This window comes from Zootoca vivipara, chromosome 3, assembly GCF_963506605.1.
Source record: "Zootoca vivipara chromosome 3, rZooViv1.1, whole genome shotgun sequence".
In the NCBI taxonomy this organism is placed as follows: Eukaryota; Metazoa; Chordata; class Lepidosauria; order Squamata; family Lacertidae; genus Zootoca; species Zootoca vivipara.
Genome location: NC_083278.1, coordinates 67661227 through 67797359, shown reverse-complemented (window position 1 = coordinate 67797359; position 136133 = coordinate 67661227). Strand labels below are relative to the sequence as shown.

The window sequence follows — 136133 nt, the reverse complement described above, 5'->3', positions numbered from 1 at the left end:
CCCTTCCTGCATTATATTTGTTGATTTATTGAACTTGCATTACTTTCAATCAATCACAATGCAATTTCCATATATAAAACCACATGCTTTTAAATATAAACATCCAAATTCAAAATACTACTAATAATACGTCACATTAAGAAATAAAAGCAATAGACCTGTACACAATGTACTTAGGTAAAATAAAAAACAAAATGCACATAACAAAATATAGCATATTTATTAGCAAGCTACTACTCCAAAATATGACAGCAAGCAGGATGTCCAGAAGTCAACATTCCAAGGTAGGCAAGAGGTTCATAACTGAGCAAAAGCAACAAAGATTTCCTGACAAGTCATCATAGTCTCATACTCATTCGACAATCACATCACACCACTCCATTCACTCAATTACCACTTGAGAAAAACTGATCAGGTGAGATAAAGGCTATGTAAGGTGTGTGAAGATGACTGGATCTACATTTTAACATCAGTTCGCATTTTTTTTAAAAGGTTATCTCCAGATGTTAATGAATTGCAACTCCCATCAGCCCCAGAAAGCATAGTCAATGGCAGGGGCGTACCCAGGATCAAAACTAGGGGGGGAGCAAGCCATGGTCGTTCAGGGGCGGGGCCAAGGCACAGGAGGGGAGGGGCCACAAAGTGGGAATGTGGGCGGGGCTACAGGGCCAGCGGGCCCAACGATTCTGCGGTGGCTGCTGCAGCCGCTAAATGAACCCCCTAAACCAGGCATGTCAAACCTGCGGCCCTCCAGATGTTTTGGACTACAATTCCCATCTTCCCCAACCACTGGTCCTGCTAGCTAGGGATCATGGGAGTTGTAGGCCAAAACATATGGAGGGCCGCAGGTTTGACATGCCTGCCCTAAACTCTCTCACACGAAATTCCCCTGCTCTGAAGCAGGGCCGTCTCTAGGCCCGGGTCCAGTGGCGCGGGGCGCCAGGCCACCAGGGACACCGCTGTGCCCACTGAGAGGCGCGGCGGAGACCGCCCCAGGCGCGCCTCTCAGCTGTTCATCGGCTTCAGGCTGCTTTCCGGAGGCGTGCGGGCCTGGGGCCGCCTCCGCCGCGCACAGGGGCATCGCAACAGGGGGCGGGCAGCACCCCCTGGCCCAGGGCCGGCCCTACGGTCAGGCTGGGTTGCGCAGGGCTTCGGCATGCCGGGAAATGGGGCGGGGTGGGGGCACCAGAGGGATCCGTCACACCACGGTGCCAGGGCGCCAGGTGTGCTTAAGACAGCCCTGCTCTGAAAACACCGCTCCCATCCATTTACGGCTAGCGACCCCCCCTGAAAAACCCCTTTGGGCCCCGCTTTCCCTCCTTCAGGTCCCCCCGAAGCCTTGCCAGTTCCCACCCTATATATCTGGGATGGGGAAGGAGCTCAGAGGTCTGCTAGTCCTGGGGGGCCATCCCCCCGTGGCCTGGGAGGATACTGGGGACCCCCCCGCCAAGCTGAGACCTTCAAAGAAGAAGAAGAAGCTGCCACCACCGCCTCCCCATCACAAGGGAGCAAAAGATGGGAAAGGTGGGGTGGCGCAGTGCAGGCGAGCGAGTGAGCCCCCCCCCAGCTGCGACCCTATGGCGGCGCCCTCAACGCCCCTCTCTCGGCAGGGGCAGCAAGGGAGTGCGGCTGGGGGGGGCGCATTGCAAAGAAGGAAACAGCAGCCAATGCCCGGAGAGGGCAATGCACGCAGGGGGAGCGTAGAGCTGTGCCGCCCCCCAAGGCAGCTCCTTTCCTATTGCCGGGGGTGGGGGCGGCGAGGAAGGGTCACTGCCGCTGGGCTACTCCTGCTGCCGGCAATCCGGCGCAAACGCCCCCACACAGCTTCCTTGCAGCAGCCACGACCACCGCCTTCGGGCGCCGCCCCCCACTCCTCCTTTGCGGGCTTCTGCCCGCCGAGGCTGAACTGGCTCCTGTCGGTGCACTTCCTCTCCCGGCCCAGGAGGAGTCTCAGTAGCAACTCCTAACTCAGGGGGGGTAGGGGGTGCAGAGGGGGGAAGGGGGCGATTCCCAGCCCGCGACGCCGACGGTCGCAGTGCAGCTTACTGGGAGGCAGGGCGCGGCAGCGGCTGCAACCAATGCAGGGAGCCACGTCTCCTTCGCTTGCCAACACAGCAGAACTCTTAGGCAGGAGAGGTTGCCGCCCGGCAGGGCTTTCCATTGGGAGGCGTGAAGGCTTTAGTGGGCGGGAATTGGTTCAAATGTAGGCAGGGCAGGCACCAGCAGCATGCACCAGCAGCATTTCCCCCCCTCTCCCCTCCCGTGTCAACAAGCGAGGCGCCTGCGCAGGGTATTTGCTTCCCTAGTCGGGCCCACAGTTTGGTCTTCTAGGGGGGGGGAACTGCACCCCCTTGCCCCATGCTGGGTACACCCATGGTCAATGGACAGGGATGATCAGAGTTGTAGTTCCACACCATCTGAAGGCCAAAGGTTTTGTATACCTGACGTAGAGGCTGTGTACCAATCCCCAACATACCCAACTCATGGGAGGGAGCTTTAGCCCAAGAGTAGCCAACTCGACACCCTCCAGATGTTCTTGGATTTCAGCTCTTATCCGCACCAGCCAGCCTAGTCAATGGTCAGGGACAATGGGAGCTTAAGCCCAACAATATCAGGAGGGCAATACATTAGCTAACCCTGCTTCAAACCTTCATGTGCTGAGTGCAAAGCTCTGAAGGGAGATTCTTAATGTGTTCAGCTGAGCATGCTTAGGGGGTTTTCACATCACAACAGTCCTTGTCAATTACAGGGGAGATTCTAAGCATGCTCCTCAGGTGAACACATTTAGTAGAATCCTGCTTCAGACCTTCACACTAAACACTCCAAGGTCTAAAGTGGAGCTGACAGTCTGCATAGTGTGAAAGAACTGGAGCTGACAGTCTGCTTCAGATCTTCATGCTCAGCACACAAAGGTCTGAAGTGGAGCCAACATACAAGGGGATGTTGAGTTGATGCTTTCTTGCCCTGTGTCACTTTAAGCCCTGATGCATTCCATATAATGCATGAATAGGGATTATGTTCTGCAGGCTCTCTTTCTTAAAGTATGTCTTCAGCTATGCTGTCGGATATAGCAAATGGAATGCATTCATTTTTTGGAAGTTGTTTGCAAAACATTTTGATAAACACCCTCGGTAGAGTGTAGTTTTCCTCCACTTTTCCCAAGTTTAAACCTCCCATGGTTCAATGAGCTGCAGAGTCAGAGTTGTGTCCAGTGTGCTGCCGTTACTATGGGAGTTTACAAAGTTTTCGGTACCTCTGCCCCCTATAAATTAAGATTTCCCTGGCATCCAAGATATAGTTCTGAGCCAGGTTGTGGTTAGTTCAAAAATATGGAAGCTAAATCTTGTTGAAAGACAGCCGCACACTTCTGTTCCTGACAAAGTTGAGTCATTCACATCTGTTCCACTTAATTTCATTCTTGATTTCCTAGCTGCTTTTACCGAGAGAGGACGTTAATTGTTTCCTGAACCATCAAGTTCAGCAGAATGCCAGAAAGAAGCTGTGACAAATAAAAGCCTTATGGCAACTTAAAGCTGTTAAATACATTACAACGTAAGCTTTCGGGGTTTAGAAAATGAATGGGGAAACTTTTTCTAAAGTGAGAGGGCCACAATCTTCCAGAAACCCCAGGGGCCTTCTTCCCAAAGGAGTCCAGGGCAAAGATTACTGATATCAGACTGTAAATTTTAATGGTTACTTATTATATTTATATTATGTCATTACAAATGTATGAGGTGCATCACTTCATTCTCTGTGGCATTTCATTAACTGTTCCTATAGTCATAGTATTAGAATATGAAGCTTCTTCTGATCATCATAATCTATTAGTGAGTGTTGCTGTCTTTATTGCTTCTGTTCTAAATATTGATTGCTTTATGTAGCATCACCAGTATGCACAGAATTTTACAGCGGACAAGTCCCTGCGCCCCAAGAACCTTATAATCTAAAAATTGATATGGGGAAACATCAGGTGGTGAACCAGTAAGTAGAAGCAGGACAAAGGGAAAGGGGGAAGGAATAAGATGTTGTTTCAATTACATGGGCTTAGGTTTAGTTACAGATGGGTAATGGTATAATCCTATCCCCACTTACCTGGGAATAAGGCCCCTTGAATTTAGTATGACTTATGTCTGAGTAAGGGATGGAGAAGAAATTTGATTCACTTTGCATTTAAAGACAAACTTACCTAATTTGCACTTTCTGAGGGGGTGGGGAATAGGAAACAGGAAAAAAAGAGAGCCAACCTTTGAACTCCACCCTTCTCTGAATTTTGCAGTACGGTTCTTTAGCCAAGTAACAGGTACAAAAAAGTAAACACTTGAGCAAAGTGTGCATAAAAATGGATACATTTGTGAAAATAACAGAGAAACAAATTCTGTTAGAGAAAATTGCTTTGCAAATTGCTCTGCGTATGTAAGCAAAATTGCATGCAAACGTTAGGAAAAATTCATACTAAAATACTCGTGAATTTTCATGAGGATTTTTTAAAATAATAATAATAATAATAATAATAATAATCCACAAATAGATGAGGAAATATGAAGTAGACTGGAAAAACAAGAAACCAAACTGATATACTTGCTCATCCCTATTTTGAGTACACAAGGATTAGGATCATACTGTTAAATTACAGCTTTTGGCTGCTACTTTTCACACTTTTATTTCTCTTTGCACATCCAGAAACATGTAAGTTTTTTAGAAGCTTTTAAAGGTCATTATTGTTTCTGGGTCACAAATTACTCTAGCAAAGGCATTACAAAAGGTAGGTGTTATCAGGAAGAAGGCAGGTTGTGGAACATCCAACAAGTATCTTGGTTCCAGGCTGCTAGGTCTTGAAATGTCAACAACGAAACCTTGACTTTGGTTTCCTGGCTAATAAGCAGCCACAAGCAGCCAGTAACAGATGAAAGAACATTGGTGTAATTTGTGTCAAGCTGAGTGTCCCACGTAGCCTCCTAGCAGCTGAATTTTGTGATAGTTGCAGCTTCCAAGCCCCACATCCAGCACTTTCCAGTAGTCTAATTATGAGGTTGCCAATATATGGTTTGCAGGAAGGAAGGCTAAACAGCGGGTAGACAATTTCCTTCAGAAAAGGCTGCCACCCCATTCATCACATCAGCTCAAGATGTTGGGCTACATAGTGTTAGCATTAATAATGAAATCTGACTTTTAAATCTGTAAAAGCCCTACGAGAATAGACCTACCACATGAATCCCATCATTGCAATGTTTTTTATTAATCTGGAGGACATAAATGACAACTACACTGCATTCCTGATAGAGTCGCAGTTTACAATTCCAGAAAAGGGCATGTTATTAATTTTGTTTAGATTTGTGTTTAGTACTGGAGTTAAGTGGCTCAGCTGGACAGCATATGCTGGAAATGGAACATGATAAAAAGGATCTGACTGATTAGGTCAAAATGGTGGGAGCAAAGACCATATAAGAACCCAGATTAATCTAGATGTATCTATTCTGTCCAAAGCAGATGTTTTCACCCACTTCCCATTGGTATACTGAGATGTTCTCATTCTTTGTTATTCCTTCTGTAAATCTTACCGTAATTCTCTAAATAGATTTTTCAGAAATTGGGATTAAGATATTGTAGTAAAGATTACAGGATTCATACAAGTTCTTATGCTAGCAAATCCTTTAGGTCATGATCCAGATCCCATTGCTGACCATGGAAAGGAATGATCCATTAACAGTTCCATTGAATACGAAAATCCCAGATGTCTTCCCTATACACTGCCACTAGATTAACATAAAGCAAGAAGCCAGAGAGACTGGAAATGTCACAGCAACTGTCTGTATTGATTTAAAATGTACACATTCTCAAGCACAGACATTAGTCTTATTCAAGGCACCAGCATACAGTCTCTGGTTCTTTTTACATTTTAGGGCAAATGTGTAACACAAGACGTAACATGTGATATTATTGGTACATCTAGCTCTGGGTTAAAGAAGCTTTGGCCTTCCAGGTATTCTCCCATCAGCTCCAGACAGGATGGCCAAAGGCCAGAGATTATGGCAGCTGTAGTTCAACAACATCTGGAGAACAACAGGCTGTACACATTTATCGTAAACTCTGAAGTAAATGCAATCCCCATCCCTTGGAAACTCTCCAAGGTTGCAGACAGCTTTTTGCAGCCCTATCTAGAGATGTCTGGGATTGAAACTAGAGATACCTGGAGAAGCCAGGGCTTGGACCTAGGGGCTTATACACACAAGGCATGTGCTCTACAGCTGAGCTATGCCCCTTCACCTGGAGGGTGTGCTCGGTACATAATATTTTCATGTGGCAGAATTAGCAAAAACATTACTTATGCAAAAAGCATGCCTCATGTAGCTGACTTGAGTTGCAGCATAACTCAACAAAGGGTGAGAGATCGGTTCTGATATAGCTTTAAAACAGGCATCCCCAAACTTCGGCCCTCCAGATGTTTTGGACTACAATTCCCATCTTCCCCGACCACTGGTCCTGTTAGCTAGGGATCATGGGAGTTGTGGGCCAAAACATCTGGAGGGCCGCAGTTTGGGGATGCCTGCTTTAAAACATAAGAATATAAGAGCTGTGTTGGATCAGGCCAAAGGCCCATCTGGTCCAGCATCCTGTTCTCCCAATGGCCAACTGGAAGCCTATGAGAAGCCCGCAAGCATGACCTGAGTACAAGAGCCCTGTCCTTACTTTCAGTTCCCAGCAACTGGTATTCAAAGGCATACTGTCTCCAACAGGGCAGGTAGAACACAGTCAGCAGTTGAACTCACATAGCAATCCACAAAAGAAGCAAGACAGAGTGGACTCCTTGATACAGACTACCCCCTACACCTACCTACCTACCTACCTACACACACACACACACACACAGCTCAAATGAACAGTTCCAGAAGAGATCAGTCAACATCCATCAGTGCTTCCATGTTGATGTCATGGGGCTCATCTAAGAACAGAAGAAGAGCCCTAAGGTTTATGTAGCCCAGTATCTTGTTTCTCACAGTGGCCAACCAGATTCCCCTAGGAAGCTCACAAACAAGAAATGAAGCAATAGCCCTCGGTGGCTGCGGCGGCTATTTCCAAGCAACTGGTATGCCTCTGATCCTGGTTGGAACATGTAGCCATCTTCAAGGTAGCTTCCTCTATTAGTAGACTATATTTGCTGGGAACTGAGGGTACAAGGACTTGGCAAAGGAGGTACATTTTCTATATAAGCATATTTATTCTTAAGAATCCTGACTGTATAGCACACATCCCAGGCGCTGGAAATCACAGGAGGAGAGAATGCTCTAGTGCTCAAATCCTGCTTACAGGCTTCCCATAAGCATCTGGTTGACCACAGCAAGAACAGGATACCACTGTATTCTGCTCTGGTCAGACCTCACCTGGAGTACTGTGTCCAGTTCTGGGCACCACAGTTCAAGAAGGATACTGACAAGCTGGAATGTGTCCAGAGGAGGGCAACCAAAATGGTCAAAGGCCTGGAAACGATGCCTTATGAGGAATGGCTTAGGGAGCTGGGTATGTTTAGCCTGGAGAAGAGAAGGTAATGGGGTGATATGATAGCCATGTTCAAATATATAAAAGGATGTCATATAGAGGAAGGAGAAAGGTTGTTTTCTGCTCCTCCAGAGAAGCGGACACAGAGCAATGGATCCAAACTACAAGAAAGAAGATTCCACCTAAAAGTTAGGAAGAACTTCCTGACAGTAAAAGCTGTTAGACAGCTGAATTTGCTGCCAAAGAGTGTGGTGGAGTCTCCTTCTTTGGAGGTCTTTAAGCAGAGGCTTGACAGCCATCTGTCAGGAATGCTATGAAGGTGTTTCCTGCTTGGCAGGGGGTTGGACTGTATGGCCCTTGTGGTCTCTTCCAACTCTATGATTCTATCATCCAGAAGGCTGTTCTTACATTCACTGATGGGTAGCAATAGGTCAGGGGTGCATTGAATGTGCATTCAAAATGCACATGGAGGATAAGTGAGGGATTTAATACTCCCTCTAGAAATCTCATTGAATTGTCCCTGAATGCCTTTTCCTGAGCCTATGCCCTTCTTTTTTCAAAACACTCAGTCATGCTGATTTCAGCTCTGTGGGAGAAATTCCACAAGCAAAAACAGCCGCTGAACTTACTATTTTACGTAAATTCATTTGATTTATCTCCTCTCCGCCAACACACATCATAAAACATAACAAACTCTGTTGTGTAAGACCAAGCAGGCAAGCACTCTGTCCTTTTGTGGACCCTTTGTAGAATGTGCAAAAGCTATTTATTTAGTTAGTATCATGTATATCCTGTTCTTCCTCCCCAAGGAGATCAGAGTGGCATACAATGAAAGCTTGTAAAAACAAAAAGACAGCAGACAACAAGAAAACAATAGAAGCTGAAATATCTAGGAGGCCTCAAAATTCTGATTAAAGATAAAAGTTTTAACTGCTCCCCTAACCAGAAACAGCAACGGGGCCATTAAATCTCCAAGGGAAGGGATTTTCAGAGGGAGGAGGCTGCTACACAAAAGGCCCTGCGGCACATGGATCTCTGTAGAAGATCTCAATTCTTGGGTATGGAAGAAGGTGGTCCTTTGGGTAACTTGGTCCCTTGTCCGACTTGTGGGCTTACCTCCATGATGTTGAATTTAGGGGGTGCATATCTCAAGCTACATTTGGCACCTACCACTATTGCCAGTTCTGGGTTTGGGAGGGCTTTTTGAGCAATATGCACTCAGTGGATACCTTCCATGTTATATACCCAAATCACCTTCCCATGACCACGACCCATTTGCTTGCTTTTTCCTCTGGGCCTAAACAGCACAAGCTCCAAGACGAAGAGGATAAGGCTTGCAAATGTTCTTATTGCTCCTTTCCCCTGCTTCCACATTAGGAGAAGGCAGATATATAAGCAGCAGCTGAAAGGAGGAAGACCAGCAAGGCTAGGACACTCCAGGGATTGGGGGGGGGGCTGGGAGATGCTCTGGAGCATAGGTGGGCAAGCTGTGGCCCTCAGCCCAATTTCACATGGCTTTTGGTCTAATTTCATGTGGGGAAATGGTGGCAAAGCTGGAGGAGAAATTGAGAAAAATGAGCAGCAGAGAGAAAGAAAAAAGGGGGAAGCCTCACCCACCTTTGGCTTTGACCCTGCTAACTTCAGGCTCTGGCCCCACCGAGAGGTCTGAGCTGCCCTCAACCGATTAACCAGTCCTTGACAGAAAAAAATGTGGCCTGCCCCTGCTTTAGGGAAAATTGCACTTGCCAAAGGAGATCCATTTCAGATGGGGCTGGGTCTCCTCAGTGGGAAGACGGCTTGATCACTGAAATGGATCTGGACAACAAGAGTGCAAAGCCCCCTTTCCCCAGAGTTTGTCATGCCGCGAGTGGTTAGTTGCCCTCTGTATCATGCTCATGCTAAGGCCATCAGGGCAGCCATGAATTGAAGGAGGGGTCAAGTGGTTCCTCTTTCAGGAAATAAACATCCTGCAGATGCTAAGAGGGATGAAGTAAAACTGCTGTGTGGATAGTTCTGATAATTGCATGTAGAGGTCTGCCAGACACCCCCAAATAAATCACACTTCACACAGAAATTTAAGTTTAAGGTTTTTGGCATAATTTTGGTCACAACTTTATTTAAATACAAAATGTGAGTGGTTGCTTGGGCATTGGTTCCGTCAATCTGTCCCCAGGACAGAACTGACATCCGCCCGCCTGCCTGCAGAGGGGGGGGTCCTGCTAGACCCCACCGCAACACGTGCTCTCCATGAAGGAGAACCCGCTTTATCAAATGCAACGGCAATGTTTACTCATCGAAATCTAAAGTGAAATCATTAATATTTTGGATATTTTAGAACCCTAAACCAAAAATTCTTGTCCCTAGAGTAACCACCCAAAGGTTAATTTCCTCTTATATAAGCATGTACTGTAACACTTTTCCCCGTCTTAAAAATGAGTGTGTGGTAGATTCAACCACCCACCCATTTTTCCCTTCAAAATTATGCCCAGTCTACAGGAAACTCGGAGCCAAGGAAGTATGTATCATTTAAATATGTGGCTAGATTTTATGTGTGCTTGTGTGGCACTGCAAGATGGTATAAAATAAAGTGTTTGTGGCTGCAAGGCAAAGGTGTTGATTTGTCCGCAAAAGCTGTAGTTTCTCACCATTTCTTGCTGAGAGCAGAACAGTGGTACATTCTAGAAGGCAAATGATGGATGGTGAAAACACTTCCCAAGTCACTCTAAATGAGAGACAACATTATTAAGCTGCAAACAAACACACACAAAAAACCAAGTGCAGGCAAATGTTCAAAGGTGGCATTGAAAATCTTTTCCTTCTCCTCCCTCTAACTACATACCTTTTCACTACAAACCAAGTTTTGAAAAGAAGGATTTGGCTTGATGCTAGCTTTCCAATTAAGCTAACTGGGGAAGGGAACATTCTAATTGGATTCAGGTAGCTGCAAACAAGTCTTCTTGGCAAGCTTGCACAAAACTCTTAGCTGAAAGGACAAAAGTCCCCCAGAAGTTCACAGATGGGTTTGCATAACACGTTGCTCAAGAGACCAATTGGTAGCTATGACTTCAGTGGGAATCAAACTAGATGGATGGCTGGTAAAGAGCTGCATACTGTGCTAAACATAATTGTAAAGAGGAACTGTGTGAATCCAAACAAAATTTCGCATAATTGAATCCCTTTTAAAAAGAAAAGAAAAAACTCCCGGGATGGGTTTTAAGGGCCTACTAGTACACTTTAATAATTAGATCAAAACAAGATTTACTAATGAAAAGGAAGTTCAAAATGTCTTCAAAGGCAGGTCAAGTTTTATTTTTTACATTTGGGAGGGTGTTTAGATCTGTCACTCTTGAACTGTGTTTATTAAAAACTAAATACTAAAGAGCGATAATCTCCTGCCCCCCAAATGATAGAACTGGTAGGATTTGGTCATGTTCAGGCACAGTGAAATATGAAATATGAATTGAACCTAGATCATCCCTGATGGTAATAAATTAGATGAGACAAGGTTGACAACAGAGGGTTTTATATGATGTTTCCATTTGCTGAGTTATTTATCACATAGTTTGAAACTTGCTTCTTTCCAACAAGTTTTGGGTGGTATCCAAATATCTCGTACCAGAGGCGCAAGAATGCTCACTTGTGCAATGCAACTTCCCTCTCCACCCACTGCATGTCCTCTAAATCTGTTATGGGGATTTTCCCCAACCCTCTGGAACAGATATGGGGAGGGGAGGAGGTCTCATGGGGAGAAGTGAGCGGGGGGTGTTTTATTGTGCAAGCAAAAATCATTGCACTGATGGAATGAGATAGTTGTATACCACCAACAGAAACCTATGTCTGAAGGCTAAATTTCTTGATGGAACAATATCAGCAAGCTATTCAAGTGAGCCTTCAGAAGTAGTAATCAGGTACAGTACTTACTTACAGTACAGAAGTCTCTTTGCAGATTACTGCTCAAACTAAGAAAAGATGGGTACTGCTTAATCTTTGAAAGCGCATCTGCACACTCTTTTTTTCCTTTCAGTTTCCTTGCCGGTAGACGTGTATCCTGGTGAAGTTCATAAGTCTTCATTGGTGATTCTGTGTTAAAATCAGATTTAATTATCTGAGAATAAAATTCCCTGCTATTTCAAAGTAACCCAGGACATACCATTGTTATATGTTGTATCTGTCTAGGCTTGTGGACTCTCATTTTTCAGGCTGATGGGTGTGCAGTGATTCTAGCTAGCGTAGGCTACATTCAGTGAGAAAAACTGCAAAGCCAATCAGTTGTAACAGGGATGTGGAACCTGCAGCCCTCCAGATGTTGTCGCACTTTGACTCCCATCAGTCCCAGCCAGCATTCTATTCTGTCAGTGAGGCTGTTGTGCTTTCTGCCACTGAGCATTTTGTACCTTGACTACTGCTCTCTGGCGCAGCCTTTGGTCTCCACATTCCGGACTCCTATGAGATCTTGGCTCTGGGGTCCTGTCTGCTGCTAGTCTTCCTTCCTGCTCCAGATCCCTACCATCTCGCCTGTTTATGTTGTCTCTACTGCTAGCTCTCTCGTGAAGTCTTCATCTCTCACATTCACATCTTATCTCTTCTTCTTCCCCACTGCTGGTCTGGCTTCATGGATTACAGCTCTGCATCTCCAAGCCTCCACTGTGCTGCCTGTCTGCTACTGCCGTAAAAGAGAGTCAGAGATGCACTTCTGGAAAGAACTAAACAACTACTTGGTAAAAACATGGTAAAAACAACAACAGCAGCAGCTTTAACCAGTTGTAGGCCTACAATAGCAATTGTCAGACAAATTGGCCGGTCTGCAGGTTTTTGCCTACCTTAAAGCAAATGTCACAACTTTGATGGATAATTGATGTTGGATTGGATCCTTAGCTGATCGGGTACCCCATTAAAGGAGTCCAGGAAGGGGTGTTTCTGTCCATGAGTTGACACAGGGGCCAATGAGCTATAGCACCATTCCCAATGGTGGCTCTGATAGGATCATAGCACCTGGTACATGTCAGGGGACAACCCCCCTGTGAGGATCAACAGGGTCAACCCCCACTGTACTTATCATAGAATCATAGAGTTGGAAGAGACCACAAGGGCCATCCAGTCCAAGCAGGAAACACCATCAAAGCATTCGTGACAGATGGCTGTCAAGCCTCAATCAGCAGGTGGTAAACTTGTTACCAGACACATACCCAATGCCTTGACCAAACCTACCTACAACTGTAATCAATAAAAGTTGTGGCCTAGTTCAACCCAATACCAATCCCCTGCTTCTTATTTCTGGTTGGACCCTCATTGGGCCACAAGCATCATGCACCTGAGTATGCAGTCTAGACACTATTTCCCCAAATATATTCATTTTTATGCACACTTTGCCATAATATATGCATCTTTGTGCTGGAAAAGTGTGTTACAGAATTCAGAGGTGTGTGAATTTTGAAGAATAACTGTGTTTTCATTCACATATTGTTTCGGAAAGTGCAAATTAGGTCAATTCACCTTTCAGTGTGAACTGAATCCAATTTCTCCCCCATGCCTATGGATCTGGAAAGAGGTACTATTTCCATTATCCAGGTTCCAAGCAGTTGTTGTTGTTAATTGAATTTATATACCTCCCTATACCCGCAGGTCTCAGGACACTTTTGAGCTTGAAAACATTTTTGGGGTTCACTGAGATGTCTCATGGTAAAGATCACAAATATCTCTTGGTTATCCAGCATCAAAGCCACATTTGCTCATTTGTGTGTGCGGGGCTTATTTTATGCAGTAAAGCATCTGAAATGAAGCAGCTCATCCACAGATATACTGTGTGCAGTTTTGTAGTGCCAGAAGTTCAGAGTCCAAACGTCCTTATGTGAACTTTGTGTGTGTGGTGACATACTTTGCCACAAGTGTGAGATTATGCCATTTTATAAACTGAGAGGTTACTGATTATACAGCAGTAGAAGTGGCCCCAAGGAAGCATTTCTTCATTTTGGGAGAGCTTTGTTTGTTTGTTGTTTTTAAAGTATTTTTTATTAAAGATTTCTTGAATTACAAAGGTGTGTGCAGTGTCTCTCATATTTTTACATGTATCATTTTGGCAAATCAGTTTCATTTGTTAAGACACTAAGAAGAAAGAGGGAAAATGAGGTAGATAGGGGGTGGGAGGGTGGATTGTTTTAAAAAAAGGAAGAAGAGATGTCCTTCTTCAGTTTTTAAACTTTTCTAAACACATCTTGCCATTTTTAAATTGCCAAGTGAAATACCAGCTGCAGTGCAGTTAGCAAGGCTATCTGGTATTTTATACCTGTGTTTGTTTTGCATCTTCTACATATTATTCTTAGTTCAATCCCACTTCAAAGGTTCGGGATCATTTGCCTTATAAAAATTAAAAAAACCGAAAAGAGTCCTATTGGACCTCATTGAATCATGACTATGGAATTCCAACACTATGGAATTGGTGTTAGTAACATAACAGGATATTTATCTATTTATGACTATTATTTTCCTTTCATCCCATCAGCCTCCAGGGGTGAAGTTAAACCACTGCATTGGTAGCACTGAAGTGACTTCCCCTGGGAGCAAGCCTGGGCAGTGTGTATGGAGATCCTGGACTGCCCACATGACAAGACCCCCCTCTTGGCCTCAACAGGTACTGCAGCATAAAAGGAACATCAGAAATCTAGACAAAACCATGACCATTGTAACCAGGAAAAACTAACACAACAAAATCCACATCTGAATATAACCCAAGACCCAAAAGTGGCGATACCACTTAGAGTAGAGCAAGATGGACCACAGGTCTGGTGGTTGGAAGCAGCTTCCTATTTTCATTAGAAATACACTTGATCCCATACCTCCATCTTTCTAAGCTCACTCGCAGAAAGCTTATTCCTTCTATTTGCTTAAGGCATATTTATCCTTCTGTTTAGCTGAAGAGGCAGCCAGTGCAGCTTACAGTGATTGGTTATAAGACAGTCTCTCCCCTCAGGCTTACAAACTAAAGGACACTGCACAGAAGGAAAAAGGACTGGGAGAAAACGGGGGGAAACAAACTCAGGCATTAGTTCCTAATTACAAAGTTCTTATATAACCAGTTGAAATATAAACAGCAATAGATTTCAGCAAACAGAAATAGATTTCAGCAAGGCCTTTGACAAGGTACCCCATGATATTCTTGTAAACAAGCTGGTAAAATGCGGGAGGGGTGGCTAATACCCCAGAGGTATTCAAAATGACCTGAACAGATTAGACAACTGGGCCAAAGCAACAAGATGAATTTTAACAAGGGAGAAATGTAAAGTACTACACTTGGGCAAAACAAATATGATAGGCACAAGTACAGGATGGGGGACACCTGGCTTGAGAGCAGTACATGTGAAAAGGATCTAGGAGTCTTGGTAGACCACAAACTTGACATGAGTCAACAGTGTGATGCAGCAGCTAAAAAAGCCAATGCAATTCTGGGCTGCATCAATAGGAGTATAGCATCTAGATCAGGCATCCCCAAACTTCAGCCCTCCAGATGTTTTGGACTACAATTCCCATCATCCCTGACCACTGGTCCTGTTAGCTAGGGACCATGGGAGTTGTAGGCCAAAACATCTGGAGGGCCGCAGTTTGGGGATGCCTGATCCATATCAAGGGAAGTAGTAGTACCACTGTATTCTGCGCTGGTCAGACCTCACCTGGAGTACTGTGCCCAGTTCTGGGCAACACAATTCAAGAAGGATACTGACAAGCTGGAACGTGTCCAGAGGAGGGCAACCAAAATGGTCAAAGGCCTGGAAAAGATGCCTTATGAGGAACGGCTTAGGGAACTGGGTATGTTTAGCCTGGAGAAGAGAAGGTTAAGGGGTTCAAAGGTTAAGCCATGTTCAAATATATAAAAGGATGTCATATAGAGGAGGGAGAAAGGTTGTTTTCTGCTTCTCCAGAGAAGCGGACACAGAGCAATGGATTCAAACTACAAGAAAGAAGATTCCACCTAAACATTAGGAAGAACTTCCTGACAGTAGGAGCTGTTCGGCAGTGGAATTTGCTGCTAAGGAGTGTGGTGGAGTCTCCTTCTTAGGAGGTCTTTAAGCGGAGGCTTGACGGCCAATCTGTCAGGAATGCTTTGATGGTGTTTCCTGCTTGGCAGGGGGTTGGACTGGATGGCCTTCTGTTCTCTTCCAACTCTATGATTCTATGAAGGAGAGCAGGAGCTAAAAATTCCTGGTCTCTCAGTTGTACCAATAGGGTGGTCTGGGTTCTTTTCCCTCCATCCTGCTGTAGCCTGATGGGGGTGGTTGCTACCAGGTGGAAGAGGAAAGCTAAGTTGACCGAAGTACCACCTGGTCTCTCCTCTACCACTCAGCTTGATAGTGCCTTCATCCTAACTAGGCTTTGTGAGAGTTTTTTTGCAGTCAAACCAACAATGCACATTTATGCTAGTTAGTAAATGAAGGGGTTAAGGACCACAGGGCTGTAAATTTCTAGAGAAGGCATGGGTAGGTCACACCCCTCACCTTCGGGGAGGGAGGAAATAGTGCCAGTTTCCTGTTCCCTTCTCTCTCCTCAGCACATGTCTGAGGCTGGGACTCCAGACTCAGACCACATGTTTGAGACTAAATTTTGTATTTTGTAACTAAGAATACCTTCGCTGTGTTGTTTCTGCTATAGAATTGAATAACGCAAGAGTCAGACCTGTGATTACAGTACAATAACCTATATTTCCCACGTTTTGCGTACACTGGGTTTTAAGCTCTGCTGGGGGCTGTTTTGGCTAAAGAGTGAGTCAAGCCCGGCACATTTTTTGAATTCAGGCAGTCAGCCATTTTGTTGTTGTTGTTGTAGCTCCACATGCATGTGGGACTTAAGGATTAACTGGTATCCCCCCAATTATTTCCCAACACAAGGTTTGGGTGCTATAGACTTGATGGCTAAATGAGACAACACATGCTGACTAAAATAGTGGCTACCGCATATAGAAGGGATAGAGAGAAATAACCCTGAATTTTGGTTGGATTGAATAAGTATTGGTTATATTACAATATTATAGTTTAGCTATCATGTCCTCTAAAAGCTGATCAATAGAGATGCAGTTTTCTTAATGAACATAATGTTCCCAGGCTGGATAACATGGAATAATCAGTCAACCAGCCAGCAGAATGTGTGAGACATCATAAAGAGAATTCAGATATGGTGTGAAATAGCCTGTTAGACTGCAATGCATGGTTTGTCAATTTACAAAGTAAATAGCTGCTTCCCTGTGACTTTTGGCCTGATTACATGCTGTTATTTTAAACAGCTTTGCTGCCAACAAAATACTGAGAGGCACACATGAGATTGTTATTTTCAATGAGGTGCCTCAAATGCAAGAATGCCAACCTTAGATGACATCTTAGAGCACATTGGAGAGTTTGACTTGTACCAGAAAAGGGCCTTTTTTGTGCTGTGTTTGCTCTCGGCTGCCTTCACACCCATCTATGTTGGTATTGTTTTCCTGGGTTTTATACCAGAGCACCACTGCCGGAGTCCTGGAGTTGCCCAGTTAAGTAGCCGTTGTGACTGGAGTCTTGAGGAAGAGCTGAATTACACCCTTCCAAAGGGTGAGACCCATGGGGATGCTTTCACTAGCCAGTGCAAGAGATATGATGTCGACTGGAACGCAACTGAGCTGAGCTGCATAAATCCACTAGATTTTTCCACTACTTACAGGAACAGAAGCAGTATTCCTCTCACTGCATGCCAGGATGGCTGGCTTTATGATTTCCCAGGATCATCCATCGTGACTGAGGTAAGAAGCAAGCAACTGTTTTCTAGAAGGCAATACCAACGTTACCAGCTGAACCCTAAAAGGATCCATATGAGTCTGCCCGGCAGCTTAGAGAGTCCTTGGAGGTCCTTCATTGAGTATCATTGCCAACAGCAATAGCTGCTAGAGAGAAGGGCTTCTGGAACACAGGAATCTGTCTTCTAGCGAGTCAGCATTGTCTGCTTGGACTGGCAGCAAATCTTCATAGTCTCAAGCAGAAGTCTCTCTCAGCCCTACCTGGAAATGGCAAGGATCAAAGCTGGGACTTTCTGAACGCAGAAGCATGCTGAGCTATGATTCCCCTCTATAGGTGCTTCCCAACTGTGAAACTCTTTCCTCCGAGACAGTTATGCCTGGCACCGTTGGTATTTACCAAATAGGCACTAAGCAAAGTCTGCCCAGTTCATTTGGGGGGCGATTTAATATTACTTGCTGTGAATAGTTCTTAAGACCCTCACCCATGGCGATTGTTTTCAGAGCTGATTTCAACATTGCTATTGACATTAAGCTTGTTCCAAGCTTAAGCTAGTTGCACTTAGGTCCCATTGAACCCAATGTGAAAAATTACTCATGATGACATTGATTTCACTAGGAACCAAGTCTTCCAGCCTATTTTTTTGAAAGCTTTTTGCTTCTCTTTGATCGTTAATGGTTTGCGTGTCTGATTTTTAATTCTTATTTTTAACGGTGTTCTTTCATCTGATGCTTGTCCCCTGCCTTGCATACTGACAATGATATAAAAGTGGCATGGAAATGTTTTAAAGTAAGTCAGCATAACTCCTACTCAAAGCCACTCTGCTTAAATATTGCTTGTCTATGGGGATGTTGGAGGGTAGTAGTTGAAATGGCCATACACTTTAGAATGAAATAGTCCTGAGAGATGCTCTTCAAATGGTCTGGAATTACAGTTATGTTGAAATCTCACTCAAGACATGGGATTTTATTTTATTTTTGCATTGTCTCTGACCTGGATGTGTTTTGTTTTAGTTTAACCTGGTGTGTGAAGATGCCTGGAAACTGGACTTGTTTCAATCATGTGTGAATGTGGGATTCTTTGTTGGTTCCATAAGCATTGGATACATGGCAGACAGGTAGGTCAAATTTTATGTATACCATTGGAGTATTTATTGTTGTATAGCCACAGGCTATATAAGAATGCAGCATAGCTTTGCTGGAAAAATATTGTTTTTAACTGAACTTCAATGAGCTGGCTAAAATATCTGAACCGATTACTGGCCTCAGCTGCATATGAGAATTGGCTGCCTTCATTTTGTCTGGTGATGTCCCAAGAAACTTAAACTCTTGTATGTACACACCATTAACAGCTGGTTTGCATTCCGGGTCGCAGTTCGTAACCTGAAAAGTTCGTAACCCGAAAAGGGCCTGAACCGCCGTTTTTCGCATGCGCAAAGCACTCTTTTTGCTATTTTCGCGCTTTGCGCACGCACAAAGGCGTGCGGCGCTTCTGCGCACGCGTGCGCGGCAAAAATACTTCCGGGTTTGCGAAGTTCGTAACCCGGGTTGTTCGTAACCCGAGGTGTTCGCAACCCGAGGTACGACTGTATTCTGTTTAGAAGCAAGTCCTGTTAAATTCAATGGGGAGAGAGAATACATGCAAACTCGGCAGTTTCAAGACAAGTTAATTATGTGGCACTCTGATCCCAAGAGGGAGCAGGTCTGCAGATTTTATAGAAAATCATACTTGTTAATAGTGTTAATTGGTGAAAGCTGCTTCATAAGCATTGTTTATAGTGATAGCTCAGGTGGTAGAGCATGAGGCTCCTAATCTGAGGGCCGTGGGTTCAAGCCCCACATTGGGCAAAATGAGGATTACAGGGGGCTGGACTAGATAATCCTCATGGTCCCTTCCAACTCTATGATTCTATAAATAAATCCTAAAATAAAAGGTAAATTTAATGAACAAAATAAACTTTTTTTAGTTTTGTCTAATAGTAATTTAGCTTTTTTTTATAGCTCCACAGCAGAACATATTCTTTGCATGCAGAAGGCCCTAGCTTCAATCACCATCTGAGCTAGGAGAGATCCTTGTCTGCAGCCCTAGGGCGCTGCTCAGAATCAGAGTAGACAATTCAGTTACATGGACCAGCGGTCTGGTGCGGTGTGAAGCAGTTCCACATGTCCGCATGCCTCTCTCCCCTCTTTATATATATAATATTGACAAGTGTCATTTTTCTCCACAGGTTTGGGCGTAAACGGTGCCTGTTAATCACCATCTTAATAAATTCCATTTCTGGTGTTCTCATGGCTTTTGCACCTAGCTACACGTGGACGGTGGTTTTCCGCTTGATACAAGGATTGGTCAGCAAAGGGGGTTGGCTAACAGGCTACATCCTTAGTAAGGCTCCTTACACTTGTCTCTTCTGGGAATTAATCTAATAGGGATTAAACTTGAAGAAGGGTCAAATCAAAAGTACAGAGAATCAGTCTAGGCCCAAACCATGATCCAGAGGAAAGGCGAGCACCACAAGATGAGGCGGCAAGGTAGAATAGAGCAGGGCATACAACCCAGCCTCATCAATACAAAAACAAACAAAACCCAGCAACTAGAAGACTCAAGAGGGAGTCCTTATATACTCTGGCCTGAACCCCTGGCCTACCTGGCAGCAGGGTCAATCCCTGTGTCCAAGGTCCTGCAGCATCCCAGCTGAGGTTTGTCAACATGGGCAGTTGAGAAGGCGCCTCACAACAGCTCCCTTTTGTACTTTACATGTTGATTGCAGCATCTGGGCTTGAAGAAGCATGTGACCCTCACCTATTCCAATCCTATTCCAGCTGAGGAATCACAAACCTCCCAGAGCTAGCAAGCCTCACCTGGCCAGCTAGGGAGCTGGGCTGTGGGCCCTTGCCTGCCTCAGCCTCCTGGAGCACCCCATCTGTTCCTAGCGTTGCCAGACTCAATAGAGGACAGGACTTCTGTGCCTTTAATTGCCCTGCTCTCTTTTGAGTCTGGAAACCTTAAAGAGAAACCAGCAGACCCTTTGCTTGGAAATTAAACAAAGGGTCTGCTGGTTTCTCTTTAAGGTTTCCAGACTCAAAAGAGAGCTGGGCAATTAAAGGCACAGAAGTCCTGTCCTCTATTGAGTCTGGCAACCCTACCTGCTGCTCCCTATGCCTCAGAGCCTGCTGTGTTCATGGAGACAGAGGCCCATCTGGCTCTGGTGATGGGCCCTGCTGCTTTGCTTCCTGTGCACCGACCCCCATCCCCTCGTCATCCCCTGTTACTCCATGAGTATTTCCTACACCAACCTCTCCTTTCCCATTCCCAGCTTACCCCAGTGTGTCCCAGTCCTGGCTACACCTCTTGCCAGAATCCTGTTCCTCCTCTTCCTCTTCTCTGTTGTCTTGCCAGTTCCTGACAGCCTCCTAGACCACACCCTCACTACAGCTTCTGGTAGTTCAAGCAGTTCAGGGATTGCTTACTCATTAGGAGAGCCCTTACTCAGAAGAGAAGCTGGGTCTGTAGATGCATGCTATGTTGTTACTTTTTGGCTTGACCCAGAGTTTTTGGCACAGGCATTCTCAAGGACTGGGTGGTGGTGGGTCTATTGCCACCTCTAACAGCTCCAGAGGTTCTTTGGAAGATCTCCCCATGGAGAAAATTTAAAGGAATATGCATCTCTCACCTCTGGTTCTCATGGGCCCTGCCTGCACCTTAAGGTCTTCACACTGTGGGGGGGGGGCAGGTCTGGTTCATCCTTTGAGGACTCCCTATCTGGTACCAGGTCAGGGCTAGACATGACAGTGGTTTTCAACAACAGCTGTGTTGGTTGAGGATGATGGGAGCTGTCGATCCACAGCTTCCCTGGCAAGTTGGCGGGGAGGTGGGATGGGATGTGGGAATCTACTAAGATTTGAAATATATGAAGTTCAAGGTGGCTTGATAGATGGAAGATCTAGTGTGAGCTGTCTTCAGATCATTTCCCACACCCATTTGCTTATGTTAATGAAGTTTCTCCACCCTTAAAAAGTCACAGAATTTGTTGGCCTGAGCTACAGAAGAACCGTTGGCATTGTTTACCAGGTAGCCTTTACCGTTGGACTCCTTGTGCTTACTGCTGTGGCTTATGCAATTCCTCACTGGAGATGGCTACAACTGGCAGTTACCTTGCCAAACTTCTTCTTCTTGCTGTATTACTGGTAAGCAAGATTTCCATTACAGCCAAAAAAGTCAAGGCATCTGTATAATGCCAGCATGGAAGCTTAGCTAGATATATTGGAAGGTACCCAACAGGGCTGGTGTCCAATTCCAGGAGGCCTTTGGCACAGTGCTGCCAAAGGGCCCCCACTCCTCCACATGGACACCCAACACACAAACACATCAGCTCCCAACACAGTATTTTTCTTCCTCTTCTTCCATTCAAGAAAGCCACTGCTTCATGCTCACCAAACCAAGCAAGGAGGATAGTGCATTGGAGCATGTTGACTCAGCTGCGTAGGGTTAGTGTGAGGGATGCTTTTGAGCCCCTGGGCCCTTGACCAGTGCCTGATCTGGCTGGCCACTGGAACTGGGACTGGTATCCAGCATTTTAGCATGTAAAAGAGAACTCACAGTGTAGGATATTTGGCATGGACGTGACAGTCCTCACTTCAAATGTCTCATGCATCTCAGGCCAACTTCCACATTGCCTTATCCCTTTTTTCTTTACTAGTAATGTTTTTACATTACTATCCATTCCTTAAGGAAACCAACCCTGAGATCTGGAAGGACAGATCCTGAAACTGAGGCTCCAATACTTTGGCCACCTCATGAGAAGAGAAGACTCCCCGGAAAAGGCCCTGGTGTTGGGAAAGATTGAGGGCACAAGGAGAAGGGGACGACAGAGAACAAGATGGTTGGACAGTGTTCTCGAAGCTACCAACATGAGTTTGACCAAACTGCGGGAGGCAGTGCAAGACAGGAGTGCCCGGCGTGCTCTGGTCCATGGGGTCATGAAGAGTCGGACACGACTAAACGACAACAACAACACATTTTACAGTGTTGTGCATTTTGCTACCATCCAATAATGCCCCATTTCTTGCTGTTCTAGGTGCCTTCCGGAGTCTCCGAGGTGGCTGATAGCCCAACGGGAAAATGACAAAGCCCTGAAAATTATTAAACGCATTGCCAAGGGAAACCGGAAGAAGCTGCCTCCCTCTATGCAGGTAACCCAACCCATTTTGCCTTCAAAGTTACATAAGGCTAGCCGATGCACAGTTTGTATATGGGTCAGAAATCCCAAGAGAGGCCATTTTGGCAAGCCAGAATATGGCAAACATGGAAGCGTTTGTAAACTTCAAAACCAATTCTGGTCCCACATGCAATGAAGCTGGGAGGGGTGATCAGTGGAGAATAACAAGGAGCCACATGCTGGAGTAAAATAGGCCACAACTTTATTGATTATGGGAGGAAAGGCAAAGGCATGGGCATGGATCTGTTAATCAACTAGGGTGAGTGCTGGTTGATATGCTGTTGACCAACAGATGGGGTTGGCTGATGCTGGGATGGCACTGAGCCACTGGTAGGGAGTACTATGGCCTGTCAACCCCTAACTGGGCTTCCTGTAGAATAATTGTCCTCTTAGCCCACTGTGATTTGATGGTTATATCTAAAATCAAGCTTCTTGGTTTTTTTAAAGCTCCTTCACCCATTAAGGTTTTACAATAATCCCTGCAACTATGACTGGAAACTTTCAAGCGCCCTTCGTTTTGTTTAGATTCCTTCCTGCTTTGCAGGGGGTTGTACTAGATGACCCTCAGAATCCCTTCCAACCGTACAAGTCTACGATCCATTTTCCTGCCCCCCCCTCAATGCCCCAATGATACAAACATTGTTTATTTGCCCTTCTAGAATCTTCAGTCAGAGGAAGAAATGGGTGACAAACCAATCCCTTTATTTCTGGACCTGGTGAGAACACCACAGATAAGGAAACACACCCTCATCTTGATGTACTCTTGGTAAGGAAAGTCCTTGCAAAACTTTCTATTAAAGCAATTGCTCCAAATCACTAAATTTCTAGGGTACAATCCTCTCCCCTCTCCCCACCCGTCCACATGCAACTCGCAGTGGAGAGCCCGAAAGGCCTCGATGGAACTCTTTAATTCCCCTTCTGCAGTTAGCATCATTGATTGGTCCACAAGCACTTTCCACTCTACCAATCCTCCTCAGGCTGCCTACTTAGCTCCAATCAGGCTCCATATTTAATTTTAAGCCGCCCTACATATTTGGCTAGAACTATGAGTAGGCTTTCTGCACACACAAAAACAACCCCAACCCAGGGAAGAGCCTGGCTTCACCTGGTCTGTTTTTTGTCTAGGTTCACAAGCTCTGTGCTGTATCAGGGCCTCATCATGCACATGGGAATTGGCGGCGGCAACATTTACCTGGACTTTTTTTACTCTGCTCTTGTTGAATTTCCAGCCGCCTTAATACTCATACTCACAGTTGACCGCATTGGCCGCCGCCATCCCTGGGCTGCCGCAAATCTGGCAGCAGGAGCCGCCTGTCTCATTACAGCCCTAGTGCCTGAAGGTGAGTGATATAAGCAAAAATCTGCCCTTATTCCCTTATGGGGTACACAAGAGCCCTTTATTGGGCTCTCCATCGGTCGGAGATATAACAGAGGCCAACCAGAGAAGTTTGAGAAGCAAAGCCTTTATTTTTGCTGTTGCAACAGGGTCCTTCCCCTCACGCAGGAGAACAAGGAAGGAACCCCAAACAAAGGTGTCCTGCCCTTAAATAGAAATTTGAAATTGGTTTCAGCCCACCCCACCCCAGAAGCATCACCCATATGTCACAGAAGGGGTGTAGCCCAATACCGCCCTCCCTAGATTCATCATAGGTACATCATGAAAGGGGAGGTCTGGTGGCAGTAATCTGAGCATCCTGGACCCTGCCCCCTGCCCCCAAAACCTAATCAACAAAAAAAGGAGATATTTACATTTCCCTGTTTCCCAGCCAAGTTAATCACACCCTTTTGTCTGGCACTCCGGTATCAGGATGCCAGGGATTATCACTTTAATTCCTGAGACAATGGGAAGGTTCCCCCCACCCCCCTTCTTCCTTGCAGAGGAACACCTGGTCAGAGAGAGTCAAAATGGTGTCAGTCAGGCCTGTCTTCCTGTGCTGCTTCAGACATGTGCCTGTACATTCATGTACATGTTTATGAACAAATATACCTTAAAATTCTTACAACAGTGAGCAAGCTGTGCGCTGAAGTGGATCTATATGTTCTCTCTTTTTTCTGGCTTTCTCCATATAGAGCAAAATATACAGGAACTTGGACCTCTTATTTTGCAGGGAGAATATCAGCTTGAAAGGGGTGGGGATTCTGAAAGGAAAATGACTGACAGGGGAGGGATTGAGCTCCCTCTTTCCCATCCTGAGTGTAGCTGAATCTAGCAGCAAAACCCAGTCATCCGAATGTATATGTGCGCTCAGAATCGATGCCCCAAGGGCAAGGAACCTGTGACCCTTCAGATTTTGCTGGCAAGGCCCAAACCAAGACATTTTGACACCTGAGGTGAACTCCAAAATGACATCACTCCCCCACCAGGGAAGAAGGGGTGAGTGAAGAGCTAAATCCGGAAAAAGAAGGGGGAAATATCTACATTGGGAATGGGGAAAGGGATAAAGATTCACATTGGAAACCAGGTTAGGAGGAGACCAGCAGTTTCTCCTGTTTGCCAAGAGGCCCCAAGAGGCATTGGGTGGGGACTGCTGAGGGGGCAGCAGATCTGGCCTCCAAGGAGCTCGCCACTGCTATTGTTGCCACTGCGGCAGTAGCACCACCAATGGACGATGTATTCCTTGAAGGTCAGATCTGCTTCTCCCGTGGATTCTGCTGCCTGAGGTGGTTTGCTTCACCTTGCCTCATGGGTGGGTCGGCCCTGGTTGTTGGACTACAACTCAACGAGGAACGAATCCAACAATATCTGGAGGGTTGCAGGATCTTTATCCCTAAGCTATCTATATCAAGTATGACTTCATCCTGCTGCAGGGTATCGTGTGTAGGTGCTCTTCACTTTTATATATCCAACGTTCGGATAACAAAACCCTATGGCAGTCATTTCTGTATACTGGTTTGCACCACATATTGAGCTAGTCTTTCCATAATGGCATCCATTCAAGGTTTCATCTTGCAAATCACAGGGCAACTCCATTTCTAATTAATTTTCTCTGTGTGTTTGTGAACCTGCGAGTGTTGATTCACTACTTCCTGACAAATACCAGGTGCCACAGAAACAAAAGTATTGTGTGCAGTATTTGCCCCATGAAATACAATTTCTAAGAAGATGTAACTTTTAATACCAATTTTGCAGAGAAAACCCAAGAAGCCGCAAAAGCTTTTGGCTTCTTAACAGTGTGTGCAATGTCTTTTCAGATCTCTATTGGCTTAAAATGACTGCCGCTTGCATAGGCAGGATGGGCATTACAATGTGCTATGAAATGATTTGCTTAGTCAATGCAGAACTATACCCAACTTTCCTCAGGTGAGTGAGCCATCTTCTGATACTATAGGATGGGCTGGTGTCCCTTTGTCAAAAGGACCAGTTGACAGTCAAATGTAGAGCTCTCTACTTAGGCTGTGGGTGCAATGATATTAACTGTTGCTTTTCATAAGCTGGTAAAAAAATGTGAAAGTTTATTTATTTATTTATTTTTATTTTTATTTATTTATTTATTTATTTTTAATTTTAAAAATTTTTATTTGAAAATTTGATAAAACAATACACTACATCTTCGAATCGGTCCAAGAACATTCTTGTACATTTTTTGAATATCGAAATTATGAAATATCAGAAGAGAAAAGAAAAGTAAAGAAGAGAGAGGGAGAGGTGAAGTGTGAGTAGAGAAGGTGATGTAGAACCATAGGAAGGGGGGGAGTAGGCAAATATCAAAAAAAGAAAGAAAAAAAAAGATGAAAATAAGTGCACGGAAAAAAAAGGGGAAGGAAGGAACAAGAAAAGAAAGAAATAAGGGTAAGAGGGGAGGGGGGAGGGGAAAAAGAAAGCAAAAAAAAAAAAAGATTATATAAAGGTCCACTTGAAAAAGATCATCTCAAGGGCATAGTGCTTCCACCGCTTTCAGCACAGTATTTCTTATTACATTTTCATCCTCCTGTTAAAAATATTTCAATAAACATTTTACCTTTAAATCTATCTAACAATATATACTGTATATACGCTACTCATCCTTACAAGGTTATTCCAAACATAGCCATGTTTTTGTCCCCTTGTCTGTTTTCGTTAAGTAGTCATTTAAACATTCCCATTGTTTTTTAATCCAATTTTTTGGTTTTTGTCGTATTGTATCTGTGAGTTTCGCCAACTCCAGATATTCGCATAATTTGTTTACCCATTGTTTATTTATTAATGAACACATTTGTAGACAATCTTTCTTTTAAAAATGCTCACGATGCCGGTCTTGCAGTTACGAAGTGAAAAAAAAAAGTACAACCAGAAATAAAACAACTCTTTAAAAATCCTCAAGAAAACATGATAAAGAAGTAGGAGCTAGCAGGGAATGTGAATTTAATAGCTTTTAATGAGAGTGTTTGACCTGCTTTAATTTCTATTTTCCATTTGTTTCCACACGTGGCTGGATCTCTGGGGCACTAGGGTAACTGGGCAAAGGGGCGATACTAGATTCTGCACTGATATACCGGTAAATAATGGCTTCCACATTTATTTTTACAGGAATCTTGGTGTTCTTGTCTGCTCTTCAATGTGTGATATTGGTGGGATCATAACTCCATTCATTGTCTACAGGCTGGCAGATGTCTGGCATGAACTTCCGCTTGTTGTCTTTGGTAAGAATATGAACTACTTCTTTTATGTTGAATGAGGGTAGATCAGGCACCCCCAAACTGTGGCCCTCCAGATGTTTTGGCCTACAACTCCCATGATCCCTAGCTAACAGGACCAGTGGTTGGGGAAGATGGGGACTGTAGTCCAAAACATCTGGAGGGCCGAAGTTTGGGGGTGCCTGGGGTAGATTATTAATTCTCAGACAGGGAGCTGTGGTTCTTCAGATGTCACTGAACTGCAATTCTCACCTTCCCCAGTTAGGGATGGGAGAGAAATGAAATTTAAATGTGAACCTATCTAATTTTCACTTTCTGTAACAATTTGCAAACCAATGCAGCCATCCATTGAAATACAGAGTTCTCTTAATTTTGCAATGCCGTCTTCCAACCAGCTTGGTCAATGATCAAGGATGCTGGTAGTTGTGGTTCAGCAATATCTGAGGACCACAGGTCCTGCCTCTGAGGCATTATGGGGAAGGATCTAGATCTGTAGGTAGCCATAGGCAGATCAATCTCCCATCCATACCACAGTCATAAGTCTGTTCCATGCTCTTTCCACATTATTCTCCAAATTCATACTCAAATATCCCTAGCTAAGGTAGATATACCTAATGGTGAAGAGCATGCATCCCCAAACTTCGGCCCTCCAGATGTTTTGGACTACAACTCCCATCATTCCTGACCATTGGTCCTCTTAGCTAGGGATCATGGGAGTTGTAGGCCAAAACATCTGGAGGGCTGCAGTTTGGGGATGCCTGGTGAAGAGGATCAGATAGAAGCTGACCATAAACCTGCAGGCAGCTCCTATAATTGAACAAAATATTCGAAGGATCCTGGTGACTCAACTCCTGTATACTACCTGAACTTACGTTTGCTTTTCTGACAGCTGGGCTTAGATTTCTTCCTTTACCTCAGAGGTTTCTTGGCAAGACATTACAGCTACATTTTTATAGTCCTCTCCCGGTAAAACAAACCCTAACTCCTGCTGTCGAAAAAAATCCACATCCTGCTATTCTGCTAAACAATTCATTTTTATCAAATTGTTGTGTCATGTTATTCTCCATTGCAAATCAGGGATAGTTTTGGATTCATGGCACAGAGAAAGGAGATTAGGGTTACAGAGGAGCACAAAGAACCAGTAGGAATAGCCAGGGAATGGTGCAGAGCAAAGTTGCCCTACCCTTTTGAAAACTGGCAGCCCTGCCACCTGCCTAAGCATCTCCAAGAATAACCCTGTCCAGGCGTTTGTTTCTGCATACATGGCAACAGCACATGCGCCAGCAGTGTCCCCAGCTGACTTGGGATCAGCTCAGTCTGGAGGGAACTGCTTCCGCATCCGTACGGTGGATGTTGGAAACTGCCTAATCAACTCCCTTCAGACTGAGCCAATCAAGAGTCATTGTTTTTTTGTTTTTATTTAAATGTATTTTTATTAAAGATTTTCTTGATTTACAAAAGTATGTGTCATGTCCCTCTTATTTTTACCCCATGTAACATTTTTTGTACAAATCGGTTTCATTTGTTGAGACATTAGGAAGAAAAGGATGAAAGAGGGGGAGGGGGAGAGATGAGTAGGGGTGGGGTCGGGTGGCGATGTTTCTATTTTACTTAATATATGTGGGGTTTTGTGTTAGCGTTGCTTGTGGAGGGTTCTCTGCTGCTCACTTGTGTTCCTTTGTTGAAGGGATGAGTCTTGTTCCGTGTATTCCTGCTGGAAGCTTCACACAATAGGTATCTGCGGGTACCAAGCACCTAAGTAGGACTTGAAAGAGTTCAAATATGGGAGCTGTCAGTCTTAGAATTCTGAAAACATTCTCTCCGTGACAGAAAGCTACGCTTCGAAAACAGTGGCTTCAGTTCTAGAACACATTATCTGCATACTCACATTCTTTTTCAAATGCCCAGAGATGACACATTCAGAGGAAATTCAGAGGAAATCATCTCTGGACATTTGAAAAAGGATGTGAGTATGCAGAGATACTCTGAAATGTAAGTGATACATGTAATCTATATTCTCACTGTGGTGAATTCCTACGAACTGCAGCTGATTCTCCTATCTAAGGAGGATTCTGGAGAAAAATGGGATCACTCATAAAATAGTCTGCAGGTGTGGGAGAGGAAGAGAACCTGCATCTACATGCTGCTATTTCCTTTAATACAGTTCAGCAATATCTTACAAATTGTTATAGTGCCTTAGTATCGCTTCACATAGGGGGGTCTGTCTCAACTGATCATTTGTTTGTGCCATGTGTCTGAAGCTGTGATTGGTCTCATTGACGGTGGCTTGGTTCTGCTCTTGCCTGAAACCAAAGGAAAAGCTTTACCTGAGACTATTGAAGATGCCGAAAATATGCACAGGTATGGTCCTGCATAACTTATAGAGAAAAGCATTCTTAGTGAATGAGAGCTCTAGCTGGGCATTCAGCAGTGCCAGGAGGAAGGGGGAGTGCATGGGGGCATGTGCCCCACATAGGGTGAGCTGCCTTGATCTTCCTGTGTTGAGCCAGATGTGATGAGCTCTGAACTCCTAAATGACTGTGAAGGAAGGTGCTTAGAATGCTGATAAGGCAGTGCTCTCAATCTAACTGCATTCAGCAGAGAGCGGCCTTCAAACTCAGCCTGTGAAGGTCTTCTGTGTGGGCTCAGTAGTTGGAAGTGGAGCTCGCACTTGGAACCCCACTACCCTTTTCACACATTCACGTTGCATGCCTGATGAAGGTGGGTAGGAACAACATATGGGCAGCAGGAAGGAATTGTTGGAGAGGAGCAACCAGCAAAACCTAAATTTAGATTTGGAGAGTGTGATTTCCCATTACAGGGGCAAATGAAATCAGGGGTGGGGGGTGGTCACAGCTGGAGCGTGAAATGCATGATAATGTGGATGATAATGTCCTGTTGGTCAAAGGCAGAGTATTAGGCTCCTAATATTTATACCAGACCTGGCCAATCTGGAAGCTTCATTGTTCCTGCCAATCATATTGCATATGTCTGCTTCTTCCTAAGTTTCTGAGTATAGATATGGCAGCTAATCTTTGGCGATCACTCGTAGCCGAGTAAGATTGTCTTCCATAAACACAGTTTTAACAATGAGTCCGTAGGTGACTGTGGAGGCCAATTCCGGATCCATACATCCATACATCCTTCCACAGTGGGGACTTAGGTTTCCAGGCAGAAGTTGATCATGGTATGGATTTGCCAAGCGTGCCTTCTCTTAGCACATTTCTCCCTTGCGTCCTGAGTTCGAGTGTCTTCAAAGCCCATGACATCTTTGGTAAAGGCTGTTCTCCAATTGTAGCCCTCACAGGCCAGTGTTTCCCAATTGTTGATACATTTTTTTAAAACTGTTTTAAACGGCTTCACTCACAAGGGTCATAGGAATGTGCAAGCCCACTCACCATGACAAGGTGATGATCCAGCGAGTGAAGGCAGCTAATAGACCCGGTAGCAACACCCAGCACCCTCAGGCAGTCCTACAAAGACCTATTAGCACCCATTAGAGGGGTTTTTTTATGGAAGGCAGCTCACAGATGCATTTCACAGATTGCTGTAATACTGCCCTCACTACTAGGCATGCTAGGAGGAGGCAATGACGTTAGGTTAAGGCCCACCAGCTGCAATGAGGCTTGTGACTTTCAGGAATGAGGAGGGGAAGTTTAGCTCTTTACCTCTAACCACAGCCCTAATGAAAAAGCACCCCTCCAAAAGCTGCTGTTCACACCAGGAGGGAAGTCTGAGCCAAAGAAAACTTCAAACTTGCTACAAATCACAGCTTTGGGGGGGGGGGTTGATCATAGCAGGTTCAAACTCTCCCTCACTCCAGCATTCGCACGCCTGACTGGAAGTCCCCCTCAGTTGCTATTTACATTTAATAAAAGATTCACGCAGCTTGAAGAGATATATTTAGTGTAATTTGGACCCAAAAATCATGGAAGACGAATTTTCTGATTCTCTTTTCCTGTTCATGTTGCTCTTCTGACTTTGTTTCCACAGGCAAGGAAGGCCAAAAGAAAAAATGATTTATCTCCATGTTCAAACCTCAAATGCGGCAGAATATTAAGAGCAGCCATTTTCTGCATGATTTTAGCTTGATTTGGCATTAAAGAAAAATGGAGCAAGAGAGCAAACACAGGCTGTCGTAATTTTTTGAACTTTCTTTATACTCTGATTCTTTGCTGCTTAACACAACTACAGTGTGTTTTTGACACTCTGCGACACTGGAGGGAAGTCTATCAATCAGGGATGGGGAAACTAATCTTCCAAAGGTTGTTGGACTCCAAATCCCATCAGCCCAAGCCAGCATGGTCAATAGTCAAGGGTGATAGTGGTCGTAGTCCAGAAACATCGAGAGGGCTATAGGTACCCTTTCCCAGGGGACTTAATCAGTACACAATATGACCAAACTACAGGTTCAGTTAAAGTGTTGAGAAGCCTTAGGTCTTCCCTTGATTGCACCACACTGGGCTTGGCTATGCTAATGAAGTAAGAGCACAGCCACACAAATCCCACACCCACGTTCTTTTACTAGATAGGATTAGTGGAAGGTAAATCCCATTAAATGAACTTGACTTTCTTTGGCGTAAACATTGGACCAGGCTTTGAAGGACTACAAAAGATAAATAAATAGAAGACTTGTCCATTATGGCAAAGTTTGACAGTTTGTGTTCAAAGGGTTGAATGTGGAGATGTGGAAATCAGTTTATGAGAACAAAACTCTTGCTTTAGAATTTGGTGTTGCTTTCACGGAGTTTACAGCCAAAACAATACTAACAAAGGAAAGACTCAAACCCTACATGATGAAATTCTGTATGTGGTTTGGGAAACAAAAATCAATGGGAAGAATTCATTGCATCAGCAAATAGACCGTTTCTAAAGAAAAGGGAAGTCATTTACATCATTTTGCACTGCATTCAATATTTAGGAAAACCAATTCTGTGTAGCAATTCTCCCCATAAAAAAATGTTCTGATTCTGGCTATCTAGTTCGCTTCACCTACAGACTTTGAGTGTAATCTGTGTATTTTAAGCCTCATTATGGAGTTAGGCTTGGGATGCGGGTGGTGCTGTGGTCTAAACCACTGAGCCTAGGGCTTGCTGATCAGAAGGTCGCCAGTTCGAATCCCCGCAATGGGGTGAGCTCCCATTGCTCGGTCCCAGCTCCTGCCAACCTAGCAGTTCGAGAGCACGTCAAAGTGCAAGTAGATAAATAGGTACCGCTCCAGCAGGAAGGTAAACGGCATTTCCGTGCGCTGCTTTGGTTTCGTCAGAAGTGGCTTAGTCATGTGGCCACATGACCCGGAAAAACTGTCTGCGGACAAACGTCGGCTCCCTCAGCCAGTAAAGCAAGATGAGCACCATGACCCGGAAAAACTGTCTGCGGACAAACGTCGGCTCCCTCAGCCAGTAAAGCAAGATGAGCACCACAACCCCAGAGTCGTTCGTGACTGGACTTAACTGGCAGGGGTCCTTTACCTTTTTTTTAATGGAATACTTAAATCAGGAATGAAAGACAAAGAAAATTCTCGAAGTCCTTAATTTTGGTCAGTTCTTAATGTAGCCATCTGCGTGCCTCATCTCAGGTGCTCATGTGCGTGCACAAACCCCTCCTTGTCCCCTCCTTGTCCATCCGTTTCAGGAATCTAATGATGTAAGCTGTTTTCTCAGCTCATGCCAATTTCTCAGTGCGAAATTCCAGGCGTTCCAGATACTCATCCAGGATTCGTGTTTCCTTTGGGAATGAGCCACTGTGAAGACTGTGCTTTCTTTATGATATATGGTTTCTTTACACATATATACAACCTGAGCCTATGATGGAGGAGCTCACACCATTAACACTCCAATAAGGTCCTGCTTCTCCTATAGCCACAGCCTTGGATTCAAGCAGAAATCAAACATTGTGCTCTGCTCTCTGGTTTCCAGCCTGGAACTTTACTTCTGGGTCACATTACATACACTTTCAACTCTAAACTCTGGCTTTTGTCCTCACTATATGCAAGTTGGGGGAGCCCCACCCATTTGCCATCTCACACAGAGCCCCCTCTCCTTTGCTTTCTTAACGACTCATGACCTTTCCTTTGTTCTCTTAATGGACCATCACCCTGCAAAAAAAAAAATGCCTCTCACACGTTTTTATGTTTTTCCTTCCAACGTTCTTTTGCATAGATTTTCCAAGGACCGAGCCTCGGTCTTCTGTTCATGCGATAATCGTTTGATTGAATCCCTCCACCACATAGTGTTTTCTTGCCCTCTATATAGTGCTGCTCAGAGAAATCTCTCGAGTCCATTAGCCCAAAAACTGGTCGGGTATCCGGCAGAGGCACATCTTGCCTTCTTATTGCAAGACACAGACCTGTTTGTAACCTTCCAAGTGGCAAAATTTTTAACTTCTGTCCCGTCTTATAAGAGACGTAATGGTCTCCTATACGAAAATTGAAATTCTTTTATTATATCCTATCCCTGATTTTGTATATTTCTCAAATATTTTATTTCTATCCATATTTTATTTTATTAATTGTAACTCAATTACTGGTACGAGTGCCTTGGTTGCTTCTGTATTTTTATGAGCTTAAAGCTGAAATAAACTGATTTGGATTTGGAATGCCTCTCAGAATAAATATTCAACCTAGTTTGAAGATAGACAGATGGCCAATCAAAATGTATCATCACAACATAATTTGAATTAGGGTCATTTTTAAGAACTATTTTTTTTTAAAGTGCACTATGTGGAAATGAAACACATAAAAGACAGTTTAGACCCAACATATGGCAATGCACAACATATGGCAAAAAAAAGCTCACTGTAAATCACGAAGGTAGCTCAATATGCAAACCACCCCCTTGAATTTAGCACAACTCACTTCCAAGTAAACATGCTTAGGATTGAGTGACTATACAGTGGTGCCTCGCTTAACGAATGCCCTGCTTAACGAAATTTCCGCTTAACGAAAGGATTTTTCAAGCGGAGCTTGCCTTGCTAGACAAACGCGTTTTACGAAAAATTCGATTTTCTAGAAGATGAAGCTTTTGAAACTGAAAAAGATGATTGTGAGAATGACAATGATGGTGACTGTGATTTGGAAGAAAAAGATGAAGATGAGGACTGTGATGATTCAACACAAAATGAAGCACACCACGAAAAAAATGATGACTTTACTCTACAAAAAGTTGGATGGAGTGCCCTGCATTTGAGGGGGGCACGATTGGTATTACTGGAACTCCAGAACACCCACAGGGAAGAAGGAAAAAATATGCAGAGAAGAGAAGAAATTCAGGGGTCTTGTATGGTGGCCTGGATGGCAAAAGACTGTAAACAGGGGGTGGGGTGAAGGGAAAGTGATGTTGTGATTATAAGGATGGATTAACAGGTTTATAACTGGTCTGCTGATTATGGAATTTGCTGGATTGGGGGGGTGGAGCCGGTAATCGGGGATGTAAGGTTAAATTGAGAATAGTTATAGTTTTAAAAGTGAATGGATTTTGGAAAAATGTGAAAATATGGAGGCTTATAGAGGGAGTAAAAATTAGGCACGGGAAGATAAAATGGGAGTTTGATTTTTCAGTGATTTGAACATTAGGTGAAAATGATAATAATTGATTTATAAGTTGTATAAGATATAAAGGTGTATTTTTATAAAGTAAGAAACTGTTAAAGATGATAAAAAAAGGGATGAAAACCGGGGAAGGGGGGGGGAGGGGAAGCCCACAAAATATGGTTTTACAATTATGAATGTAAGAAAAAAAATTTCTGTTTTGTACTGTTCTTTTTCTCTTTTTTTGCTCTTTCTTTTTTCTCTTTTTTCCTATTTCAATTTTTTTCTTTTTTTGGTATGACAATAGATGGTTGGATGGATGTCCTCCTGCGTACTGCCCTGGTTTGCTGGAGCTCCCTGGTGGCAGGGGGGGGCTTTGGGGTCAGGGGAGGGGGAGGAGGACAGAAATCCAAGCATAAAATGGACCATCTCTGACTGTTCACCTACATGAGATACTTCTGTGGCAGGGGAGGATCCATGTGGGTGGGTGGGAAGGAGGTGGAAAAGGTGTTTATGTATGTACCGTTTTCTTTTTTGCAGTTTGTAAAATTAATAAAAAGTATGTTTTAAAAAAATAAAAATAAAAAAATAAAATAAAGCTGAAATAAACTGATTTGGATTTGGAATGCCTCTCAGAATAAATATTCAACCTAGTTTGAAGATAGACAGATGGCCAATCAAAATGTATCATCACAACATAATTTGAATTAGGGTCATTTTTAAGAACTATTTTTTTTTAAAGTGCACTATGTGCTACCTTTGCAATACTCATCCATTTAACAGATGCACACACAGGACAAAAATATATATATTTATTTTTTAGTATCATGACCTTTACATTACAGTCAGTTAAAGTCCTCACAGTTTTATTTCCTAGACAAGCTGGTTAATTCTCAGAGTCTTTTATAAACTATAGTTGAAAGAACACTGACTTTCAAATAATACTTTCCATTCGCTTGTCATTAATTGAGCTGCTTAGCACGGTGCCGATGAAAGTTTTCTACGTCCTCGATGGTCTCAGGCAAAGTTCTCCCTTTGGTCTCAGGCAGAAATAGCACTGATCCAGCAGCAATCAAACCAACTGCAGCTGGAAATGAAACACATAAAAGACAGTTTAGACCCAACATATGGCAATGCACAACATATGGCAAAAAAAAAGCTCACTGTAAATCACGAAGGTAGCTCAATATGCAAACCACCCCCTTGAATTTAGCACAACTCACTTCCAAGTAAACATGCTTAGGATTGAGTGACTATACAGTGGTGCCTCGCTTAACGAATGCCCTGCTTAACGAAATTTCCGCTTAACGAAAGGATTTTTCAAGCGGAGCTTGCCTTGCTAGACAAACGCGTTTTACGAAAAATTCGTCTAGCGAATCGCGGTTTCCCATAGGAATGCATTGAAATTCAATTAATGCGTTCCTATGGGCAAAAAAAAAAATCAAAAAAATTTCAATGCATTCCTATGGGATTCGCTAGACGATTTTTTCGCTATAAGAAAAGACCCGTGGAACGAATTAATTTCGTTTAGCGAGGCACCACTGTGTGTGTGTGTGTGTGTGTGTAAATAATGCCTAATACAAGCAGTGACCATTTCGCGTGCGGGTTCCATTTCACCCCCGTTTTGCCTTCTTCCGGTTTCAAAAGAGCCCACGCATCAGCGATCAGCATCAACTGGACGTGCCTAAAATGGTCGCTGCCTATATGATTTGCAGTACAATCCTATGCACATCTACCCAGAAATGTCACATTAAATTCAATTGGTCTTACTCCCAGGTAAGCATATAAACGATTCAGCCCTAATGATCATGCACACTAGGGAAAACCCGTAGTCAGTATCTCCACTGGTTAGAAGTCAGTGACTAGAATTTCAATGAAAGGCTGCATGGCTCTTTGGCTTATGATCCTTAAAATGGGCCGAATAACACAAACAACCCGCAATAGAATATCGGAGGCAAATAAGATCATTAGTTGCTTGTACATATTAAAATGCTGGTGTACATATTAAAATGTTCGATTAATTTTCATATAGATTTGGATTGTTGTTGTTTTTTAAAAATCACAAACTGATGTGAAAATCAAAACAGAACTGAAGACTGGGAAAATCAAGAACTCAGAAACAGGACAAGGAAGTGCCGAACAAAACTTATGGTTATAACTAATAATGGACAGGATGAGAAAAAAGCAAATTGGTGCGCAATACAGATAAGAGATAGAGACTTGTTTGGTGACTCTACTTCCTTGGTAGTTGGTATTCGGCCTACTTTAGCTGGAGGTGTGGTCCTCCTTAAAGAATAGGTTTGCAGCTTAGGGGTGCAGTTTCTTTATGGCCTTTTGACTGGATGCTCTGCTAATGTCCATTGGGCCAGAGTTTTCCCACCAACTTAGACTAATGTGTCAGTTGTGGTCCCTGGTGTGCTGAGACAGCCTTGCTTCAGGGGCCAGCAAACTTTTTCAGCAGGGGGTCAGCCCACTGTCCCTCAGACCTTGTGGGGGGCCAGACTATATTTTGGGGGGGAAATAAGAACAAATTCCTATGCCCCACAAATAACCCAGAGATGCATTTTAAAGAAAAGCACACATTCTACTCATGTAAAAACACGCTGATTCCCAGATTGAGGAAGGCGATTGGGCCGCATCTGGCCCCCGGGCCTTAGTTTGCCTACCCATGCTCTAATCATAAATGTCTTGCAACATCAACGTACAGTACTGCAATGTTTTTAACATGGGAGCTGTAAAAACTGCTCAGAAATTTCAGCTGGTTCTAAACATGACAGCTAGATTTGTTATTGAATGTGCCTGTCTGAACATATTTCATCCATGTTAACAGAAGTTTGTTACTTATCAATCTGTTTCTAGGCACAATTCAATGTGTTCGTTTTGACCTTTACAGGCTAAACAACTTATAACTAGCATATTTATTCCAAAATTCTTTAAGATTTGCTTCAGACATCCTCTCCTTTGCATTGTCTTCAAAGGGTTAGGTGGCTGGGTCTTTGCAGAGGTGTCACCCTATTCATAGCTGTCCACTTTCAGATTTGAAAATAAGGGATCAGCAGCCTCACTTGTCCACTTTCGGATTTGAAAATAAGGGATCAGCAGCCTCACCTGTCCCGGGGACAGTCTACAGTATATCTAACAATCCAGGATAGCAGTGGGAAACGGCGCTGGAATAAGGGAATTTCCAGCAAAAAAAAGGGAAGGTTGACAACTGTGGCTTGGAATAAGGGAGTTTCCCGCAAAAAAGGGAGGGTTGGCAGCTATGACCCTATTTATGGAAAGTCTCCCTAGGTAGATTTTAAAGTAGAAAAGTGGCATAGAGATATTTTGATTTTTCTTTAAAAGAACAACATACTCAAGCAACTCAAAATAGAGGATTACTTACTAAAAACGACAAGAGGTAGCTTGGGCCAGATTTCTGCTAGTCTATAGACAACAAATGGGGAAATTATTCCACCGAAGTCACACATGGATGAACAGACCATCACACCAAGGTTTCTGATAGAAAAGAAAAAACACACATTATATTATAAGTTTGTGTGTGCGTGAATTCAGACCTCAAAGCTAACAAAAAACTTTATCCTTATCAACTGTGATTTTTCTTACAGAGGAGAAAGATATGCCTACATTCCAACCATTTTTTGGAGCAGATAGGAAGGGAAATATTTCCATAGTTACTGCTTGGTTACAAGAAAAATCCAGCTCATCCCCAAACCTTTAATTCTAAGAGGCCTTATTTATCAAGACCACCATGCTGGGGTGTTGGGTGTTCCCAAATTCCATTGGAAGCGAAAAATCCAGAGATTTGTTCTCACATTATGTGAACACTGGTATAAGCTGTCTTTCTACACACATGAAAGTGAAAGAATATATTCGTGTTGATTTGTATAGCTCAGGGGTCCCCAAACTACGGCCCCCGGGCCGGATGCGGCCCAATTGGCCTCCCAATACGGCCCGCGACGACCCCCGCCGCCCGCTGCCGCCGCCCGCTCTTTGTGCGCATGCGTATGGGCCTCTCCCAACCCAGAAGAGGTCATTTCCGATGCACTTCCGGGTCGGGGGAGGCCCATACGCATGCGCACAAGCGATTTTCGGCGATTTTTTTCCGACCGTGTGCGTGTGCGCATGTGCACGGGCGCGCACACCCCCGCCCTCCGGCCCGCCGCGCGGTCGGCGCGGCGGGCACCGGCCCGAAGCCTGGTAAGTCTGGGGACCCCTGGTATAGCTCAACTATTGTGCAGACTGGTACACAGATTATACACTTGTTGAATGTAACATGTGAAAACCCCTCAAGGAATAGCAGTACAGATTTCAGTTTCTTTTCAGTGAGAGTGCACAGGAGAGTCTTAAATCTGTAAACGTGCATTAATCTATATCTATAAATGTGCATTAATCTATATAAAGCAATTTCAGAAGTCACCTTTCCTTTGGTAGTCAAAAGACCTACCTGAGAAATGTTGGGTACAATTCAGTATTGACAAAACAAACCATTTCAAATGCCATTGTGACTCCTAATCTGCCCAAGCAAGCTGTAATAACCTTTAGCCAGTGCATATCTGGAAAGGAAAGATTAATATATAATTTTCTAAAGGCTCATTGAAGGAAGGCAATTAATACTGATGACATAACGGATTATCATTTCCCAGAGAACTGGTGGTAAATAAATCTCTGATTTCTTAGCAGTGAGAAGCTTGGAGGTCAGAGCTAATATATGGTTGTTGAGCTCTTTTGCCCAAAGTTGTTCACAAAGAAGTTGGACATTTCAAAGCTATTTCTGAGGAAAATCAACAAAAACAACACCGCTGACATGGGCTGCCTGGCAGGGGGGTAGGAAAGGGGGGTGGGGCGGGTCGCCCCAGGTGCCATCATGGAGCGGGGGTGACAAATTATCAAATTATATTTGTACAAATGAGGATGGGAGAAATTGGATTATAAATATGGAATGCACTCCAATATCCTGCGTAGTGTTGCATGGGATCCTGAGTGCAGTTTTTGAATAAACTAATTCACGGATGACTGCTGTGCAAAAGTCAAGTGGTGCAAGACCGCGGGGAATGTGCAATGCAACCTGAAGTTTTACTGCAGCATCTTTTGTAGTACAATGTTAGAAGGAATACTGTACCTAGTTACTTCTTGAACATGGTGCAACAACTTCCATTGGCCATATTGACTGAGCCTTTATTACCACCTTACATATGGAATCTTCAGTGATTTCTTGGAAGGGGCAGACATATCCCACAACAGAGGAGAAGCAAACAGGCTGAACTGAATAAGGCTCCTCTCTCTCACCCTGCAGGGAAATGGATGAATTGACCAACTTGCCTTCTGGGGTGAAAGCTGCAACAAGGCAAGCCGCTCCTGCCACCAGATTTGCAGTAGCCCAGGGATAGCGGCGGCCCATGCGTTCCGTCGTGAGTATGAGTATGAGAGCTGCTGGAAATTCAACTAGAGACGAGTAAAAAAAATCCAGGTAAACATTGTCTCCAGAAATTCCCAGGTGTATGATGAGTCCTTGGTACATGATGGCACTTGTGAACCTAGGAAAAGAAGAACCACCACGTTAAACGTGAAACAATGTGTTCGTCTGAGAGGAGGCATGTTCCTTTGAGAAATCTGAGACAGATATCCAGGAACTATCACTCAATGTAGGATATTTTGGTCTCAAACTGTATTGCTAACCGTTGAAGGTGATACATGGTGAGGTTTTATCTATTAATTTATCTTTCTTTCCTTCTTCCCATTCTCATCCTTCTCCCTTCTTTCTACTGAGGACAAACATCGGAAAACCAACTGGGATTGGACAAATACTGTAAAGATACTTTGCTTTCCGATAGTCCTCTGGGCTCTTTTGACTAATTCTAGCTCTAGATTATTATCAACTCTCTTTCTCCTTTGTCTCAGGATCAGTGGGTATACTTTGACAAATCCAAAAGACCGGGCTAAATGGGAGGAGAGAATTGAGACGTGGTGAGTGCATGACATCCTTGGAATGGAATAGATCACTTCTCCTGACATGGGATAGTTCAGTGTGAAGATTGGTAGGCTATGGGAGGAAGCCTCTGGCCTGGGCACCCTTTCCCCTTCTCTCCTGCCTATGAATTGGGACACTCAAGTAAAAATGACTACACAAGTAGGTCTCACTAACTACGAGAAAGAGATGGGCAGATTGTGCAAGCAAGGCCTAAATGCATGAATCCAGGTTGTATTCCAAGTTCCCATGTATGCTGATAAACGACATGTGGACTTCAGGCTTATTGCTATACCCTGTTGCATGTTTATCCTTAAACACAAAGGTCATGAATAAAATGATCCTCAGTAAGAATGTGCATGCAGGGGGCAGTCGTGTATTAAACAAGCGAGGAAATTAATAATAAAGTTAAGGGTCTCTTACCAGTTATACATCAAAATAAAAGTGTATTTTCTCATCTGTGTTGTCCTCACAAGATCCATCAACGAAGGCCCTCGGTTTTCTTTCTCTTCTTTCTCTTCTTCAAGGCTTATACTCTATAAGATAACTGTTGCAATATTAACCAAGGGTAAAGGACCAGGGACATTTTACAGTTTAAACAGGGAGATCCCAGATACCAATTGCTTCCCAGAATGCCCCTGGAATGGCCTCTTAGTCCCCTTACTAGGTCAGAGTTTGTGTGTTGCTTTGGCTAGGGCATGAGAGGAGCTGGTTCTGCTGGAGAGGTAAACTGTGGCAGTCTATTTCCCTCCCCAATGTTGGAATTCTGCTTCCAATATTACAGGGATAGATTTGACCTAACCAATGGCTCCAGGGATGCCAACTTGAATAAAATAGGGTGGGGTAGGTAAGCCCCACCCCACATAATTGATCACATGATGTGGTGCACACACACCATTTGAATAGCAATGCCCATCAACTGGGGGTGGGGTGGGGGCAGATGTCTCAATTTGGGGGGGCAAAGACCCCCTGGCCCCTAGGAGTTGGCTCCTGTGAATGGCTCATAGGATGCCATCCCAAGGAGCATATACTGTAGTTACAACAGCATACTAAGGAAGCTACTACTTTGTATGCATAAAATTCACCTCAAAACCGGCAGGCATGACTTTCCCATTCTTTTTAGCAATGTCACCCATGATTTCCATAGCTCTGCCATTCTGTCCTTGAGAGATCAGCCACCTAGGAGATTCCGGCAGGCACCTGCAAACAAAAGCAGGATTCCAGAAAAGCAGCCTTATGAGGCTGTTGCAGGAAGACTCATGGTAAAATCAAGATGAAATGAAATTCAGCCATGCCAAGTCCTCACTGCTCCTCGAAGCTCGTCCGTTTTGTGTCAATACACATTGCCAGGCTCCAACAATGCGCCATAATAGAATGCAAAGGAAGCTATTTTGCGGCGGTGCATGATCGGCACCAGGCAAGTGTGCGCGCATCCATGCAGTATGCCCAAGAATGAATGTATGGATAGTATGAACTTGTGTGCTTAGGAGGGGCGGGGGGGGGAGGCATGGCTGAGATGTGGTACCTGCACACATAAAATCCTCCTGGGATGTTGAAAACTGGGTTTTATAGAGATGGCAAGTACTGGCACTGAATCAGAAGACAGAACGTAAGCAAAGAGCACCTTACCAGTAGTAGAACAAAAGAAGGAAACATGGCAGAGTAATGGCAAGTTGCAGCCATCTCCAGTGAGGAATCGCATAAGCCACAGCATCAAGGATGAGGAGGCCGACAGCAAATGCTGTTTGGTAAAGAATAGCCACAATCCTCCTGTAGCTTGGACCAACAATTTCTGTGACTGGAAAATAAATGAGTTGATCTCACAAAGACAGTTCTGAACTGAAATCTAGCTTTATTCCCGTAGAAAATACTGAGCTAGATGGACCAGTGGTCTGACATTCCGCTTACTATTATGATTACTACTACTACTACTACTACTACTACTACTACTACTACTACTACTATATGTATACTGCCCTTCACCCAAAGATCACAGGCTGGTTCACAACATAAAAATACAAAATGAGAACACAAAATACATAATAAAACAAAAACAAACCAATAGCCCCCCCCCACAAACAGATTTAAAAGGCCGTAGAATGTATTATTAGCAATGTACTTTGAAGAACAAACACATACAAACAGGATAATGAACAATAATGCAAGTATATTTTCATTTTTGTGGGTCTTATTATTGATTGTGTTTCATACACAAGGACCGTTATTGCACATTGTAAAAACTCAATGTACAGAAGCTCCTTTGTGCCCAGGACAAAGAGAGGGAGCGCATATTCACGCAGATTGAGAACCTGTGACTCTCTGGATGTTTTTTCCCATCATGACCCCAACCAGCATGACCAATGGAGCTGCAGTCCAACAACATCTGCTTTGATCCAGTGACTGGGCAGATTATTTCATCCGTAAGTAACATCAATGAGGGTGTCACACTTACTTAGAATGTAGCCTGCTGTCCAGCTGGCCTTGCTGATTAGTCCTTGGATGAAGCGAAATATCACCAACCATAAGTAGCTTGGTGCCAAGGCCACAAGAACTCCTGCGATGGAAGTGACCAGGGTGTTAATTAAGAGACTTGTTTTACGTCCGAACCTGAATTGAGGGTGAGTGACAGAAAAGATACAGAAGGATTTTTTTTCAAAAACACATGCAAAAGCATGCTTTCATTCATGAATTAAGAACATTGGAATATAAAATAAGCCAGCTGGATGAGGCCATGAACCATCTGGTCCAGCATCCTATTCTCACAGTGGGCCCCCTCAAGCAAGACCCAAGCACAAGAACATTCTGCACTCTTGTGGTTTCCAACAAATAGTTTTCAAGGGCATTACTTGTTTGGGTTTTTGCTAAATTGGTAGCATGAAAAACCATCAGATTACTTCTTCACACAATCAACTCTAGGACAAGCAATTAACACTGGGCAGAAAGCCAAGGTCTGCTTCTGCCATAGTAACAGCTCTCTCATTGGTTGATGATCAGCACTGAGCTCTGTTATCAGAGAAAGCTAGCACAGTATGTGGTGTGGTGAGTGTAGGAGGAAAGGTGCTGTATCGGTTGTGTGTGAGAGAGAGAGAGAGACAGAGACAGAGACAGAGAGAGAGAGACAGAGACAGAGAGGAAAGGATTTATTTTACTTTGTTTTTGAGTTCTAAACTTGTACATAGAAACTCTGGATTTTCTTTTATTTAATAAATCCTGTAAATAGTTACTCTGGATCCAGACGTCTAGTCAAGTTACCGCCAGAAGCTTCTGGAAAAACCTGCGCAAACTCTGCTGTGTTCAGGCTGAAGTTACACCTGACACTTAAAAACACTAAGATTACTGCCTCCAGCTATGGAGGAAGAGCACAGTTATCATGGTTAGTAGCCTTAAATAGCCTTCTCCTCTATTTATTTGTCCAATCCTCTTTTAAAGCCACCTGGGTCAGTGGCCATTAGTGCCTCATGTGGGTGTGAGTTCCATAGTTTAACTATGTGCTGTGTGAAGATGTACTTTTTTATCTGTTCTAAATCTTCCAGCATTCAGCTTCATGTCCATGTCTATGAATTCTAGTATTATGAGAAAGAAAAACTGAACTCTGTCCACTTTCTCCATGGCATGCATAATTTCATAAATGTCTATCATGTCACACAAATGCTCCAACCTTTCCTTTTAGGGGACTTGCTCAATCTCCTTGATCATTTTGCTCGCCCATTATGATATTGGCAGGGGGTTTCCCCCCTCCCATTCCTAGCACGGAATTTGCATTTTTCACAGCTGCCACACATTGACCCAGTCTTCATCTGGCTATCCACTACAACCTTAAGATATTTTTTGCCAGGACATGAATCACTTTACACCTGTTTACATCTTATTGCCATCTTACTGCCTGTTCCCTCAGTGTGGAGAGGTCCTTTCGAAGCTCTTTGCAATCTGTGTTATTGCTTTTTTAAACAATTCTGAACACTTTAGTATGATCAACAAACTTGGCAATCTCACTGCTCACCCCTAACTCCAGACCATTTATTTTAGCCCATTTCTATCCCTCTCTTCTAGTGTATGCACACTCCTTACGGCTGTTTAAAACGTATAAAATATTAAAATATATCATACAAGCAGACCAAAACAAGATCGAGTGGAAAGACTTTGTAATTGGGCTGAGTGAAAATGGCTTCTCAAAATCCTCTGGGCTGTGGGAATGAGTCTACCTTGCATACGGAAGGTTCCAGATTCAGGCCCCAGCATCTTCAAGCAGGGCTGGCAGTGTCCCCTGCCTGAAACCCTCAAGAGTCACTGCCAGTCAGTTTGTAGACAATACTGAGCTAGATGGACCAAAGATCTGGCTTGGAATAAGGCAGATGTTATGTTCTTGCTATTTGTAGGTGATAAACCGGGGGGGGGGGGAATTGCCAAATATTCTTGAGGGGAGGTGATGGTCTTTAACAGTTTTCCTCAGAAAAGAATTTTCTGAGGAATTTAGGCTCACTTAATGCTGAATGAGACTCTCCATCTTGGTGGCAGGAGGAAGCAGTGAGCTAAGTGAGGAAGACTGGAAGGAGAAGGAGGGGAGGGGCACGGCCCATTGTTCCCTTCAACAATACTAAAACAATACCAAACAATTCCACTGATTCCCCATCTGTCCTATGGCAATTCAGTATACTTAACAGCGATTGGGCAGTGGGTGGGAAAAGGAGAGAAGGTATCAATTTTGCTTTTTGAAAAAAAATCCACTTAAGTTATAGAACAGTACCTGTAGTGACCGCTCCACACATCAATGGGGGGGCGCTTTTTGCGTGGATGCGCGCAGCCCCCTGATCCCAGAGGGCGGCTCCCTGGAAGTTCAGGACTGGCACCGCCTTCCCAGGTAGGATGCCAGGGGTCTCCGCCTACCCAAGCCTGGCATCCAATCCTGCCTGGGGAGGTGTTGCCAGGGGATGGCCAGGTAAGGAGAGGGACGAACCGGCTTGGACAATAGCATTTGAATCTTACCTTCAAGCACCAGTTCATTCCAGAGCTTCTCCCACCCTCCACACCCTCATTCAATTTCTTTTGCAGGCTAACCTTTTCTCCACAGGTTCTCAGGCGCTGCTATGTCAAGGCCGCTGTTGAAGGATCGGAAAGGAAGTTCCCTGCATTGGCAGGTTTCACTTTTCCCGTTGCAATACGTCACAACTTGGCGGTGTCAGGCCTTGGGCGGAATTCTTTGGTGATTTTCCTAGAGGGAGGGGCATGAGGCGGAGACCTCACCCCCTTGCAGCGACAAGATTGGGGTATTGGGGGAAGCCTTGACCATGCCAATAGGTGTCATCACTTCCCCCTACCAGCGGCGGCGAACAGGGGGCCGGCTCTCTCTGCTTGAACATATGTTCTCCAGAGCCAGCCCCAACCCCCATACATGTGGATGACCCCGAAGCCTCCCAGAACCCCGGCTGGGGACTGGGAAGGATAACGCCCGATGCCTGAAGCCAAGGTCTCCCTACATCTGAATTTGAATAGAGTTGTGGCCAATTTGAATCCCATAGCACGTTGTCTCGTGTATTTATTCCGCTCAGGGGGTCGCCTGCAGGTTTGGGGGACTCCGCCTGTCCACGCAAAACATTTTGCTTCCTTTTCTTAAAACTGTGCATGCTGAAACCTAATTGATGCCCTATAGTACCACTGCCTGACTTTTAAATAATAATCTCAAAGTTGTCATATGGAGGTTTGATTGTGCAAATGAGAATATTATTCTGTACCCAAAGGAGTCTGTATGTGTCCGATCCAATAAACTATCAAATCCTGAGAAGCTTACACCAAACAGGAAACTGAGAAGCATTCAGTAACACAGTGGCATATAATATTAAATTAGCAAACATTTCTTAATGACTTTCTGCCATGCATGCATAGTATCAGCAAAACTGATCTCATGTTAGTTACTTGAATTTCACCTAATCATTCTGCACCTACCTGTCTGCTATGTAGCCAACACATATGGATCCAAGAAAATATCCAGCATTTACAGATGACTGAAATGCATCTAACTTCCAGGAGTCTTCGCATACTAAATTAAACTGTGGGGACACAATTAGGAATTAAATGACAAATCAGTTCTAAGTGCTAGAATGTAGGGATGACCAGATAGCAGAGGAAGCTACAATATCCCCATAGTCCACTGCCATTAAAGACTTTCTTACATGTTTGCTCCAACCACATGGATGCCAGTGAAGCAGGACTTCTTTTTCTGAGCTAAACACCTTACCTTTGCACCCTCTCCCTGGTTTCCACTTCTCAGCCACCTTTGTAGTTTTCCTTTAGAAGATAGTCAGGGTCCCTGTGGGAAGCACAAGCCAGTGTCTCCCCAAAAGAAAAGCATGTACTATTTTGGAACTGTATTTAGACACATCCAAGGAACCCAGAGTGAAAACCTGAAAAATTGCTTCTCTTTGCTCTTCCTTCCTTAGGACCACTACACACCAGTGTCTTGCTTCTCTTTACCTTTCTTATTTCACAGATCTTGCTCACTTTTAGCTTTTGGGGGATCTGAACCTTAGCTTTGTGGAACACCTTCCCAGCAGATGAAATCCTGAGTGTTGTCACATGCCTGTTTTCACTAAATATTATCAGGAGATGTGGATTGTCACGATCCAGCCTTTTAAGAGGCATGTAGGTGGTCTAACTAACATGCCTAATATTGTGGCTTGCTGGCAACATTACAGTGGGTCACATGTTGGACCTCTTTCCACATATGTCTGTGGGGAGAAAAGTTATTCTGGGAACATTCTTGGTATCTGAAGAAGTGTGCATGCACACGAAAGCTCATACCAATGACAAACTTAGTTGGTCTCTAAGGTGCTGCTGGAAGGAATTTTTTTATTTTGTTTTGACTACGTCAGACCAACACGGCTACCTACCTGTACAGTAACTGGGAATATCAGGTTTCTTAATTGATCCAATGTTGAATGCATGGGTCAGCACACCTATGACCTTGTGAATTCTGACCTGGAGGCCTGAGCTGTTACAACATGTTAAAAAGACACACCAGTCATGATAATGCTACAAGAGCATTACAATATTGTCTCTCTTAAACAAATACAGAACAGCAACAAGAAACTCCTGACCACATTCAGATGTGGTCAAGTCCAGTGCCACCGAGTGACTAAATGATATAATGGCACAGTCCGTACAAGGGGTGACCTTTTAAAAAGAAATTAAGGAAGTGGTTCATAAGTAGGGTAAAAGCTTTTGAACCTCCAGATAAGAGCTTTCTGGGTGTATGTTTCTGATGCTAACAATTCATAGACACATAAATATACAGAGGCATTCAAGTTTGGTGATGGAGTTAAGACATTGGAAATCACAGATTTTCCATTTGTTTCTTTGGCATTCCATGTGGAAATGCGGCAACTCCGCCTAGTGAGATTTACAGCCCAGCAGAAATGCCTGTTCCTTTCACAATCACTACTCAATCCACCTTCACCTTGCTAACAACCTTGCTAGCTTTGAGCAGTTCCAGATTTTTGCACAATGTAGTCAAAACTCATATTGTGCCTGCAAGTTATTTTGCACTACATCTTTCATCTTCCCCAGCCAGCATGGCTGTCCTCCCAAAACATCGGGAGGACACCAGGCTAGCGAAGGCCAGCCTCATTTATGCGAACTGTAAATCAAGCTGTATGATTATTTGCTTGAAGCTGACATTTCTAAATTTAAAAAACAGAGGATGGCCATCACAAAAAGTACTGGAGTTTTCAGGAAACAAAAGTGGATGCTATTGATTTCAATGTCTACTCAGCTTCCAAATGAAGCATCAGAATCTGACATGAGAACTGGCAGCATGAATACAACCTAACCTGTTGTAAAATGATTGCGTTTCCTCTATGTGGAATGTTGTTTGTATTTTTTGAAGCCCACCTGTACATACCACAGTGATACCCCACATCATCATCATCCTCTTCACAGTTTTGAGCTATACACCAGAGCATCCTACCCCACCCTGGTGACGTCGAGATGTTTTGGACTACAGCTCCTTTCATCCCCCACTACTGGCCATGTTGGCTGGGTCTGATGGGAGTGGTAGCCCAAAACATCTGGAGGTCATCAGCTTGTGGATGACTGTACTAATAGACCAAGGGAGAGCATGGGAAAGGCAGCGGCATCACCTTACCTCACTCACAATGGACCATATTGAAGGATCATAGACCCAGCCATCTTGGCAGGTTGTAAGAGAGAAGTTCTTATTACTGGAAAAGGCTTCCAACGGTTCTGTGCAGCTCAGCTCAGTTGCATTCCAGTCCACATCGTATCTCATACATTGATGGGTGAAAGTGTCTCCATTTGGAACCGTATAATTCACCTCCTGTTCAGGGCTCCAGCCACACCTGCTGCTTAACTCGGCAGCTCCAGGATTCAGGCAACGGTGCTCAGGTATAAAACCAAGGAAAACGACTCCCACATAGATCGGGGCAAAGGCAGCAGAGACGAAGCAAATGAGAAAAAAGGCTCTTTTCTGGAACAGGTCGAATTCCCCAATGTGCTCTAGAATGTCATCGAAGTTTGGCATTTTGTACAAAGCCTGTCATTCACAACACTGCTCCTAATTGCGCCGAGCAGAAATATGCTTAAACAACAGGACATCTGACCCCCAAGTCAAAGTATTAGTTTATAAATTATTAAGCCACCCCGGGCAACTTTTATATAAGTTTCGGGGGGGGGGGAGGATAACTAAACCTGAAGGCTAGCATTCTTCAGTGTTAAAAGCAGTGGTAGGAACAAAAAGATGGATTTTGCTTTAAAGAAATCCAGAGGTCCCCTTTTCTCTACCTTGCTTCAAGTGAAGTCACCAGCCATATTTAGTCGCAGACAAGCAAATAAAAGGCGAAAGGTCACCAGTGCAAAAGACAACCGTTGACTTGTGACAAAGCATTTTGACAGAGGTAAACAAACCCCTGGCTGATAAATCCGGCCAGCCTTGGACATTGGAGCTGCTTTTACAGAGAGAGAATGTGTGCTTCCTGCAGTCCCTCAGAAGCTACCCCACTTCACCCTGTTGTTGATAATACCCTTGAAAAAGCATTGTAGGTGGGTGTAGGGAGTCCTGTGGATGCAACACACCACCACATGGGACCCCTGCCATTAGAAGGTGGGCCACCCACTGTTGGCTTTTGCCCCCTCTCCAACATTATCCCCAAATACTGAACTTTACCATTCCTTCCCATGGGAGAAAGCAGCTCTTCACCTCTTTGGTGGAAAGTTAAGAGGTGCATTGAAGAGAATCCTGGGCAGGAGACAATAAGTAGTAGTAGTAGTGGTAGTAATAATAATAATAATACCCCGCCCATCTGGCTGGGTTTCCCCAGCCACTCTGGGCAGCTTCCAACAGAAAAATAAAATAAAATAACCGATTAAACATCAAAAGCATCCCTAAACAGGGCTGCCTTCAGATGTTTAAATATGCCTAAATATGCCTCTAGTAAGCCCAGGCCACATTCACACCATTCATTAAAAGCACTATGATACCACTGTAAATAGTCATGGGTCACCCCCTGCCCCGATTCCTGGGAACTGTACTGTTGTTAGGAGACTCCTATTCCCTTCACAGAGTTACAATTTTCAGTGTTCCTTAGGAAGTGGGATTGATTTGTTAAACCATTCTGGGAATAGCCAGTCCCTCCCTCCCTTCCTCTGGACATACATTAAATTCATGGAGCGTAAATGCACAAAGTAGATCCCGTCTACTTTGGCCTGCACACCCCCAGCTTGTGTTCTCTTTATTTATACGATGCAGAGAATCACGGAACTGATATCGACAATCACCACAGAAGACAGGTTTTCCACTTGCAATGCCCTTGCTACAGAACGGCAATAGATCTCTAGGAAGATAATTAACATCATCTTCAAGGGCACAGCATTCATGGAAGATCAGTGGCCTTGTCCCAGGAATGTTATATTCTAGGACCTTCTTTTTTTAAATGGGTAACCTAAGAATGTAAAGGTGTTCTATGTAAACTGAAGTCCAGTGAGTACTGAAGCAGAAAAAGGCTCAGAGCTAGTTAATGTATCGCTCAGTTGGTTTGGCCTGTGTTGCTGGAGACCCATCTATACAGTATGTTATTATCTCGGTGTCGTGAAGTTTATTTGGCTTTCTTAAAGCCCGTTTGCTACCTAATCACTTGTTTTCCATGTTTGATGCTCTTTGTACAGCCACTCTCTGCTGGGTTACTTTTCTGCAATAGCACTGGAAGTGCATCAGTTTGCATGTCTTGCATTAAATCTTCAAGGATAATTGTGTACTAATTTGGGGGGGGGGGGACACGACCATATCAGGATGAAGGCTTCTCACAAGTATCTGGTCTGATCTGGTAGGTGAGCTGCTTCCTATGTTTTTATATTTTGTATTTGTAGATATTAGTGGTGTTCATATAACTCAAGTCTCACCTTGCATCAGTTTTTGCTTTTAAAAAAACACACGTTTTTGAGTTGCTGCCTATTTTAAGTTGCAATTTGTGTTGAGAGTTGCACAACACGATATGAAGCTCCAAGTCCCCAAATCCCTCTTTCTGAGAATCTAAAAATTGCTGAATCCCTGCCCCATTTGGCCTATCTTCCCCTATCAGGTAGATTTTAAGTCTAAAAAACAGTCCATGGGCTTTCATGGCAGAAGTAAAAGTATTTCCCTTTCCAACATAATGAATATTAGAGTAGTAACTTTATTAGGTCAACTAAAACAAAAACAAAGAGTTTCATGTTCATATTCCCAAGGGGGAGTGGAAATTTGTGGAGGTATCTGAAAACAAAGAAAGATTGAGGGAAAGTTAACCTGGTCATTCTTGGCCAGGAAAAGGCCACTTGAAACATCTGGACAGTGAAGCAGTAGTGAGAAAAAGAATGGAATATATTTTGTCTGGCTGAGTTTGTTTATTCTGTGAGTAAAAGCATTCCTACTCCACAGAACATCTGTTGAAATCTTGTATGTTGGTTGGTATCTTAGCTTGTGTTCAGTTATCAGTGTGCTTCTTGAGTGTGTGCCGTTCATACAAACTTCATTGATCCTATGTTCCATTACTACCATCGTTTTTCAGGAATACAGATAGCTCTGGGCCAATTAGTTTGACTGTACTGGTCAAGGCCTGGCACAGAAGGGGTCAACTGAATCTATACATTGCTAAAATGTCAGCAATTCTGAGCTGGTAACCACAGAAGCCATGTTGTGCACTGATAAAGCAGTGCAATTTGAGCCCAGTTCTGTACCACTCCCTTGCTTGCACTAACTTTTTATGTTATTACCCTATTAAACCACTTGCGTATTAGGGATAAATGCCTGTGACCGCTTGGAATCATCAGGGGTAATGCTTGTTGTACAGGTATGCAACTCTTAAAACTGACACTGTGATGCACATTTCAATGAAGTTCTCTTTACAAATGGTAAACACGTGTGCAAGGGTATATAATAGAGAAGACCCCCCCCCAAAAAAAGCAAATTTAGGGCACAGTGGAGAGAGAAACGAACTAAAAAATGGTTATGCTCTGCTGTTAAGCTTCTTGACTACTTGCCAATCATCTGGGTGGTCTTCAGATTTGTGGACAATGAGAAAGTAGAAAGACGTCTAGAAGAGCAGCTTGGAGAGACATGGAAGCATTTTTAAAAAGAAAAGCAAATACCACAAAAGGCAAATCATATCTGGATTAAAGCCTGAGATAGTGGGAGGTAGTGTGTGTAGTGGTTAGTTCCCACTTGGCCAGAAAGATCACCAGGTAACCTTGAGCCAGTGATCATCGCTGTTGCCATACCTATCACACAGGGTCTGTTAAAAGGGGCAGCTCCTTGGAAAAAAGGAGAGACCAGAACATAATAGAATAGGATGGCTTTCTCCAGGCGTCTGAACAACAGGAACAGGCAAACAAATGATGGAGTGCTGGTACTTGGGGGCCACCAGAGCAAGTAGACATCTGGTTGCCACTTGCCTACCAGAAAAGGCAGAGTGCTCAGAGAAGGGCCTCCAATAGAGTTTGGCTGATGGGCAAGTTCATGTGGGATAAAGTACAGTTCTGAAACTTGTTCTACCATATAGCACTTTCCTTTTGAGAAAACAACAACATACCAGCACCCAATAGTCTTCTGAAATGTCATTCCAGCTCAGCAATTTTAGACCATTTTGTTTACTCTGAGACATCCAGTAGTGATGTTCAGACTACCCTTGGCTTTAAGTTAGCTTGAGCTAAGCATTCTGGCAAATCCTTTGTGAAGCAGAACTTCTACTGTGCAGTGAGGATCCAGAGGTCCCTTGCTGTTTCCAGGGCTTAGAAGTCCTTGAACCAAGCCCACTCAAAGTAATGAAGTGGACTGCCCCTCTTCCTAATGATTTTGACTATTCATTCTGCTTCTGCGGTAGTAGTCTGGCAGATCTTTAGAATGTGTACTCAGAATTGTACAGAAAAGTTCTCTACATCTCCATCTCTGTTCTGAGACCCATTACAAGGTTATGTAAAATAATGAAAAATTAATCTTATATAGATTCCTGGGAAACATAATTTAGCTTTTATTGAAATCATTTGAACACTTTTTGTTACATTAAATCAGATTCCTAAGTGGAAGCCAACCTTAAGCAAACCAGTGTAAATAGGAAAAGGTATAAACAAGGAAGAGCTTCTAGCCAGTGTTAAATACTGGTGCATTGTCCATAGAAACTTGCTCTTTGCCCGTGAGATCCGTCAGAAACACAGAGTAGGTGTCAATAGCTATAGGGAGATCTTCATTCAATGTTGCCAACAACACTTTAATTTCAGTGGCTCCAGCAGGCAAAACTGACCTGGATGTTCAGTGATATTACCCAAAAACATTTGTTGCACCTCAGTGTCCACCAAAATTCAAGTTTGTGTCTGTGCAATTAAGGCTTCTGTTGGCCTGTGGCTTTGAGCAGGCATACCTCTCCCAGGGCAGTGAAGCTGATGTTCTAGAAATTCTATAGCTTGGCTTGGAATAAATTAGTTACACATGGTAGGGTTAGGAGACTCTTCCAGAAGGGCCATTTCCCAAAAAGGACAGGGTTTCTCCTGCCTTCTACAGCCCCTAAAGCAGGATCGCATTTCAAAAGAGGTACAAGTGTTCTCATCACGACAACATTAGGAGGAGTTACAACAGTGAACATCTGCCTTCCTTACTGCTCCTCAAAAGAAACAGCAAAGTTACAGGAGAGCTCTGGGTTATTTCACCAAAAGTTTTGTAAATACTGATGAATGACTTAATGTGATTGGCTAACCCCACCCCCCAAAAAGAGACTCAACATGCAACAAACAGCCACTGTTCAAGGCTAAAGCTATGAAGATTCGTACCTTCCAGTAAAAACACTTCTCAAATCATAACGCATTTTAAGATAGGATACGGGAAATCAAACGTACAGGCAAGTTTAAACAGACCAGCTCCAAAATGTACATCAAAACAACCCAGCAAACATACAGAGGACCCCTCATCTCCATTTCATGGGATGGGGTGAATCTGTAACACAAACACCCTGGCCTGCAGGAAGAGCACGTTGCTTATTATTATTTTCATGAACCTGAGTACCCAGAACAATAAATAAAAAATAAGAGTGTTAAAATGCAAGTCTCGTCTTGAAGGTGAGGGGACTTCATTCAGATCTGAGCCTACCTTTTGGAAGCATTATGAAGCCTCTACAATCTACAGAGTGGGGAGAGTGCAAATCCTGGCTGAGGAGAAGAATTGCCACAATTCATTCCGGTGGATGCTAGAAATCCAATAATCACTAAACAGACCATTGTAAACAACTAGGATTGGCCCTTCTCTCCTCCTCCCACCTTCCCTTTGAAGCACTCCCTTGCAAAAGGCATCTGCAGCTAAAGTCTTCGTATTTGGTTGGAAGTATTTTGTTTGTCCCACCTTAATATATATATATACATATATATATGTGCACACACGCATGGAATTTTGATTAGGCACAATGAAGGTTAAACGTTCAACAGGTCCTCATCACTATCATCATGAAAGGAAGCTGTCTTCACCGAGTTCTGTAGTTTCCGTTGGCCAAAAGCGGTGCTGCCTTTGCTATTCTTGTTGCCATTGAGCAGGCCAGGCTTATCGTTGCTTGGAAGGTTAAGGATCTTGTCATGATGAAGCCTACTAGACTGGACGCCCCTCGCTGAATGAATCTTCACCTCTGGTATTGTGAGGACTTCATCCTCGCTGTCCATATCATCCACATGAAGAGAAGTGAGAGCATCTGACTTAACTACTTTGCTGGTGATGTGGCCGTTCTCATGCCCTTCGTTTCCTGACTTCTGGTTGGGTGCAGCTACCTCCTCCATGAGCCATTCCATTTCGTTCTCGTTCAGTTCTTCAGTGCTTATCTGCCATGTTCAAGAGGGTGCAGTTAACAAACAAAATTTTAAAGTCTTTGCACAACCATTCTATAGATCCCAAGATAAACCTCATCTTGGAAATGGGTCACAAGCTCAGTGGCAAAGAACCATGGGGAATTCAACCTGGCACCTCCAGTTTATAAAAAATCAAGCAATAACCAAGGGAGGATATTAGGAGCAAGTGATGGGAAAGGCCTCTGGTCTGAGATCCTGCTCCCTGTCAAGTAGATAATACTGAGCTATATGAACCATAGGTGTGACTGAACAAGGCGTCATCTTATGATCTACTATTTCATTTTACTTTTCCAATCTGCAAATGTCTTCTTACATACATATAAAAGTGTAGCTGAAACAATTCCTATTCAACCATTTTTAAGGAATTACTACAAACTTAACCTGGTTATTTCTTTGCCTCACCTCCACCCCAGGGCCGAGTATGGATTTCTATTAACTATGTCCCCTGAAGTTCATATTGGGAACGGGAAATCGTTTAGGAAATCTATGTACACCAAAAGGAGCTGGATCTATTCATTGTATCAATGTGCTTTTTTCTTGCTCCCAAGCTTCTGCACTTAGCTTGAAAAATACGTTCAATTCTCAGAGATTTGGCTTAAATCCCTTACTTAATACAGCCATACTGTATTAGAAAGCCCAATGTTCTGAGCATTCCCCACACCAATCAGATATGAAGCCTGGACATACGGAAATTCTTTCATAGGATTCTTCAAAAACTGGAATAGGACAGGAGGGGATAACCCTGACTCACAACAACTGAAAGTTATGAATACCGGTAATCAAGTTTGGTTTTTTAAAGAGATTCTATAGGACTTCAATTGCTAAGTAAATCTACTTTATATTATATCACAAGTAGCCCCTGATTACATGGAAACAAGTATGATTTTAAGCAGAGTTTGCAATCATGCATACAGTTCATAGCCTAACAGAGCAAACCCTCTGAGTCACTCAGAGAAACAATTACCTTTGTATACTTATAGGAAACATTAGATGTTCTCCGACAGCAGCTGGATATCTTTTGCTTCATGGTCTCTCTACAAAATAGCAAACATTAGCGTTACATACTTTGAGTAAAATGCCACTTACAAATTCACTACTTCATTCACTTCTATTATTACCTGCTGGCTTAGCCCTACCTCAGCTTCTACAGAAGGGCTGGGGAACTTGTGGCCTTCCAGCCATTGTTGGACTTGGATCAACCCCAGCCAGCAAGGCCAACAGGTCCAGCAACATCGGGAGGGCCATAGGTTCCCCAGCCTTCCCATTACACATGTAACTCAAATTTCTGCCATCTTAAAAAGAAAACATGCAATATTTTATGTGGAAGGGTGCACTAGAAGGAGCTTGCTCAGAGCAAGAGTACCCACTAACCTCTTCATTCTTCCCCTACACACCATCCCTCTTCAGTTGTTAAAGGATTTAACAGGATGTCGGCAGGTGAGAGGAAGAGAAGCCTGGTGGTCTGCTGAAGTAGTCAATTTTGAGGAGCAACTTGGGGAAGGAAGGAAGATGACTATGGAGGGGAGGGAGGGAGTGGATTGGTCACAGTGGAAAGCATGGAAGGCGGGAATGGGAGAATGACCATTGTACTAAGCCTGAGGATCATCTAGGCCAACCACCTGCAATGCAGGAATATGCAGCTGTCCCTTATGAGGATCAAACCTGCAGCTTGGTGCTACTGTTGCTGGTTGTGTGCTGCCAATGGATTAGAAGTGATCAACATAGCCCCCGCGTGGATTTGTGAAGACTGAATCCGTTGTTCCGAGTGCATGGCACTCACACAAAATTGCATGGGGGTGAGGACCACGAAGTTATTGCAAAACTGGAACCCCATTCCATCCCTCCTTACCGTCTTTCCTTTTTATGAAGTAACAGGATAACCAGGCATGCTGTAAGGACCACAAGGAGCAAACTCAGTATGGCACCAACTGCTTGGCTTCTTCCTGAAAGGCCTTTATAAATTTCTTCTACAAATGTTTCGTTGTTTGTTGGCTCGGAGCTTCTGCAGGCAATACAAAGGAACGGTATTGAGAGGGAGGGGCCTGTACCCAAAAGGTTATCGTCTTACATGAGTGTTCTTTTTGCTTCCAAACCCAATTCAGGATCTACCTGTGATTTTTAAAGAACTTCAAGGCTTACTAGTTTTAGTTTTAGTTTATTACTTTATTGAGTTTCAGTCTTTTATTGTTTTAGATTTAATTAGTATTGTGTACCACCCTGGGATGTTTATGAACAAATGCCTTAAATAAAAAAATAAAAAAAATAAGCTGTTATATTAGGAAAAGCTAGAGACATCCAGAATAAGCAGTTAAATCAGTGGATTCTAAATCTTTTTTTAATATATAAACACTAGGGAGACTCAAAGAGATTTGTCTTTATGTGGGATCCATTTGCCAATCATGACACCCCTTAAAAAACGCTAGGTGCTATCTAACACACAGAACTATGACTGCAGAATTACTATGGCTGCCACTCTGTGTGGTTATTAGGTGTTACTCAAGAATCCAACATGACTTTTTAGAAATGTACAACCCCGCTCTGTTATCCCATAGGGCAAGAAGTGGCAGGTTTCTGTGTTCTCACTTACACCAACGGACAGACTGCTGCGGTGTACCAGGTAAACAAGTACTGGCAATCTGATGACTCATGAAGGAATCGGGGGATGCCTTCCTTGGCCTGCTGGCTGCAGTGAAAGAAAATGGTTGAAGATGCGAATTTTGTTTTGTCTCTGCCACATTGGGACTCTGAGGAGAACACGACATCCAAATCACCATCTACAAAAGAGAGGAAAGAGTCAAAGTTCCTAAGAAATTACAATTTACCTATTCATATTCTAGACCTCTTAAAGAGAGGACAGTGTTAGATTTGTTGCAGCTATTTGGATTATGGGAAAAAAGGGGAGTTCCTTGGGCTAAACTAATGTTTGACCTATGCTTTCCAGTTCTTAAACAAGTTTTTTCAACAAATGTTGTATTACCAAGACATATTGCTAAGCATGTTTGCTGTAACCCAATAAGTTAATATTAGAAGCAATAGGTACTTGCCCTGAACATGATATTTAGCCTTGTTAGAAGATCCAATTTTCCTAAAATGGGTATCTGATGTTTTAACTTGGCATATGTTGGCTCCAGAGCATTCACGGTGCTTTGAATCAGTGATGGCAGAAAGCTGAATTTCATAAATGTAGGTATCACCATTTGCTCTTATATCACCAGAAGCATTGTATAATCTGAAACAGAGTAGATTCATGGTTTATAAAAGACACAGGGAACAAATATAATCAGAGTTAACAAACAAACAAACAAAATATTCTGTATGCATTAGTAACCTTGAGCACCTCTTCTCACTTGATTCTTAATCCAAGTTCATATTTCAAGTTCAGTTCCATTTAACAAGGAGACCAGCACCGCACATCTCCAACTTATCCATGACTCTTCCAAGTAGGCTATTCTTCCAAGTATATTGTGTTATCATGTGTTGTTACTTGATGATATTCTATAATATGCACTAATCTTATTTGGTATTTGGTCGCCTCCAAGCACATCTGAAGCAGCGACTGAGTGGCTGGAATTTTTGTACCCCTGCCTTTTCTACCACTTCTTTTACACCAGGAGAGTATACTTACTTGTAATATATATTGCCCAGGCTGAAATTCTTTCCTGTCACTGGATTTATGATTGTGCCATTCTTCATTGTTACTTCCTGGGGTTTCACAGCGCAAGCAGCCCGAGTTTCCCATGTGATGTAGTAGGCACAGTTTTCTTCATCAATCCTAACAGGAAATATTGAGAAGCAAGGAAAAGGTTTACCAGCAATAAGCAAAAATGACATGATGGTAGAGGCAACGTGATGGAGAGGGAGCAGTTAAGACTTATTTGTTATTTACTGCATACCTGTGACTGTCTACATTCAAGTATTTCATTTCAAGTTTATAAAACTGTGCCCCCTTTAGCATGTTTCTATGAACACATCTAAACTTGGAAATCACACCAGGTGTATCCACCTATCATCCACATGCTCTACAGAAGAATATCTAAAAGAGTTATTTGTGGCCCACGAGCAAGTTGTGGAACAGTTGGAAATACCTGTTCTAGGCTCTAAACATGATTTAATTGTTCTGATGGACAGTGAGGCCATTTTGATCAGCACCAGACTATCATTCAGGCTGACAAGGCTCTAGCTCTGAGTCTGTGATTATCCTAATAAGCACTGGTGTGCTCTAATTTTCCCCTAGAAAATCACCAGTTAAACTGGTCCTTCTTAGCAGCCTAAGGCCTGTGATTTTTGTAACATAGAATTAGTTTTGATAATGAAAGTGAACAGGAAATAGGTAAGCAGCCCCCCAAGAGACCCAGGAATTAAGCTATCCACACAAAAAGTTTGAGAACCATTGTCCTCCAGCAGCTGCTCACTTGATAATAACTCTCCTCATAGATAGCAACTCATGACACCGTTCCTCCCTACCACACTAATGACACGGAACAGCACCTCCTAGTGGTTGGTAGTATTGCTTATGTAATTAAAATTCCATCCCCACCAAGTTGCTAACAGACAACCTGAGGCAGTAACTGTCTACTGAGCCCAAGGGGCAAGTTTTAGCGAGTGTCAGGTCCCTCAATAAGAAGAAAATGACTCAGGAAAAGTAAACTAAGACTGTCTGTTTCTTAGCTCTGGCAGAGCAGAGTGTGCTTGTGAGAGAGGGGCCTTGCCAAGTATGCCAAGCAAGTTGCCTGGGAGAGGGCTGAGCTCAATGGAGAAAAACCGACACTTGGAGAGGAACCACCCGCTAATCCAGGGGTCAGCAACCTTTTTCAGCCGTGCTGATGGCCGGTCCACCATCCCTCAGACCATGTGGTGGGCCGGACTATATTTTGGAAAAAATAATAATGAATGAATTCCTATGCCCCACAAATAACCCAGAGGTGCATTTTAAATAAAAGGACACATTCCACTCATGTAAAAACACCTGGCAGGCCCCACAAATAACCCAGAGATGCATTTTAAATAAAAGGACATATTCTACTCATGTAAAAATACACTGATTCCCGGACCGTCCGCGGGCCAGATTGAGAAAGTGATTGGGTCGCATCTGGCCCATGGGCCTTAGGTTGCCTACCCCTGCGCTAATCCATGTAGACACACAGAATGTGCCACATATCAAGGCCTGGAGAAGACCCTTGAGCCAATATAAAGCTGGCACTGTTACTTAGTTACATTTTTACTTCAACTCATTCCTGTGGGACACTGTTGTGTTTGAACAAAGGAAAAGGGGACGTAATGCAGAGCGAGCTGATTAAGTGATAATACGCTATAATTCAAACATTGCAGGATTTATGTATCTAAATACTGCTCCATTTCTTCCTTCCTCAGCTTGTTACAGGTCAACCAAATTCAATTTCTATTCATGCCAAGAGCACAAATATTATTCCGTTTATGCTATTTTGTGGCAAAACTTGCTGCTAAGGCTACTGGTCACCCTGAAGATACGAAAGTCAAAAACTCCACCCAAGTCCTTTAACACAGGCCACTTTAACATTCATGGCTTCCACCCAAAAAATCCTGGGAACTGTAGTTTGCCAAGGGTGCTGAGAGCTGTTAGGAGACCCCCCCCTTCTCCTCACAGAACTACAGTTCCCAGAGCTCCTAGTTAAGAGCAATTGATAAGCCACACTGGGAACTGCAGGTCTGTGAGAGGAATCGGGGCCTCCTAACAACTCTCTGCGTCTTTAGCAAACTACATTTCTGAGGATTCTCTGGGGATAAGCCATGCCTGTTGAAGCAGCATAACTGTGGGGATGGGGTCACAGTGCCAAGTAGCCTTGGATCCCAATCTTATGAATGTGTGGTGGGAAAAGGTGTCAATTCTCTCTCCCCTCCCTGTCAATTGAAGGAGCACTGCAGTAGCAACATACAGTATCTGAGGTGTACCCATTAATCACAGTAACATTTAAGAGGCCCTCAACTACGCTACAACAGCCAATTACTCTTTACACTTTACCTATTAAACCTTGGCATGCCAACTGTTTTCCCACATTTCAGTTCTATCACGGTGGTTGCTTTTTTGTTCCTCTGTGGACACTCGTGGCCGTTGGAGTAACTGACAAGGATTCTATCGTCTGAAAGAGAAACATCACGTTCTTGTAAATTAAAAGGCAAGATACTGTGTTTTTTGGAACCAACACAAAAACACAAGCAATGCTTTGCAGCCAAAAACGAACCAACATTTTAAAATCATGCCAGCCAGCCACACCCACCCCATTTTGACCTTGCATTAGTGACATTTCCGTCAATTATTGGTTCTTATCTCAGAAGAGCTCAAAAATTTACAGCTACCAGTAGGTCAAATGGCCCAAAATATATCAGAATGTTTGTGAATTTAGTTTTCAAAGATTAAGAGCAGCTCTTTCATAAAAGGTAAGGACCAATTGTTTAAGGAGTATTTGTCCTTTGTGGAAGGTTTTACCAAGTATTAATGGCACTTCTACACAGGCCAGCGTACTGAACAGCAAGCAGAATCCACAGCTTGTTGAGGCTTTACAGTAGACTATCTAGTAATTTATACAGTATAGGGGCTGAATTACACCAATGAATGTTGGGTATTAAATGTTACAATTTGTCTATGCCTCAATAAAAGTCTAGCTTAAGCGACCTTGAGAAGAAATACAAAACTAAATATAATATAGATTTCTGCAGTTTAGAGTAATAAATGTAAATAGACACATTTTCCATTAAAATATTTACTTAAGTTGCCCTTTTAAAAAAATCATGCACTGTATTTAGGTACATACCTGTTACATTTAGTTTCTGAGTATGTACTAATCCCAGAACCTGCACAGCCCCATTCTGACTTCTCCGGCAAACACTTGCTCGTTCTGGGCAACCTGTGGGTCCTTCGTGGACTCTTTGACAGAGATTCATGTAGTAACTTTAAACGGAGGAGGAAAAGAAAACAAGTAATAGATCAGCCTAGTATATGACTGCATATTTACCATAGCTATATATAAAGGTAAAGGTAAAGGGACCCCTGACAGTTAAGTCCAGTCGCGAACGATTCTGGGGTTGCAGTGGTCATCTTGCTTTAGTGGCTGAGGGAGGCGGTGTACAGCTTCCGGGTCATGTGGGCAGCATGACTAAGCTGCTTCTGGTGAACCAGAGCAGTGCACAGAAATGCTGTTTACCTTCCTGCCAGAGCGGTACCTATTTATCTACTTGCACTTTGACGTGCTTTTGAACTGCTAGGTTGGCAGCAGGGACTGAGCAACGGGAGCTCACCCTGTTGCAGGGATTCAAACAGCCAACCTTCTGATCAGCAAGCCCTAGGCTCTGTGGCCCTAGGCTCTGTGGTTTAGACCACAGCACCACCCCACCCCACCCCGCTATGTTTACTTTAGGCTAAAACATTTAAATTCTGCACCAAAAAAACCCTGAATGTGGCAACCTGCATAAATTGTGTAAACTGAATTACCGTATTTTCCTGTCTATTTTCCTGTCAATAAGACGCCCCCATGTATAAGATGCCCCCTAATTTTTGACATTATTTTTAAGGGAAAAAATCTAGTCTTGTACATGGAAAAATATGGTAATTTGTCTATTTGCTAGTATCTTCCATAATTTTGGTGTTGCGTGTCACAACAATGTTCTCCATTCATTTGGGGACTACCGCCATCTCATGCCTTCATCTCTTCTTCTACATTAAGTGGACCAAGCCTTTCCATCTCCATCTTACTATTTACCTTTTAAGTCTTCTATAAACCTCGATAGTTCTGTCCTGAACCTTTTCCTGTTTGGCAACTTCTGGAATCATAGCAAGCCCAGTATTCCGATGACACTGGGCAATGCCAAGTAGTAACACTAATGTGCACCTCTTTTCTACTGGTAAAACCTCCCTATTGTTACCTTGAGATACAAACTCCTCATGCATTCTCAAAGAAAGGAGATCAAAAGACACAAGAGTGCAAAACCAGTTAAGCACAGTCCCAACTGTTTCCGTGTAACACTGGCAGCCTCTTGTCTTCACAAGTTAACGCCAACATTTGCAAGGTGGCTGTCTTATCCTTCAAATAAAAATGTACTGGGAATATGGTTTCCATTAGAACTGTAAAACAGACTCACGAGCTGGTCTTGTCAGCAAAGATCCAAGATCCCGTGAGGGAGGAAAGCATTCTCAAATCGTAGGTTTTGTGCTTCTGAATAAACTTGCACTCCATTTTCCTGGGCGGACACACAACTTGCGTCTTCCATTCAAATGTCACTGCACAGCCATTTGTCTCACTCAGTAGTTGAGGGCTCCCATCATCAGCGTTGTCATCACACTTGAAAATAATAGTTGATTCCCGGCGGCCATTTCCTGCAAGACACAAGCAAAGGTTTCACCATCATAAGCAACTGTAAATCCACACTCAAATTCTGACCACCGTCCCACCACAACACACGGGCTGCAACCATGTAGCATTTGAGAAACCTTTGCAAGCACAGGGAGCATAGTTGGCACCATTATATTCCAGGTTTTGCACACACACACACACACACACACACACACACACACACACACACAAAAACCCTTTAAAAATCTCGACAACTTTGGCCTAATCTAAAACATGGCAACCCTAAGTAAGCCTACAAAAGTTGTTAGTTCACAAAGAGGGATCATTTGTAGCACCCTAGTGGCTAGAGAGGAGACTAACTCTTCCCATTGCCAACAGCTTTCCTGCCTAGACACCTGGAAATAAAACTCATCACAGGTGATTTACAGGCCTGTAAGAATGGAGGTAAGCTAGGCTAAACTAATGGTTGAGTGCTGAACACAGACTCTCTGCATGTCAATGCAATGAAACCACAAGAGGGTAGTGGAATTAAGAAATCTAGGGCAACTCTTGTGCAAGACCATTGGCAATACCAGAGAGGGAAACACAAAAGCAGCAGCATTAATTTTGTTTGATCTACGTGCTATCTTTCTGAAAGAAAAGTTGTATACTTCACTTCCATATTCTCTTTCTAAATGCATCTTCTGCAAGGTAAATCATTCTGATTTTGACCATCTTAACGTGCAAGTTTTGGATTACAGCCTCATATTAAAATTTGAGCCCCGATGACTTCCGGTGAGCTGCGGCCATCGAAGGAAGCGCGGGATAGCCCTCCGGGGAATCCCGAACTTAACGGAGCCTTTAGAGGTCACGCGAAGGCTCCGCGGACCTCAAAAACCTCAGGGGGGGTTACCCTGAGTGTCGTGGCACCCAGCAGCGCCCTGCGTGCTCTCCTTCACCCGGTTTTTACTGCGTGGGAGCCGGGAGAAGGATTGAGCTGCGGGCGCGAAGGGGGAGAGACCACTGACTCCGTTAAGTGCAGTCTCTGGCTTCCGATGGTAAGCAGCAAGCTTCCTTAAATTATAACTAATCTGAGGAATAAAGAAGGTGAAATTGATTTTGGATTGAAGTTAACAATCAGATTGATGAAGCTGTGGGGCGCAAAAAGGGAGTCCGTCCCAACAGCGGGGAAAAATGGCGCAGAGAAGAGATCGTAGGAGCTGAGCGACGGAAAGTGAAACTGATTGCCTGCGGAGTGAGTTCTTCAGAAGTCCTTGATTACATTGTAACAAGGCAATTTTTTGAGGGTGGAAAAGAATTGCTTAGAGCTTTTATATTGTTACCTTGTCTCTTTCCTGGGGGTGGAACTGCAAGCGATCTGGGAACTTTATATTTTCTGCGCTCTAGCCCTGAATGCAGAGGAGCTTTGAGTTGCCTGAGTGCTTTGCCTGTATCGCTGCAGCACTGAAGGAGGGAAAGACGGAGGCTGCCCTTTTTTTTTCTTTGCTATAATTAAGAACAAAGTAAAAACGTTTCCCACCAACTGAGAGGCTGGAAAGGGGGGGTCGACTTTGGATTAAGCCAGCAAGTGGCTGAAGAGGGGTTTATTGCTTTGGAACTGCGGATCTGGGATCTTTATTCTCCCTTATTTGGATTAAGCCTACAAGTGGCTGAAGTATTTGGCTTCTTTTTTCTTTCTTTTTTGGGTCTTATTGGATCGAACTGTGGATTAAGCCTATAAGTGGCTGAAGAGTTGCGAGACTTGGCTTCTTTGTTTCAGGTTCCAAGGGTGACTTGACTGTTGGAGGGATAAAGAAGGAACTTGCTAGAAGGGTCTGATTTAATGTAACCAGAAACTGCTGGTTCTCTGTCTCTGGGAGTGGAAAAGTACTGGAAAGACTTGAGGTTTCAGAGTAATCCACCCAGTGGCAGACGGAATAACTGTTGATTCTAGGTATTGAAATTTATTACAGCGCCATCTGGGGGTGGTTGGGTTATTGCAGGTACACTGTAGGAATTTATTAATACTGGTCCCCCTAGTGGTGAAGAGGGGAATTTCTCCTCTTTTCTGTTTTTTTTGTAGAAGAATGGCTGGTAAAGAAGAAAAGAAGTCAGCAAGCACACCAAAAGATAGAAGAGGTTCAAAGCAAGAAGAAGTCAAGGATCTAGAAGCTCTATGGCAAAAAATTAAAGATGAATTTAAACACAGTGAACAACGAATGGATAAAAAATTGGGAGAGATTGATAAGAAGATTGAAGGAGCTGTGGGAGAATTATCGACCCAAATAAAAGACTTGTCGGTGAGATCCAAAACAATGGAAGAATCAATCAAGAAGACACAAAAAGAGGTAAAGGAGGTTAAAAAAGAGACTGACAAAGTGAAAGATAGTATGAAGAAAATGGACCGGGCACATGAACAAATGCTTGATAATTTGGCATTAATTGAAATGAAGCAAAGGCAATTGAATTTGAAATTAAGGGGTATCCCTGAAGAATCGGGAGAAGATATTAAGTCAAGGATAATTGCCGAATTGGCGAAATGGATGGGAAAGACGGATGAAGAAGTGAGCCAGACAATTGTGAATGTATTCAGAATCAAGGTAAAATCAGCAAAGGCCAAGGTAAGGAAAGCACCTGGTGATTGCGTGGTGGTTCTCAACACAATGGAGATGAAAAATGAAATTTTAAGTTTGAGCTTCACCAACAAGCTAATCTTCGGAGGCAAGCCTATAATCGTGTTTAAAGAAATTCCAGGAAGATTTTTGAAAAAAACGCGACAATTATAAAGCAATGGTGGCCCTGCTCAGGAAAAATGGAATCCAGCATAGATGGGAATACCCCGAAGGAATAATGTTTTTCTATAAAGAGAAAAGACATGTGCTGACAAGTATGCATGACATTGGGAAATTCTTGAGAAAGTATGAAAAATTTTTGGGAGAGCTGAGCCCAGATCTGGCTATCCTAGCTGAAGCGACTGCAGAAGAGGAAGAAGAACCAAAACCACAAAGAAGAAGAAGAAAGAAAAAAGAAGGAGAGGAAGAGAAATCAGAAGAAGAAGATCAGAAAAAAGAGGAAGAGGATAAAGAGTCAGAGAGTGAAGAAGAGGAAGAAGATAAAGATTTAAGTAAAGAACCCGACCAAGACTAGATAAAATCTTATCTTCCTGATATTAGGAAGTAAAATGGCATCATTGAAGATACATACTTGGAATGTACATGGATTGAATAACAAAGTGAAAAGAAATAAAATTGATCATATTTTGAAGAAGAAAAATTTGGATATAATCTGTCTTCAGGAAACACATGTGGCGAAAAAACACAATTATATTCTTAGAAATAAAAGGTTGGGTAAAGAATTTATAAATTCAGTAGAAAATAAAAAGAGAGGAGTGGTTTTGTATATAAAAGACAAATTGGATCCGAACCTGATGTTTAAAGATGAAGAAGGAAGAGTGATAGCGGTCCAAATATCGACCCAAGGAGAAAAAATGCTGGTGGTGGGAATCTATGCACCGAATGAGAACGAAGCGGAATTTTACAAGAATTTGGAAGAAAGGTTAGCAGAGTATATGGACCAAAAGATAGTGCTAATGGGCGATTTCAATGGAGTGACAGTACCAGAATTGGATAGGACAAAGAAAAGGAAGAATGAAGGCAAGCTACCAAAATCTTTCTTTGAATTGGTAGAAAACCTGGGCCTAGTGGATATTTGGAGGTTAAAGCATCCTACGCTTAAACAGTTTACATTCTTTTCAGAACCAAATCAAAGTTCTGGAAGAATTGATCATATATGGATCTCCAAAGAACTAGTGCCCAGGGTGAGTAAAATAGAGATAATACCACGAACACTATCAGATCACAATTCAATATTTATGGAAATGAAAAGCAAAGATCAGAATTCTTTTAGGTGGAGAATGAATGAGGAGCTTTTCGAAGATAAAGAGGTGGTAGTAAAAGCTAAGAATATCCTGAAAGACTATTTTCACTGGAATCTACATAAAGACACTGGACTTGATATGGTATGGGACGCAAGTAAAGCAGTAATGAGAGGCTTTCTAATACAGCAAAATAGTTTCCTGAAACGAAAGAAAGAAAAGAAGAAGGAGGAAATCCTGAAGTGTCTCATGGAAAATGAGAAAAACCTGATAGATAAACCAGAGAATCAACAAATCAAAAACAACATAAAGATGTTACAGATACAATTCTCTATGTTGATCAGTCAGGAGATAGAATGGAAAATAAAGCAGATGAGGCAAAAAAAAATTGAATCAGCGAACAAAACAGGAAAATTATTGGCATGGCAATTAAGGAAACGTCAAAATCAAAATATGATAGTGAAGATAAATATGGAAGGAAAAGTGACTGAGGAGCCAAAGGAAATAAAGAAAGCCTTTCAAAAGTTTTACAAAGAGTTGTATTGTAAAAAGAAAGAAGAGGAGAAGAAGATCAGTGATTATTTAAGCAAACATGGACTGAAACAAATTCCAGAAGAGGAAAGAAAGAAACTTAATAATAGGATAACAAGGCAAGAAGTATATCAGGCAATAACGAGAATGAAAGTAGGAAAAGCCCCAGGACCAGATGGATTATCAGCGAAATACTATAAAGTTTTAAACGGACAGTTGATACCGATTTTAGAAGAAGTGATGAATGATATCCTTGCAGGAGGAAAGATCCCAAATACATGGAAGGAAGCGTATATTACATTGATTCCAAAACCAGGAGCGGATGGCTTAGAAGTCAGAAATTATAGACCAATTTCTTTATTGAATAACGATTATAAGCTTTTTGCAGACATTATGTCCAAGAGATTGAAAGAAGTTTTGAATGAAATGATACATAAGGATCAAGCTGGTTTTCTTCCTGGTAGACAGTTAAAGGACAACGTTAGACATATAATAGATGTAATAGAATATCTGGAAACCAAGATAGATAAGCCAGCAGTATTAATGTTTGTGGATGCAGAGAAAGCATTTGACAATATATCTTGGCAGTTTATGAAGAAGAATCTGGAATCGATGGTTGGCAAAGATTCTTTTTTGAATGGGATTGAGGCAATATATTCAGAACAAAAAGCAAGACTGATAATTAATAACACATTAACAGAATATTTTGATATCACAAAAGGAACTAGACAGGGGTGTCCTTTATCCCCTTTATTATTCATCATGGTCCTGGAAGTATTATTGAATAGATTAAGAGACCTTTCAACTATTAGAGGAATTAAAGTAGGTGCAAAGCAATTCAAAGTGAAAGCCTTCGCGGACGATTTGGTTTTAACATTAGAAAATCCTAATGAAAGTGTTGCAGCGGCTATAGAAGAAATTGAGAAATTTGGACAATTAGCAGGATTTAAACTAAATAGACAGAAAACAAAGGTTATGGTAATGAATATGACGAAAGAGGAAAAGCAAGAGCTACATCTAAAATATGGTTTCGATGTGGCAAAAAAAGTAAAATACCTTGGAATATGGATGACAGCAAAGAACATTAATTTATATAGTGATAATTATGAACCAGTATGGAGAGAAATAAAGAAAGATCTGGAAAGGTGAACTAATATGAACATGTCATTCTTAGGAAGAATAGCAGCAATTAAGATGAATATCTTACCTAAAATGTTACTCTTATTTCAAACTATACCTGTGGTGAAGGGTACAAGACAATTTCAAGAATGGCAAAAGATTTTGTCAAGATTTCTCTGGCAGGGGAAAAAACCTAGAATAAAACATAAAATCTTGGTTGACAGAAAAGAAAGAGGTGGTTTCTCCCTGCCAGATTTAAGACTTTATTATGAAGCGTCTTGTATGTGTTGGATTAAAGAGTGGATAACGTTGAAGAATACTGACCTGCTAGATTTGGAAGGTTTTAACAATAGATTTGGGTGGCACGCATATTTATGCTATGACAAAAAGAAGTCTCATACTGGGTTTACCAATCATGTGATAAGAAGATCTCTGTACGAGGTGTGGGAAAGAAATAAAATGCTGTTAGAGATCAAAAAACCATGGTGGGTTTCACCAGCAGAGGTATTAACAGTGAAGAAAGTAAATATGGAGGGGAGGTGGGCCACTTATGAGGAAATCTTGATAAGGACTGATAAAGGATGGAGACTTAAACCCTATGAAGAAATTAAAGGAGTTTTAACAGGATGGATACAATACCATCAAATAAATGATGTTCTTAGGGAAGACAGGAAAATAGGATTTGAGGACAAAAGGTCCAAATTCCAAATAGAAGTGCTAGAAGGCAAAACAAAGCTTCTGTCAAAAATGTATAATTTGTTATTAGAATGGTATACGAAGGATGAGTTGACAAAAGAAGTGATGATCAAGTGGGCAAAAGATTTTGGGCATAATATTGATTATGACGCGTGGTTGAAATTATGGACTCAAACGTTGAGATTTACAGCATGTACTGCTTTGAAAGAAAATGTGTATAAGATGATGTATAGATGGTATTTAACACCAGTTAAATTAGCCAAAATGTATAGAATGAGTGACAAAACTTGCTGGAAATGTAAAGAGAGAGATGGTGAATTTTATCATATGTGGTGGACATGCGATAAGGTAAAAAGATTTTGGGAGATGTTATATAATGAGTTGAAAAAGATATTCAGATATACTTTCCCAAAAAAACCTGAAGCATTTTTACTAGGAATAATGGGAGGAGAGATTAGAAAAGAAGATCAAGTATTGTTTATGTATGCGACAACCGCGGCTAGGACTTTGTTAGCCCAAAAATGGAAATTACAAGAAATTCCAACGATTGAGGAGTGGCAGATTAAAATGATGGACTATGCTGAACTCGCAAGGATGACTTGCAAGATCCGCGACCAGGGGGAGACAAGGTTTCAAAAAGACTGGAGTAAATATGTGGATTATATGGAGAAAAATTGTAGATCTTTAAAAACACTTGCAGGATTGAAATAAATCCTACGAATTGACCAAACAGTCAAAAAGGAACTGCAAAAATGTAGTTAACAAGAAACCCGCATGAAGGGAGGGGGGGAAGTCGTAGCTCGGCAGAGCAAAATGTTAGATGAAAATTTATAATGTTGTGTATAAAAGAATGTTTTTTATTATTATTATTTTAATTGGATAAATTGGAAATTGAATAAAAATTTATTAAAAAAATAAAATAAAATTTGAGCCCCAGAATGGTGTAGTGGTTAGAGTGATGGACTAGTACCTGGACACGGTTCAAATCCCCCTCAGCCATGAAACTGTGACCTTGGGCCAGTCACTATCTCTAAGCCTAACCTCTACCACATAGGGTTATTGAGAGGGTAAGAGGAGGAGGGGAGGGGAGAACATGTTGTCACCTTGAGCTCCTTGGAAGAAAGGTGGGACAGAAATAGAAACTGCATGAGCATTTTTCCAACACTTGCTTACCGTTGACACAGAAACCCCATTTTTTGTCTCTTTCAAAGTTATTTGTAGTGGCACACCATGGCCGCTCTCGTCCCTCCTGAATGCACGTGTCGTACGTTTTGCCATTGTATTGGAAAGGGAATACACAAAGCTCATCCAGATCAGTCACTGCAAGTGAAAGGAAATATCAATACACGCAGAGAGAGCCACAGGCTGCACCTTTCATGAGCAGGCGATTCCTGCAGACAAGCACACTGGGCAGCCACTGCCACTCGTAAATGAAGACAATGGCTTGCATCCCATATTAGTTCTACTCAGAGTAGACCCACTGACATTGAATGGCAAGATGAACATAAGCCCATTATTTTCAATGGATCTGCTCCCAGGTATAACTTTGCCAGATAACCCATTGATCCACAATAACTAGTTATGCAATTGTGACGGATAACTTCATGGGGGAGACTACTGTTAACTGTGGCACACTGCAATTATTTCACAGCTGTCGTGCTATTTCAATTATTATTTTCCCCAATATAAACTGTGTGTGTTTAATACACACATATGGAGGAAGGAACGATCACCAATCATCGTTCAGCTCGGACACTGAGGTCCAGCTCCAAGGGCCTTCTGCCGGTTCCCTCACTGCGAGAAGTGAGGTTACAGGGAACCAGGCAGAGGGCCTTCTCGGTGGTTGCACCCACTCTGTGGAATGCCCTCCCATCAGATGTCAAGGAAATAAACAACTATCTGACTTTTAGAAGACATCTGAAGGCAGCCCTGTTAAGGGAAGCTTTTAATGTTTGATGTTTTATCACATTTTCAATATTCTGTTGGGAGCCGCCCAGAATAGCTGGGGATGGGCAGGGTATAAATAATAACTTATTATTATTATTATTATTATTATTATTATTATTATTATTATTATTATTATTATTTACTATACACAATTTTGAATTTGCCAGAAATATGAGGTTCAAGTCTACAACAGGCAGGCACAAATAGAGTTTCAGCCTTAGAAAGATATGCAGATCTTGTGGGTTTTGCCCACCTTCCTTGTCTTGGGCATTGATACAAATCAGACAAGAAACAGCAAGCTGTCCCAGGAGGGTCACAACTTTGCGCTTTGCAGAAGCTCCATTTCAAAGTTTCGTATGGGAAATGCCTTGGCTAAGTTACCTCTCACTCAAAAATGAGAACCTCCTTCTGCAGAGGACTGCTGCGAGGGTGAATGAACTACGGAAATAATGTTGCTTTGAGTTAGCCTTAGGCTTAGAAGCTGGTCAAGTCTAACCACCACACAAGTGTGGGCTTTAAAGCCTTCTCAAAAGTTAAGACTTGCTAGCTTTAGAAGGCCTTACCTGGAGGGCACTCATCACCACCCGTATACTGCAAAATGACAGCTTCATCTTGATGCCGGTAGTCCATTTTCCTTTCATTTCTGTTGCCAAATGAGACAGCGCTGTTGCCCGAGACCAGACACACGGCTGCATCCTTGCACTTTCCTAGGGGCACACCAGCAGCACCAGAACACACCCCTAGGTGGTAATTCTTGGACCCAGCAGAGATCTGTAAGGGCAAACACCATTGTTAAAGTGCAACAAAGAGTAAATGAAAAATGTTAAACATGTCTCCAATATGCTGACGTCCAGAAGACTGGGAGCAGAAACAGCACAGTATTACTGTCATCTTGGTTTGTCTAGTTGCTCAAGAGAGAAAACAAGAAGGAGCACCGTGAAGACTGCCATGGGAAATATTTACTTTGGCTGCTGCTTGCCAACAGATGGTGGTCTCAATTTCAACAAGCAGTAAAACTTCAAGAGCATAACAGCCCTGCAGAATCAGAACAACAATCCGCCTAGCCAAGCATCCTGAACTCATGCTGGTGAACCAGAGGCCCTTGGGAAGCCAAAAAGCAGGACATGAACGTTAACAGCCCTCTCCCACATGGGTCCCCCATCAACAGAAGCATGCTTAAAAAAATAAATACTACTGGAACCACTCAAATACTAACTTAGGTCAGTCTCCCACACACACCCCAATTGTTCCGTGTAACCATTGTTTACAAAAAGGTTTTGGGTCTTCCCCTGGAAAAACCCTGAATACTCCAACCAGAGTTTCCATTCTAGAAGAACTGTATTGTTAGTCCACACTGTGAGATCACCTAGGAAAACACCCCATGAAATACCGGGGGGGAGAGAGTTGGGGGCAAATCAAGTGACAAATGCAGTGGAGTTCACAGCAGCACAACTGGATCCTTTTGAGGAAGGGGAATAACCAAAGCTGGCACAGGATGCCATACCAACTGAGCTGGAGATGCTGAGGATGGAACCTGGGACCTGACACATGTAAAACACATGTCCTGCTGCAGAGCTACAATCCGCCGTTTAGCACAAAGCTTGAACCAACCCCTTTTCCTCCACCATGATAAGAAACAAGGTTTCAGTTCAAAGCATCCAGCTCTCTCACTGACCACAGCACCTGAAGTTTGCAGCACATCACCTTGTAAGGCTTTGCAGAAAGTCTGGATAGGTTGAAAGTGTAGTGCAGCTGCTCATCAGCCACCGAGCAGCCCGAGACGTCCACTTTATCAGGGCAAACAACTGGAGTGCTCCATTCAAATATGTATTCGCAGGTGGACTGCCCTATCATTTTTGGCTTTCCCTGTCACCAGAACACAAACAAGAGAAAACAGAAAATTGTTTAGGCTTGGCTTACTGCAACCTTATTATTTAGGAACCTGATACTCAAGAGCAAACTCTGGGTTAGCACTGTGATTCGTCGGATCAAAACCATGGTTCGGGTGCAACACTAAGCCTGTGATTATGATTGGTTGCTCCTGCTCATGCCAGAGGCAGCTGTGTGTCCACGGTAAGCCACTGTGATGTGCAAACGTTGCCAGTGAAATTAATCCCATTGCATTCAGTCTGTTATAAGGTATATATTCATTTCTTCATCTGGACAAGTACTGGGTAAGGTTGTAGGTAGCTAATAAAAAGCTGATCTGCCACTATTATTCCTCTCCACCACTACCCCCTTATGGTGTTTTAGACAATGGCTCTGACTTCCGAGGCCCATTCTTATGTAACCCAAACAGATGCTTCCTATGTACTCTGGTAGTGCAAGAAGCCAGAGGTGATATGGGAGGCATCAGCGATGAACTTTGCAGGAGTGAGTGGATAACACCAACTCTCCCCCATGTGATTTAAGGTTCACAGGATAACTGAGCAGCACTAGAAATATCATCATGCAGAAGCTCTTGTGCCAATGAGGCAGAATACAAATGCCTTTTCTTCCCCAAGGTTTGTGCTGTCTACACGGATAATCACTTTTTAAACCAGGCATCCCCAAAGTTCGGCCCTCCAGATGTTTGCGACTACAATTCACATCTTCCCCGACCACTGGTCCTGTTAGCTAGGGATCATGGGAGTTGTAGGCCAAAACATCTGGAGGGCCGCAGTTTGGGGATGCCTGTTTTAAACTATTTGATTTTCTATCTATTTTAAAGTGGAAACATGCCATACACTTATGCTCAGACTTAGACCCATTAAGCAGAAGAATTTACCTCTGTGATATGGGGCTTGACATTACATTATGGACACAGTGTTCCTGCTGTCTGTGTAATTTCCTGTCAGCATCCCTCATTAAATTCACATTAGAATCATCAAGACATTTTTAAAAAGCAGGAATAGCCTTTGAAGCTAACCGCACACATCTGCCAAGACTTGCAACATTTTCAAACGTACACAGAGAAGTAAAAAAGACATTAAAGGTCAAGTATTCTGACTGTATGTACTTCATATGCAAGCATGGAACTTGATAAGCAGTGTGTGTGTTTGTGTGCACGCACACACACACACCCCCTTCATGGATCAATGCCTTGTCGTGGCGAAGGGGCTTGAATAACTCAGAGAAGCTATGAGCTATGCCATGCAGGGCCACCCAAGATGGACAGGTCATAGTGGAGAGTTTTGACTAAACGTGATCCACCTGGAGAAGGAACTGGCAAGCCACTCCAGTATCCCTGCCAAGAAAACTCCATGGACAAAGACAACAGGCATATAAAAGTTATGACGCTGGAAGATGAGCCCCTCAGGTCGGAAGGCGTCCAACATGCTACTGAGGAAGAGCGGAGGACAAGTACAAGTAGATTCAGAGCTGATGAAGCGGCTGGGCCAAAGCCGAAAGGACGCTCAGTTGCGGATATGCCTGGAAGCGAAAGGAAAGTCCGATGCTGTAAAGAAAAATATTGCATAGGAACCTGGAATGTAAGAACCATGAGTGGAGGTAAGCTGGATGTGGTCAAAAATGAGATGACAAGAATAAATATCGACATCCTGGGCATCAGTGAACTAAAATGGAAGGGAATGGGCGAATTCAGTTCGGATGACTATCATATCTACTACTGTGGGCAAGAATCCTGTAGCAGAAATGGAGTGGCCCTCATAGTCAACAAAAGAGTGGCAAAAGCTGTAATGGGATGCAATCTCAAAAATGACAGAATGATCTCGATACGAATCCAAGGCAGACCTTTTAACATCACAGTAATCCAAGTTTATGCACCAACTACCGGTGCTGAAGAAAATGAAATTGACCAATTCTATGAAGACCTACAACACCTTCTAGAAATGACACCAAAGAAGGATGTTCTTCTCATTACAGGGGACTGGAATGCTAAAGTAGGGAATCAAGAGATAAAAGGAACAACTGGCAAGTTTGGCCTTGGAGTTCAAAATGAAGCAGGGCAAAGGCTAATAGAGTTCTGTCAAGAGAACAAGCTGGTCATCACAAACACTCTATTCCAACAACACAAGAGACGACTCTACACATGGATATCACCAAATGGACAGCATCGAAATCAGATTGATTATATTCTCTGCAGCCAAAGATGGAGAAGCTCTATACAGTCAGCAAAAACAAGACCTGGAGCTGACTGTAACTCAGATCATCAGCTTCTTATAGCAAAATTTCAGCTTAAACTGAAGAAAGTAGGAAAAACCACTGGGCCAGTAAGATACAATCTGAATCAAATCCCTTATGAATACACAGTGGAAGTGAGGAACAGGTTTAAGGATTTAGATTTGGTGGACAGAGTGCCTGAAGAACTATGGATGGAGGCTCGTAACATTATACAGGAGGCAGCAATGAAAACCATCCCAAGGAAAAGGAAATGCAAGAAAGCAAAATGGCTGTCCAACGAGGCCTTACAAATAGCGGAGGAGAGGAGGCAAGCAAAATGCAAGGGAGATAGGGAAAGATACAGGAAACTGAATGCAGATTTCCAAAAAACAGCAAGGAGAGACAAGAGGGTCTTCTTAAATGAGCAATGCAAAGAAATAGAGGAAAACAATAGAATGGGGAAAACCAGAGATCTGTTCAAGAAAATTGGAGATATGAAAGGAACATTTCGTACAAAGATTACCATAATCAAGGACAAAAGTGGTAAGGACCTAACAGAAGCAGAAGACATCAAGAAGAGGTGGCAAGAATACACAGAGGAATTATACCAGAAAGATATGGAGGTCTCGTACACCTCAGGTAGTGTGGTTGCTGGCCTTGAGCCAGACATCTTGGAGAGTGAAGTCAAATGGGCCTTAGAAAGCATTGCTAATAACAAGGCCAGTGGAAGTGATGATATTCCAGCTGAACTGTTTAAAATTTTAAAAGATGATGCTGTTAAGGTGCTACACCCAATATGCCAGCAAGTTTGGAAAACTCAGCAGTGGCCAGAGGATTGGAGAAGATCAGTCTACATCCCGATTCCAAAGAAGGGCAGTGCCAAAGAATGCTCCAACTACCGCACAATTGCGCTCATTTCACACGCTAGCAAGGTTATGCTTAAAATTCTACAAGGCAGGCTTAGGCAGTATGTGGACCGAGAACTCCCAGAAGTGCAAGCTGGATTTCGAAGGGGCAGAGGAACCAGAGACCAAATAGCAAACATGCGCTGGATTATGGAGAAAGCTAGAGAGTTCCAGAAAAACGTCTACTTCTGCTTCATTGACTATGCAAAAGCCTTTGACTGTGTCGACCACAGCAAACTATGGCAAGTTCTTAAAGAAATGGGAGTGCCTGATCACCTCATCTGTCTCCTGAGAAATCTCTATGTGGGACAAGAAGCTACAGTTAGAACTGGATATGGAACAACTGATTGGTTCAAAATTGGGAAAGGAGTACGACAAGGTTGTATATTGTCTCCCTGCTTATTTAACTTATATGCAGAATTCATCATGCGAAAGGCTGGACTAGATGAATCCCAAGCCGGAATTAAGATTGCTGGAAGAAATATCAACAACCTCAGATATGCAGATGACACAACCTTGATGGCAGAAAGCGAGGAGGAATTAAAGAACCTTTTAATGAGGGTGAAAGAGGAGAGCGCAAAATATGGTCTGAAGCTCAACATCAAAAAAACCAAGATCATGGCCACTGGTCCCATCACCTCCTGGCAAATAGAAGGGGAAGAAATGGAGGCAGTGAGAGATTTTACTTTCTTGGGCTCCTTGATCACTGCAGATGGTGACAGCAGTCACGAAATTAAAAGACGCCTGCTTCTTGGGAGAAAAGCAATGACAAACCTAGACAGCATCTTAAAAAGCAGAGACATCACCTTGCCGACAAAGGTCCGTATAGTTAAAGCTATGGTTTTCCCAGTAGTGATGTATGGAAGTGAGAGTTGGACCATAAAGAAGGCTGATCGCCGAAGAATTGATGCTTTTGAATTATGGTGCTGGAGGAGACTCTTGAGAGTCCCATGGACTGCAAGAAGATCAAACCTATCCATTCTTAAGGAAATCAGCCCTGAGTGCTCACTGGAAGGACAGATCGTGAAGCTGAGGCTCCAATACTTTGGCCACCTCATGAGAAGAGAAGAATCCTTGGAAAAGACCCTGATGTTGGGAAAGATTGAGGGCACTAGGAGAAGGGGACGACAGAGGACAAGATGGTTGGACAGTGTTCTCGAAGCTACGAACATGAGTTTGACCAAACTGCGGGAGGCAGTGCGAGACAGGAGTGCCTGGCGTGCTATGGTCCATGGGGTCACGAAGAGTCGGACACGACTAAACGACTAAACAACAACAACAACACACACACACACAGGGATTCTAAGAATCCCAGCTTTCCATTCAAGATCTTGTGAAGAAAATCTAGCAAATACTCAATACCTTCCACACCCCAAGAAAACTGGCAGTGCCTTGCACATCTCCCTGCCCTTCTCCAGTAGCAGCTACTCCATTCCTTAACCCCCACCCTAAACTTTCATGCCTTTCCTATTGCCCGTTGCTCAACAAAAAATTGGACCACGAAAAGCTTTGGACACCTGGATTTTGTAAGAGCAACATGTTATATAAGCTTCCTGTTTTCAGAATTCAGGCCTACATTCGAACTCTGCAATGGTGACCTAGTTACAGTGGTATCTCGATTTACGAAGGCGATCCGTTCCGTGGCGCTCTTCGTAAGTCGAAACCTTCGGATGTGGAAGCGTCCATTTTGCGCATGTGCGAAGCGCGATTTTGCACTTCTGCACACGCCACTTCTGCGCAGGGCGAAAATACTTCCAGGTTTGCTGACTTCGTAAGTCGAAACCTTTGGAAGTTGAGGCATTCGGATGTTGAGGTACCAATGTATAGAGTTTAGAAATAACTAGCATCTTCTATGGTTAAGAGTTCATCAGAAGTATTATTTGGGTGAGTTGAGGGTCAAACATGGTCAGATGCAAAATAAGTATTTCCCGCCTCAGGTCAAGGAAGATTTTAGTACTGAGTTTTGAGTTTCTGTGGGACATGAGTATATTGCACTTTGAAAATCTCTGCAGCAGATGCACTATAGGCTCTTGTGGCACCTTGTAAATTAGCATTTGAAACAGATTTAATCATCCTTCACTCAATTCACTTTTGTCCTTTTCCCCCCAAAGATTCTTCTCTTCCCCACCGCCACCCTTGATTCAGGCTTGGCAGTACGCAAAATAAGATGACCATTACCAGATTTGTCCCTCTGCTGCAATGGAACACAATGAGAGAAGAATACTTGAGACTTTTATCTTCCAGACAAGGAGTGGTACTGTTAAAAGCAATGTAAACTTCATGTGTTGCAGGGTTGAGCTTGGGAGGGGCAGTAAAACGGCCGATATCCTAAATGAGAAAACACAATAAATTAACTTGGTTGTGACACTTTCACACGAAGCACTGGCATGATTTTCCAGTAGTGCTAGCGATTCCACGTCTTATTTCAGACTTTCCACAAAATAAGATCACCACATTGTTTGGGCTATAATACGATTCAATGCTGCCCGTTTTCCTAATTTTTATGGCATTTTTTTTCCTTTGAAAGGAAACACCGCACTCTCCTACAGACCACATCGCAAATTGATTTTGGAACACATATTTTGTCTTGAAATAGGTTTGCCATGAGATGTGGGGATCTGTCGCTCAAAAAATATAGCCCCAAAGCCTTGAGTACAAGAAAAAAGTTATGCACTTCTTTGGATACAGACCATGATTTGGTAAGCAGCCACTTCTGGACAGTACCCCCCCCCCCCCCCCGCGGACTGTGAGAATGAAGAATGTACAAAGATATCCCTCTTTCCTCAGAGGTTCAGACCACATGCAGTTATAACAATAGCCACCATGCAGAATCAGTGACTTGTACAGAGAGAGGCGACTCTCAATTAACCATAAGCCAACATACTGGTTATGAATTACAAAAAACACTAACACCTTTGCTAAAGAGGATTGTTTGATACATAGGGATAACTTACTATAGGAGGACCAGTAAGTGGAACCATGCAGACAGCTGCTCCAGGTGGGCAGTTGACATCTTTGATGGAATTCAACGGGCGGCAAATATTTATATAGAAATCTGGAGTAAGGTCAGAGGAATCATCGAACGTCTCATCAAATGCCTCATAGGAGCCCGTCCGATGTATCAAAGGAGAGAGGTCAATTATTGTGCTGCCATTTGTAACCGAGCATTCCACCTGTTTGCAGTGGGAGGGAGTTCCACAAATCAGCACTTGCAGCTAATATTAGCCAAATGTCAACAAGCAAAAACTAAATCTAATTTATCGGGGTCTGGTTTTTTCTTAGCGCTCTCCCCCACCACACCACACTGCAAGTCAATGTGTTCATTTCATCATGTGTTCAATCTGATCCCATCCCACCCTGAAATTCCCTTCAGTCTCTTTGTACTTCTCCAGCAGGTCACTTCTGTCTTGATTGAAAGCAAATACCAGTGAAATGACATGTGTTCCTGGGCTGAGCCAAAGATCAACTTTGCAGTTTATTTATTGGTCAAGGCAATGACAGCTAAAGGCCCTGATTAGCCTCTTCCTTCTTGACATTTCTGCTTCAGCTGAAGCTTTGAGAGCATTGCTAAGTTTTCCAACACACAGTGATATATTAATCTCAATGGAAAAAGAGGTCTCCATTGACCTACCATTGGGATTCTTCTTCTATTGATTCTTCTTCCCTTGACTGTTACTCACAACAAGGAGCTCCGGAATTGACATAATGCTACCCAGTGTCAAGGAACTGCACTGTGGGACTGTGAACTCCTCCATCCCCTCTTTCCTACTCCCTTGCATGCAAATTTACTCTGCCCTCCATGTCTGGGGGGGGGGGAAGGGGGTTGTGACTGACCATTAATGATTTGGTTGAATTCCGTTCCAGATATCCTGTGGATATCTACTGTTCCCTTAATCAAATGTAGAATTATGCCTGCACTTTACCAGAGTTATTGGCAAGAATTGCATTATTTGGCAGGACTTTCAACTTCTCATCTGGCAACACAATTATACTGCCTCTGTTCTACTGTTACCTAAACAGAACACATCTGTTCCTAAACAAAACAAAACCAAAAAGCCACCAGCTACTCCCTTCAACAAAAAAGAACAAGATACCACAAATTTTATGGATCTGAGAATTTTGTATTGCCTCATTAAAAAAACACAAACCCAACATCTGAAACTGAAGCATTTAAACCCGTGCCATTTCCAACTTAAAAATATTGCTTGCAGGCATTGTTGTTACTTTGACATCTTAGGTAACAGGAGCTTGATAAAATTGCCAATTCACTTACCGGACTCTCTTCTTCACAAGCTAAAGCTGTATGCCAAGAGAAATAATAGGCACATGCCGCCTCATCGAAGGAGACAAGGAAGGGCTGGCTATCTGGCCCAGCATCAGGCCTGCACACAAAGCTGAAATAGCTTGTATACTTCAGGTCAGGATTTGCAGGGCAGGGCTCTCCTCCGCTGTAGCTAAGTTTCAAAACTCCATCTTCATAAGTTAATGCTTTGGTCAGTCTTCCAGCACTGACTGGCTTCTGTTGGCCACCAGTGACACAGACACCTATTAACAAGTTCAGAAGTGGGTTATGATGGAAGGAAGCTTGAGTTAAGCAGCTGTGCAATCCACTCCTTGGGCTGTTCTATTTCAACAGAACTGAGAGGGATTACATTAGTTACACCAAGTAGTTGAGAACTTTGAGGACTTTGCTCACTCACTGGGCAGTCTTAACACAGTCACTTGCTCTCAGGGCTCAGTTCCCAATCTATAAAATGGGCAGAACTGTGACCTACATCTAGCTTATGCAAGAAAATAATAGAATTCAATGTTAGCCTTTTTAATGTAGGTGAGATTAGATTATTCACTGGGCCACTTCCCACGTGCTGCAGGGGATGATCCTACACCACCTCCTCTATCCACCCAGCATTTCCATCCTACCAACAGTGGCAACAGCCATTCAAGTGTGCCTGCAAAATCCCAGTCTGTATAGGCCCAAATCCCAGTTGACATGCCCGATGAACTGTGCAATCTGATCAAGAATCTTATACCCATATGCATGGATGGCCAGTCACATTAGAGGTGGCATAGGTACACAGAGTAGGCAGGAAGGAGAGCAGTACAGGGTAAAAGCTATTTCCAATTAAAGTAGTAGAATGGCTGGTTGTATAAGCTTGGTTATAAGTACAGAGACAGTTTCGTGAGAACTCCACAGAACTTCCATGAGCTCCACTGAACACGTTGCTGATATGTCCAGGCTTACCAACTCCACTGCCACATAGACTTCTGGCTTCATCACACACACTCAGCTGCAATATTCTCTGGTTCTTGTAATCAGGGACAGTATAACCATCCTGCCTCTTTAAAGAATTAAGGTCAAAGAGATGGCCTGCAAGAAGAGGGAGGGGGGAGAGGATAATTTAGCTTTTTAGCTTCCCTGCAGAGAGCAATTGAGATTTTTGGTAACCCAAGAAGTAGACCTGTGATGCTTTAAACCACAAGATGACCATCAACTCAGATATGCTGTTTGCCCTCACAGAAGTATTTGTGTATCCTGTTTCATATAACCTTCTGTCCTATTGGTGGGTATTTGGGCATCTTGTTTTTTCTTCCAAAGAATAAATAGCTGTATCCTGCACCATCACATTGTAGCCCCAGTGCAACCTTCCACTTGCATTCCCTGTGATACAATAGGAATGACATATACCTGCAAGCTTCAGGAGTTAGGGAAGGGCTCTTGCTTTACATGGCTCAATCCCAGGCATAATCCTTGGCATATTCAGGTGGGGTTGGGAAAAGTCCATCTGAAACCCTAGAGAGCTGCTGCCAGCCAGTGTTGGCAATACTGAGCTGGATGGGCAGACAGCCTGCCTCAGTATAAGGCAGCTTTCTATGTTCCACCAATGGAGATGAGCGAGAACGAGTAACTATCAATGGGGTTTCTTTCGCTATTTCCTACATTTATGAAAGTACTGTAGCTTGATATTGTAGGGTGTAGGAGGCTCCTCCCTTCAGATTAGCCTTGGCTCTCCCAAGATGAGAGTCCTAAGTCCACTACTGCTCTCTCCCATGGCAGAACAATTCGAGGTTGGTTACGGTTACAGCTACCCCGACCAGGCCCACGTGTGTGTCAAAGGCTTACCTGTAAGAGGGTTGGATACTGTGCAATTGTTGTGCACGTTGGTTTTCAAAGGACACGCAGCAGCCGTGAACCATAGAAAAGTATATTCACAATCCTGAATGGCTGTTATAAGTTCAGGCTTGGAATCCTGGAGAAAAACGGATTTGAAAGAGTCAACATCTGCAAAACTTCTGTGCTGGGGTACTGATAATATTTCTTGCAACACACTTTACCCTTTCTGGGGGAGGCAGCTGGAATGTTGACTCCTGGTAGCAGCCTACCTTCCCTTCAAAAGGTCTTAGCAAAGTTATTGTGGCCAAAAGACATAAAAGTATAAATCCTCTTGGACATCCATCAGTTTAAGCTTCTGTTATAGAACCCATCACCACCACCCAAGATTAATCTGGACCACACACATAGAAAATCTGACCTACTTAGGCATACTTACAACTGCATTTGCGTCACACTTGATGCGGATTATTGTAGACCTTTTCCTGATCTGGTCTGGACACTTCTCACCGTTGATGTATTTAATAACAAAAATGCCATTTTGCCATTGGATTCCCTCAGACACCTCACCCAAGTTTATATACTTGGACCCATCCATTAGGCAGGCTGCAGAATCCGGTGAACAGAAATCTATGTTTGGCACCAGAAAAGAGGGTGGGGAAGAGAAAATAAAGGGTTTAGCATTGCCTGATAGCATAGCCCCACATTCTCTTGGTGGTGGTGGTGGTGGTGTTTTGGCGCAAATAACATATTCAAGAAATGCTACCAAAAAAACTTCAGTGTTGATTCAAGCACACGTTTCTGAGGTGGCTACACCACTTCAACTTAATTCAGGGGAAAGTTGGGGCTTCTGAATGGGCAAAATCTATATTATTTTTCAGAAATTATTTCGACATTCTTTTTTCAGGACCACAATACCTCAAGGACCACTTCTCCCAAAATGAACCACCCTGAGATCATCATCTGAGGCTCTTCTTTGTGTGCCTCCTCCATGAGAGGTCTGGAGGGTAGCAACATGGCAACAAGCCTTTTCTGCGATGGCTCCCCGTTTGTGGAATGCTCTCCTCAGGAAAGTTCATCTGGCACCCTCATTACATATCTTTGGGCACCAGGCAAAAACTTTCCTCTTCTCCCATGCCTTTGGCTAATTAAACTATCTATGGCCTTTTAAAGAGAGTGTGTTTGTGTGTGTTACTATGTTATGTATTTTTAAGTTTTTTAATTGCAAACCACCCTGTGATCCTCGGATGAAGGGCAGTACAGTATAGAAATTTAGTTAACAACAACAACAAACTTGCTGGTGTGCCAGCAAGGATTTGGCACACTGGGTCAACTTTAGACAAATACCTCCCCACATAAAATTGAGATGGCATAGTTCCTGAGCAAAGAAAACAACACATATAATTTGCTCTATGTGTCATTTCTATATATATTCAGAATCAGCAAGTCTAGTAATAAAATGTAGAGTATTTAGGTTATTACCTGCCATCTTAATAGTAAGATGTTTGGGGTGTGCCAGGGAGAAATACCTTATCATATTAACCTTCAATTAAACAAGGAGGTATACAACATTACAGTGGTACCTGTAGTTATGTACCTGATCCGTTCCGGGGTGCCGTTCGCACCCCGAAAAGTCCATAACTAGAGCGCCGCTTCTGCGCATGTGCAAAGCGCCCAGCTTTTGCGCGTGCACGCGTGGCGAAACCCGGAAGTATACACTTCCGGGTTTGCCGGGTTTGCAAGTCAAAAAGACGCAACATGAACCTAACGCAACACGAGGTATAACTGTAGCCATATTCAGAGCAGAAATAAATGGGTCTACTCCCAAGTATGTCTTGGTTTGCTGTTATCCCCAAGATAGAACCCATTCCCACGACTATACAAAAATCAAACCAGGGTTAGGAAAAAAATATTGCAAAGAGCAATAGGAATCAAGGACAGTGTGTTCACAATTACAGATAGGAGCTGTTCCATTTACTACTCTTTAACCATGTAAAAAACCTGTGTTCGCATTCACAGTGGGTTACAACAGTGCTTTTTAATCTCTTTCCCCACATCCAACTCTTTGGACACCAATTTTCTCACTCTCTAGGAAGCTATGTAGGTCATTCCTCCCTTGCTCCAAGATAATTTTAAAGACAACGAGGCAGAACTGGTACGCTGTTGCACAAACAGAGAATGCTAGAAGAAGAATCAGATTACAGGATGCTTACAGCTTTCACTTAGCCTCAAATAGGACAGGGCAGGTTTCATAACACAGCTGCAGCCATAAAAGAGTGAAGATAGCATTCACCTGCCCTCTCTATATAGAGAAGCCCAATATGAGAAACAAGACAGAGCGGGTGCACAGTGGATTGCCTTCTTCATAATACTCCAGTTCCCAATATACAGCTTATCTTGCAAGCATCATCAAATTTTGCTATGCTTTGCACCTGGTGTCGAGGCAACAGACAGGATGCTTAGCTGTCAGGTAAGTGGGGATACGTCTTCCCCCTCTCCTTAAGATATCTTGGGGCTCCGGTCACTCTGCTACAGGATCCAACACTACTGTCACACACACATGTTTGGGTAGCAGCAATGGGAAGAGCTTGAACTGTCAGTGGGTGTGGCCTTCCGCCTTCTAACATTTACCCAGCAGGCAGTCAAGGCCATGTGGCCCTTATAACAGCACATGGGTTTGCGTAAATGCCTTGCTATGGTGAAGTGGTCCCCAACAAAGGTGTGGCCTCCCTTCTTTCCCACCCTGCCCCGTGCAGTTCAATCCTTCTACTCGTCCCCACTCCTGCCTGCTGGCACACGCAGCTTGTGCTGTTTACCCAGTTCTTACCCGCTCCTCGGTGTGGCACCAAAGATTTACAGACATTAATGTAGTATTTTTGAGTAGAGTTAGTCATTGAAATGGCTTCCCAGTTCTCCTTATGCCGTGTCAGAGAAGAGAGATCGTACGAGTTGCCGGTACTGTCTCTGCAACACAACAAAGGACGTTTTACAGCAAAAAAAGTTAACCGGAGACATCCTGTGGAAAAGCACACCAACAGCGTAAGGAGTGCCAAAAAGTGCCATCAAAATCCAAGCAAAATTTCCTGTCCTGCCACATAGCTTATCTAGCAGAATGACCGCCATTCTTCTGTTAACTACTCTAGCAGCGCAAAAGCTTCTTTTGCGCGGAGGTGGGTATGTTTAGCCTGGAGAAGAGAAGGTTAAGGGGTGATATGATAGCCATGTTCAAATATATCAAAGGATGTCATATAGAGGAGGGAGAAAGGTTGTTTTCTGCTGCTCCAGAGAAGCGGACATGGAGCAATGGATTCAAACTACAAGAAAGAAGATTCCACCTCAACATTAGGAAGAACTTCCTGACAGTAAGAGCTGTTCGGCAGTGGAATTTGCTTCCAAGGAGTGTGGTGGAGTCTTCTTCTTTGGAGGTCTTGACAGCCATCTGTCAGGAATGCTTTGATGGTGTTTCCTGCTTGGCAGGGGGTTGGACTGGATGGCCCTGGTGGTCTCTTCCAACTCTATGATTCTATGATTCTCAAGTATCTAGGGGTTCAGTATCTGAGAATTTGTATAACAAGATGGTCTTTCGACATCCATCATCTCACCACCACCCACTTGTTAGTTGTTTCTGCTGATGGCTGGGGAACAAAAGTTTTTTCCCACCCCACCCCCCAAAATCATCACACTGAATAGGTGCTTTAATGGCCTAGGCATCACCATTTAACACAGATGGGACAGGAAGCCCTAAAGAAGGGGTGGGGAGGGAATAAATTTTTTATTTCGACAGCCAGGTGACGTCAACTTACTTATAGGAGCACTCAATAGACCTGGAAGGTGGGCAGGCAAGAGGAGTGTGCCACTCAAACAAATAGGTGCAATCCTCCATTTCCTTCAGAAACACTGGCTGAGAAAAGAAAGGCAAAACCCCCACAACCCGTTACATACAGAAGCCGACAATACCAGTAGGGCTGAAAGCAGACAACCCTACCCCATCCGAGGTCTGGACTACGGATTATGCAAAACAGTAACCATCTGCAAAAAGCAGCTTCTGCTCAAATGCACCATCTACATCTTATACTGGGGAAATGCACTGTGGTCCTATTCATACAAAAATTTAAAACAAGACCAAATGGATTTTAATCAGAAGGGTGAATTTGAAGTATTTTGGCTAACATAAATAATGGATTCAAGCTCATTGCCTTGGCATGTGCTGCTTTCACACTACACTTTATTTATTTGCTCAGCAGTTTTTACCTTTTCTTTTTTAAAACAAAGTGTGATTTTGTTACTAACAAATTTAGCTGTCCTAACAAGATTTGGGTTTTCAGTACTTTTGGCCCACCCTATTTACCTGGTTCACATGCTGCATATAAATAAGCTGAATGAGAGCAGAATGAGGCTCTACCTGTGCAATTATGACTAGTGCCACATAAAGTCAGTGGAGAGGGAAGAGCAATGGCAATTATGGAATGAACTTGCAGATACCAAGCTCTATGCACATAGGTGCATGGTGGATGTAGTGTTCATGTAGGGCCCCTCAGGTGGGCTCAGGGGCTGGGCATGCCTGTGCAACCCTGATCTCCAACTGCACATATGGCCAGCAGGGGCAGAATGTAAATCTGGGAGATGTCTTGATAATTCTCAGATCAGTAAGTCCCCGATTCCCAGTTGTTTAAAAATACCAGCACAAAAATGACCCCTTTTCCTCCTCTAAATTATACAGCTGAAATGAAGAAAGCTTGGCGGGGCTGGGGCAGGGAGGAGATCAAGAGTGGGGGTTTTGTGCATAGAAGTATTGTGTCTCCACTCCAGCCTGGCACGCAAAGTAAAATTCCTAGGTTCAGACTATTTTTATTCAGACTATTCCTTTTTCACCAGGCTCTGGAAGGTGGATCTCTAGGTTCCAGTTAAAAAGAAAAGAAAAGAAAAAAGCCCAAGCAGATCCTGCAAGTCTGATGTCTGCCCACCCAGGCTCTATGTGGTTACAGCTATGTGTGCTTAGAGCTTATGGCTTTGCAGGAAGACAGTTACATAAGGGGTTTTGACAATCACATCTGAGACTAACACCCAAGTCTGCTTACCTGCAAATTACTTTCAGGATCACAATAGAACAATATGGCTGTTGACCGCTGATATATCTTGTGGCATGTCTCCCCGTTGGTGTAGTTAATTTTGATTAATCCATTTTCGTATGTAAGCTTTGTAGTTTTCAAACCTGAACAGTGAATTATAAAGAGTATATTAACTGAAGGCATAGGAGTTTTGTACTGTAAACATTAGCCATATACACTAAAGCTAATTTGGCCTGTGGGACCAGTGGGTCCCCCAACACTGCCTTATTTTGTCAATAGTCAGCTTGCAAAGCATGCTAAGGAATGACAGCTCTAAAAAGAAAAGCTTAGACTCATCCCATTTCAGTATCTAGTTGTTTTTTAATAGCACTTCCACCACCACCACCACCCCGATGTTAAGATTGCAGATTTGTTGAAATTGGGGAGGGTGGGAAGTATGCTGACCTGAGCATGACCTGGGCCACGGTCTTGGCCCTTTCCCATCTCCTCTTTCCTAGTGTTCCCACTATCCAACCCAGTTTCCACTCAATGCACTACAGAAATGCAATAACATCTCCAGAAGGGCTCTACAGGCAACGTGACTCAGCACACTGCGCATACACAATACCTAACTTGTTTTCAGCCTGCCCAACAAGAACATAAATAGAAGTCAAAACACATTGTATAATAAAATTTATATAAAAATAAAGGTGTGCGTACACATGTACTTTATTTACACTCCACTCTGTGTGTTCAGTTACAGCATGCCAGTATTTCTCAACCAGTGTGCCTCCAGATGTTTTGGGACTACAACTCCCATCATCCCTAAGTAGCAAGACCAGTGGTCAGGAATGATGGGAGTTGTAGTCCCAAAACATCTGGAGGCACACTGGTTGAGAAACACTGCAGTATGCACACATGTGCATGTCTAGGGCCTGAGTGTGCATGTGCTCATACACAGAATCTGAGCACAGAACCCCAGAGTGCTGCATCTGATCAGAAATTGTGGTGGAAGTATGTGGAGGGAGATGATATCTCCAAATTCAGCTGGGTTCTGGTTTTTTTTTACTAGTTATCAACTGTGTACTTCAAGGTCAAATGCTAATGATACTAACCATGGAAGACAGGTGAATGTTAGCTGTGGGAATAGCATACAACAGCCGTCACAGCTACATGATGACTTAGCTGGAAATCTCAGGAGGGTCAAGAGGTATTCCTTCCACTAGATAGAGATACTAGACAAATGTGTGGTTTTTAAAATAAAACTACTTAGATGGACATTTGCTCTGGAAGTACACCTTGATACTTCATGCATCCTCCCCTCTGAAGCCAGGCAAACTTCCCCTGATAAATCCAAGCCGCTACAGCCCAGAATGACATATTACCTGCTATTTTTTTAAAGCTGGGGTCTCGTTTCTTAATTTGACATGCCGACACAACATCTGAAGTTGTGTTTGGTTCTTTGCACTTCCCCGCTGTTAATCCATCACAGACTCTGAAGTAGTAGTCATATTCCTCAGTGCTCACTTTCACATCCTTCCCACGAAGCGGTGCCAGATCATACACATGACCATACCTTGGATCTTTTACTTGACAGTTCTCACCTTAAAAGCACACCAAACCCAGCGGAATGTTATTCACATGCACATAAAGCCTTATTCTCAGGTCAACGCCTCGGTCCAAAGGTGGACCAGAGATAACAGAGCATCATTTTCCAAATATGAATTTGTGCAGCTGTTCATTTCAGAACGTTGCAGTTATTTTCAGAAAGTTGTTTTGTATGAGAAAGGAGTCAATTTTTCAAACTTTTACGTAATCATTCCATAACAAAAGCTACGTATGATTTTCTTATTTTTCTACTCAAAATGCTTTGCAAGTTAAGATCAACTGTGCCATGTATCTGGAATCACAGTAGATAGATAATTTAAGGCCATCTGAATTGTCTTATTTCTTCTTGCATTCCAATTATACTACCTTTTGCCAAGAGCTTTAGGCACATTAGTTAAATAATTTTATTTAAGTACAAATACTTACCCTCAACCCTGTGCACAGGACAAGCTGCTACTGTTCTCCAAAGAAACACGAACTCACAGTCGTCTTCATGTTGAAACACTGGTGATCCCTAAGCAAAAAGGAGGAGTTCATTGTCAGTTTTATACATAAAGTTCTGTTTATCTCCTTATATAAACTCAGTATATAAATTCACCCACCATTAAGTTATGTAACCAGGACTCAAACTGATCCAAATTCCTTGTGGTGAGAAAACCTGTGAATCTAAGATACTTGCTATTCATTGATCTGTTCAGGGTTATTTTATATACCTGTTATGTGGAAAATCAGCCTGAAGAAAAGTACAGTATATTGCATAATTAAGCCTGAAGTGCCACTGAAGGGTCTTTTTCAAGCTACTGGCACAACTTTAGGCAAGAACTCAACATGGCCCACACTTCAAGCATCACATATTGTTTGCCTACACAGAGGGATTTCCATGTAGAAAGTTGTAACCTGTTGTTGTTGTTGTTGCTGTTGTTGTTGTTGTTACAAGAATTTATATGTCATCTTTCATTTCAAGAAGAAATACCAAGGTGGCTGGCACAAAATGAAAGTACTTGCTTCCATGAGGAAACGGCAGACTTTTGGACTTTGCACAAGGCACTGCAATATTGATGCAATCTTTTAAGTTGTACCACACAAAGCAGATTACACAGAAATGTTTTCAGGAGAAATTACCACTATATTGTAGAACAGCAGACAAAAGCAATGAGAGAGAAGAATCCCTTTTGAAAGCCAAATCAGTCTTCTCCTCAGAGCTAGATGGTTCTTGAGCAGGAGGCAGTTGGGGGAGTGAAAGGCTGCCTTAGCTGGAATATGAGGAGCCAGATGATGGCACCACATGTACATGTGTCCCACACACCCACAGGTTTTAGAGGGGTCTACCTGGGACTATGTTAATTCACCATAACGATTTGAGAAGTTCAGAACGTCACAAAAAACGAGATGTTGCTTGCTCAGGAAACTGGAGCACAAGAATGAATACTGCAACTCATTCGCAATACTGAGGTGTGCTTCTCAAGTAAATGTACATTCTACGTCAATATTATTAGGGTCCTTGAGGTCCACTTTGTAAATAAGCTGCTATATGTTTTGCAAATAGAAGCAAGCTTGATCAGCTACTCTGGAGAGCTCAGCTGCTTCCTATCACATAACAAAGTAATGTTGCTAGTTCTAAACATTTGAATTCTCTCCAGATGGGGAAGAGGAAGAAGAGAATATGATAAAAGGTTAGTGGCAAGTTACAAGGGTCCCTATGCCACACCTTGTTTGTCGGGATGAGCAGTCATCACTCCAAAATGACCACCTGGGCAGCAAAAGATGCAGCTACGTCGCAGCTCTGCATGTGGTACTCACTCACTCACTTGAAGGGCTACTGGTCCTTTCAGGCTGGAAGTGGGGGAAGGACCCTGGCAGTGCATGCAAACACAGCTCCAGAGCTTCACAGGCACAATGGGAAGGGGGAACTGCATATTATTATTATAAAAATTTATTATTTATACCCCGCCCATCTGGCTGGGTTTCCCCAGCCACTCTGGGCGGCTTCCAACTGAATATTAAAAACAATACAGCATCAAACATTAAAAACTTCCCTAAACAGGGACGCTTTCAGCTGTCTTTTAAAAGTAAAATAGTTGCTTATTGCCTTGACATCTGTTGGGAGGGCGTTCCACAGGGCAGGTGCCACTACCGAGAAGGCCCTCTGCCTGGTTCCCTGTAACCTCACTTCTCGCAGCGAGGGAACTGCCAGAAGGCCCTCGTCGCTGGACCTCAGTGTCCGGGCTGGACGATGGGGGTGGAGACGCTCCTTCAGGTATATAGGACCGAGGCCGTTTAGGGCTTTAAAGGTCAGCACCAACACTTTGAATTGAGTTCGGCAGGCAAGCCCTTCAATAAGCTCGCAAGGTTGCTAAAGGAAGTCATATTTTTTTTACATCCAGACCATTCAGCATCAATAGACAGACCCAAAAAACTTACCATACTTTGATCACATTGGAAGATGATCCGTGTTGAGTACTGCCTGTTACCTTTGCACGTGTCCCCACTTGAGTAAACGATACTAAGGGACCCATCAGCAGCAGCCTGAGGACGCATGTGAATCATGCCAAGACTCTGACCTCTGTTCGCATATTTCATACAAGATCCAATTATACCACCTGCAGCCAAAAGGAACACTTAAACATGTGCTTTTAAACGCTGCTAAAAACTTGCATTAATCTCTTTTAAAAGAAGGCCAGAAGTAATTCATAGCAGTTTTCACGAAGCCAGCAATGTCTGGGCTGACCACCAACTGCACTTGGGGATCCTGTGAGTGGAGCTCCACCTATGGGATACTCCCATGAAGATCAGTAGAAGGGACTCTTCAACTGATTCTTTTCCCCTAAAGTCCCTGAAAAACAGTTTCGAAGAGTTCAGGAGCCCTGTACTTCAGGCACAATCACCCTTCCTTTAGTGGGAGTCTCTACTGGATCAAAGTCCCTTCTGCGAATGGAAGCAGGTCCTGCTCAAAAAAGGTCAACTCTGGATATAACCCGGTGTAAGTCATTGAGTTACTAAATTGGGAATATTTTTCCTCAAAGTTATTAAAAACCATTACTTTGTAATCAATTTCTTTTTAGTAAAAAGAAGTTGCCGTAAAAGCTCTCTCTTTGCCTTTTTTGTTAACAGCTTAAGGGTGCTTGTCCAGGCCATAAAGCTCACCAGCTTGGCATTTTCACATAAGATTCCTGAAACTAAAAGTCAGTTCCAACTGTTCTTCCCTAGCAAAATATAAATTCAAAGTTTAATCCAACACGAGCAGGAAAATAAGATTAATTGCATGCATCCTGCACACCAGCGTGCCTCCCCATAACATGCCACAGCACCCTACACGTACCAGCGGCTATCTCTGCATCTATCAAAAGGCTCAGAAACTGTTCACCTGGATTTCACCAACCCTCTCTCAGTGGCAAGTTAAAGTGCAAGGGTGGCCTTTATTAGAGTTGGCTCGTGGATGTCTGAATAATTTGAATACCAAGTTTTTCTAAGCATTCAAGTGTATCACCAAAGCTATCCAGAAGGGCCATGACAGCTTTGCTGAGCAGTATCAGGGCAAACTATCCAAAGAGGCGAAGCAGACAGAGACTGCCAGGAATGAGGAAGTCAGAGAAGAAGAAGAAGAAGAAGAAGAAGAAGAAGAAGAAGAAGAAGAAGAAGAAGAAGAAGAAGAAGAAGAAGAAGAAGAAGAAGAAGAAGAAGAAGGGGAACTTAGGTGGTGGTATATAGCCTGTTGCACTGATAGCCCCTCAGTTCCCATAAACCAAGTCTAATGCTTACCAGGGCACCCTGGTATGGGGGGAAGGGGCTTGCAAACACTTAGAAAGAAAGTTCTTCCTTTTGCATCTTTTGATGTATCCAGGGCAATCCAAGGCTCACTTGCTCTGCTTAAGTCACTCAGGTCATACTCATTACCAGCTGAATCTGAAAAATAGTAATGCCAGAAACCACAAAATGCTTAATTAAGCTAGGTCTACAATATTCAGTTGACTCCAGTTTAAAGGATTTCAGCAATCCAAGCCAGGCAGTCAATATAGCAAAATGCTGTGTGGTCATGTAAAAAACCAAGAAGTATAAAGCAAAAACAGCTAAAATTACAATGAGGCACAGAGAGGGGGACCGGCCAAAACTGAATGCCTTGACATGTGGGAGTAGAAGAGCTTCTGCCAGCACAATGTCAAAAATGGAGGGTGGAAGGCAGCCTACACAAGGCAGACAAAAAAGGAGAGGAGAAACAGAATACTCAACATCTCCAAAACATACTGAAAACTCAACATGTGTTGGCATGAACATTCTTCAAGGGCACTTACTGAGAAGAGATTTTCCCCCCACCTATTTAAAGAGAGATGCTGGTTTAGTAGGGTGGAAACCCTCCTCTTGGCAAGTGCCCCTGAGGAAGGATCCTATCAACACCTGTCAGGTACTCCATTTTGTATCAGAAAAATAGTTTTACTACATTTTTTATAGAGGTTGCTAAGGCAAAGCAACCATTGGGACAATCCAATGTCACAATCGCCATGCTATTAAGCACATAAACAGAACCTTTGGCTGGAACAGCCAATGGATTTCATTTAGAGTGGAATACCTTAACTTTCAGTGAGTTGGTGGTGGTCAAACACTTCAGGTGTCCTGAGGCAAGTGCTTTTCAAAGCAGCCCAGTTTTAAGCTAAAATGGTAAAGGTAAAAGACCCCTGACAGTTAAGTCCAGTCGCGTATGACTCTGGGATTGCGGCGCTCATCTCACTTTACAGGCAGAGGGAGCCGGTGTTTGTCCGTAGACTGAGCTGCTTCTGGCGAAACCAGAGCAGCACACGGAAAGGCCATTTACCTTCCCAACGGAGCAGTACCTATTTATCTACTTGTACTTTGACGTGCTTTCGAACTGCTAGGTTGGCAGGAGCTGGGACCAAGCAAGGGGAGCTCACCCTGTTGCGGGGATACGAACCGTCGACCTTCTGATCGGCAAGCCCAAGAGGCTCAGTGGTTTAGACCACAGCACCACCAGTTTTAAGCTAGGGAAAGGTAAAATCAGCTTTTGTGGGGAAAACACTAAATACGGTTTCTGTGGGCGACAGAGTCGTATGTGGCAGGGGGAATACAGATTTCTCTACGCTCTGTGTTCTTTAACAGTCCCCCACCCACCCAAAGTGCATCCTAAGGGGAAATAAAACTCTGAGCATGTTGGGAACAAGTCATAGCACTTGCTGGAGAGAAGGGGAAAGGAAATATGCCACCTGCAGGACATCTCTACCACTGAAGCAGATTCGAGTGACCTTTCCAATGAATTTCCCTACATTTACATTCATTTACGTACCAGTAACTTGACAATCAACTGGAGAAGGTGGGCAGGCTAAGGCCGTGTGAAACTCAAAGAAAGTATTATAAATTCTACGTGCAGAGTTAATCTCTTCATGCACAAATCTGAGTTCTCCAGGGTAGGAGGATTGATTGCAGATAAAGGTCACGGTGAAAGTGTCATTGATTCCTAAGGAGTGGAAATAAAAACACTAAGAAGTATAAAGTAAACCCACATGAGTTATTTGACCAAAAAAAAGCTCCAACTATCTGCTTTTTTTAGAATTTTGCATCTACTGAAAATTAACCAGCTATGACGGGAAGGCCAATGATGCATGCCATCGCTGCACTTTGCTTGAATTCACAAAGGGATGTTTTCAAACTGTGACAAACCCACCTGACAGGAACTAAAGAGAGAAGCTTTAGTCCAGGAAAATAGGTTTAGGAGGTGTTAAGTAGGAAGGTTCTCTCTTTAGTAAGCCCAAGGGTCCTATTTGACTGGGTGCTTGCTTTGTCCTTGTCAGAGCCCTCCTCCAAACACAAAACAGGAAGCCTGAACACAGCTCCATTGCCCAAGGGAATGTTGCCTATTCCCTCAGCCTCAGTCGTCCCCTTCCATCTACCTGTGTGAAATGTGAAGATGCTGGTGGGACAGTGAACACATACGCTGTGTCAAAGATTTGCTGCAAAATTGCTACCTTTGGTTTTATGCAACTTCTGATCTTACTCAATTATCCTGATTCCTTTAAGAAACTATCTTCGGTGAACAAAAGATAACAGAGGAATGCCATCAGCAATTAGGAAGAAATGGTATGTGATGGACTGAAGGGGAGAGCGAGAACTTTATAATTCTGCTTTATTGTGCTTTATAATTCACTTAACAAATCTCTCGCCTGAAGAACCGTAAATAATATTTATAAAGCAAGCGAGATTGGAAAGTGGGAAATTTACTGAATTAATATGGTCTTTTTAAATATATAAACTGTGTGAATTGAAAACATAAATAATCAAAGTTGTATTCTTGGATTCGCTTGGAATGTGGTTGGGGATTCCTCAAGATATGGACATCAAAGAGAAGCTTTCTCATTAGCGGTTGGAAACTTGTCAAGAAACTTTTGAGTTATGACGCAGCTATAATTTAGAGTCCGCCATGTTGGTGATAAAGCCAGCTACGATATTAGTTAAAGGGGGAGAGAGCCATAAATAAGACATTAGATGCGTGTTTACAGTTTTGGTTTGGCAAATCTCCCCTGGAAAGACTATATTGAGTAGCAATCTGGAGCGATCTGGAGAGAAACATCACAGGAGCTTAAAGATTTGATTTATGGGGACTGCTCGAAAGATGGCTGCTGCTGGCTGTGAGAAGGATCTTTGGATTTTTGGACGGACTTGGCAAGATACCAGCGTGCAAAGAGACAGTGCTAATTTATAGAGAAATCACAAGCATAAATTCACACAGAAACATATTGGTTTGGTTAAACTTGCTTGCTCGAAAAAACTCAGGGGCTTGAAAGAAAATAGAAGGATTTTAACAGATTATTGGATAAGATCTGGATTTTATTGATTAGAAAGCAGTGACTGTAAGAGGACTAGGCTTTCTGAGTCTGAAGTATGGGAAGTCAAATTTAAATTAGTATAATTTGGCAGAAGATTTGAATTGTTTAATTGATATTTGCATAATTTGTATAATTTGAAAATGGATTAGATGTTTAAGTTGGAAAATCTAATAAAAATGTTTATTAAAAAAAGAAAAGAAACTATCTTCGATGAGAATCCTGGCATTGATGATAGAGCTGATTTGAACACAGGCTCACCCAATGTCTAGCTGCTTTGCCTAAATTATTGCTTGGAGTGAGAGGACTCAGGTCTAGCTCTACCCTCTTAAATGTATCATACACCTGGAAATCTACATGCCCTGATTTAGGAAGCCCAATGGAGTAGTCACAGCTCTACCTGTGCTTGTGTTGCATGAAGGGCCTCTCTCAGCTGCCCCTACCCTGCAAGGAGGGTGGAAGCAAGTGGCTCTTTGTAACAGGTCGGAAGGCAACTTTACCTGTGTATTTAAGAGACAGTTCTCCTTCGGTAGACAGCTGAAGAGTTTTGTTCAGTTTCACCAAACGAATGTGTTTCAGATCTTCTGTTTCACATCCACCAATTAAGTCAGCAGCTGGCAGGCTACTGTTAACTGCACATTCCTCTGCAGGTCCACAAATGTTTAGCTAAGAGATTCAACATATAATGAAATATCTGAGATGCCATAGAATTACTAACTTGCATCAAAAAAACAAAAGGCATGAACTCAAAGGACATGAAGTCTTGTGTTTGGAAAAGAAAAGAAAGAAAAAATTTACCATGTAGGACTTCCCAATTCCCATGGCTATGTATTTTTTTTCTGAAGCCAATGGTTCCAGGTTAAACACAAAGTCACTGTTGGGATCTTTTACAGTGCAGCTCTGTAGAAAACAAAACCATTTATACGATTTGAACTTTAGAAATAAGACGGCAGTGGACAGTTGCGAGGAATTCCCAATTTCTTGAAGCATGGGAACCCAAAAATAAATTATTTAGATGATTTGGCATAACATTCGGTTTGATTGATATATATATGTGTATAATTTGAAATATTGAATGTGATATAATTGGTTTTAATTGGAAAATTAATAAAAATATTTTTAAAAAAAAGAAAGAAAGAAAACAAAACCATTTATAAAGAGGAGAGAATAAGCTATGATAGATATGCACCATCAAAACGCTTGTAGCCCTTTTGATTTCCAAGTCAAGAAGGCAATCCTCCATACTGGTTAGACACAGCTCCTTGTAGACCAATTTTAAGCTCTTCTCAAGTTTTATAAACCAATGGGTATCAAGCAAAAGATCAGAACTTACTTCGAGGATTATGGTGCCCACATATACTAACTCCTTTTACAGCTCTATTATCATAAACAGTCCCCTGTTAAGTCACACCCAGCTAACCTTGCATTTAATTGTACAGTTGTACCTTGGTTCTCAAACGTTATCTGTTCTAGAAGTCCGTTCCAACTTCTGAAAACGTTCAAAAACCAAGGCACAACTTCCAATTGGCTGCAGAAGCTTCTTGCACTCAATCGGAAGCCGCGTCGGAAGTTCAGCTTCCAAAAAATGTTCGCAAACCGGAACACTCACTTCTGGGTTTGCGGCGTTAGGGAGCCAAAACATTCACAAGGCATTTGAGATCCAAGGTACGACTGTACTTTCTATGTCTCACACTTCTCACTACAACCATGGGAGGTCAAATAAAAGCTACCCAACGATGCTTAAGAATTGGATTAAACAATTTTGCTTCCAATTAAACCTGCATTTCTTTAGGGACACTTAGAAGCCAGTATCCTGCATTTCTCCCAAGGATGCTGTGAGAAATAGAAGAAGGGTGCTTGCAGAAGGGAGAGCCCCTGTTAAGACACTTTGCAAGAAGGCTTTGAGTCGACCAGAAATTTGCCCATAGTAGATCTCAAGCAGCCTCTGCTGCGCCCTTCCCCAGTTGAAGGCCTCCTCCCTGGTGGGCTGGGGGTAATGGCAAGGTGAAGGGGGTGGGTACTTTTTTGTAAGAACTTGAGCCGGTGCTCACAAAGACCCTCGAGCTTTCTCAAGTGCTTGACTCAGGGGCTTGCAAGAATGCAATAGTTCTTAGGTTAAGCTTTGGGGTGCTCATGCATCTTTGCCTCAAGCAGACATGAACAGCATTGGGTTGTAAAGATGCCTGCTTTCCTATTCATATGGCACATGGGTAAAAACCCCACAAATGTCCACATGTGTTTTCTGCCACTCACCTGAGCATCCCCTGTTGCAGTTGTGACTGGACAAGCAGCTTCCGTTTCCCACAGGAAAATTGCAACACATTCTTTCATCTCAATGAATCTTGGGCTACTACTCTGAAAATACAAGTTGTCAGAAAGTTATGACAAGAATGCATACAAGCAGCCTCGCTTCAAGAGCTCGACAGGGATATATTCCAAGTGTGCTGCAAATTTTTGGTCCAATAATTTGGGAGGGTAGGATTTCAAGTTCTTTGCTTGTAAAGCAAATGCGATCATTTTATTGCAAAGCATTAGATATTTTCCCAAGAATAATTTATCCTTTCCCCCATCCAACATACACCAAGAAAAAAGTGGTAATCAGCAAGTTACTGCCTAACACAAGGATAGCAATTTCCCGGGGGGGGGGGGGAATGAAATCAACTCTTATCAGTTGCACTGGGCAGCCTTCAACTGCCAGCATAGATGAGTAGCTTTTACTCCAATAGGGCACTAGTAAGATCATTCTGCATTTCATAACAAAGGATATTCAAGGGAGACTTGGGTATTTATCCACAAATGCTCTGTGCTCTTACAACTTGTCTCTCAGTTCAGGGACTTTCCCAGAGGAGTTGAAGGAAGCTGATCTATCCAATTATCGCCCTGTTTCAAATCTTCCATACTTGGGTAAGATAATTGAAAGAGCGGTTGCCGAACAGCTCGGTAGGTTTCTGGATGAAACATCGGCTTTAGATCCATTCCAGTCCGGCTTTCGTCCCGGCCACGGGACCGAGACAGCACTGGTCGCCCTAACAGATGACCTCCGTAAACAGCTGGATCAAGGCGGGTCGGGGCTGCTGATTCTTCTAGACTTGTCAGCCGCCTTCGACATGGTCGATTATGAGCTTTTAGACCACCGCCTTGCCGACGTGGGGATTCAGGGTACAGTCCAACAATGGCTGCGTTCCTTTATCTCAGGTCAGGGACAGAGGGTGGTGCTAGGGAGGGGGTTGTCACCGCGGCACTCCTTGGTGTGTGGAGTCCCGCAAGGTGCAATCCTTTCCCCAATGCTTTTTAATATCTTCATGCGCCCCCTTGCCCAGATTGTCCGGAGTTTTGGGCTGGGTTGTCATCAATATGCTGATGACACCCAGATTTATCTGTTGATGGATGGTCGTCCTGCCTCGGCCCCGGACACATTGACCAAGTGCCTGGAAGCTGTTGCTGGATGGCTACGTGGGAGTCAGCTGAAGCTAAATCCTTCGAAGACAGAGGTCCTCTGGCTGGGTCGGGATGACATGGGGCGGGGGGGGGGGGGTAACTTCCATCTTTCGCTGGGGCCCAATTAGTGTCAGCCCCTTCTGTCAAGAGCTTGGGGGTAACCTTGGATGTCTCCCTTTCCATGGAGGCACAGGTTGCAACCACAGCCAAGGTGGCATTTTTCCATCTCCGCCGCATTAAGCAGTTGGTTCCCTACCTCTCTCAACCTGATCTGGCCACAGTGATCCATGCGATGGTCACCTCTAGGCTTGATTATTGTAACTCGCTCTACGCGGGGCTGCCCTTGAAACTGACCCAGAAACTCCAGCGGGTGCAGAATGCCGCGGCGAGGCTCCTTACGGGGTCCCGGCCGCGGGATCATATTCATCCAGTGCTTTACCAACTGCACTGGCTCCCGGTGGAGTACAGGATCAGGTTCAAGGTGCTGGTTTTGACCTTTAAAGCCTTATGCGGCTTAGGACCCTCGTACCTACGGGACCGCCTCTCCCGGTATGACCCACAGAGGACATTACGGTCCACAAATAATAACATATTGGAGATCCCGAGTCACAAGGTGGCTAGGATGGCCTCGACCAGGACCAGGGCCTTCTCAGTACTGGCCCCAACCTGGTGGAACGCTCTGTCTCAGGAGACTAGGGCCCTGCGGGATTTGTCATCTTTTCGTAGGGCCTGCAAGACAGAGCTGTTTCGTTTGGCCTTCGGACTGACGCAGTCGGACCCCACGGTTACCCTCCCCTAAGGTTTTATTTTATAATGGTTTTATCTTATTCGTAGATTTTTAATTTTAAAATTGAATTTTAACATTGTATTAATCTGTTGTTTTAACTGAATTGTTTCTTTTATATTTGTGTTGATATTATTTGTTGTTAGCCGCCCTGAGCCCGGTCTTGACTGGGAAGGGCGGGGTATAAATAAAAATTATTGTTGTTGTTGTTGTTGTTGTTGTTATTATTATTATTATATTGGTGGTCTAATCAGATAACATTATGACACCACACTGAGAGTAGAATCAAGCTAGCTGGAAACTTACGAGAGTAGCCTTGGAGCAGACAAGATGGACAACGCTTGTGAAAGGCTCACTTTTGCCCTCCGCTGTGATGCACAGAGAGCCACTGGTATAATTTAGGAGGATTTTGCCAGGGCCTTCAACCACAGGTTCTTGTTTGGCAACCCCCAGGTTACTGATGGAAACCTCAAGCGAACCAATCTGAAATTAGAAAAAAGAACATCATTCTGAAGCAAAATAATTATATGATGAATTCAGGAACATAGGCAGTCATTGCTATGAAGAGCACTGGACTGACAAAAGAAATCCAAAATCTAACTAGGCAGTGGCAGGAGTGGTGCTGTGGCATGGCTACCATTATATCCACAGCCCATGCTGGCTAGGGTGGAATCTGGGCAGAAGCAAAAGCCTGCTCCTTTCTACCCCAAACCCAGAACTGAAACAGCAATTGGGCCTGACTCAGATCCAATGCTGTCAAGTGAAGGCTTCAGGGCAAGCTCAGGATCTGTTTATGGCCTATGTGCAGGCTCCTGCTGGTGGGAAGCCAACAGGCTACAATTCAACCCAGCTGCACTTATGCAGTCAGAACTAGGAGCGCCGTGCTGTCCTGGACTGGGTGAAGGGAGACCTCTGCCCCGTTCAATCCTTCCTCAACAGCACAGCAGATGGGGGCTTCGACTGCATCCTAAGTCAATCTTTTAAAGTTTAGGAAGCGCTCAAGTTAATTAAACACTTGGAGATTTGCCTGCAGGAATAAATTAGATACACAAGGGAAGAGCAGAAGGCAGGCCAAATAAAAGAGTGCACATGAAATCTACAGATACAATGCTCACCTTGTTGTATGTCATTTCACAGACAGATGCCCGCCTGTCACAGCCTGAGATGGGGTTCAAAGGTCGGCAGACATTTATGTAGTATATTTTGCGTGGACCGTGCTCAGAATTGTCCACTGCATGCCAATTATCCCTGTCTGCAGACAATGATAAACTGAAAAATGTGCAAAACAAAAATATTGAGTTTGGATACATCAATTTGTACTTTAACTTATTTTTAACAAGTTATTATCAATGCCGCAGAAAAAGTAACTGAGTTACACTGATCAGTTTTAGAGCACAAAGTGAGGAAAGCAAGAATATACATACGCAAACACTTATTCAGGAATACTAATTGTTTTATAACAAGAACTACAAATGGACAATCCTTGGGAGGAATATGTCCACACCCTCTTTCCTTCCTTATGAGCCATTTGTTTGAAAATTTCGCAACAGCATTGATGATCTATCCATGATCTATCCGTGACAGTGTTAAGTATGAAATGTAAGTTTTGTGCTTTGGTCAGGAAGAACTTGCCAGCTGAGCATTTCCACCCAGATTTTACATTCACCAAATTTTGTCTTGCTTACCGTGAAAGATCGTATTGCTTCATGGTTTGAGGATCTGTGACGACACATTCTGTGGGTATTTCTGGGCAGGCATATTGAGTATACCACCTGAAGTTGTAAGTGAAGTTGTCTTCTGCCTAGATTACCATAATCATATATACACAAAACAAAGAAGTTAAAACTGCAAAAGGTGAGTAACGATAGAGTTCCTTTTTAAGCTGAAGCTGCCCTTTTTAATTTCAAAGTGGTATGATTCTGCTGTCACACATGGAAGCTTAACTTTTACTGTCAGAAAGTCCACTCAAATCTATGTTGATATAGCCAAATGTACAACATCAGCTGGTAACGTTCTCTAACACACACTTTTCATACCTGCCCCTGTGTATAGAGCTCCTTCTCACTGCAGGGATGCAAGCCCTCTGCCCAAGACCACTGAAATGACTGCTTTACTGGAAAACCTTTAATGCAGAGCTGTGCATTTTACCCATAAGGGTAAAATCTATTATGGAAGCTTCCAAGAACTATCTGTAGATATTAAGCAAGCCTCTTGATGCTACTAACCATCCCACAAAGGAAGATCTAAAAAAAGCAGTGTGTGTTATACCTCTGAACTGGCATTCCCCTTCCCCTTAGGAGGGTTTAACTTCTCATTATGTTAAACTATTGGGGACTTAGCTAAGGATGTGATGCACAAGAATTATCCACAACTGGCACTCACCTGATATTCAGGTAAACCTGCGCCTGCACCACGATCACACAGGAAGGTAATATGGGTAGATCGTTGCATGTGCTTCTCGTTGTTGTACGGTGTGCCATTTTGATAGTTCAACTGAATCATTCCATCATAATAGGAGAGCTCATAACTGGGCAACCCCAGACTCCACATGTCTCCACCACTAAAAATATACATTAATAGAACTTCATATAGGTTTCCTTTAGGGATGCAAGTACCCAAGTACCAATGAGTTTGCATTACAAAGGCTGATATAATGTCCTAAAGGATACATGCAGTGTCTGGCAGTCCAACCCTACGGCTCCCCTTTTGCCCACTGTATGAAGGCAGGAAGGCCTGCTGCTATTTGCACCAGTGCTCTCTACAATTTATTGTTTGCATACTAGACCATTGCCTACATTCTTCATGATGGTACTGGAGAGTCCAATTGGCTATGCAACAGCAGTTCATGGGACTGGGTTCTTGGAACCATTTCCCACCTAACATAAAAGCCATCAGCAAAAATCAACAACAGCCTAAATCCGTTCTTGTTGACACAGGTATAACTTAAGGCAAGATTTCTTATTTACAACCGATAGGCATACTATCGTCTATACAAATAGTACCTAGATGATGTGCATACCATTGATATTATACGTTTGAAGGAAAGTGCTAACTTATGCACGTTCTAAGGTAAACTTTATCTTAGCTATACTCCAGTTGATCAAACTTAAAATATGACAACCAGGGTTCCAGAATGCGAATCAAGTAAATCTGTGTGCCCAATAAAGCTTTTATACTTGCATTCCTTGAACAGCAGCATCCCCATCCATAGCTTCAAGGCACAAGAACTTTGAAACAGAGGTGAGCTATAAAGCAGTTTTGACAGGTCAAGAGTGGGGCTAAACCAATTAAGAAGTCAAACTTCCAATTGGCACAAGCCCTCAAGGTCGTCATTTGGACCCCAGATGACTTCCATATTTTCCTTTCCTTTCAACAGTCTTCCTCTTATGTGACTCTGTTTAAGGCCACATCAAGCTAGCAGAATCTTAGCAGTCAGAAGGCTCCTAAGAACATTTTCTCAAAAGTAAGTTCAATTGAATTTAATGGGACTAACTCAATAACGGCAAGGGATTGCAGCAATGCAGTGCAATCTTGGGCATAAGTACTCATAGGTTATTCTCACTGTGTTCAACAAAGTGTACAACTTAATTACTACTACTATTAATTATTATTATTATTAATTACTTGTCTTTCACTCTAAGGTTCCAGGGCAGGTTCCAGTAATTTAGTCACTATTGCATGGGTTCCTCAGTAAAGGTAAAGGACCCCTGGACAGTTAAGTCCAGTCAAAGGCGACTATGGGGTGCGGTGCTCATATTGCTTTCAAGCCAAGGGAGCTGGCGTTTGTCCACAGACAGCTTTTTGGGTCCTGTGGCCAGCATGACTAAACTGCTTCTGGTGCAACGGAAGACCAGAGTACATGGAAGCAGCAGCGGTACCTATTTTTCTATTTGCACTGGTGTGCTTTTGAACTGCTAGGTTGGCAGGAGCTGGGACTGAGCAATGGGAGCTCACCCCATCACGGGGATTCAAACTGCCGACCTTCTGATCGGCAAGCCCAAGAGGCTCAGTGTTTTAGACCACAGCGCCACCTGCGTTCCTCAGTACACACACAGAGCAGGAGAAGGCATAAACAACACTTACTTTTTCTTCACTTGACATGCTGCAGACTGTGACGGACACAACTGATTTGACACGCTGCCACAAATACTGATGTAGAAAGTATAGTCACTTGTGTTTGCTGAGTAAGTGTGATGCATCAAAGGTGATAAGTCAAAAGAGAATCCTAAGCAGAAATGAATGAAAATCATTTGTTCAGCACAAAAGTTTTAAAGACTGAGAGGTAAGATGGGCAAACATGATTTAATAGACACCATGTGTTACCTTCAAACAGTTGCCTATAAATGATTCTAACACTCAAGTTTCACGAAGTATACACACCCCACCCCCACTACACTTGTGGCAGTATGCATACTTAAGGACACATAACACCAGGTTTTCAATTTTCATTGCACTAGTGTACAGTAGTTGGATTTAAGAAAATACCAATGTAATGTTGCATTTTCAAGACTCTGTCACTGGATATGCACCAGCAACTTGTCATATACCTTCTGCTCTAGAAAACAAAATGTACTATTTCTTAAAGGATAAATTATGCTTAATACATAGGGTACAACAGCATTTGATTATTTTATTTAAACTATTTATATGCTACATTTGACGTAACTCTTTCAAGGCAGCTTACAATAAAAACACAGAAACAGAACAAAAATACTTATGAATAGGATTCTGGGATACCAGCAATAGAGGCAGCCCATCACAAAATAAAAATCTTGGCCAGCAACAAAAACAGACTAAGTTTTTTGTATAAAAAACACACACCAAAACTTCTGGTGAAGTAGAGAAAAGTTAGTATTGAAGTCTTTCCAGAAGGCCTCTGGCAGAGCATGACAGGCAATGAATTCCGAAGTTGTAGGATTCAGATTTGTTTTGTTTTTTTAAGAGATGGAAACAACTCTATTCCTGCTATTTTGGGACAAGTGATGCTAGATGAAAAGAGGCAGTTGAACTAGAAGCTGGAAATTGTGACACAGACCAAAATCCCATGGCCCAGTTGCCGCTTTACCATTTTCGACAGGTTACTCACCTGCTTGAGAGTCAGAGACTCTACACTGGTCACCTTTTGTTTTAGACAGCACACAGGCAGCAGCAGTGTGCCATTCGAACTCATACAGGCACCCGTCGTACCCAGAACTAATCAAAACAGGAGCACTTTCCAGGTCACCTGGGAAGATACAGATAATTACTGAACCACCAAACACACACTTCATTTTTCAAGAGACCAGTACTTGACCAGAGACAGAGATTAGTTACTGAAGCAAGCCAAGTGCATTACCTCAGAAGAGCCGTTTTTGCATGTCCTTACACCACCTCCCCAATTTAAAAAAGGGTGCAGGCAAACCAGAGCAGCACATGGAAACGCTGTTTACCTTCCCGCTGTAGCGGTTCCTATTTATCTACTAGCACGTCAAAATGCAAGTAGATAAATAGGAACCGCTACAGCGGGAAGGTAAACGGCGTTTCCATGTGCTGCTCTGGTTTGCCAGAAGTGGCTTTGTCATGCTGGCCACATGACCTGGAAGCTATACGCCGGCTCCCTCGGCCAATAATGCGAGATGAGCGCGCAACCCCAGAGTCGGTCACGACTGGACCTAATGGTCAGGGGTCCCTTTACCTTTACCTTTACCATGGGAGATCTGCATGTATAGCAGGCACTGAAGCCCTCAGGCCAGAAGGCTAAATGTACCCCTCCAGGTCCTCCTCCTGCCCCTTGAGACCCTAACCACTCCCCAACCCCAGATCACTCACTGGTCTTCCCTCATACCCTCCGTTAGTGTTTTTGCCCTGCTGGAATGTGTGCATGAACTTTGTTAATAACTCTTATTAGCCTGAACAGAAAGATAGAGTGTGGTGAGTGTGTGTGTAGAAACTAGCCTACCATACAAAGGTAAATTTTACATTTATTGTTTTGACCACTTTTGCCTCTGGCCCCATTCACCACTGGTATGCTGCCTCCAAATGTGACCCTCAGGCTGAAAAAAATGTAGCCTGCCCCTGACTTATGGACCTTACCACCACGGCCTTCATGAGGGTTTGCAGCTTGAGACCGCATCACCAGACCTTGGCTTTAATAAAAGCCAGAGTACTCACCTGGCTTGCATATGAGGAGTATCTTTGTTTCAATTGTCTTTTTTGGTCGACACTCATCGCCACCCGAATAGTAAAGCTGGATATTCTCTCCAACTTTTGTGGGAGCAGACATAAATGTCCCTAGATTTTTTGTGCTGTTGTCTTCACCTAAAAAGAGCCACACACCAAACAAGAAATACAGATACTTGTTTTAGCAAGCAATCCAAATGTATGTCCTTTTAAGCACATACACCATTGTATTCAACTGCTGAAGGTGGTTCTTTTAACGTGGGAACTCATACAAGGAGGTTACTCACCAACTGAGCAAACAGATGCCTCTTCTGAACAGTTCGCTGCCCCTCCTTTCTGAAGTACTTGGTGACAGACGTTTATGAAAAAACGTTTCTTTTCTGTTTCCACGGGGTTACCGTCTACAGCTTCCCAATTCTGCTCTAAATCTAAAATTAAGAAATTGCATTTTAGATGAACATTCCTCTAAAAGCCATATTATCTGTGGTGTTAAAATTACAGATCATTCCCCATACCCTGACTAACAAATGAATGGCCCTGTAAAAACTCAACTGCAGGTCAAACCACATATTACTTCTAATATATAGAGTCAGAAACGACATTGGGTTTTTAATTTATTTCGTAGCAAATAACAGCCTCCTGCATTTTCATCAGGGGCCTGAAGCATGCAGGGAGGAAGGGTTCCCAGAATGCAATCCCAATTAAAATCTCTCTCTACACACACACACACACACACACACACACACACACACACACACACAGTGATTAGCCTTAAGGGAACATTCCCATTGGCACCAATGCAGGTCTTTTTTTCCTAAAGGCCAGCTGCTACATTCTAACTTTCATCAGAACGTTGACTGGGAAGGAAAGGGTTAAGCCCCTTCCCACTCCACACTACAGTCCTGTTGAAAATTTCTCCTTTCTCCATGCTTGCAATGGGGCAGTTCTGGGGGGTTCTTTTTAAGCCCAGCGTACTTGCTAGTCACATACTAAAAAAAAACTAATATCTAGTTTAGGCCCCATTACACATACGTTTTGAAGAATTATGGGTTAGTCTTTGTTAGACTTTTCTTGCAGTTAGTTCTATGAACATAGTAGGTTAAAGAGATTTATATCATGTATGACTTATACTCGTGTTAAAACCCACCAAGATGATTTAGTTTTTGCAGTAACTTGCTAATGTTAGGTGCAAAAGGAGTCCAGGCAAGACTGACAGTGAAATTCTGACAGACTTTTTGACCTGGTATCAGGAATGCTGACTGATGGCGTACAACCCATATTCTGTTTGCGGAAGGCTCTCCCCAGAAAAACACACTTGGCACCTAGACAATTTCTGGGGGCCAAACTAAAAAATTTTTATTTACCCAGTCTTTTGGGGGTTAATTTAGCCTCTAGCATGATGCTCATCTTTTAGGATTTGTCCTCCTCACTGCATTGTTGCATGAGCGTTTTAGGAATTTTGAATAGTACCCATTTTATATTTGGCTTTTTAACCTAGGAACTGATATAACCCCAGACTTTTACTACTGTAATGCACACTGATTCTTGGAAGTTTAGTCAAAAATTGCAACAATCCCAAAATATGGTTAGTTTACCTCATGGCAGGACAAATCTGCCAAGGAGCATATTATATAAGTGCTCTAACTCCAGGATCTCTGCAAGTTGCCTGATAGCTTAAGAATTCCAACACATTTGTTGCGTTCCAACAGCCAAAACATACAAAGCCATTTTCTGCTGATATACCACAATTCTGAACACCAACTTTGAACTTCTTTTGATTTGGAAAGTCAACAGCCTCCGATCTGTGACTGAACAGGCTAACATCCCACAGTATTAACCTGCCAGTGGTACAGACTTCCGTTCACACAGAGGGACTTCCCCTTCCCCTCTCCAGCAATGCATGTACCCCAAATCTGCTCTGGGGAGTTGGGGGATGTTGCTAAACAAACTGGGCTGGGTGGGTTCAGGAATGGAGGGGGGAAAAGAGAATTCTCACCACCCACAGTCACCACCTGGAAGGAGTATAAGCCATTTAAGATAACACTTAAAACAGCCCTATATTTACTGTTTTCAGGTTTAAAACATTACTGGACATCTGAGATGAGGCAAAATGAACAAAAGTTTAAAAATGTAGCACATATCTTAATGATATTCTTTTAATTGCCATACCAGAATGACGAATCAATCGTGTCAAGTCATAGCGTTTCCTTTTGTCTGTAACCATACAAGGAAGATCTTCTTTTGCTACACATGCATATTTGGTCTCCCAGGTGAAGAAGTATGAGCAGTCTGTTTCTCCTGTAAACACTGGGCTTCCTTTGCCATCGTTGTCTTTGAGAAGTTCATAAAAAATCAAGGAAAATTAGGATAAGGAAAATATAAATTACACAAATTAAAGCATTTATATCCCACCTTCCATTGAAATATTCGCAGAGTGCCTTATAACTTATGATTAAAACAACAGCTCTGGCAGTTTACACGGAGCAGCTACAAGCCAGTTGAAAAACTATTAAAAACCCAGGGATACCCAATTTGGTGCTGGATTAGCTGGTGTATCAGCATACGTCACTAACCTGTTGGCTGTCTCACCATGAAGAGTGAGGGCACAAAGAGGTGGAGCTCTAATACTGGGAAGGTTAATGTGGGAGTATGCAATTCTAGCTTGAAAAGTTTTACTTTAAAGTACTGGGTACAGAACCATCTATGGAATTTTAAGATTCTCTGAAGAATTAAGGGTCGTGCACTATAACATCTGATGGGTAAGAATGCAAGAACGGTGTTGGATAATTCAAAGAGCCTCTCTTCTCAGTATGTCTCTGAATACCAAATGCTGGGAAATCACGCGTGGAGAGAGCATGTTGTACTCTGGTCCTACCGGTACTTGCAAGCTTCCCATAGGCACCTGGTTAGCCACTGAGAACAACACACCTAAGAGCCTCATGAGTATAAAAGCAAAGCCATCTGCTGCTTTGCTCCCAATATCTGAACTCTTGAGGAACATGCTGCCTCTGAACAGGAACGTTCTATTGCTCTCATAACAAACACCCAGTTATATACCAATCCTCCATTAATTAGAAATCCTCTTCCCTACCCACATTTCTTAAATACTTGTATAACTTTTAGATTTCAGAACAAAAGGAGCTGTTAGCATTCAAGTGGTAGAGGGCTGTGGTGGGGCAGCTGCAAGTATTCTTGGAGGGCAACAGAATATTGCTCAAAGCGATCCACAGAAAACTAGCATGTTCATTACCTGCCATTTGATTGCATTCAAAGTTTATGACAGTCATTCGCTCAAATCCAGAGCTGCAAGGATCTCCTCCTGGGTATGTCAGAATGAGGTCTCCATCAGCATACCTGATTTCAAAAGCCAAAACGGTGAATGTTCAAATATAGCTTATCTAATTTAAGGAACAGAAATAGCTCACCAGTGGCCCACACTCAATGGAAACCAGAAAAGGGTTCATTAGATGGATATCACAACTCAAAAGAGGCAAGCAGATTTCTAATTTGGAATGTTATCCATTTTAGCTCTAGATTAGTCTAAAAGAGACTTGTTCACCTCATCTGTCTCCTGAGAAATCTCTATGTGGGACAAGAAGCTACAGTTAGAACTGGATATGGAACAACTGATTGGTTCAAAATTGGGAAAGGAGTACGACAAGGTTGTATATTGTCTCCCTGCTTATTTAACTTATATGCAGAATTCATCATGCGAAAGGCTGGACTAGATGAATCCCAGCCTCAGATATGCAGATGACACAACCTTGATGGCAGAAAGCGAGGAGGAATTAAAGAACCTTTTAATGAGGGTGAAAGAGGAGAGCGCAAAATATGGTCTGAAGCTCAACATCAAAAAAACCAAGATCATGGCCACTGGTCCCATCACCTCCTGGCAAATAGAAGGGGAAGAAATGGAGGCAGTGAGAGATTTTACTTTCTTGGGCTCCTTGATCACTGCAGATGGTGACAGCAGTCACGAAATTAAAAGACGCCTGCTTCTTGGGAGAAAAGCAATGACAAACCTAGACAGCATCTTAAAAAGCAGAGACATCACCTTGCCGACAAAGGTCCGTATAGTTAAAGCTATGGTTTTCCCAGTAGTGATGTATGGAAGTGAGAGCTGGACCATAAAGAAGGCTGATCGCCAAAGAATTGATGCTTTTGAATTATGGTGCTGGAGGAGACTCTTGAGAGTCCCATGGACTGCTAGAAGATCAAACCTATCCATTCTTAAGGAAATCAGCCCTGAGTGCTCCCTGGAAGGACAGATCGTGAAGCTGAGGCTCCAATACTTTGGCCACCTCATGAGAAGAGAAGAATCCTTGGAAAAGCCCCTGATGTTGGGAAAGACTAAACAACACAACAACAAGGTCTTCTCTTCCAAAACTAAGAGCAGAAACTAGACAGTAGAACTAGAGTCCAACAGGATTGTCGTCGACAACATACTTTGAATTAATTGGTTAGAGCAAGGTTGCGGGTTCAATCCCTGTACAGGTTACATATTCCTGTATGCCAGAGGGTTGGTCTAGATGATCCCCAGGGTCTCTTCCAACTCTAAGATTCTATGATTCTAGAACTGCCAAGAACCAACACTACATGCAGGAGCTTTAGTTCCTAACAAATACTAACCCTCAAAGACTGTTTTCTAATTAAGCACTCACCTGAGAGTTTGATGGGTAAACCTCCCTGCCACTTTCTGCTGAAGAACATCTGCATGTTTGACCTGGCATGCTGAAGCATTGGCATCACTGCAGAAACCTCCAGCTGCTTTGCCACATACATTCAGATAATAGGAATACTCTTCTCTGTCTTTAGCAACGTAAGGTGAGACAAACGCTAAAGAAAGGAGGGTCAGGATGATTGAAGTGCATATTCAGTAAAAGTATTTAGGTAAAAGTATACAGACAGAAATACACATTTACAGCCACAGAACTTGTGTAATCAGTTTACAGCCCTGTTAGTGAGCTGCTTGTGTTGTCATCTCATGCCCCACAAACTCACAGCTGCATCGCTGATCAGCTCTTTCCATCGGCTGCTTCAGAAACCCATGCAAAAATGCCAAAGAACTTTCAACCACAATGTGACACCACACAAACATTTGGTTTATGCAAGTTAAGGATTGTTACTACGGGTGCCAATGCAATCTACAGCTCTCTTCTTCCTCACCGTCAGATTTAGACAGAGGCTCTGCCAATAACAGAGTAACCAGAGGTGGAGAATGGGGTGGGAAGGCTGTTGATTCCCCAGCACATTCTCAAAACTCTGGGATGCAGGTGCTCCTTTGCAAGGCTCTTCCCATCAGGAAAGCAGCTTGCAAAACAGCACCCCATAGGTTGTGGGCACTACTTTCCAAAGGTGCCCTGCAGAAATCCATCTTTCTCCCCCCCCCTTCCCCCCCAGCCTCCCTTAAAGCCTGTTCCCAAGGATTTATTGCCACAGCAACTCCCTGGGCCTACTACTACCGCCAGCCACACCTGGGCTGTAGAAAGTTGGTGATGCTGGTACTATGGGAGGAGCAAGCAGGAAGCCATGGGAGCAGACCATGTGGTCCCTGGGTTGGGGAGGCTATGTACAGCCCTACAATACACTTTCAACACAGACCAATTTAGAAGTGGTGCAACCCTGTGCAGGACTATACCAAACACTAGCACCAATGCTTTAGTTGCTTCTTCCTCTACCATAGCTACTAACTTGCTTTATATTGATGCCACTGCTTCAACCTTAGAAAAAAAGAGGGTGCTTACTTGGAATTTGTTTGAGGGGCGTCAAATTCACATAGATGCCATGCTGCTTGTTGGTCAGGACACAGTTGTTACTCTCCAGGTAGTCTCTGTGACAGGCAGACTCTGTGACCCATTCAATCTCGTACTGGCAGTTACTTTGAGCAGTGAGTCTGGGACTTGTCACCTAATACAAAAAGGGGGGGAAGTGTGCCCAGAAAGGTGAAGAGGAACTCCATTGGGTTGGCTCCAAGTTATAGCCCCCTATAAAGTTCAAAAGGAATATTTTGCGCGTGCGCGCGCACACACACACAAACACACACACACACACAAACACACGATGTGCTGTGTGGAGTAGATCCACAACAAGACAAGCAACAGAGCTTGTAATTTTATTGTGTGGAGGAAGGAGAAGGAGAAGCTGCTTCCCTGAACTGCACCCCATGATGCTTCTAGACTTCTACCACTTTTTGTTGGACTAGGACCTGGGAGATGAGGGTTTAGGTCCCCCCCTCTGCTATGAAGCAGAGTGACTGTGGGTGATCATTGGCCTAACCTACCACACAGGGTTGCTGTGGGGATTAAATGAGGGAGAGAAGGCCACCTTGAGCTCCTTGGAGAAAAAGGTGAGAGATAAATGCAATGAGCAAATAAATAATACCCCAGTTTTAACTGACTTTTGCTTAGAACAAGCCAGAGTTTCCCTAGTTTGTATGTTCACAGACTAACCTTTCATTTAGTTCATTTAGGTCACTGTATCCATGTTTTAAATGAAAATATAGAATAATTTGAGTTGGAAGCTGGCTCAAAAGTAATCGAACCCAACCTCCTGCCAATGCAGGAAATCCACTGCTACACTGTGACAGGGGGCCATCCAACCTCTGCTTAAAAAACAACTTTAGGGCCAGGATTTTGTCCATCAGTTTCTGTCATCAAGCAACAGGATTTGACACCCCAGGTATCAGTTACCTCTTTTTTCCTCCCCTCTGGGCACACAAAAGTAACAGTCACTGCTGGATCATGGTCACCACAAAAGTCAGGCCTCTCGTTTTCATTGCTAATTTTGCCTTCGTATCTCAGGGAAAGCCTGGAAAAACAGGGGGGAGGGAGAGTTTGAGAGAGGAGACCGTGTGAGACATGCAGAAACAGCAAGAGTGGAATTTAATACAGCTACCTTATACTTTTAGTTTATCAGCTACACTGGCTCCCAGTCCATTTCAGACCACAATTCAAGGTACTGGCTACGTATTTTGGAAAGCGGTTCATTCATCTGTTCTTCCTAGATTTGGGTGCATCTCGAGATATCATCACAAAACTCAGCATGAGGGTTCCCAAGGTGAGGGAAATAATCTTTGTTTATGTTTGGGTGCCGGAAGCCATTTTGAATCAACATGGTGGGCCAAACGGTGACTTTGGTGTGATTTCACTCGATTTTTGGCTTGCCAGGTCCAAACTCACAAATTATACTATCCATTTAAAAATTACAATATTTTTCATTTTTTTTACAAGTTTCTGGCAATGCCGGGCACTCCCGGCTAGTTACCTACAAAGCCCAAAATGTCTTGGGACCAAGCTGCATGAAGGACCACCTCCTTATGTGAATCTCCATTTTTCCAGCTCAGCTGTTGCTGTGCAATTGCTTTCTGAGGCAAGGTTGGTGGCAACATTTGGGAGATCTCCGAGGTGGCCCTCCATATGTGTGGAATTTCCTGTCCCAAGAAATTACATTTCTCTTTTTAATCCGCCAGCAGATGAACCTAATTCCCTTCATACAAATAGTTGATTCCGCTGCTGCTAAAGGAATTGAATGCAAGTGCCATTCTTCGTGTGCTTTTTACCATTTAATTTGTTTTAATGGCTGGATCATTATTGCTTTGTTGGTTGATCTCCCTTTTTTTGCATTTTTAAAATTATATGCAGGTTTGATTTTTTTTATAAGTAACAGTATTTATTTTTACAAACAGATGTCTGCTGTTATAGTTGTAATATGTTTTGAGCACCCATTTTGTGGAAGTCAAAGCAGGACACAAACTTACTAAGAGGACTAATAGAATTTAAATACTAAAAGGTTTCTAGATCATGCTCTTATAAGTAGTTAGCTTTACTGTGGTCCAGAAACAAAAACTGGCTAGATTCAATTATGGATTAAAGAAAATACATTAAATGGAACTCTTAAGCCACCTGTATTCCCAACAGCAAGAAAATAATTTGAGTGCTAAATGGTATACTGTACTTTACAGTAGACTACTTTTGAAATCATTTACAAAGATTGATATTGAAATACTAGCCCCTTTAAAACAGAGAAGGGGAACTTGTGGCCCTCCAAATGTTGCTGACTACATTTCTCAAAATTCCTGACTGCTGGCCATACTTAAAGGAGTCATAGAGCACTAAAGGGGACACAGTTTCCTCACCCTGGTTTGATATACCATAAGACTGAAGTCATACCTGTTCTTATCAAGCTGCTTGAGTTGTTCTTTAGGATGTCCCAAGTCAAATGCATGACCACCCTTCAGCAAGCAAGCTGAACTGCCCTCTGGACAACCCTTGCCTTCAACAGAGGATTTTCCTATCAATACAATGTTTATATAAGATATAAGACCATAGGTAATGTTTCGGAAGGGTGTTAGATCAAAGTCTTCCATATAGATCTTTAGATGCAAATTTAATTTTGACCATGTATTGCATAAGAATAAATGGGACGAGGAGACTGCTGGGCGAGACCGAAAAATCAAATATTATCTTTACATATAATACCCACTAAGCTGGAGGAGTAGGCAATAATTACCTTAACATTTTTATGGTTGCAGAAACATTCTAGAATGGCAAAAGGTATTCTGTTCAAGATACCCAGAGTGAAAAAAATTAAATTTACCAAATACCTGCATGCACTATACATATCAACAACAGTTCCTGGCTGAATGGCTCTCTAGAAACAAACGTTCAGAGAATTTGAACAGTCTTTTAGTAACTTTCGAGTTGCATCTTACTGTCATAAGAGGAATAAGCTTTACAAACTAGTATTACCCCAGTGATCTGTTAAAAGTTTGGAATAATCTCAACTCCACATATTATCCTTATTTGGCATTGTTTCCTAAAACTCACAAGCTATTATCAGTAACTTAAGATAGGCAAAGCCAGTTCTAATAAGGTGTATTGATCAAACTACTAATGATTGATCTATTATCTACTAATATCAGAAGCTAAACAGGAACATAGATGACCTTTTACTTTGTTTTCTTCAGCATTGTGTTAGAGAGGAAATGTCGGGACAGGAACTTGGAAAACTGACAGCATTCGAACTACAGATCCTAGAACAATCATGTACAAGAGGAAATCTGGGAATGGGTGTAGTCCAGTAGCAGAACATCTGTTTTGATAACAAAAGGCCCCAGATTCAAATTCCCAGCACCTCCAGGTATGGCTGGAAAAGACTCCTAACCCAGAACCTTGGAGAGCTGCTGCCCAAGTCAGCAATATGTGGACCAATGGTCTGACTTCATATAAGGCAGCTGCCTGTTTTCCACTGTTCCTCTAAAAAGCCTAACAAATCTTAATTGTAAAAAACCCCACGTGGGGCAACAAGATTCCTGCATTGCAGGGGGGCTGGACTAGATAACCCTCATGGTCCCTTCCAACTCTACCAATTCTATGATTCTAACACATGGAGGCTGGAAAAAGGTTACTCAGGCATATCTTGGCTCATATTTGAAAGGGCTGAGGCAATACACTTTAATAATAATAATAATAATACAGGGTAATAATAATTTATACCCCGCCCATCTGGGCGGCTTCCAACACACATTAAAATACATTAAAATGCATCTGAGGTTTGATTGTTCAGATGCATTCAAGATTCTGCTAGGAAAGAAAGTGCACTCTTAATCAATTAGAGATGTGAAAGCCTGGTGGTGGGGACAGAAAAATGGAGGGGAATCTCTGTTCTTAATTCTGACCTTAACAGAAAAAGAAGAAGCATCTTACTCCATCTATATAACCAAGGCAATGGCCCATTTGGAAAATGTATCCCAAAAGCAAGTCTCCCCCCCCCCAAAAAAAAATGGCCCAAGGAGTCACCAGATACTGCAAAGTACTAAACAACAAAATAATTTTCAAAAAGAAATTAAGCATGCTTCAACCTGTTAAAAAATATGTATCAGACTGTTTACAGGAAGGTGCGCTTCAAGTTTCTATGGGGAAAATGTGACTCAGATGAAAAACAAAAAGCAAGCATACAGTCATACCTCAGTTTAAGTACACTTCGGTTTGAGTACTTTCAGTTTAAGTACTCAGTGGACCCGTCTGGAACGGATTAATCCACTTTCCATTACTTTCAATGGGAACGTTCGCTTCAGGTTAAGAACGGACTTCCAGAACCAATTACACTCATACTTCGGGTTCAGTACGCTTCAGGTTGAGTACTCCGCGGACCCGTCTGGAATGGATTAATCCACTTTCCATTACTTTCAAAGGGAAAGTTCGCTTCAGGTTAAGTACGGACTTCCAGAACCAATTACACTCATACTTCGGGTTAAGTACGCTTCAGGTTGAGTACTCCGCAGACCCGTCTGGAATGGATTAATCCACTTTCCATTACTTTCAATGGGAAAGTTCGCTTCAGGTTAAGTACGCTTCAGGTTAAGTACAGACTTCCGGAACCAATTGTATGCTTAAACCGAGGTACCACTTTATTAGACACACAATGTATGCCAAGGTTCAGACCTATGTTTCTACAGACGTTGATGTATAGCTCCACGTCATCATCAGAGTCCTCTACCAAGTATCCTCCAGAAGTTTTAATCAGTGGGTTCAAGTCACGTTTCTTCAAGTCTTCATCAAATACATAACAAGGCACCTAGAAATTAAATCACACTAATGACATATAGAAGAGAAAGCATCACACCATTTCAGAGACCACTTCACACATTTCAGGAAACAATCCCGATACAGACACTCCCCTTGGAGACCTGCCTATGGAAGAAACATGCTTCAACATGTATAGCTGATGTAGATATTGCATCAAGTTTTGCTGAAATGGTTAGGTAAGTGCCCTGCTGCCAATGAAAATGTGCATTAATTCAAGGTACAGTACTGGTTATATAGCTCATCAATGGAACCAGGTTGGGACTAGAATGCTTAGATGTACCGGTATACAGTAGGCTAGTCAAGGCTCCATTGTCCCAAAAGGGTCCATTGCAGCCTGGAGCCCTTTCTGACTGCTCTTTACTGCCATTATGATTTGCTCACTAGGGAAACCAGCAACAGGGCTAAGGAGCAACCACACCCACCTCCCTGTGTTTGCCTGCCCTCTCCCCGTTCTTGCCGTTGCCACATGCTCTCTTGCCTAGCATAGAGCATGAGGTTGACAACTTTCCTTGTGGTGTGGGTTCCATGTGGTTCCCAAGCAGTAACCTATGCAAGAGATTTTAACAGGTGGGTGGGACAAGCCACCAATTACCGTGTTTCTCATATTTTAAGGCATCCCTAAAAAATAAGGCATGGCAGGATTTTCAAGACCTTGCGAAATATAAGGCATACCCCAAAAATAAGACATGAGCAGGACCCGGCAAAGGCAGCAGTGCGCGCTTTGCCGAGCTCCAAGCCGGCGGCGGGCTGCTGCTGTCCCGCTCAATTTCCCTGCCCCCTCTCGCGAGACTCGCCGCCGGGTCCGCTCTCGCGCACATGGCCCGGTGAGAGGGAGCCTCCCCTGCGCGCGCGTCTGCGCTCACCCTCCCCCCTCCCTCCCCCTTTTCGGCCCAGCGCGCCGCCTTGCCTGTTCGTGTGCCGCGCGTGTGAGGCGAGCGGGAAGGCAGGAGACCCAGGAGAGCCTGGCGGCCGCCGAGAACCCCACCACCGCTCTTCCCGCCCAGGACGAGGGGCCCGGAGGAGGAGAGCCCGGCGGCGGCGGAGAAGGAGAAAGAGGCGGCAAGAGCAGCGGCGACTCAGAGGCCGAGCTGCTGGACGGGCCTTCCGCGGAGGAGCCTGTGGGGAAGAAGGAGCTGGAGCCCGAAAAAGGCGGCAGTGAGGAGAAGGAGGAGGAGGAGAAGCCGCGAAGCAGCAGCCCGCCGCCGGCTTGGAGCTCGAGCCGGCAAAGGTACCGTAGCAGCGGCGCTTTGCCGAGCTCCAACAGAGCGGGAGCTGGCAAAGGCAGCAGCGCGCACGTTGCCGAGCTCCAAGCCGGCGGCGGGCTGCTGCCTTTGCTGGTTCCCGCTCAGTCGTGGCTCGGCAAAAAATTAGACACCCCCGAAAATAAGCCATAGGCTTATTTTCTTCGAAAAAAAAAAATATAAGACATGTCTTAAAATATGAGAAACACGGTATGTGATGTCATATGATTGGCAGGTAGCATCACCACCCTCCTTTCAACTTAAATGGAACTGGCCTTAAATGGAAAGTCTGGACTTTGAAGTCATCTTATTCAACTTGTTATATTGTATCGTATTGCATTGTTTTAATTAGTGTCTTGTAGTAATTTTGGATTATGTGGAATAACTGAGCTTTATCCGAGTGAATGTGGGAACCGAGTAATTTTGTTGTTCCCGCAAGGGGACAATGACAATAAAGATTATCTTATCTTAACTTTGGTCCATGAGACTGATCCTGATCAGGACCTGGCAGGTGGAGTCAAAAAGGTTCCCCACTCCAGCCTAGAACTTGCATTACCTCTTCAGTTGGTTTAAACAAATCTTTCTTGCAGGCCACATATGTCTTCCATTCAAAGTAGTGCACACAACTGGTTGAAGTCACAAATTCTGGAGAACCCTGATTAAGAAATTGGCGAAATACAAAGTGTGCTGTTACTCATTATTAAACCAAAAACAGAAAGCTTAATCGTTCAAACGGGTAACAGAAACCAATTACCTAGAGCTAGAACAAGAACACTCCAGCAGGTAATTAATTGCTGAATGACTTTTCGTTGGCAAGTTGGCAGATATGGAATGAAGCCAGGAATATGAAAGTACATACACATAGTGTGCCACAAACTAAGGTACTTGGAATAACAGAATGTTTGGGAGCTTAATTCAGGTTCTCAGATGCCTTAATTATAATATTCACTTTTATTTCCCGATTATACATGAAAAACATGCCCCAATAGCCCAACTTTTTATAGATCATAATTTTAAGCTGCTCTGGCAGTCAGTTAACATTGGCTGAGAAAACAGGTGTAACTAAAATACAATACATCTTACAGCCAACCCATGTGTGTGCATGTGTGTATAAACTGATTAACTGTACAGCTACTGAGAAATAAAAACAAACATTTGGTTTGTATATCCCTTCTAAACGAAGCCCATGTACTCCAGAAAAGCAAAGGAAACACAATATACAGATAGCTTTATAGCAGAAAGAATCTATAAATTAAAAGTAACATATGCCATATTAAAAGAAATAAAGCATATGAATTGACATTAAGTATTTAAAATATATATTAAAAATTGCATTTCTCAATATGTTGGTATTTGCGTATTATGATTTATCAATTATACTTCTGTATTGGTTATCATGTTCAATGTTTTAATAATAAAACTTAGTTCTCAAAAACAGATTTAAAAATTCAGGAAAATATTTCCTTGCATATATTTTTAAAACAAGAAAGGTTTTTGGCAATAATGCCATACTGACCAGAGTCTTCCCACAATAGAAATTAATGTTGCTTTGTAATTTGTGCTCAGTTCCTTGCTGTGTACAAGTCTGCGTAGTGTTGAACTCCAGGAGCAGTTTAGAACTTCTCATCAGCGAGGAGTCCCCTAAACAAAGCAACAACAAAGTCAAAATATATTTGTACCCCTGCCTTTTATTGTGTAATAGAAGCTTGAGCCAAATTGGTTTTGCCAATCCACACAAGCCTTCCGTAATCCAATTTTAACCAATTCATAATTGATACTCTGAAATAGATCTTATGTAATTCAGAGCGTAAATGCCTTTATTTCAAAAGCTTAGTAGCAGGGCATAAATGTAAAGGTAAAGGTAAAAGGTAAAGGGACCCCTGACCATTAGGTCCAGTCGTGACTGACTCTGGGGCTGCAGCGCTCATCTCACGTTATTGGCCGATGGAGCCGGCATACAGTTTCCGGGTCATGTGGCTAGCATGACTAAGTCGCTTCTGGCGAACCAGAGCAGCACACGGAAACGTCGTTTATCTTCCCGCTGTAGTGGCACCTATTTATCTACAGTACTTGCACTTTGACGTGCTTTCAAGCTGCTATGTTGGCAGGAGCAGGGACCGAGTAATGGGAGCTCACCCCGTAGCGGGGATTCGAACCGCCGACCTTCTGATCAGCAAGCCCTAGGCTCTGTGGTTTAACCCACAGCGCCACCCGCGTCCTTAGTACAGGGCATATTGTACTTTTTAAAAAAAACAACACCTGATATTCACTTACAGAAAACACATTTGTCCTGATTACCTTTATGTGCAAAGATTGAGCTATACATGTTTTGGGGTAGTATAACACCTTCATGAGAAATCCCTTTAGGTTAAGAATGGATAGAAGAGTCAGCATACAAATCAATATGGTTAAACTAACCAAAAGCACACACCCACCCCACTCACACAAGAAACCAAAGACCACCACAGCCATCCACAAATGAACAATCACACCCTACGCCAACCCCCGACCTCCCTCACCAATGAAGGAACACAAACGAACAGAGAACCCGCATAAACAACGCTGACACTGAACCCCTACATATACCAAGGAAAAAAGAAACATAGACACCCCACCCCACCCACTCCCCCATCCCGCCCCCTCTTCCCCCCTCTTCTTCCTAATGTCTCAACAAGCAAGATTGATGTGTAACAATGGAATAACTGAGACACTGCATTACCTTTGTAAACCAAGAAAATCTTCAATAAATTTTTTTTAAAAAAAGAATGGATAGAAGAATACCTACTGCTGAAAGACTTAAAAGTCCCATTAGCCTACTCTCATTCCTCTGATCTCTTGCCACCCCAAGCCCAGAGAGCAGCCAGCAGAACTCCATGCTTGTGCAACGGGCTCCCCTAGCTCCATCCCTTACGAAAACCCTCAACACCCAAAGCAAAGATGTCCCAAGGAATGAGAACCATTTTCAAACGGTGTGGGATGAGGTACAAGGGCTGCAGGGGGTGGAAAACTGGGGAGAATTCTGTAGGGATACTTGTGCACACAGAAGGGTCTTGCCCTGCTTTAGAACCAAGCCATATAGAAGCCATATGAAGCAGAACAAGGGCACCCCCCTCAACTAGTCCTTTTCTGTAGGGAGAAGCATGTGGATTTTGACCTTGAATGAGTATCATATCATATCATTGAATACGAGCTGGAAGGGACCCTGGTAGGCTGGCTTGTGACATCTATTTCTATTTCATCTTTCTAGCATTGAGGAAGTTTAGCTTTCGTAATGAAGAGCATCCAGTCAGGTGAGCTTCCACCTGCAGTCTGATGCAATACAGCTTCACTGCCTCTGGGCAAAGCAGGCCTCTGTTCTTTTTTCTTATTTTGGCAGCCAAAACATGAAGCTGGAGCTATTCACTCACCTGTCTATATCGCACCTTTCCATTAAAGGTGCTCGAGCCAGCTAATGCAACAAATACAACAAAAAGCAATAAAAGGAAAACCAAAAAATAAGCCCCCCCCCCACACACACACGTTAGAACCAGTTGAGACACACATCGTATGAATCAGAGGCCCAGCTAAAAAAATGTATCTGCTTAGCAAGCCCTCCATGAAAAACTGAAACCTAGTTCTTCCCTAGCTGGGTCTAGGCACAGTGTCTTCAGTCATCTGACTACAATGCATTCTTAGTCTGCGGTCATGTATTCTGCAAGTGCACAGAATACCCTGCTGGGTGATCCAGTCCAGGATCCAGTCCAGCATCCTGTTCTCACCGTTGCCAACCAGATATCTGTGGGAAACCCAGGAGGACCCAAGCACAAGAGCACTCTTCCCTCCTGTGGTTTCCCGCAAAAGATACGCAGAAAGATGCTGCCTCTGACCATGGAGACAGAGCTTAGCTTTCATGGCTAGTAGCCACTGACAGCCTTATTCTCCATGCATCTGTCTAACTCCATAAAACTAGGAGCAGTGTCTCTGGGCAGCACCCTGTTTTTTAAATCATATCATGGTTTTAGCAAAGGCACATGGGAGGCATGATTTCTCCTCAGTGTCTCATTTCCCCATGTTACTGCACACCCATGCATTTGCCAAGGAGTTTTGAAGAAGTCTTTAGTGTGCCAACATCCAGAAATACTTGTGCACGAGTTACTTCAAGGAAATTCCCTCTCCTTTTGTCTTTTTCATTCTCTTGTGACTATGGCCAAGTCCAAAGTCAGTGAAGATGCTCAGCAGAACATCACTGCTACAGCTTGGACTTTTGCCAACTCAGAAAGAGTGAAAATTGATTCGGTTTTTGACTGGCTTTGCCAGGACTATTAGGAGTTATATATTGCTTAAAAGGAAATCAACTCCTTTCGTTATTCCACAGTCAGGGGCAAGAGATAGAGACAGTCTGCGGCTATGAAGGTCAATGGCTCTCTTCTTCCCCATCCCCGAGAACAAGATACTGGCTCCAGAACTCAGCTTACATTGACAAGTAAGAAGTCTAACACTCTATAACAGCTGCCAAGGAAAGCCCTTGAAATCATCCAGAATTAATATGCTCTTGAGGCCTAACTGCAAAATTAGAAATGTTCTATAGGATGTGCTCTATTTGAAATTGAAGTCCAGAGCTTGGAGGATGATAATTTAATAAAAGTGCATGGCTATTTTTTAATCACCGCAAAATGCAAAAAAACTACATGTAATTTCAGGATTGGTGTGGGTAAGTAAAAGATAAAAGAGTAACTGGGTTGGATCCCAACCTGGTGCTCCAGGACTGCCTCAATTCACAGAGGTTACTGGGGAAAGGTTCCCACTGGAGGAATCCATTTTCAACCCTTTCCTTTGCAGCTCCCCGCCCAGCTTTTCACAGTGTTCTGGTGTCTCAATCAACCCTCCAGAGAAGCGATTCAGGTGGCATAGGGGAAAAGGAAGTTGGAAAAAGTTGCCTTTCCTTTTCTTCCAGCATGGCGAGGAATTCAGTGCAGAGGGTCTCTATATTTTGTTTTCCTTACAGCCTCCTTGGAGGTGGTGTGCCACTCATCTACTTTTAAAGCAAGTAACCCCCCCCCCCCAATCTCAAGAGCATATTTCAGGGCGAAGTGGGAGTATGGAGGAGGTGATGAAGCCAAAGTCTTGTTGCACAAGCAGAAGCCTGTTCTGCAGACAGATCAACCTATGGTTCTTTCCAAGAAAGAGAGGGACCAAAAAAGGGTTTTACCCACAGCTTCAAGTTTTCTAGAACTTTTACATCTTTATCTAGGGCAGGGAACATGTGGCCCTCCACCATCACTAATCAGCAGTTTAGGGATGCTGCTTTAATTGGCTCGTGGCAGAGAGATGGATTTTATGATGTTTCTAGGCTGATCTGGTCATCTCACACCCCTCTCTCTGGACCCATTTTGGGGAGGGAGCCAAGGCATGTAGAAGGAATAACAGGAGCAAACTAAATCCTCATTCTCAGGGAAGCTAGATCACAAGGGTTGAGAAAAGCTACCTGACTCCTAGCATCACACAGGTTATGCAGCAGATGAGAGACCAGAGGACCAAAACAAAAACTTTGCCCACATACCCTGCCTGCTGCTGCAAGATTTCATGTGCACAAACCATTTTCCTTAACGGATTGAGTTATTTCTGCCTCCTCAAATTGCTGGCTGAAAACAGAACTGTACTGAAACTTTAGGATGCCAACCCACATACACATGTGTCACAAGCCAGGAAAGAAAGGATAGATTCATTTTAAAGCAGTCCTTATCAGTTTAAGCCATTCTCCCTTTGCACACCACACCCCAAAAGTCAACTGATGCAAAGGGCAGGTGATTATACTGTAGCTCACCAACAAGAATATGAAGCTTTCAGGACAAGGAGAGAAACCCTGAACACAGGCACACACAAGAGAATTTGATGGATGGTGTTTCATATTCTAACATCCATATAGCAGACAAACCTCTGGACTTACCTACTGAGAAACTGGCATTGCTTTTTATGTCGTATGCACAAATGGTACTCGACCCTCCACAGCCTGTGCCACTACCACAAAGGTTTATTTTGTAGTGTACTTTATCTGGATCAACAGCTTCCCATGTATAACTGAAAAAGAGGAGTGGGAGAGAGGTACAATGAATATGTGCTGCCAAACTACACATTTCAGCCCAGGCTACTCATCAGCATATTAAATCTAGCAAACTTTTTCTTCATATTTAACACACACATACACACACACACACACACACACACACCCCATGAGCTTTCCAGCACACTGTCAGCAATGCAGAAAGATGCAACAATGAACATCTTTTTGATAAGGCACATTTCAGATTATATTCTGATGCAGTTTAATCAAAATATTCATCTTCGCTAAACACAAGCAAGCCATCTATTGTCACCTCAAAAACATGGAACAAACTAAAAGTTGTGAAGCGCCCTGTGATCTTCATATGAAGGGTGGTAGTATACAAATTGATTAAATAATAATAATAATAATAATAATAATAATAATAATAATATGATGGCGAGGATGTATTTTTTTCTGAAATTAGCATTTAATGCTCAGGAACGTAAGACACTGCCTTCCACAGAGGTCCAGCTAGCTTCAGTATTTCAGTCTTACCTGGAGACACCAGGGATCAAGCCTGAGAACCTTTGCATGCAAAATATATGTTCTACCTACCACCAAGCTACAGTCTCTTTCCCAGAATGTCACAGAAGATTGGCCATTAGTTCAGGGGGCCACTCTTCCAGTTGCTGTTAATATTTCAATAACAAACCTCTAAGTATATATGTACCAGGGGTAGCTAAACAGATGTTTGAGGACTAAACTCCCATCATCCCTAACCATTGGCCATGCTGCCTGGGACAGATGGGTGTTGGGAGTGCAACAACATCTGGAGGGCCACAGGCTTCGTACCCACCTAGTGGAAAACATCAGACAAAAGATTCAACGTGTCTTACAGAAGATAAATGCAAGATGCTATTGAGAACTGAAGTGGCACTTAACACTTCCATTTTCACATTTGTGTTTATTGAACAACAGGTCCTGTTCCCCCTGCAATGCATGCAAACATATTCACCCTTGGAAGCAAATGTATTTCTCCCAGTGCTGTCACCCGTACAATATTCACAGGCGCGGGCGCAGCTGTGCGGCACCCCCTGGCAGCCCGGCACCCTGGCGCATTGCGCCACCCAGCCTTGCCTTAGGGCCGGCCCTGTACATTGGCCTGACTAACGTCATGGGAGCCACTTCTCCATGGAAAGCCCCCCACAGCTGAGGTCATGTTTAAAATGACTCAATTAATCAGACAAGAACTTGGACCACATGAGTTTCAACTATGCAATCTGGCAAGGATTAAATATCCACAAGAAAAGCCATATACTTTTCCTTTTTAAAAGAAAAAGAAAAAGATTGGTGTTAACAGAGAGAGAAAGCTTTCAGTTTCCAGTCCCAAATCATGAGACTTCTAGTCAACTGGAACATATTTGTTATGCCCATGACACAATGGCAGGCAAAGGGAAGTACACTGTACAGGCTACCTAATGCTGTAAGTAAGCAATTCTACTGTAGTCATGGCCCACTTCTCACCCAGGGAGCCAACCTGACTCAGAGCAGCATTGCTTGTAGGGCTGGGCATTTGACTGGCCCAAAACAATTCAGTCAACTGATGGCCAAAGTACTTAAAACAACATCAGAAGAGTATGCTTTTAAATCAACAAGTCTGATACTTGTGCTCATTACAAAAGCAACTCAATTTGTTAACTGTTTTGCCATGAGCCCCCAGATCACAGCTAGCCCAGGTAAGCAAGCAGGGTCACCAAGTCTGCCAAGGTGCAGGGTCTTGTTCCCAGTCTCACACTGTGACAATGGTCACCATCCTTGGTTCCAGGAAAAGTATTTGTCCAGATGCTAGTGAGGCACACAACACCAATATTGGACCAGCTGCACTCCTGAGCACATTTAAAGTGGCTATGCTGAAGTTGAACCCACTGAATGGTTTGTGGTCAGGTTCAGAAGAAGCCCCTTCACTGGTACAAACCTCCCTGCACTCTGAGATAAGCTCCAGAGGTCCTATCTCTAAAAATCAAAGATACTGAAAAGGTTGTTTTCTCTGGAGCCTTTCATTTGCAGTCCCACATTTGTGGAAACTCCCTCCCAGGCACAAGACAAGGTCTTTCAAATACCCCCCCCCCCCCGGTGTTTGTGAACTCTCAGCCAAGTGATATACAAATGGCTCAATTAGTACAGTACAAACTTTTGAAGCTGACTCATTTCAGATTGTTTCTTCTTAAGTGGTAGAAGGTTTGACTGCACCCCAAAGGCACACTCCTCCATTGTCTCCCAAGACAGATGGCTATCAGCAGCAACAACAAATGGTGCTGATTTTGGAAATCGTTTTAAGTTCTTACAGCTAATATAATAGCCTATTGTCTTAGTTAGACTACTATTTTAAATAATTTCAACTGAAATATAGATGGCATTTTATACCCAAAATAAATTGTCATTTTAGGTAAGATGCCCTGTGAGGGCCTTGCCCAAGCGACAGCCTAGAGATGTTTAAATAGATATGGAATGTGGGACTTTTAGGTGAAGCTACAAAAGATTAATAAATGGAGTGCAGGAGACGAGGAACTGTGCAGAGGTAAGGCTAGAAGTTACGGGAAGGCAGAAATGTGAATTAAGTCCAAAAATAGTGCACTAGGCACTGGAACAGATATAGCAGGGGTTCCCAAACTAAGGCCCGGGGGCCGGATGCGGCCCAATCGCCTTCTAAATCCGGCCCGCGGATGGTCCGGGAATCAGCATGTTTTTACATGAGTAGACTGTGTCCTTTTATTTAAAATGCACCTCTGGGTTTTTTGTGGGACCTGCCTGATGTTTTTACATGAGCAGAATGTGTGCTTTTATTTAAAATGCATCTCTGGGTCATTTGTGGGGCATAGGAATTAGTTCATTTTTTTTCAAAATATAGTCCGCCCCCCCCCACAAGGTCTGAGGGACACTGGACCGGCCCCCTGATGAAAAAGTTTGCTGACCCCTGAGATATAGTGTTCCCGTATGGACAACAGTCACTCTCCATCCACTCCACCATAAAACCAGCTCTATCAGAGTAGCCATTCCATCAGGCTATAGGACAAGGGGACATATAGAACTGCAAGGTCCCTGCTGTAACACCAACACATTTTTACTCCTCCTCTCCTTCAAATCTTTCAATTCCTGCTAGTCATTACAAGAATTCTGTAACTAACAAATGGTGCCCGAGATTGCTTTTCTGTCCTCCCTCCCAAACTGCATCTACTCCAACAAGGCATCTAACAGTGAGAGATTTTCTTCCTTAATCTATCACAAAGCATCAACGAACTGCATGAGGTCAGGGCTTAACTTTTAAAATATTCCCCCTTCAAAAAGCTGCATCCCATCCTATATGGAAAAATAAGGTAGATGGCTGGCACAGATTGCCCTCTGTAATTTTGGGTATAACCTCTCTTCTGGAAATGCAACATTAGTAGTGGCGTAAATCTGCCCATTTGCACTGTGTTGGATTTCAACATATTGTGGATAGTTAAAATTTATCAGAAGCCTTTATAGATCAAATTTTAAAATGTGGCTTTACACTAAAGTTTGTATATTGTTCACATCTTGCATTTAAGAAACAATGTTCTAAATATTTCAATACTGCTACCTTAGACAAGAGTATAATTGGAAAAATCCCAAAGACTCCACACTGAAATTTATCAGGGGAGAGCATATTTAAAATGCTGCCAGGAAAACGAGAAAGAACAGGACATATCCAAACAAAATAACATATAGATTTTTTAAAAAAACCAAGAAAATATAGTCAGTTATGTAGGCAGTTATGAAAGATCATAAAGCTATAATTGCAAGCTGACACGCAGAAGATTGACTAAGGTGAAGTTAAGTGCTGGTACCAGTGGTGTTGAATTTAGAATATTTCTGTATTTTCCAAGTTTCAACAATTTGTTTTGTTGTTGTTGTTTTGTTTTTGGTAAACATCACTACTTATATATATATATATATATATATATATATATATATATATATATATATATTCTGAAAACAAATTATATTGATAAAGACACATATCAGGTCGTCACCAAGTCAGTTTTAATCTAGACTCAACTAGGCTTTTCATAAACTTTTGCTCTATGCTCAGTTGCAAGTCTGCAGGCATATGCCATCTACATGCCAACATTACCTGCCATGTTCTACTTTATACAATGGCAAGGTTGGCAACCCAACTGTTTAATAAATATAGACAGAGAGAGACCAACCCACTTGCATTTAGATTCTCTAAAGCAATGAATTGCTTTATTCATTGGAAAAATGAAGCAAAAACCTTTTCAGTAAAATCCTGCAGGTATACAGCTCACCTCATTCACACGAGCCACTGTTTGTATTTATTCAATGTGGAATGCATTTTTGCACACATAAAGAGTGCTTTTCCAACATAGTCCTGAACAAAATGTACTCAACCAATATCTTGTTTTGGTTTAAAATTGTATCTACAATCAACATGGTAGCCTCTTTCCATTTCTACACAAAAATCAACAAAACAGAAGAAACAGATTGTAGTGTAACATAGTGGCCAAAGAATCAGTGCAGTCCCACATTCAAATGTCACTTCTGCCATGAACTCAATGGGTGGCCCTACTCAAGCATTCTTCTCTCTCAGTCTGCGTATCCCCATTTGCAATATGGGGATAATTGTTACAGCTGCTGAAGGCCATCTTTTATAGAATTTTGAATAAATGCTATTTACAGTTTGCTTAAAGTAACAAGATGCAGCATACTAACGCAAGACATCTATGCATGCTAGGCTACTCCAATTACAGAGTTGCCTATGAAGGAGACATAGTCCAGTGATACGGTAAATGCTTTCCATACAAAAAGTTTCTGGCATCTCTAGGCAGAGTCGAGAAGGGCCCATCTGAAATCCTGGAGAATTGATGCTCATCAGTAGAAACTATCTTCAGCTAAATGTATCAAAGCAGACTTTGTCTAAAACAGCTTCATACATTCATAAATGTTTGCATAAAAACATGACGGGGGCTAAGCCTCCTTTCCACAGAAAACGAAACATACTGTACTGAGCTTTTGAGCTAGCTATCACAACCCAGGAGAGCAGGCAAAGGGTTAAATCAACAACTTCTCAAGTTAACAGCAGGAAAAACCTGTTCTGCTTACTAGATTTGCATTGTTTCTTTCAAGTATACCATATGCAATTATTTTGATGGTGCAGGATCCAAGCCACTGAACAAGTACAGTGCACAAGCAATACCGTAGCTCTAGTTATACCTCCTTCCAAAGAGGAAGGCCTGAGATAGGCAATTAAGCTCATTTCACAACGCCATTCTCCCAAGGGAAATGTTATGCAAATATGTTTTGACAAAGTGTAATTGAGTCAATACATCACAGCCAAGAAAAAGCCCAAGTACTATCCAGACAAAAACTGCCTAGGAATGAAGACTGTTTTAACAGTTGATAGAAAGCTGTGGAAGGGAGCCAGTGCCCCTCACGTCCAGGCATTAAGGACACTGCTCCAGCCCAGTACACTACTGTACTTGTATAGTACAGCAGATGGCACCCCAGCGAAACTCCTTGAAGAAAGCGTTCCTCCTTGCATAAAATCACTTTAGAAGTTACAAAGCAGCCCCACTGCCTGCACAGATAACATGCCTGAAACGAACCCGAGCAGTTCCACTTTAGGGTGGGATGGCATTAGCAGCTGTTGTGTCCTCTGCGAACTAACACGGAAGGCGGCTTCTACTAGACACGCAAACGCACATTTCCCTAATACAACCAAGGGAATACAGAAGGGCGGGGGCGAAATTAAAAGGTACGAAAGGATACTTTAAAGGCTAAAATACGAGGTGTCCCATAACCGCCACAAATACACGCACACGAGAGAGAGAGAGAGAGAGAGGAAGCCGAAGCAGCGCTTGTCTGAAAGCTCAGCGTCTCCACCTGCGCGCCAGGCGCTGTACGGAAAGGGGAAGCAGCAACTCGCGTTTTCCGGTACCACGCGCCGCTCTTGGGCCCTGCCAGCTGTTCACCAGGGGCAGCTCCCCGAAACTCCCCGGGACTGAGGAGGCGAGCCAGGCACTCACTCACCGGCACAGCTCCTGGTAGCTGAAGCTGTCCTGGGCCGCGGCGGCGGCGGCGCTGCCTCCCTGCTGACTCGGGAGGACGATGCAGAGGAGCACCAGGACGAGAGAGAACCCGGGTCGAACCACAGGCGAGGAAACCCAGAACGGGCGAGGCGCCCCAGCCGGGGCCCAGGCGTCGCGTCTCATGGCGGGGCTCGGGGCTCTCGGAGCAGCTTCCGGGGCTACTCTGCTGACACGGTCCAGAAGACGGGAGAGAACAGGCAAGCGGGTCATGTGACTCCCGCCCCAACACACGCCAGAGCCGCTCATGTGACCCGCCCCGCACCTGTCACGTGGCGGCAGTCATGTGAGGCGGGGCGTGAAGAGCGGCCGGTCTCCGATGGGGAGGGGAGGGGGAAGTGGCTGAGCGGCCGAGGCCGATAGGCTGATAAGGCTGCCGCTCACAGGCTGAAGCTCACGCGGGTGGCTGCATCCAAGAATGGATAATCCCAGAAGAGTCCCCCGGATAGGAATCGTAGAACCGCAGAGTTGGTTCACACGTGCGTGCGTCCGCTTCGCTTGATTTGCCGCCGGGGCTCAGCACTTCCGACTCGCGTCTCAGCAGCAGGGTGGATTCCCGCCGGGAACGCGCTGCACGCGATACGTTTGGTCTGTAATGTCTCGGCCACACGTGCAAGGCAGCCGTGCCAGGGAGGAACATGCGTGTGTAAACTAATTCCCAAAGAAACAAAGGCACGGGGGTTCTTTTTGGAGGCTGTGAAAGAGCTCCTAGAAACTTCTTTATTACATGGAGGAACGGAATAACGGTTTTACTCAGCACGGGCGGTGGTTACTAGAATGGAGGAAAGCCTCCGTGGGCTCACAAGTGGAGAGACAGCTGCTGCACTCGGGTCCTGCTTTTGGACTTTTATAGGTGTCTGGTTTAAACAAATAAATTTTTAAAAAGAGACCAACTAAATTTGTCATTGGTGTGAACTTTCGTGTGCATGCACACTTCTACAGATGCACTGAAACAGAAACAGTGTTTCTGAAACATTGAAACAAGTGTTTGGTTTGCCACTATAAAAACAGGATGATGGATGAGATGGACCATTTACCTGTCTCAAAAGTACATACTCTTCCTATTTTCAGAGAGGCAATTAAGGCATGAGACTAAGCTTCACCCAGTGTTTACTGGATGTGTTTTCAAAATAAACCTTTTATTTTTGCTTACTGAATACATTTTGCTTGATCTGTGATTACTTATTTATATTGGGCATGCAGGCGTGGTTCACATGACACTTGGATCGTGTTCATCCTCTGGTCCTCCAGAGTCTTTTTTATAACTCATGATTACAGAGTTTAACCATGAGCCATAGTTTGAATGACACCCTAAACCACACCTTGCCTTAGCTCTGTGTGATGAGGAGTAAAAAAGACTGTGGAGGAGGAAGAAGGCTGCTTATTTGTACAGTTTGGCTTACCATGTCATGCAAACCAGCTTGCAGCCTAGTTCTACCCATATTTACCGTATTTTCCAGCGTATAAGACGACTGGGCGTATAAGACGACCCCCAACTTTTCCAGGTAAAATATAGAGTTTGGGATATACTTGCCGTATAAGAAATACGACCCGGCGTATAAGACGACCCCTGACTTTTGAGAAGATTTTCCGTACTCAGAAATAAGCCCTGCAGAGTTCACTAGGGTTTGTTTCCAAGTCTGTGTAAATAAAAGAGCAATCTTAGTTTGAGGAGTACTTTATAATCTTTATTGTGAACACTCTTCCAATGAGCTTGTAAAGTAGACCTATGTCATCACCAGGTTCAGTTGTCTAAGAGCAAACACTCTGGACAAAATGTAAACATTTGGGCCATAAAACAAATCCATTCCAGTCTTTTAAAAAGTTAAATCCCTCTCCCCAATCAACGGCATCAGTTTATTTTTAAAATAATAATAATAATTGATGACATAAAAAGGTAAAGTTAGCCATGGTGGCCCATAAGAAAATTCCAGAATCCAGTGTTAAGCTGATACCTGCAGTAAGCCACCCAAGATGCCACAGAACAATGCAAGCTTTTGGGTTCTCTAGAACTCTTCTGGGTAGATGTTTTAAAAAAGCAAGGGTGCAAATGGTTAGTGGTGAAGCCATGTGCCCACATCTGGAAAGAATTTAAGATGGAGTGTAAGAGGGCAGCAGACATTCAGATGAGGCTTTGCTGCGTGTAGGTTTCAGGTTGCACCAAGAGCCATTAGGAAGGAGAAATCTAGAATGGCTGGCTCCCCATCTCTGTGAATAGTTCTCTATTCCCATTTCCTCCTACCAAAGAACCTGTGTGTTTCACCTAAGGACAGAAGCACACTTGGGTAACAGCTGGCTTTGGCATTCCCCCATGTTACCCATGTATGCATGAGCCAATCCACACAAAGTGTTGGGGGATCATGAATTTCTGTGGTGCAGACAAGTGCTCAGCAACAAGGAGCCTCCCAAAATTCCTTTGGTTAGATGAGCTGTGTACCATTCAGTTTCCAGGCACCATGGGGAACAGTTAGTACTGGAATACATCCAGTTTAGTCCCTGGATTTTCTCTTCAGTATTTTTGGTAAAAACATATCAAGCCAGATGCCTTACAATGCCTTACAAATGGCCTCACTGTCCATTTTTCAGAATCCTATTCTTGGCTTTAGAATTTAATAAATGGGTTCCTATGGACTCCTTACACAGAGATCACTTTTTGATCAAGTCCTCACATGAAGCCTCTCATTATTGCTTTCTTGTCAAGCTGCCCACTGACATCCTAATTTAGCCCAATTTGGACTTACTAGTGTCCTCCTTAGGGCTGGTGAACATCTCCCTTGCTGTGATCCCAGCTTGGAAGAGATAACCCAGCTGCCCTATTCTCACCATCAGCTTCACCATCACCTGCCCTCTGCTAAGTGCCTGGGTATTAATGAGTGTACTTGCCTGTGAATAAATACTATCCACCTCTTGCCTGGTGTGTGAGCAGCAAGTTAAATATGCACTTGTGATTCACTCTCTCCAACAAGTCCTGGGGTATGCTACCGTATTAGTAAGGTAAAGGGACCCCTGACCATTAGGTCCAGTTGTGACCAACTCTGGGGTTGCGGCGCTCATCTTGCGTTATTGGCTGAGGGAGCGGGCGTACAGCTTCCAGGTCATGTGGCCAGCATGACAAAGCCGCTTCTGGCGAACCAGAGCAACACACAGAAATGCCGTTTACCTTCCCGCTGTAGCGGAACCTATTTATCTACTTGCACTTTGACATGCTTTCAAACTGCTAGGTTGGCAGGAGCTGGTATCGAGCAACAGGAGCTCACCCTGTCGCGGGGATTTGAACCGCCAACCTTCTGATCGGGAAGCCCTAGGCTCTGTGGTTTAACCCACAGCGCCACTCGCTGCTATATATGCTATTAGTAGGATAGTAGTAAATGAGGAAAGGACTTACATATCTTAACATTTGCCAATATACTTTCTGCAGAGCAAAGGTTCCCTCTTGTGTGCTGTGATGATAAAGCACGAATCATATACTATTGCTGTTTCCAATGGGTGGCAGTATTATGCTGTCTAAATCTATGTTAATTTGTGTAATCTAGTTCTGAAATATTGTCATAGTGATTCTCAGTATGGACAAGGGAACATGAGCAATATTGCATTCTTTTATTTTAGAATCCCTTGCCCACCCTGTGAATGGTACGTGTAATCATTAAATTATATTTAGGACTACGGTACATATACTGGTATGAATAGGGAAATCCACCCAATCCACCCAAGCAGGACAGTCCTCACCCCTAGGAACAGTGGGAGTACCGGTAATGATTGCTGCATCTAATGTTTTCCTGATTCCTGCTGTCCAGGGATGCTGAGGGGCCCAAGGATTAAAGCACCCACCATGACCAGTAGAGGTCAGTGGAGGGTTACTTTTACCATATCGTAATCCTAATGCATGGGTAGGCAAACTAAGGCCTGGGGGCCGAATCCGGCCCAGTCGCCTTCTAAATCCAGCCCGTGGATGGTCCGAGAATCAGTATGTTTTTACATGAGTGGAATGTGTCCTTTTACTTAAAATACATCTCTGGGTTATTTGTGGGGCCTCCCTGGTGTTTTTACATGAGTAGAATGTGTCCTTTTATTTAAAATGCATCGCTGGGTTATTTGTGGGGCATAGGAATTTGTTCTTCCCCCTCCCCCCCAAAAAAAATAGTCCGGCCCCCCACAAGGTCTGAGGGACAGTGGACTGACCCCCTGCTTAAAAAGTTTGTTGACCCCTGTCTAATGCCTTCCAGGAGCAAATGCTTTGTTTGGCTGCAAGCCTGTGTACACGCTTACTCCCTGGGACTTCTGAGTAGGTATGTTTAAGGTTGCTCTGTTAAATACATAGCTGCCAAGTATCCCGTATCCGCCGGGAAAACCCCTTTTTTCTTACCGTTTCCCAGCGGTCTCCCGTTTGGCGGAAAATCCCGGCATTGTCCCTTTAATTTGCTTCTTCCCGGCGGCCATTTTTCTGGTGCCGCTTTGCCCTTCTATGGGCACCAGAAAATGGCGGCGTCGGCGTCGGAAGTCGCTTTCGCGCATGACCGGAAGTTGCGTGACGCGACTTCCGGTTGCGGTTTGCCCTTCTATGGGCATCAGAAAATGGCGGCGCCGGCGTCGGAAGTCGCTTTTACGTGTTTCCGGTCATGCGCGGAAGCGACTTCCGGCGCTGGCGCCGCCATTTTCTGGTGCCCATAGAAGGGTGAAGCGCCACCGGAAGTTGCGTCACCCAACTTCCGGTTATGCGCGCGCTGCCGATCCCGGATCTTTACGATCCGGACTTGGCAGCTATGTTAAATATCCAGGTGTGGGCCAATATGTGGCTTGTGTATGTTTGGGTCAGAGCTTTTGAGTTCAAAAAGCAAACTAAAATGGGGGAAAAGATAAATTCATACATATAAGGAGATAAATATAACAAGCCTCCTCAAATGTTGAAATGCGGCCTGGTTTAAAGGTGAAGAACCATAAGAAGAGAAGCCTTGAAGTTGCCCATCAGCAGTTAGACAGCACAGTGAACAACATGTGCACAGACACCCTGTTCACAGTCTTCCCCACTGTGGTGAGATGTGCAGCACTTCTATTTAGATTATAACAATTATTCCTAAATTTAGGTAGAACTGCACCATCTTTTGCCTTCATTTTTTGGTGACACATTTCTTCTTTAGCAATGCCTGAATGACCACCTTAAGATAAAGTTAAGCATTATACTAGGGACCCAGGTGGCGCTGTGGGTTAAACCACAGAGTCTAGGGCTTGCTGATCAGAAGGTCGGCGGTTCGAATCCCTGCAACGGGGTAAGCTCCCATTGCTCGGTCCCAGCTCCTGCCCACCTAGCAGTTCGAAAGCACATCACAGTGCAAGTAGATAAATAGGGACCACTCCGGCGGGGAGATAAACGGCGTTTCCGTGTGCTGCTCTGGTTCGCCAGAAGCAGCTTTGTCTAGCTGGCCACATTACCCGGAAGCTGTTTGCGGACAAACGCTGGCTCCCTCGGCCTATAGAGCGAGATGAGCGCCGCAACCCCAGAGTCGGACACAACTGGACCTGATGGTCAGGGGCACCTTTACCTTTTTAAGCATTATACTATCAACCTAAAGCCCTTGGTTGCATCCATACACCACTTCTGGGATCTGCAATCCTCCTATACATATTTGCCATACATACATACATACATACATGCATACATGCATACATACTGTGGCGTTTGCCCATTCTTTGGAGATACGTTTGTATCGGGGAGAGAAAGGGTTAATAGGTTGACCGGAGGCGGAGCCTACCTGATTTTGAGGCTCAGCCCAGAGGTTTTGACAG

General features: G+C 43.3%; 3 protein-coding genes across 4 annotated transcripts; 1 reads left to right on the top strand and 2 right to left on the bottom strand.

Moving 5' to 3' along the window:
* Positions 1-16834: 16834 nt before the first annotated feature.
* LOC118082821 (solute carrier family 22 member 2) lies at positions 16835-31386 on the top strand. The gene is made up of 11 exons (XM_035110651.2): positions 16835-17251; positions 18257-18360; positions 19471-19625; positions 21259-21427; positions 22318-22432; positions 23118-23224; positions 23584-23798; positions 25651-25759; positions 26966-27078; positions 29334-29433; positions 31066-31386. The coding sequence occupies exons 1-11, from the start codon at positions 16835-16837 to the stop codon at positions 31130-31132; spliced, it is 1671 nt and encodes a 556-aa protein (XP_034966542.1). The 3' UTR covers positions 31133-31386.
* A 4015-nt stretch (positions 31387-35401) lies between these two features.
* LOC118081958 (solute carrier family 22 member 2-like) lies at positions 35402-52921 on the bottom strand. The gene is made up of 10 exons (XM_035108612.2): positions 48706-52921; positions 46509-46612; positions 43021-43175; positions 42198-42366; positions 41654-41768; positions 40992-41104; positions 39923-40137; positions 39048-39156; positions 37986-38098; positions 35402-35687 (listed from the first exon to the last, which is right to left on the bottom strand). The coding sequence occupies exons 1-10, from the start codon at positions 49099-49101 to the stop codon at positions 35563-35565; spliced, it is 1614 nt and encodes a 537-aa protein (XP_034964503.2). The 5' UTR covers positions 49102-52921; the 3' UTR covers positions 35402-35562.
* Positions 52922-53053: 132 nt separating this feature from the next.
* On the bottom strand, positions 53054-130580 carry IGF2R (insulin like growth factor 2 receptor). Of its 2 annotated transcripts, none has more exons than XM_035108613.2 (48): positions 130297-130580; positions 124132-124262; positions 119722-119846; positions 118762-118860; positions 116821-116953; positions 114547-114667; positions 113068-113185; positions 112123-112285; positions 111040-111214; positions 109629-109732; positions 108548-108709; positions 106666-106806; positions 106370-106516; positions 105306-105443; positions 104303-104444; positions 102602-102779; positions 101905-102020; positions 101335-101488; positions 100526-100702; positions 98251-98352; positions 96796-96897; positions 96498-96663; positions 94464-94634; positions 92930-93073; positions 91592-91770; positions 89597-89684; positions 88948-89166; positions 87593-87726; positions 86318-86415; positions 85342-85478; positions 82954-83144; positions 82527-82653; positions 81648-81773; positions 80679-80950; positions 79360-79578; positions 78584-78733; positions 73104-73265; positions 71963-72170; positions 70626-70772; positions 63042-63276; positions 61718-61854; positions 60928-61045; positions 58555-58701; positions 57974-58158; positions 57517-57703; positions 56779-56931; positions 55894-55963; positions 53054-54902 (listed from the first exon to the last, which is right to left on the bottom strand). In XM_035108613.2, exons 1-48 carry the CDS (start codon positions 130563-130565, stop codon positions 54504-54506), a joined length of 7566 nt encoding a protein of 2521 aa, XP_034964504.2. In that variant the 5' UTR covers positions 130566-130580; the 3' UTR covers positions 53054-54503. The 2 variants fall into 2 exon arrangements, with proteins under 2 accessions (XP_034964504.2, XP_034964506.2); XM_035108615.2 differs by having other exon boundaries at positions 56779-56928.
* Between the last annotated feature and the right edge of the window lie 5553 nt (positions 130581-136133).

Coding starts and splice junctions, on each gene's coding strand:
- LOC118081958 (XM_035108612.2), bottom strand. CDS start 49,101: ATGCCAAACTTCGATGACATTCTAGAGCACATTGGGGAATTCGACCTG. Junction 38,099..39,047: donor TTGTACCCAACATTTCTCAG/GTAGGTCTTTTG, acceptor CTTTTCTATCAG/AAACCTTGGTGTGATGGTCT. Junction 35,688..37,985: donor GCTACCTCTTGTCGTTTTTA/GTAAGTAATCCT, acceptor TTTCATTTCCAG/CTGCAGTTGGTTTGATTGCT.
- LOC118082821 (XM_035110651.2), top strand. CDS start 16,835: ATGCCAACCTTAGATGACATCTTAGAGCACATTGGAGAGTTTGACTTG. Junction 22,433..23,117: donor AGCTGCCTCCCTCTATGCAG/GTAACCCAACCC, acceptor TTGCCCTTCTAG/AATCTTCAGTCAGAGGAAGA. Junction 23,225..23,583: donor CTCATCTTGATGTACTCTTG/GTAAGGAAAGTC, acceptor TTTTTTGTCTAG/GTTCACAAGCTCTGTGCTGT.
- IGF2R (XM_035108613.2), bottom strand. CDS start 130,565: ATGACCCGCTTGCCTGTTCTCTCCCGTCTTCTGGACCGTGTCAGCAGA. Junction 114,668..116,820: donor CAACGTCTGTAGAAACATAG/GTCTGAACCTTG, acceptor TTGTATTGATAG/GAAAATCCTCTGTTGAAGGC. Junction 106,807..108,547: donor ACGATTGATTCGTCATTCTG/GTATGGCAATTA, acceptor TCTTAATTTTAG/ATTTAGAGCAGAATTGGGAA.